Below are 144,179 nucleotides of genomic sequence, written 5' to 3'. Positions count from 1 at the left end.
GATTCAACAATGATTTTCATGTATGTGCTTATAACTTGAATTTATAAAATGGCCAGGCTGTTTCTTTGTAGAAGGGAAAAAACCCCAGGCCTCTGGCAAGGTGGTGAATTCTGAGGGGTTTGAAATAATTTCTATCCCACCCCGAAGTACAGCACGTATTTTCCATCATCTGTTGATCTGCTTGGGTAAACACATGCAGGTTTATCAAGCAAACCTCCCCTGAGGTGTGACTGTGGTTGCCAGAGTGTTTGTGTAGCCCAGGAGCTGCTCACCTGGAGACAGCACTGCCACATTCCGGGTGAAAATCCAAGGAAAGCCTGGCCAGCTGCCCTGGCATCGCCCAGCCTGCCCGGGTGCCGTGTCCCGTGGCTGGCAGGCAGCACTGCTTGGCTTTGTCCCCTGGGAGAGGGGATGGGGAGCCCCTGGATGCTCCCTGCTCACAGTCTGGCTCCCCAAAGGGATCAATCCGCTGGGCTTTCCCTCTGGATTTAAAGCTCAGAATAGAGAGAGTTTGGGGAAAAAGCGAGAGGTAAAGATGGGCCATTAGAGGGCACTTTTGCAATCCTGGAGAAGGGAAACGGTGCTTATTATTTCACTTAGGACTGTTTATTTTGGCATGCTCTTAAATTCAGTGATAAACAGCAGGCAAATCCCTCCAGTCAGCAGGAATATATCAATAAAATATTGACTCAGAGTTTAAAAGAAAAGAAAACAAGGCCAACTTGTAGGAAAGCGAATAAAAGGCATTTAAGGAGGTGGCACAGTCTAGAGAACAAAAAATCACACAACGTATTTCACATAATTTATGTGGCTTAACAGTGCAGGGTTTGGGCCTCAGCTTGTGCCTGGCTTCTAAAAACGAGTCCAAGACAAGAAAATAACTTGTTGGAAGTTTCTGAGGGCTGGTGGGGAGAGCATGAATTCCCAGGCTCACACCTAGCAAGTGCATTTTCTGAGGTATTCCAGGGTATTTCAGTGTGGGATGGGCAGGGATCACAGAACTGACCTCAGTGTGTCTCTTGGTAGTTACTTTTAAGCCACAGTGCTGTTACATTTAGATAAAAGAATCAGAGAAAAATCTGCACCTTGTTGCTGCTCTGCGGTTGTTAATGGGGACAGGAACGCTGTTTATGGGAGCTTTTTAAGTGCATTAACTAGTGAAAATATTTAAGAAGTGAAGCTTAGCCTGTAATCAGAATGGTTTGTTTTCACAGAGGTTGCATTGCACTGGGACTGACTGTGGGAATACACAAGGCTGCAGTTTCAGGAGGTTCACGAGGAGGACGCTGTCTGCAGAAAGCGTCAGAGTCCCTTACCTGACCAAACAATCTGCTGTAACTGCTGAGATTAGGTTGGAAAGAATTTCTTCCCTATTGGCCAACGATAATACTCGAAAAATCAATAAACAGCATGTTAGAGCACACAAAACTCATCCTGCTTTGTGCGAGAGGAGGTTTCTGCTGACTTTGGGCGCTCGAGCCAGCAAGTATTTTGACTTACGGTCTCTGCTCCAAGAGGTCAAGTGGCATGAAGTTTGCTGATAAGTATCAACACTTCAGCCTGAGCTGGAGGAAATATGTCTGCTGTCATCAAAAGCTAAGGCAGGACCCGGTTGGGATAAATTTTGACAAATGCTGGGAAAGCTAAATCAGGATTTAACTATAAGTGGCTCACCACGGGGCTCCTGGGGAGCTCTCACTGCCCATCGAGGACACGCTGGTGGGAGAAGCATTTGCTTTCATCTTTCCATGGTTTTCCACTCAGGAAGGGGAGAATCTGGCTGCAAATACAGGAATATGCGTCAGACCAGAGAGGAAAAGGAGTGGAAGATAAAATTGCTTGTTGTGAGGGAATGTTTAGTATGCCTGGCTTACAGATACTTCGGAGTTTGCTCTGTGTTTTCCCTTCCCTCTTGCACCACCAGTTTCAGTGGGAAAACAGCTGAAGGACAGGGATCGAGCTGGACAGCAGGAGTTGGGGAAACCAGTAGAAAGCAGAGCAAGAATCAGCTGAGATAATGGGGCCAGAGACAGTGGAGGGGAGGGGAGGGGGTGTAGGAGGGGTGAGCAGGGAGATTTGTGTGTTGGGAGAAGGAACAAGGAGCTTTGTGTTTGCTATTTTTACATAAAATATTAGAGAAAGATCAAGTGGACGGACACCCCCCACAATCTCAACAACAGATTTCATGTTAGAGGTAAAAAGGAAGGGTTAGTCATAAAGCCATAGTGAGCTTACAGTGCAGTACATGGAGTGGTGTGTGCCTGCACATTCAGCCAAGGGACAAGGCAAAATAGTTCCTGCCAGCTCAGCTGTTGCCATGTTTCTTCCCCAAACCACTGCTAACACAGTTTAGATAATGGCCTAAACATATTTTCTTTTTTCCCCTAATTAAAAAAAAATGTTATCACTTAACAAGCAATTTAAACTTGATATACCAAAAAGGGGTCGTTTGCCCCCCACCCCCCATTCCAGAGCCATTATATATGAGGTCATGTACTGCAGTGAGAGGAGATTTCCAGCCTGTCCCACTGGGTATGTTTGGGTAGTCATTACTGACCTACTTGTAGACATAATAATGAAAGGCTGAGATTATGAATTATTATGCCTAATTTGTAAAGGATTCTCTGCTTTTGTGTTTTGCAATTCCCATCAGGCTTGAGGATTAAGCCCTGCTGGATTGCATGCTAATACCAATGTGCTTTGAATATGTGTGGGTTTATATCACATGTTTTCTTAATTCACTATTTTTGCAAAGAACAATTTCCCTGGAAATATTTACTTTCCAAAGGATTGTTGGAAGCCCAACCAAGATCTCCTAAGGAGAGCGAGGCTGATGTACCCTCCATGTGCTCTGAGCTTCCTGTAGCTCCCAAGTCCAGCGAGCTCTGTTACTGCTGTGGCAAAACATCAAACTGCAGCTCCACCAAAGTATGTGGAAGGCTTTTGATGGTGACAGGGAGAGACAACAATTTGAAACCAGTGCCTGGGCTCACTTTCAGTTGCAGTTCAGGATGGAAAAGCCTTAGTTGCACGCTCTCCACAAGTGCTGTGGCGATGTGAGCTTGCTCCTTGCAGGAGGTTTTCCTGCATGACAGCGCAGTGGAGGTGCCTGTGAAAGTGCATGTGCCATGTTTGTAGCTGTGCCCCTGTTTCTGGTGGTGCCCCCTCCTCAGTGGGATTCCCTGTCGTTGCTGTAGGATGCTCCTGCTGCACTGCCCGCTGCTGCTGCTGCTGCTGCTGCCGCTCGGCTCCAGGCCTCAGAAGTTCCCAACCAGGGATGAGGAGCTCTTCCAGATGCAGATCCGGGACAAGGCGTTCTTCCACGACTCATCCGTCCTCCCCGATGGAGCTGAAATCAGCAGCTACCTCTTCCGAGACACCCCGAAAAGGTGCTTCTCTCTGGCTGCAGGGGGGAACTTCTGCTTTGGAGGCAGTAGCTCTGTTTGCTGAATTAAAAGTTGGGTCCGAACCAGAAAAATACGAATGCCAGTGTTGTGTTTGGTGAAGTAACTATGTGAGTTTCCATCCCAGTCTGGCCTCCCCAGCCAAGGGTCTGTCCAATTTATTTGATTTCTGGGATAAGCCCAGAGCTCCCACAGACCACAGAATGTCCCTGAAGGAGGCCCACTAACCATGTCTGGAGGCAAAGGGAGCGGGAAGGAAATTAGAAACTACAAGTTTAGCCCACCACACTTGTCTCTCTGCATTATTTCATATTGTGCTTTAATGTAGCACTGTGAGGCACTCTGGTCTGAACTCCCCATTGCCAGAAAAAACTGAGGTTAGACTGGGGAAGAACTTGAGGCTCCAAAGAGTTCAGGGAAGAGCAGCATTGTCATCCTATCACATTCCTCCTCCAGCCTTCATTGGTGAGAAAAGCTTTGCAATCAATGACGTGTGGCACTTGTGGGATGTAGGAGGGCAGCTGGATGTGTCTATATCCACATGTGCTTCAGGGCCCTGACCTGAACATAGGTTGTGTCCTGCTTTGAAGAGCATATCCCTAAATTCCAGGAGAGATCCTGTTTCCCTCTTTTATATCTTTGTGACTATTTACACTGTACATAGTTAGTGTGGGGATAAAAAGTGAAGCTGGTGGAGGGAAGGAGACCAGAAATCCCTCTGCTCTGTCTTGACAAGAAGTGTGAACTGTACACCAGTGTCTGAGTGGGAGGGCTTCCCTCACCTCCTTAGCTCTTGCCCACTGGCCTTCCCGTATTCCCTCTGCACACTCTTGCCTGTTAGTAACACTTTTGACTTCATTGCCCCACCAGGACCATCCTTGATCGTGCCAAGGCAGTCCCTGCCAGCTGGCTGTGAGTTACTGACATGTGGTGTGTTCACCTTCCCCTAGGTATTTCTTTGTGGTTGAAGAGGACAACACTCCCTTAGCAGTGACAGTGACACCATGTGATGCCCCTCTGGAGTGGAAACTGAGTGTGCAGGAGCTCCCAGAGGAAGCCAGTGGAGAAGGCTCAGGTAACAAACTGCAAGCGACTTTCCCTGTGCCTCAGAGAGCTGCTTTTCTCCTGGATTTGAGGTTCTTCAAACAGTGAGTCTTGCAGCAGGCCCATCTATATGATCTCCTGCTGTTTGGCTCTTCAGCCCCAGTCCTGCCATTCAGGAAACCAGCAGCAACAGGGAAAAGGGCTACAGGAAAGTAAAAGGAAGAGCTGAGGTTACAGTCACAGAGGGCACTGGGTGCTGCCACAGCAAGCTGGGCTTCAACGGGGCTTTGCTGTGAGCTGTGGACAGGAGGTGAGCCCTGCAGAGACAGGGCTCTGTCAGGGCTGAGCTTGGCCCTTTGAGTGGACTCATCTGTAGAGCTGGAGCCATGTGACTGCTGCTCAGGAGGGAAATGGGCTTTGGCTCCCAGAGCCTGTCACACAAGTGCTAAACTGTCGTACAAACCACACAGGATGGTACACACACCTTTGCCCCCACTGTATTAGCAACAAAATTTTACCCTGACTTAGAGGACCAGAGCCAAGGGCCCATGTCCAGGAACAGGCAGGTGAGGCAGTTCTCCTTGGAGAACTGTATGGCATCTCCAAGTGGGGCATCTGACATGCAAGTGGAAGGCATTAGCTACTATTAATGAGACTTTGCTAATACTGGTCAGGTAGAATTTGCACTGCATTTGGTTTTAACCTGAAGGCCAAAGCAATTTTCCTTTCTGATTTGACAGGGTATTGATTACATCTTCCTCAGAAGACAAAAACTTCCTTTTCATCTCACATTTGTATTTCATGTAGTAAAATGTAAGTGTGTGTTAGAGTTTTATTCCTCCTATTCACAGTGTGTCTGTACAAATGTTTTTCTTTGCCTGTAATCCAGGTGACCCAGAGCCTCTTGAGCAACAGAAACAGCAGATCACCAGTGAGGAAGGCACAGAGCTCTTCTCTTACAAGGGCAATGATGTGGAGTACTTTGTGTCCTCTAGTTCCCCATCTGGGCTGTACCAGCTCGACCTGCTGTCGACAGAGAAAGACACCCACTTCAAGGTGTATGCAACCACCACTCCAGAGTCCGACCAGCCTTATCCGGAGCTACCTTATGATCCCAGAATCGACGTCACTTCCCTGGGGCGCACAACAGTGACCCTGGCATGGAAGCCCAGCCCCACTGCCTCCCTCCTGAAACAGCCCATCCAGTACTGCATAGTCATCAACAAAGAGCACAACTTCAAGAGCCTCTGTGCTGTCGAAGCCAAGCTCAGTTCTGATGACGCCTTCATGCTGGCTCCAAAGCCGGGTCTGGATTTCAGCCCATTTGACTTTGCCCATTTTGGCTTTCATGTGGACAACAACTCCGGCAAAGAACGGGGTTTCCTAAAATCATCGAAGTTTGGACGGCAAACACCCTCAAAGCCAAGAGTTGACCTGCATAAAGTTTGCATTGGGAACAAGAACATCTTCACTGTGTCTGACCTGAAGCCCGACACGCAGTACTACTTTGACATGTTTGCAGTGAACACCAACACCAACATGAGCACCGCGTATGTCGGCACCTTTGCCAGGACGAAGGAGGAGGCCAAGCAGAAAACAGTCGAGCTGAAGGACGGCAAAGTCACAGATGTGTTCATCAAGAGAAAGGGAGCCAAATTCTTACGGTTTGCCCCCGTTTCATCCCACCAAAAGGTCACCTTCTCCATTCACTCATGCCTGGATGCTGTTCAGATCCAAGTGAGAAGGGATGGAAAGCTTCTCTTGTCTCAAAGTGTGGAGGGTGTGCGGCAGTTCCAGCTGCGGGGAAAAGCCAAAGCCAAATATCTCATTAGGCTGAAAGGAAGCAAGAAAGGTGCTTCCATGCTGAAGATCCTGGCTACAACGAGGCCTAACAAGCAGTTGTTCCCTTCCCTCCCAGAGGACACACGGATCAAAGCCTTCGACAAGCTCCGCACGTGCTCGTCCGTCACAGTGGCGTGGCTGGGCACGCAGGAGAGGAACAAGTTCTGCATCTACAAAAGGGAAGTGGATGACAGCTACAGCGAGGAGCAGAAGAGGAGAGAGCAGAACCAGTGCTTGGGCCCGGATGCGAGGAAGAAATCGGAAAAGGTTCTCTGTAAATACTTCCACAGCCAGAACATCCAGAAAGCAGTGACCACAGAGACAATCAGAGGCCTCCAGCCCGGCAAGTCCTACCTGCTGGACGTGTATGTGATAGGGCATGGTGGGCACTCTGTGAAATACCAGAGCAAACTGGTGAAAACAAGGAGGTTCTGTTAGTGCCCCTGTACACAGAAACATACGGAACTCTGGGCCAAACATTATCCTACTTCCAAGTATACAGATTGACTATTTGCACAGCTGAGAAGTTGTGAGCTGTATTTGTACTGTGTAGAGAAGATATCAACCTGTATATTTATGTTTACATAAGTAATTGTTTGGAGGAACTGAGGCTGGTGCTCTCTGGTAGCACCTGGCAATGGTATTACCATGTGTCCAGTGACCCACATGTGATGCTCAGTAGATGTCCAAGGTAGCAGGAGACCTCGGAGGAACTGGCACGCCTTCGCTCCATATTGCATGAACTGCTTCTAAATTATTTTATACTTCAAAAGGCTGAGGTGCATCATTTGTCCACCCTGTTACTCACACACAGAACTCACAGACGTACACCCTTTCTCTCAGTGTAGACGGTAGGGTTTCTGTAAATTATTTTATAGAGTCTTGTTTTAAATGTTTATGTTTCTATGATTGTAAACTATTAAAATCTCCCCCCAGTAAAATGCAGATCTAAACTAAGTATTAACTGGGCTGCACATGAGGCAGTTTCATTGCTAATGTAAATTCTTACCCAGCTGATTTTCATGTTTAAATAATGTATGTATTTCATGTACAAAGTTGCCATAACGTTATATTCCTGTACATAAAATTAAAAATATTAGATTATATACAGTTTCTTTCTTTTCTATTGTTATTTCCATTGTGTAAATTTCTTAAAGATATTGTATTTCTGGATTCATATTTTCTAAATTTTCTTGTTTGTTTTTCCATGTCACCTTCCTTGACTCAAAAGCTTGTAGGGAGCCACTTAATGGAAAACACACTTCAGAGAAGGAACTAACCCAGCCCAATTCCAGCAGCTCAGAGCAGGATAACTCTGGGACTGGGGCAGTGTGTAAGGTACAGGTCAGGGCCTCAGGACAGGTAACAGACCTTTCTCCCTTGATTCCATCATACAGATCAGTCTGCAGCACCCAGACAGTGGAGTCAGGGCTCATTCAAAGGTGGTCTCTGTTTCTTCCTCAGGTGCCTGTCCACAAAACCTCTCACTGCTGTGGCTTTAGCACTTACAGGCCCCTCAGGGCTCTGAAGATCCACGTGGAGAAACAGAGGTATGAGGGAAAGGGACCAAAACCTGTGTAAAGGCTGAAAGCAGATTCCTCTTAGGCTGCTGACAGGGAAAAGGAGACCTCTCCATGCCTGCAGAGGTGAGCTCCCGTTTTCCTTGGCCCCGCAGGGTTGAGCTCGGGAGGTTTTCCTTTCTGCTGCCCCCAGCACATTTCAGTTTGCAGGCTGGTGGGTGGCAGGAGGCTCTTGTGGCTGGACAAGCTCCTGTCCCATTCCATATGCCTAGTTTGGGGTGATTCTCCCAAGAAACAGGCAGATACCATTGGCTGGCTGATCAGAAGGTGCCTGCTCTGTTTAATGTGATTATATAATAAACCTCATAATTGAAGTTTAGATTTCTCTGGAGATGTTCTCCTCTCCTCCTTTGGGAACATCTCCCTGGTGTCTCAGGGGAGGTGGCTGCAGTAACACCCCCTCACTGGATTACTGTGCCAGGGTGTACAAGAGCAGGAGATGGTGCAGCTGGGAAGCCTCAAGAACAGGACTGTGGTACCAAGGTGAGATCAACAGTTGCCAGGAAGATACTTTCCCTACATTTCACTGTCCACAAAGCTACTGAATCCCCAAGCTAAAGGCAAGATTTACATTTTTTAAGCATTTCTGTTTACTGCTGCCAGTTGTGTGGGGAACAGCACCCCTTCCACCAGCCCATTGTGGTGTTTACTTGCAAACATATGTTACACCACAATTCCAGCTCTATTTGTTCAGACTTCTCTGTTTGGATATTCATCCAGCTCCCTTGGTTTTCTGCCTGCTAGCCCCTTCTGTTTGCAGTATGTCTCAGCATTAAAGATCTCCCCAAGATGCATGCATCTTCTATTTCTGAACACTGTGTTTTCAAACTAAAATGTCACAATAGTTGTCTTTATTCCCTCTGGAATTCTTCTTTTCCTGAACAATGAGCTCTCTTGGTTCTTCTGGATGAAACTGAGACCGTGCTAGTATCACATCTACTAATCCTCTCATTCTTCAGGTCTTAGTGCACCCAAGTGGGTCTGAGAGAGGCAGTTCTTTGAAGGATGGAGTTAAAATAAGGACACTGGTTTATACAGTGCAAATATAAGTCAGCCTTAACTGAGAGGTGACTGAAGCAGGGACTAAAGTAAAATAGGTCTCATCTGCTGGGAAAGCTCCTGACTGAGTGTTTGTGAAAGCACAGAGCCCACTTAAGATGTCATAGCATGGGCAACATCAAAACATGTATGAAAAACTTCCAAAAGAATATAATAGATGAGTAATTGGCATTAAAAAATCTATAAAAAATTTATATAACAGGGCTTTTGAGTACAAGCCTGGAGAGGTAATTAAAATAGAAATTTATTCATAAACCTTTGTGGTAGCAGAGATCAGCCCTCAAGTTTTGTGGCAATACACCCATCTTTGGTCTGACTGACCCCCCAGAGATCATCCCAGATGTGCACAGCTCAGCCAGTGACTTCTCAGCTCTACATCTGCTCATTCAAGTTACCATTTTTCTTCGTGTCCTCTTCTATTTGACAATGTTTGCTATTCCTGAAGTGGTCTCCTGGCATTCCACTGTTGTTACAAGGAGGACAGAGGAATATGAGGTTTTTTCTTGACTCTTGGACACTATTTCTTTATTTATCTGTTACTTTCTGGTGCTGTTTCATGCCCCAGAGGTGCAGCAGGATAAGATGCAGTTTTGCCCACTTGCATTTTCATCTTACACCGCGTTTCTATGGCGATGTGGGTGCAAAATAAAACCACACCAAAGAAGGTGGCTTTCCCCATGTGCTTTTCCCCTGCCTGCACTGATCTGAGCTGCTACACAAAGCACAAGCAGTTCCACAGGGACATGGCATTGTGCTCTCCAGAGCCCGGGAGCTGCAGCTGGGCTTCATTACCAGCCCCACCACTGGGGCCAGGTGACCCTGCTTCCTTCAACAAGCCTTTTCACAGGAACTATTAAAGATGCCTGTCCTGCCTTGCCCTGTCCTAAGCTGAGGGAAGGGAGCAGTGAGTTGTTAGAGGCAGGTGAATTGGCCTTTTTTTTTCTTTTTAAAGTTTACTTTTAAGTAAAAGGAGAATATTCAGACCTACAGAGGTTTTGGCTTTATGTTTTAGCTCTGCCAGAGTGAGTTGTTTCACTTTGTATTGTGATACTGGCACTTCAGCCAGTTGTTTGTAACTGATTAGTAAATATGGCCCTATTTAAAAAGAAAAAAAAATCCCTTGTCTCCTTTTGTCTGAAAAATATGAAAAAACCCCTGTTTACATGTATGAGATCTCCTGAACCTGTTAACCTCATGCATAAGAAGTTTAACTTAAGTTATGGTGTTGTACTTCAGAGAGTAGACAAAACAGAATCATAGAATGGATTGGGTTGGAAAAGACCTCTGAGATCATCAAGTCCAGCCCTTGGTCCAACTCCAGTCCCTTTACCAGATCATGGCACTCAGTGCCACAGCCAATCTCAGTTTAAAAACCTCCAGGGATGGGGAATCCACCCCCTCTCTGGGCAGCCCATTCCAATGCCTGATGACTCTCTCTGCAAAGAATTTTTTTCTCATCTCCAATTTCCCCTGGCAGAGCTTAAGCCCGTGCCCCCTTGTCCTATTGCTGAGTGCCTGGGAGAAGAGACCAACCCCCACCTGGCTAGAACTTCCCTTCAGGTAGAATTATCCAAGACTTTTTCTGTTCTCTGAGCAAACAGTGAATGGTTGCTTCATAGCCCAAATGTGTGTTGATACTATAATGGCAAAGCTGTTGAAAGCTGATCCAGAGGAAGTAATTAATTCCTGGGTTTTGAGGGTATTGATGTTGATACACATGGTGATTCCCACCCACCCTGGTCTGCCTGTGTGTCAGTGCCAGGCTTGGATGATGGTTCATGTAGTAAAACACCTGCTAGAGGTAAGCAGGGCCTGTTTGTTTCACTTGATTTACAGAAGTGTCTGTCTGTAGCAACACAGATAAAATGACTGTAAATTTCTGCTTAGCTTAACTTAAATGTTGACAGGATTATTAAGTATTAATCTTATAATGCATACCTTGCAAAGAGACATGAATTCCTTTTAGTTGTGTTAAAATTCTTATTGTAAGTCTGGCAAGCCTGGTAGGGAGGAGTCTGTCTGATTGTGTGAGCTTTGGTTGTAAGGTGGGAGTAACACCACAAATGGGACCCGTGTCTTTAGCCTGCTTTGCTTTTAGAATGAGAATTAAGAAATTACCCTGCTTATTCTTCAAGTATGGGGTTTTTGGATGGGAGAGAAAAGATCAGAGAGTCTGGATTACAAAAAAACCCCCATTATTCTGGTGCTCAGTGGCTTAATGGAATTCCTAATTCATATTGATTTTAGCTGTGCTATTCCACACCTGGAACTGCATGTTATTTCAGGTGAAACAGAGGAAGAGAGGAGAAAAAATAAGGTCTGGATGTTTTGTGAACTAAAATATTTTAGTCCCTCCCCACGGCCTCCCGATTTCTTTAATTGTTAAGTAGAAAAAAGTGTGTTGTAAATATTGACTTCCCCCAGCCCTGCCTTTTCAAGCCACTGTTTTTCAAACCTTACATTTTCCTGCTGAGCTGCAGCAGCTGTTTCTGGCTGTGTAACTTAATCCTATATGTAGAGGAGAAGCTGAGCTTTCACATCATTTCCGTATTAAACCCTTTCCCCAGTAGCTCTGTGTTAGTGAGGAGAGCCTTTCATTTGTTGTCCTCAGGCAATCCATGGATTTCAGAGTCACTTTAGGGTTTGTGGATCCATGAAAGGCTATGACAGCAACTGATACAATTCAGGGACGGTTTAGTCTTCTAAATAAGTGTTTAGACTGGTTTATAAACTTGGGGTATTAATCCTGTCAGAGATGCAAGTTCTTACTTCATCTCATCTGTTCAGTGGTTCCAAAGCTACTTTGGAAGAATACTTTTATCACTTCTCTAAAATCCACATCACTGGCTATAATAGTCATAATCCTCAGCCTGTCTGGAAAACCACTGCTGATACCAGCATGGGGGACATCCTCCCTCCCCTCTTTTTTTAAAGTCATTTCTTTTAAAAAGAACTATTTATACGTTCAAGTTTAAGTGACCTGATAGCACTGATAGGTTTTTCAAATGCAGATAGTTACTACTTCCCAACATAACTTGTCTGTTGGACTGAAAGGAACTTATCTTTCTCAAATAGGCACAAGTGAATAATGAATGTGTAGCTGGCATCTGATCTTGCAGCCATTGTGCATTTTGGAAAGTTGTCTGATTACCAGCTTGATTCCTGCCTGCTGAAAAGTGTGTGGAGTTGAGATGAGAGAAATGGTTATAATTCACTTCTGAAAGAGATCCTCTGCTCCTCTGAAGACTTTCCTAACTGACGCTTTCTAGGGTGAGGAAAACTGAAAAAAAGGGCAGGTGTAAGTGCTGTTAGTTGAATACTTGGTGTTTAGAGACACAGAATTTTATAGCTACTAAAAGGGACGTTACATCTCAAAGGCAGATAACTTCTCTTCAGGGTGGGATGATGGCAGTGTGAGGGTGTCCCCCACAGGCAGTTAGCCATGGTTCTTACTTTGCCTCTTGCAGTCAGGACTTACTCCTCTTCTGTGTCCCAGGAAATGATTTAATTCTTTGAGGAGTGATGACAAGGAACGCTGCTGAGCACAGGCAGGGCTCACTCTGGGCTGTGGGCACTCTTGATGTTTTCCCTGCCACACTCCCATGCTATGCCAGCTGCAGTCTGGCCCCACCAGCGTTACTGTGTTTATTCTCCTCAATTCCCCATTGCACACTTGGGAACCTGAATGTGAAATCCACACAAATACATTGACTCCAAGTTGCTTACAGTTAGAAGCTGGAGCCAGCTCTCCCAGTTTGCAGTGCAACAGGGAGGGGTTGTTCTTCCTCTCGGCTTTTGTTTTCCCAAGTACTGTCTCTTCACAGCCATTCTTTCATGGGCCACAAATTTGTTTGGGTGTTTTTTCAGTGTTTGACACGTTTAAGGCTACTGGGCAGGTACCCTAAGCCAGAGCAGATCCTGTGCTGTTCTGGAGAGCTGTAGGGCTGCGGAGAGCAAAGCAGCTGTGGCCGCCTGCAGATGCTGAGCGGATGGACATGAGTGATTCCATTCGGTTTCCTCAGATCCTCCTTTGAGTCATGTTGGGCAACTGCTCCTAAGCCCTAATGGCTTCCTCATGTCCTTCCCGCTGTGGCTGCAGCTGGAGCTGCCGGGAGGGCAGCAGGCAGATGGTGCCTGGCGGGGGCCAGGCAGTGGCAGTGCACAAGTTCTGTATTTGGTGGCTGCTGAGTGCAGGCAGTGGGGCTCATGCCCTCTCCAGAGCTCATGGAGCACACCCAAAGGACACAGAGAAGGGCTGTGCTTGCTGCTTTGCTGTGAGCAGCAGGTTAAAGCAGGTTACAGCTGTTTCTGGATCTTGTTTAGACACAGGTTCCCTGTTGGTATCCACAAAGGCCCTTTGCTTGCTGCGTTTTGGAGCTGTCTGATCACTTTCCTCTGGCCTTGCTCAAGTGGCATGACAGCTGATTGTACAATAACTCAGCCCAGTGTGCATGACACACCTCCTCCTTTGGAGGAGGCTCTGCCCAGAGGTTTGGATCAGCAGCAACTAGCTCAGATGGAGTATAGAAGTGGAGAAAGGATTTCCTGACTCTCTAGTCTTTCTACCAGAGCCTTGTGGTGTCTTTATATCCAAGTGTGCAGGAATTGCTGGCGGTCACGGCTGTTTCTGAGCTCACACTGAGCCCTTGTGCATAGCTGGTGACTCACCCACTCACCCACCCTTCTCTAGAAGGTAAACTTGTTAGAGCCACTACTTGCATGCTGCACACAGCAGTTAAGTCTTTTTCATCATAATTAAAGGAAACACCAAAATACCTCTCATTAAAAAAGTAAGTCTTTGACAAGAGCTTTGAGGTAGGTCTGTCCAGCTCTTCTCTCAAAGAGCTTTTAAACTCAAACCTCAGGTTTTCTTTGAGCAAAGCCTACACCAGACAAACCTCTTGCAACAGAGACAAGGGAGAGGAAAGACAGACTAGACATGGGGAAGGGTTTATAAACAAACCTCCTGCTGCTCACTTTGTCCTTGGTTTCAGTCAGCTCCGTGGCTTTTGGGGCTGAAGCAGCCGGCAAGTTCGTTCTGGTCCATAGTGAACTTTTTCCATTGTCACTGGGGCTTGTTTCTGGCTTGTCCTGCTGCTCTTGGCCACCTCCCGAGCCTGATCTGTGTGCTGGTGTCTCCTTGCTGTTTGCTTTTCCCCACTTCAGCACACCCAGGAGCTCACAAATGAGGACGCTGCGTCTTTCCCCCTTCAGGGGCACTCTCTTGGCTCTGTCTCTCCATTTAAATGAAGATAATAAATAAATTGGATCCTCTCTGTCCTAGCCCCTAGGAGAATTTTTTCTGGAAAAAGAAGGGTATGTTGTGACAAATGTGAAATGTGCAATATAAATATTTAGCTACTGTTAATGTTTCCTGGCTATCTTTTCTAGTTGTCTGCTTCTTTGTATGATGTTTCCATCACACAATACTGTTCCATCTCAAAATACAGCCACTTTTTTGTGTTCTCATGTACTGGAGCAAATGTGCAGTTATCCACACTTCCAGTTTGTGCAAAGGTTAACTGAGTGATCCCTTGGGCTGCCTTGTACCTCAGCTGGAATTTGTGCTTTCTGATTGTTTTTTTCGTGGCCTAAGCTGCTTATTTCTGCTAGTTCAGGAGGTGTGCTCACAGTAAAGAGTGGAGGTTTGGTATGGGGTGTTTTCTGCATGGCATGAGTAGTTTTGGTCATATTTTTTACTTCTGTAGACCTCCTGTGTGGATGTAAGTGCAGGTGTCTGCTCATTGTAGGGGCTTTGATTAAGAGGAGTGATCTGATGGGTGGTGATGGGATGAGGAGCTCTTGGGAACTGTAACAAGCTAAAATCCTGCTGCTCCCACACTGCTCTGCACAATGAATATGGTTCCTTTTTTCCTGCTCCAGACTAAATCTTCCCAATAAGTTCAGAGAAGCTGCTACAGCAGAAACACCCCTCTGTAAACTAACCACTGGAGTAATGCAGAGTTGTACAATGTGTGACATCTCCCCAGTCCCACGGCACAGCAGCCCAGGACACCCCGCAGTGCAGGGACAAACAATGATCCTGAGGAGGAGGAACCGACATGAAAGCAACAAACAATAATACCCAGAATAGAGGCACATTTTCATTAAATGGAAACATCTTAAACAATGACCTTTCTGACAAACCACAGCAATAGCAAACATGCATCATTTTTAATAACTGTTCCATGGTGGAGTTTTGCACACATACCCCCTGGAAGCTTAACGCAGTCCAAATGTGTGTCCCTGGGACAGGGCCTGTGGCCATGTGCTCTGTGATGGCTCAAGGAACAAGTGAGAACTCACAGGTTACTCAAGCCTGCAGGAAAACCATGTTCCTGGCTATACCTCTCTCCATTTCAATGAGGAATTTTTATAATTTGATGTTTTCTTCATAATTTTCATTGTTTTTACAGGAGGGAATTGAGGGGAGAAAGGGAATAAAGTTATTGGCAAATGATCTGTCATAAAAGGTGTGCATTAAGTCTACTAAAAACTGTCTTGAGTTTAGTCCAAGCCAGCTCTAGTTCCTGCTGATGTAGTTTGAAAGTGATAAATGTCTTCATTTACACAATGATGGCTTTTTTGGTGGCTTTGGTCCATTAAGCAGAAACTTTAAACTGGACAAGGGGGACAAAATGCCATGTGAGATGATGCCAAAATTAGTACCTGTTCCTTCCTAGACTTCTCAAAGCAGTAGATTTCTTATGAAGAAAGTATTTCAGATTTATTTTTTAGATAATTGAAACCACTTAAATTCCCACTTCTTTCTAACAGCTTTCTTCAATGGGACCCATCAGATGAAATAACCACCTGGTTCTTAAATTATGGGATATGATGGGACTTTAATTTGTCATAACCATATCTATTAACATATTTTCAAAAGCCAGCTGAGGAGAATTTGAGATTAATTGTATTCAACTAAATGCAGACTATTAAGAGTTAAAATACCAGCAATGAACAAATACTTCACCTGTCTGCTTACCATTTTACTCCAAGCCTTTTAGGTTGTTCTTTTTCTTCTGTCACAGTTCACTGTTGGTTATTATAAATATTCTCCAACATTCAAAATCTCATTAGAAGTAATGGTTATGCCAACGGCCTCCAAGTCTGTAAAAGAGGTGAAACAAAGGAAAATAAACCACTGCCATTCTTATTTGGTGGTGTTTTATTAGAATTAAAATGTATGGTTTGCAACCCAATAGCTCTTACTGCAGTTTGTAAACTAAATGGAAGTAATGCAGTCAAGAAACTGTTGGTTTCTTTCTTTTTAAGAAACCATAGAGAGGAATTGGAGACTGTGCTTCTGTCCTTTGCTGGGGGCTCTGTGTGCACAGGTGTGCCTGTGGGAGGAGCAGGTTGGTGGGTTCAGAGATCCCCTGGTGGGACAGACAGGACCATCTCAGCAGCTTCACACTGAGTGCACTGCACCCCCTGTGCTTCCTTCCCTCCTGCTTCTCTCTGGGGCTCCCCTCATGCTGAGATAGCCTGCTTAGGCACAGACCAGGCAAAAACATGTGAGTTGTGTTGCATCCTCTGACTGAGCAGGTTGTTGGTTTTCACCCAGGTTAATAGAGCAGTGAAGTGTGTTTGTTGTGCAGGTTGGTCACAGACATGTCCAAGGACTAAAGTGGCTGCTCTTGGAGTGTAGACAGGGCTCCTTTGAGACTTTCTGGGATGAGTTGTTGTAGCTTGGGCAGACTTTCATGTAATTTCAAAAAGGGCATGGCAATGTGTTGTACCCCTTGAAAGACACACTTCTAAACTAGATGCAGCTGCACTGTGTTTTTGGTCCGTTGCCTTGGTGCTTTATGAGAAGGGATGACTAACTCATTTGCAGCAATACTGAGCAGCAATAACTTTAATTTCGTGGGGCACCCAGTGCCCAGATGCCCCCAGGGCCTGGCAGGCTGTGGCTGGGAATGTAACTCGAAAAAGCACAATGGCACCAAGGGGGGAACAGAAACCCTATTGTGTGATAAATAGAACAGCGTCCCACAAACAGCCTCAAACCCAAACTCTGTGCAGCCCGACCCGGGGGGGAGCCAGCGTGTCCTCTGAAGTGGCACAGAGCAGCTCACCCTGCAGCTGAGGTGAAGCATTTACACTGTCAGGCTTTGTCTGGTGAGGCAGAACCAGCTGGGCCCAGGGGCTGCTGGTGTTGTTAACCAAGGAGAAATCCTTCAGAAAAGGAGCACTGGCAGGCAGCTGACAGGTGTCCTTCTGAGCTATTGCTTTTCTTGAAGAAGTGTGTTTTTCAGAGCCTCTTACTGATCTGTTTGTATACACACAAATATCGGTCCTTCTCTGTGCATTTCAGATAGTTACAGAACTCCTTGCTGACTTTAACCTGCTCTCCAAATCAACTTCTGCCCTGAAGTGTAGGTTTAACAGCCCTGTATCAAGAGTTTGTATTAACTTCTGTTCCTGGTGAACAGTGAAAGTAGTTCCTGAGAATGTGCCGTGTGAGATCCGCTCCCCAGCAAATTTAGTGTCCAGACATCTCTGCTTTGGGAAGCTGAGGAGGCCTGTAAAGCTTGAAGAGAAGGCTCTGTCTGAAAGAGTCAGCTTGTCTGTACCATTCTAGTGTTGCTTGTAACAAAGAACACAGTTTTTTCTGTATTAATTTTGAAAACATAAAGAAAAAAGGGATTAACAAAAATTTATACTCTCATCTTTAATCCCTCTATTGTTTTCAAAACTGAGTAACTTCACTATGAAGTATTTATAAGAACACAATCTTTGAAATAGCTGTTGGTTTTCTTCATTTTTTTCCTGTTGTTTGCTTGTTTTTCTGATGTACATAAGTAATTTTACCATTGATCCTTTCAGACCTTGGCAACAATATCCAAAAATCACTTGAGTTGTACTGTAGGTGATTGCTGCTCATTACATTTTCTAGAATCTGGTCTGACATCTTGATGTTTTGGGCAGTTGCTGAGCACCCATAGTGTCAGATGGAATATAATGGAGATTAGAGTTTTTAATGGCAGTGTTCAACAGAAAAGCCCTTTTCAAATACTCATCCTGCACTGTTTAATGAGAACCTAATCCCTGACAAATGTTGGTGGTTTGATGTATTTTTTTTATTTGGGTTTTGTTAGGCTCAGTTCATTCTAAACATGCATGTGGTACCCCTGATTTCAAATTCACTGTCTCCACCCCTAATGGCCTGGACACCTGGGGTTTTGTGTCGTGTCTCAGGTCAGGTGTCATTGATAGCTGTGAATTCAACACTTCATAAAAGTGGGGAGAGAAGAAATAAGTATGTTCTGTAAATACTGGAGGCATATGCCAGTGCTTGAAACACAGTCTCTTTGAATTCAAAGTCTACAAGATAAGATAGACTGAAGATGATTCATAGAAAAAGTTTTCGGTTCTTTGAAGGGGGTGAGGGAAAATATTTGGTTGCTAAAAGTTGAGGGCATTTTTCCAACAGAAAGGAATACTAGAAATGCAAAAATGAACCAGGAATGGAGACAAGATGTGAGTAAAAGGACTGGAAAGGCATCAGAAGGGAAAGCAGTGGGTATGCAGGGTGCAAGAAGGCAATACTAAATATGGAGTCTGGTCTGGGATGGCAAGCATTGCCTCTTAGATGAACCTGGGAATTGAGTTAACTTCCCAACTAGGTGATGGAGATCTGTTTGTGCTCCCATCTCCTTTAGGCATTAGAACAAACTGATCCCTTCCGGGACCAGGTTTCCTGAGGGGAATTAAATTTCTCCAGCTCACAGTTCAGGAAGAAACTAACACATATGTAGTGTGGATAACTGGGGGGTTTAAGCCTTCCACTTGTGCTTCAGACACAGCTGAATGTTGGAAGGTAGGTGGTGGTGGATATTCATCCAGTGGAAAAGGTAACTCAAGTGCTGTTTTTCAGAGGATGGGAGAAAACCAGTGAGCACAATAATTATGTGAAAGATAACCTGAGACAAATCTCTGAGCAAAGACAGGAGAGATTGTGCAAATGTGCTCAGAATGCCAGAATGAATTTTCCATAGCTGGCAGTTCTGAGAAATACCTTCTGTGTGTATGTTGCCATTCTCCAAGGATTTAGAAACATTCTGTGCAGCAGCTTAACTATACCCAGTGTAGCAGAGATTCATGGAGAAGTGAAAATATGGATATCCAACCCCACGTGGCAGACATAAAAAGGCAGAGGTCAGTCATAAGAGCTGTCATCCATCTGCTATAATAATAATATTAGCAAACCACTGTGAGTTCATAGTAGTCAGCTGTCTTCCTGCTACAGGAAAACCCAACATGGTGTTCCAGCTTTGTGTCCTATTCAGGAATGGTGGAAAAATACTTCCCAGCATTGAGGCTCTTTCGAGGTTTTAGAAGGGATTGATTTTGTGGTTGGACTGCCAAACGTGATGAGCTGTAGGATAGTCACAGAGCAGGTACTGAGAGCCTGTTTTCCCTGTTTTTTCAACAAATAAAAATACCTGCACAGAGTAGGAATCGGCTTGGTGGCAAAGCTGGTGTTACATGAAGATCCCTCTCAAGATTAGGTCACAAGGAGAAGGGAAGTAGGTACTTTAAAGGCTTTTATTGCTCCCAGAAGGAGCATGTGATCAGCACCAGTGCAGGGCATAATGGGAAATGGGACCTGAGGAGGTGTGACCTTTATGCAACAGGGCAGGGGTGTGAATGGTGGGGACTGAGGGAACCAGCTCAGCAGGGAGAAGCTGGATCTGGAAAGTCACTTTCCATTAATGAAGGAAAGGGTGAGCCAATCCTGAAGGGGCTGACAGGAAAGAGTGTGTGTGACATCAATTTAGGAAGCTGCTCTCCAGCTGAAATAGGATATCCCGAGCTGGGGAAGACACTTTTGCAGTGTGTGAGGATGTGGCCCAGTTCATGTGCTGCGGCATGAAGTGATTCTGTCAGTTGCTGCCTCTGAGGCAAACAGAGATGGCTTCCACTAAATGTTGTAAAATAAGGATTTGGAGTTTTGTGGGTTAATTTCTGTATTTCCAAGATTCCCCCAGGTTCATGTTTTCCTGTGTTCTTTTATCTAGGAGCATAACATGTGAGTGCCCCAGAGGTCACCCCATGTGCAGTAGCAGGTGTCTGGGAGCACTTCCAGGGCTGGGTCAGGTGTGCATCGTGTTGGCCCTGGGTACTTGTCCTGTCTCCAGGTATCTGAGCAGCCTTTCTTAGCTGGACACAGCTCTCTGGCTGTAACAACCCTCAACAGGCTTTTCTTACCTCAGCCTGCTGAATGACCCTTTAAACCTGAGCATGGTGTTCACTAAAGGAAGAAAGTTTCTTGGGTTTAGTTTTCTTCTAAGTAGTTTTAATGTACTTGAAGACTGTTATTTCCTATCCATCCAGAAGTTTTCTGTTCCCTGGACTGAAAACCTGAATGTCTTCAATCATTCTGAGGCTGTATCTACTAGACTTGATCAATGTCTATGGTTATCATCTGGACTTCACTTCTTCTTTGTCTACAAAGCCTGTAACTCCTACAGATACACTCCTCATGATTTTTCTTAACAAAACCTTGTTAGAACTTTGTCTGCTGTTCCACTTTTTTCCTAGGAAAGTGATGACTCAAAATGAATGCAGTTCTCCAGCCAAGGCTGAGCCAATACTGAAGATGAGTTTTATCTTGCAGTCTTTCTTGCTGGGGTATATAAATAGGAGTACATATTATATTTTCATATCAGCAAAATCACTTTGACTCAAGTTCAGCTTAAGACCCACTATTGCTTTGAGTACTTTTTCTAAGGAGTATTACTCAATTTTTTTTAAACCCTTGTTTAAAACTCTCTCAAACAATGGGAGTGAACACTTAACATGTCATCAGCTGTAAATACAAATGCCTGTATGTACTTTAGTATTTTCAAAGGGGAAGGAGAAAAATTTCAGTTCTGAAATCCTCATGCCAACTTTTAGGACTTCAAATCTCTGAGAAAGAAATTTTGACAGCAACTACCCAGTACATGTAAGCAAAGACTGAGACATAAGATTACACTTAGGATTTACAGCTTTGCATGGCCTTGACTATCACAGCACAAGAGTCTGTATTTACAGAAAATCCCAAAAGCCAACTGTGCACTGATTAGAAGAGAGATTTGGTAGGGAAATAATTTTTTACTTGCAATGTTTACTGAATTCAAAAAACTTCAAAAGAATCAGTGTAGGAAAAAAAACCCAAGACACACAAAAAAACCATCCTTAAAAATAGCTCTGGAAGGAATTTTGCTCAGCACATCAAAGTGCATTAGGGAAAGAACAGCTTAAGTTTTTTCACATCACTAGAAAATACAGACAAAACAAACACTGTTAGAACTTGAAAAAACCCACTGAGACATTGAGTAGATGGGACTTTTTGTCATATTTATTTCAGAGGGTAGTTTGTTTTACATGAGAGATTGAGTTTTTAGTTGGTAGTACGACATATGGTTTAAGTTGACTCCATGTCAACACAATTTGTTCCAGGTTCTTAGTCCCTGAGCCTGGTAATTCCTAGTGCCAAGGGTGCCACTGTCCCTGAGGCAGGCCAGGCTTGGAGGGCCCACACAGCTCTGGGAGCTCATTTGCTGCCTCTGCTTCCAAATATTTCACTTGAGTGTGATGCATTTCTTGGATTTGTCTTCAAAAACAGAGCAAGGGTTACCATGTCTGCATGTGCTGGCACGTTCTGTGGACTGAAGTTCCCTATTGGGGCCAGATTGGATGGGGCTCTGAGGGACCTGGTTTAGTGGAAGGTGTCCCTGCCCATGGCAGGGGGTTGGAACGAGAGGAGCTTTAGGGTCCCTTCCAATCCCCTCAGATCCTGTCATTGGACAAGCTGGAACCTTTGCTTTCTAAAACTTCAATGCAAAATGAGACAATGCAAAGCCCCCTTTCCATCCTGGTCCAGGTACTGCAGTGTAGAAAGTCTGGTCATGATGGAAAAAGAACAATGACCCCAAATAAAGTTGATTTTGTACCCTGAAAAATGGGCTGGGCAAATGCCAGGGAAATACCTGACTGAAACAGTTGAAAAGCTCAACATTATTTGCACACTAGAAATGTGCAGGTGCACATGACCCAAGAGGAAATAGTCTGGCAATATTGTGTGTGTCCTGCAACAGGGGTACAATCCAGATTAGCCAAAGGTTGCTTTTAAAGAGCTGCTCCTGATCTCAACAGGCTAAGAGCAAGTGGATGGGGCTAAAGGGGAGATTCGTAGATTCAGGAAGGAAGTTTTCAAAACATACCCACAAACTTCCTTAGACTGCAGTGCAGAAATGTTGTGTGGAGCAGTGAATGGTCAAACTGGGAAGGAGGAGCCATTATGAACAACAGCCTTTCCCAGCTGTGTCAGCCCCCAGAATCAAATTCTGGCATTGCTAGTGATGCTGCAAAAGCCAATATCTTAATACTTAAGGTGCAAGGAACTCTTGAAAGGATAAAAAACCATGAGTGCCTCTGATTTCAGTCCAACTGCCTGCAGAGCAGGAGGAGATAGGAAATAAATGTAAAATTCCTGAAAAGTTTTGGAGATGATACTACACCATCTAAACAAGGGAACAGCTATGAAAAGCCACCTTTTCTTCTGGAGAACATGTTTTCTTTCTAAGCTGCTTGATACTTCAGTGGCTGGCACGTTTAATTCTGAAACCCTGAAGATTTTGGTCTCATTTCTTTTTGTTTTAGAATGTGACACACTAAGTATGACACTTCATGAACTGTTCCTCGAGTGGAGGGGGTAACATACCGTGCTCATGGTAGGATGTTGCAACAAGTGCTGTAACTCCAGACAGAAACTCTTCTAATTATTTTGTTTGTCACCACACATGGATTCCTGCCATGGAATTTCATTTGGGGCACAGCAGCTTTCATGACTACATAAGAGCTTCCTTCTGAAAATACCTCTTTCTCTTACCAAGGAAGTTATGGAAATAATTCCTGACAACATTAGACTTCAAACCTGAAGGCTGTTGGACGTCCTTGTGCTTCTCCTTAGTGTTCTGTGGAGTTCTAAACACGCAGCTGGAGAGAAACATGGAAACAGTGGGTCAGTGTGTTCAGCTTCTCTATGATGCAAAGTGACAGCTTTAAGGTCAATGGCTGATTAATTTAAATGAAAAAAAAATAACAGTTACACAAGCAGTTGTCAATATCTGGTAAAAGTCACAACACCCAGTACACTGCAAAAGGAGAGAGTGGTGTCTTTTGTCCAGTGCTACAGCATCTTTTCCAACTTTTTAAACCCAGTAAGACACCCAGTAACTGCATTCTACATTGGAATAATAATGGATGATTTTTAAAAACTAAAATAGTCTTGTATACTTAACAAGCTTAAAACCAAGGCACACAAATGCACTGCAAATGGTGCTTTTAACTTCATGTAAAAGAAATCTTTTAAGGCTCAAAATGAAGGACGCCAAAACTTTTTTTTGTAATTCAGAAGAGAAAAATACTGAGGTCTTAATAAATTGTGAAACGATTTTATAATATTCATAGCCTTTGGAAAAGGTCAGACAGGGAAAGTGATGCCAGCATTTTAATCTGATATTTATTAAGACAGACTGGCATGCATTCAACAAAGTGTTCTGGTCTACAAAAATACTAAGTATGCTCAGTTATGCATATGGAAGCTTTGGAGCTGGGTCTTAATTAAAATAATTGTTGAATTTTGCTCTTATTCTTAAAACTGAAGCAGTTGCCCCAGGAAACTTATTTCCTCTCAGCTCAATTTATGTTTTTGAGATGCTAGAATTTTTATTTATATAGATTTAGATGTTCCATTTTTATTGCTTTTTACTACTAAATTGGCAGCCAGTGTCCAGGCTCTGTCAAGGTGTGAAACCTCAGTGTCTGGTTTTCATTCCCAAAATCATTCTTTCAATCAAGATTTTTTCCTTTTGTTTTTCTTGTCAAAGAGGGGGACTCCTCTAACCTACCACAGCTTTTGCTCATGTATTGACTATCATGCAGTACCATCTACATTTTTCTGCATATACCTGTGTGGTGGTGAGAATATACATCACCTTTGTAAAGTTTTTTTAATAAAGCTTTATGGTAGCAAAACTGAGACTCTGTAGATGCCAAATGCACAATGGCATCATTGTGTGCAATATGTAAGGGAACAAAACATAGATGAAGGAAGTTCCATGTTCAGCTAGATCTGGTTTGTTTTGGTTTTTTTAAATGTTGTTTTATTTTTCCCTGGATGTCTTCCCATGGACAGGCAGAAACCCAACTGATCCAAAGCAATATGTGCCTTTATGATGATCTGTTACCACTGACATGTGCTAAATAAAACTCTGGACATTTTTCACTCTTCCAACTTGGAAACCAGGAGCTTTTAATATTTCCACTATTTATACATCTGTTAATATATCTGAAGGAATACTAAGAGGAAGAGGTTATTACGCTCCAGTGGCTTAATTATTATTATTAGAATCACAATTTTAAAATGTCTATAAATATATGTTTATCACTTTTATTCCTTTTCCTTCTGTGTGCCTTCATACTTACTTTTAACTTCATAATCAGGTGCAACCAAATCCCCTTTCCAGCTACACCACTACTTCAGTTTAGAGAGCAACAGTATTTGTATGATGTGGACTGAAATCCCAACCCAAAATAATGAGCTTTCTAGAAAAAAAGTCACTGTTGGGTATTGTAGTTTTATTTCACAGGGGTGTTCAGAGTGCTGGAGTCACATTAGCAAACTGCTAACATGAAACTTTTTTCCCTGTTCAACTACACTGTGGTTTTAGTCAGAAAACAATGCCTTTGCAGGGTATGGTATAGAACCATAGAGGATGTTGATTTTTAGAGAAAATAATTTGTGATGCCTGCATTCTTTTGAAGTTGCTCAGTTTCTGGCGTTCCCTCATAAACAACCCCTGCAAGTGAAGAGTTACATGGTTTGGGGAGCGAACGTGGGTTCCCCGTACCTGCACTGTGGGAACCCCAGGATCGATCCCAGTCCGTGGGTTCCCTGTATCTGCACTGCAGGAACCCCAGGATCGATCCCAGTCCGTGGGTTCATCCAGGAACTGCAAGATCGATCCCAGGGACCTGTGGGACGCGACCCCGTTACCGCTCCCGGCCCCTCACGCGGCCGTTCCCGCTCTCCCGTTCCCTCACGCGCTCCCGGGCTCCTGACGCGCCCGTTCCCGCTCCCAGCCTCTCACGCACCTCCGGCCCCTCACGCGCCCCCGTTCCCGCTCTCCCGGCCCCTCACGCGCCCCCGTTCCCGCTCTCCCGGCCCCTCACGCGCCCCCGTTCCCGCTCTCCTGGCCCCTCACGCGCCCCCGTTCCCGCTCTCCCGGCCCCTCACGCCGTTCCCGCCACTCCCGCCCGCCCCGTCCCGCCCCGCCCCTCCGGAGCCGGGAGAGCCCCTCGGCCAGCCCCTCTTCCTGCCGCTGCTCCCGGTGGGATGGGAGTCCCCGGGAATCCTCCTCCCCTCTAGCAGGCGGCGGGCCCCGAGTTCCGTGCCAAAATGCTGGGCATGTACGTGCCGGATAGGTTCGCCCTGAAGTCGTCCCGGGTGCAGGACGGGATGGGGCTCTACACGGCCCGCAGAGTGAAGAAGGTGGGTGATGGCGGGGGAGCGGCCTGGCCCGGCCCGGCCCGGCCCGCGGGGAGAGGCTGCCACGTATGGCTGGGGAGCGGGGCGGCTTCCCCGCCCTCTGCCCCGCTCCAGCTTGGCCGGGGCCGCGCTGTGCCCTCACGGGAGGCACCGCCCGCTGTCCCCCCGCCCGGGGCTCCCCCTCGGGCGGGACAGGGCGCGGGGGCCAGCGCAGGGTTTGCTCTGTAGTGTTTGGTTCTTTTTTTGTTTATTATTTTTTTTAACTTTGTTGTGTTTCTGACACGGCGGTGAGGGCAGAGCTCCCCGGGCGGCACCGCCTCCCTCACGGTCCGCGCTCTGAGGGGCGCCCGCCGGTCCCCCCGTCCCTCCGGCTCTGGGAGCTCTGAGGGAGTTCACTCCTCATTTCGGGATAATTACCCGGGTTCGGGAGCGCTGTGATTGATGCGGGTGAACTGCACGTCTCCCGTGCCCCGGACGGGTGATGCCACTTCACACCTCATACCTAAGGGGATCGCCATCACTGAAATCCCGACGGTGGCTGTCCAGGTGGCTTGTTAGGACCCACCACGGCAAACCCAAAGCTGTACAGTCATGCATTTTGCATGTTTTGCTTTCCATCTTTATCCTGGTTTTGGCTCTGATTTTTTTCCCCTAATTTTTCAGTGGTTTCATCAGCAAGGCTTGGACACCGTGGGGTGGAGCATTTTTGAGGCGTCCCTGAGTGTTAAAGGGGGGGGGGGGGGGGATGGAAGGCGAAGAATTTTATAACATTTGGCTTAAATTTTTTCCACTGGAGTTCTGAACTTTCATTTGAAAGCTTTGGGATTCACACAGGGAAGTTGTACACTGTTAATCCCTGCACTCTGACACAGTGAAACTCATGGAAATCGGCATCCCTGGGTATACACATGTATCAAACAAGCATATACAAAATATCAATTGAAAATGTGAGGTCAGGGGCTGAGCCTCCTTCCTTTACACTCTTATGAATTGAACCATTCAGAGCAGCGTGCAATGACAAATAGAGCATTTTCTTACCTGAGTAACTCCACATCTGTTTAGAACTCTGTACAGACAAAGTATGTTGGGGCAGAGCTCTGCCAGGACATCCTAGAAATACTGCAATGTTGCAAGTGTGATGTGTATAGACTGTGTAATGCAGAAGGTAAAAGCAGAGGCAGTTGCAAGAGGATCTCTGTATTAGGAGTGTCTGGTGACAGTGCTTGTTACAGGCTTTGCCCTTCAGCAGTGAGTCCTCTGTAGCACAGGCAGTTGTGGTGTGCAAAGCCCCGATTGTAAGAACAGGCTTTGATGGGCTGACGACCCAGCTCTTGAGTTGCCTTGTGAACAGTGGTTAAAACAGCATTCCCAAAATTGGTTGGAGCCTGAGGCATGGCTGTTGGGAGAAGGGTGGATGGCGCAGCCAGGTGGTGTGTAACTCTTTTCCGTGGAAAGAAAAATCCCATCTGAAGTGCTCTCAACATGTGCTCCTGTCCCGTGATGAGGCAGAAGTGCTACACTTGATGGCTGTGATACAGAGTAGCTTAGAGCCATTACTTTCCACAGAGTTTTGGGATTGGGAAGCGTGTTGAATGTGACAATTGTGAAGTAAAAGCCTGTCTTGCTGAGTGCACCTTTTGCTCTCTGTTGTGGTCACACAACTGCTGTTGTCTGAAGTAAAACACATTTCAAATGACCTTATGATCAGAAATTACCGTACCAACTCTCCAAGTGCTAGGTAGGCCTCTGAAAATTCTGCTATTGGCAAAGTTGTGTGCTAATAATACATTCTGAACTGCTGTTGCCTGCCATCTGCTTGTGCACCTTCAGGCTTCTCATTTTTTTATTTGTAAGCATAAAAGTGGAAACTTTTTGTTTTGTTTTGTCACCTTAACAGAGATGTGATTCTTGTGTACCTTCTCTTTTCCAACTGCTGGCCTTTGACCACAGAGCACTGTATCGTGAGGCTGTTGGTGTAACCATCAGAGAGCCATTACATTTCTGTGTTCTGCTGCAACTGGAAGATCAGTCACTGCTGCTTTCTTGTGACCAACTGCTGAAAACAGCTTGTCCAGCACTGGGAGCCTGTGCCTTCATATATTGAATCATTTCCGTGGCTGACTTTAGACTGTGTCTGTGCCTCACTTTGATTGAGCAGAGAGGAAGTTGAATGTATATTGGCATGTGCCATGTTTATTAACTGGGAATAATATGTGTGTATATATCTATATATGTGTGTGTGTGTGTGTATATATATATATATATATATATATATATATATAAACAAAATGGTCTGAGAGGCTTAATGAATAATTGCACTTTTCCCTGTGGACCTTTGTGTTCCAAGGCATCAGGTTTTCTTTTCCCTCCAAATTTGAGAAGCCATAGAAAGTGCTTAGAAATCTGAATCACCTGCTGCTCATGTTACAGTTACTCTGCATTCTGAGATGGACATGGTTGATGCCTTTTGCCATTGCTTTGAGCTTCTAGAGTGTCTTAAACATACTGCAGCAGAGATTTCTTGGTTTGGGGTAGCTGGGATGGGAATGTTGTGTGGGGTTTCTTGTTCTTGAGCTGTTGCTGTGCTTCATCCCGGGGTGCTCTGGGCTTCAGTGATGGGTAAAATTAACCCTGTAAGTGCTGCACACTTGCACCTGTATTGACCTGTGTTCACCTCCATTGCTGATGAGGGAAGAAAAGGAGGAAATTTCAGTCAGAGTTTTAAAAAACAGGATTTGAAAAGCTGACAGGGGAGGAACTCTGACATAATTTATTAGAAAAACAATGAAAGGTGGTTTGGCAATCAGGAGGGACATGAAGTTTTTGCTGTCATGGCCCATGTGCGTGTCTCCATCACTGCTCTGGGCTCCAACTGCTGTCCTTTGCTGTTCTCATCTTTTCACCTTCTGCTTTGCTCTTCTTTGTAATGAAATCTTCTTTATGCACATTTAAAAATTCTCTATTCTGTTACCTTGTTCTGCACAGCCAGTTTACTTTCCTTTGTTATTACCTCTTCAGGTTTAATTTTAAATGCAAGGATTTATTTTTTTAAATTTGATTGGTTGTTCCCAAGGGGAATGATCTTGGATATTTCCCATTTCACCTTTTCCTCTCCACTCTGCCTGCAGGCAGTCTGTAAAAACTAGATATGTAGCAGGCTGTTTCTGGGAACATGGAATGTGCCTGGGGGAAGGCAAGTGTGGACAAGATCAATACTTTTATTAACAAAAATATTCTTATTTTTTAAAGAAATCCTAAGTTGCTTTTCAATAAGTAGTTATAAACTCTAATACTTAGAATTATATAGTACTTTTGGATGTGGATGCTGCCTAAGGGAATCTGCATTCCAGGTTGTAGGGCTTGTCACTGCCAGTAAGGACAAGGCAGAGTGTGTAGTGTGACATCTGTGAAGGCAAGAACTCCAATACCAAATCCTTTTGGAAGAACATATCAATGGATGCTTTCACAGCCTGTGTTATGACCAGCAGCTGGTACAACATTTTAATTTTGTTTATGGAGGCTCGAATTAATTCACAGACACATGCAGAATTCCCTCCATTTCTAAACCAATCTCTCTGTATGATCAAACCTTCAGTTCTTCAGTGTTTTCATTTGTGGCACTTCAAAAAGCAGCACTGCAAATAATCTCACTGGTAAATCTCATGCAAACTTTGTGCATGCCAAAGGCTGTGTTTTGGTTGGGTGTCTGTTGCAAGGTGCTTCCTGAACATTTTATAAGAAATGTAAGACCTTTGACTTGGAAATTTCAGCCTTATTTAAGATAAAGAAAAATGCTGTTTCTCAAAGGGGAAAGAAGCATGTAGAGGAAAGGTATGGACTTATGAGATTCTCCAGGCTAGAGAAAGAATGGGAATGAGCTTCAAGTTGAGGCCTCAAGAATGTGCACCTTCTTGGCATGTAGTAGGACAATAAAGGAAAACTGCCGGTTTCTGTTTGAAGCTGAAGATTGTTCCTCTGCTGGAGCTTGGTAGGTCACTTACTTTCTTCTTTTTTCCCTTACTGATTATTTTTATTTTATAATTATTCCTTAGGGTGAAAAATTTGGCCCCTTTGCAGGGGAGAAGCGACTGCCCCAGGAACTGGATGAGAACACAGACTGCAGGCTCATGTGGGAAGTGAGTAGAGTGACATCATCACACCTGGCAAACACTGTTCTCAGAATTAACTTTTTCTGTAACAAATTCCTTCCCTTCCTTCCTGCCCCCCTCCTTCCTTCCTGCCCCGCTCCTTCCTTCCTGCCCCGCTCCTTCCTTCCTGCCCCCTTCCTTCCTTCCTGCCCCCTCCTTCCTTCCTGCCCCCTCCTTCCTTCCTGCCCCCTCCTTCCTTCCTGCCCCTTCCTTCCTTCCTGCCCCTTTCTTTCTTCCTGCCCCTTTCTTTCTTCCTGCCCCTTCCTTTCTTCCTGCCCCTTTCCTTCCTTCCTGCCCCTTTCCTTCCTTCCTGCCCCTTTCCTTCCTTCCTGCCCCCCTCCTTCCTTCCTGCCCCCCTCCTTCCTTCCTGCCCCCCTCCTTCCTTCCTGCCCCCCTCCTTCCTTCCTGCCCGGCTCCTTCCTTCCTGCCCGGCTCCTTCCTTCCTGCCCGGCTCCTTCCTTCCTGCCCCGCTCCTTCCTTCCTGCCCCTTCCTTTCTTCCTGCCCCTTTCCTTCCTTCCTGCCCCTTTCCTTCCTTCCTGCCCCTTTCCTTCCTTCCTCCCCCCTTCTTTCTTTCCTCCCCCCTTCTTTCTTTCCTCCCCCCTTCTTTCTTTCCTCCCCCCTTCTTTCTTTCCTGCCCCCCTCCTTTCTCCCTCTCTCCCTCTGTAGTGAGATTTTGTACTTTGAAATGATGCTGTTTGGGTGGAGGGGGGAGTTGACGCCTTTAAAACTATGAAGAAATAGAAAGTGTGGAAAAAATACCAAGTCAATCAAAATAAAACTATAACAACATTGTGAAAAAATATTAAAAATTGTGAAAATAATTTTAAAAATTAAAATAATTTCAATAGAGGAAGTTGTAAGTTACTGAGGTACTGATTTATGCTGATCAACAGGTGTCAGCTCAAGGCTTCCCTCAGCTGTATGTAAGACATTTCCTGGTGTGACAATTGTGCTGGGGTTTGGCAAATGTAAGTGCAGGTTTTGAGCTGTAGCAACTTTTAATGCAGTGAGTAGCGGGGAGATTTTTAACACAATAAAACCCCAGTGCTGTGGGCAGCCAGCTGAAGGCATAATGAGTTTCAGGGCTCTTCTTTTTTATGTGTGTTACTCAGGAACAGTCATTTACACAGTAGTTCTTGTAATTGGGTCCATAATGCCCTCAAGGTCCTGTCACACCTATTTGCCTGAAGTAAATAATTTGTTTACCCCTGGAGGAGATTACACTGACTGAAAAATACTTGAAATATGTTTCCAGCTTGTTATAAGCACCTTTTTGTTGCTTCTGTTGTGCCTTTGTAATCTTTCTTTTCCTGCTGTAGTTCTTGGAGCAGAATTTCTTTATTTTTTTCTTCAGCCAAACATTTTCTATTGAATACATATTTAGTCCCCTTTTACTCTGAGAAGAGGACTGATGATTTACCTTTTCCTCTTCCTGTGGGTAGAGGTGGAAGTATGACTGTTATTTTTATGTTGTGTGGCACTGTCCAAAAAAACTTAGGTTTGACATGTGGCTTAAAGCCCTCTCAGTGCATTTACCACAAACTACATGTTCATCTGAGAAATCTCTGGCATTGACACCCCTGAGCAGCTTAAAAAGAGAGCACAGTGTTGATACAGCCCTAGCAGAGCTAAAACAGGTGCTGTACACTGGAACCATCAGCAGTGAGAGAATGCTGAAAGCCCATCTTATTAAACCCAAACTCACTATGAATGCAGTGAGAGGCAAAATATCCCTAATGAGTGTTAACTCCAGGATGTGAATCCCTGTTTTCACCCTTTCCCTTTCTTTTGTCTATCTTAATCTAGGGATGTGCCAAAATACCCTTTTTGACCAGAGGAAGAGAAGAGATGTGGGCAGTTTGTTCCTCTTTGTGTGCTCAGAGCAACTGTTTTCATCTTGTTTGTTCTCAGCTGAAAAAACCCATCACAATGTGCTTTTATTGCAGGTGTCTACTGAGGACAGAACATGTTGGTGTGCTCTGGCCCACTTGTCTCTTCCTGATGTTCCTGCAGTTCATATTAAATCAGTAAAGTTCTTGAGCCAGAACAAGGTTTTCAGAGGATGGTGGCTGGATTATAGCGATGAGAAGGTGTTTAAGCTTGTTGGAAAGCTGTGTGATTTTCCAGACTCCTCACTGCTGATGCTTAAATGAGATTTATCTGTTTCTATGAGGCAGAAAATAAAAGGCAAATAAATGTATTTACTGATGACACTGATATGACCCCATCAACAGCAAACCAGAAAAATGAGCTTTTTATGACTGTTCTAAAATCATCTCAAAATACCCTACCATAACCTGGTTTCAAGAGCCTTGAAAAGATTCCTGCATACCAAATTTTATGACTTCCTGACTGTTTTAACCCAAGTTGTTCATGTTTACTGAGGTTGGTCTGAACGTGAGCTTTATAATATAATTTAAATCATTCTGGGAGTAGTCTGAAGTTGAAAACTGAGACCAGGAATGCAGAAAGTAAGATGCTGAACAGTGCAAGTAGATGGTTATTCCAGGGCCTGTGGGAGGCACGCACAGAAACTGGCCAAGTCTGTGTGTAGTCAGCTGTAACAAAGGTATTAAAAATAATTAATCTGAAGACTGTTGGATGAAGGCACAATAATGCCTGACTTCACAGTCTGTTGGCATTCAAAAAAATGTGTTCTCAGAGAGGACACCTTTAGAAAGAAGGCTGAGTAGGAGAGGCTTTTTGTAAGTCAAATAATTCAGCATTAGTGAAACATTTTGTTTCTTGGGATCTTGGCTTCAGTTTTTTGGAGTGTTCTTCTGTGAGGGAGTTTACCACATGCAATTCTAGTTGTGTAGAGTGCTCTGTGATGTGGTCTGTTTGGATGAGGTTATTCCTTTTTCTCTGGGACCAGCATTGTGAGTTGCCATCTTCAAGACATCATGTTGAGACAGAATTGCACACATTGTGTTTTCTTTGGTCTTTGGGCCTCAAAAAATTTATTGAGCCCAGTGATTTTGTGAAATAAAGTTCTGAAGATGTTAGAGTTTGTCTTTCAATTAAATCTAGCAGAATGCCATTGCTGTGCCTTAACTTGCATAGTTTTGAAGAAATCAAGGGTTTATACTTGCTCATTCAGCAGATTCCAGAGGAGTGGGGTGGGTGGGAAGCATCCTTGATCTGACTGTTATCTTTGTAAAGAGCTACAGGCTGGATTGTTTTATTTATATGTGGTGTAAAAGGGGAAAAAAACCCCCAAATTTGTGGTAACCACGTAGTTAGGAGTGATAAAGAGCCAAGAGAACATCCAAATGGCTTTGTACTTTGAGAAATCAGGCATTGGAATGGGCTGCCCAGAGAGGGGGTGGATTCCCCATCCCTGGAGGTTTTTAACCTGAGCTTGGCCGTGGCACTGAGTGCCATGATCTGGTAAAGGGCCTGGAGTTGGACCAGGGGTTGCACTTGATGATCTCAGAGGTCTTTTCCAACCCAATTGATTCTAAGATTCCTTACTGTTAAAAACACACCTCTGTGTTATCCCTCAGCTCCTGTGTTGTTATTTCTCAGGCTGTTGTGCTGGTGAAGGACACAGCCAGGTGCTGGGGATGGATTTAGACTTTAGTTCTTACTCTTACCATCCCACTAACACCTTAATTAAACACTGCTTTGTGTGTGACTATTAGTACACTTGGCATAGCAGTTTTAAATTTTGTGTATTTGCTGGGACAGCAAGTGCTTAAAGGCAAGAAGGAAATAATCTCTAGGTATTCAAAGTTCACTCAAGTTTTTGCTCTGGAGCCTCAGGTGTCCCTTTGCAAAGAAAAGGTATCTGTTCCATTTCTTCATTATCCCTAACCATGAAAGTGGCATTCATTCCCCTGCTATTGGATTGTGGCAAGCAAATACTTCTGGTGCTGACTTTGGCAAATGTTAAAACAGGGGGGGCTGGAAAGACTCAGTCCTTCTCTTCTCCAAGTACTGTGACATGCCATGGAGAAATGTTGGTCAGGGTTGGATGGAACATAATATGCCATGTAATGCTGAATGTTACATATTTCAGGCTTGGCTTCTGTCCGCCTGCCAAGATCGTGTTTTCTTCATTGTTATGTTAAACCCAAGAAGAAAAGAAATCAGTCTTGCAGTGGGAGTTAATGTTTGTGTTTGTATAAGAAAATGAAATGATCTAATGTTTCTACTACTTAACTCTCATCCTTTGCGGTGACAGTTGGGTTTGGTTAAATAACCCTCCCTGAAAAGTGGTGAAGGCAACACAAAATCTGCTCTTGGCAGCTTTATATCAGAGCTGCAATGTTTAGGATTGAGGTATGACAAGTCAAGCACTTGAAACTTGGTGTGTTTTAGTGGCATTTTTCTTTTTTTGCCATTTTTTCTTTTCCTTTTTTTAAATTTCTTTGATATCTTGCCTGTCAAGTGTGGGTTTGGCATACAAAGGCATTTGCATACAAGACATAAACTCAAATTATGTCCAGAGTTTCATGATAAAATAAGTCTAGATTTGATGAGTTCTGTGTTTGCCCTCAAGATGAATGTAATATTATAAATCTAGTTCTTAGCCATGCAGTCTTTATTTTTCTATATGAAAATTACCCTCCCAGTCATTGTTCCTCAGTATTTACATGTGAAATTGTTGGCTTTTAACATTTTTGTGCAAATCTTTGTTGAATTTTCAAAAATGCTTTTGTGGTTTTTCATTTCTGAACTTACACACGAATCAGACATTGGTGCACTATCTCAGCTGCAGGTTTATGTCCTGGATTTTCAGTTTTCTTAAATTAGTTCCCACTGGGATAGATAGGTGTCCAAAGTAGTTAGTAATGCTTTTATCAGTTTGTTTATTTACCTGAATTTCCATTAAAACTCGATTTAGTCATCTTTATCCATGTTAAAGGTATAATTTTGTGTTAATTTTAGTAACTTTTGGAACAGCACCTTAATCATCTTCTGGTTTTGGTGATGAGAAGAATCTCTTTCCAGAAGTGACCGAGACTTTGGCCTCACATCCTCAGCTATGGGATTTATTTAGGAAGGTGGGAAGCACGTGTTGAGAGGCTGAGGTGTTCGTGTCCTGCCCTGAACTTGGTACAGAAAACCACACACTATTTCCTTGAGGAGATCTGGGTATCATTCCAGTGAATGGGAAGTTCAACCCTGCTGTGGAAGCTCCACAGAATGTTAGAAGTGTGGGAGAGACCCTTCTGCCTCTTCTGTCTCTGACAAGGTCAGGTTGTGTCGTGCACCAGAGGGATTAAGATGCAAGTCTGTTCTCTGCACTGAGCTCTCTGATGGGGCTGAAATCAGGATGCAGAAATATTACACAACAATAAAACCCACATTTTCAGCTAATCAAAAAAATGCAAAGCAGAACACAGCACTTTTCTTTATATGATTGTTTTATGAACATAGATTTTTCCATTTATAAGTGTTTAGAAAATGGTTTCCAGAAAGCAGGCAGTGTGTTTACTGTGCTCAGCAAAGATAACCATCTGCTTACTGGCAGTGAAGTTTTGTTTTTCCCTTCTTAGCTTGCCAGGTGTGCATGGTAGAGCAACTGCAATTGCACTCATGAGCATTTTGAGGTAGCACATGTAACAGCTTGGGATGTATCTTGGAACTGTGGGAATCCCTTCACTGTGGCAGGTGGAGTCGTGCCTGTGCTGATGGACACTGGAGGCAGTTCAGGCGTTATTTAGGCCTGGAAAGGGTTTCATTCTGGAGCTTATGCAGTGACTAGGACAGGTTTTTCTGAATATCTGTATGTGTGGTTTTGTTAATTGGCTTAATTCAAAGATGTCCTGGTTGATCTTGAGATGGAACCCCCTGCGTGGCAACAGGGAATGTCAGGGATTTCATCTTACTGTGAAGGCTGAATCAGTTCAGTGACACCTTTGTGTTGATTCTCAGGAAGATAATCCTGAGGTGCTCTCGTGTCTGGTGCATCCTTTGGATATGTGTATATCTTATATATAAATATGTATATATAAACTTCAGGTGTTTTGAGAAATAAATGTGGAATTCTCTACCATGGTGCTTAAAGACCAGTTGTTCATTTAGGAAACTCACCATCCATGCAACCAGAAAGGGAGTGCTAAATGTCACCAGCCTAGTCTTTGTTAAGGACAGTGTTTTTACTGTTTTTCTTGACTTTTCGTCCTCACATCTGTGTATTTAATGCAGCATTATTTCTTTATGAGGTGAAAAAAGCAGTAGAAAATATAGAATGTTTTTAAAGGATTTATCCTTTTCCTTGTTCAATAGTTTCCTTATGTGCTAAGCCTTTGCTTTGTGTTTTACATCTTTTATGGATTGGCAGAGACTGAGAAAGCACAAGTGAGATGATTGGGTATCACTGAAGTGATTATAAATTAAATAATTTAAAAATCAACAAATGAAGAATTGATGGAAAGGTAGATGGTGTAACACAGGGTTTTTATAATGGGACATGGATTGCTTCTTTTTCCAGTTCAAGATCTGATGGAAGCCTTTACAGCACCCTCATGGTGGGCTTCTGTAACCCATCCTTTGGTAGCTAAATCACCAAGCCATTAACTTCACTTTAATTACACAAAGATGCTAATCAGCAGTGTTCACCATTTTCATGGGTTTCCTGTGGTTGGATGGGAAGGGACCTTAAAGCTCATCTTGTTCCAACCCCTTTGCCAAGGGCAGGGATGCCCCTCACTAAATCAGGTTGCTCAGGGCCACATCCAATCCAGCCTTGAACAGTCCCGGGGATGGGGCATCCATAACTTCTCTGGGAAAGCCATTGCAGTGCTCATGTCAGATAACAGTGTTCCCAGTGAACTGAAATATGTAGGTCTGACCCTTTTCACAGTGGTGTGTTTGAAAGTCAGAGAGCTTTTAAAGTTTGAAAGGTTTGGCACTTTCTCAAGATGAGTCCTTTTTAAGATATGATGTTTTCCTTTGGAAGAAGAGTAATAAATTTTGAAGACTTATTTGTTTGCAGAAACTACAGTAGGTTTGTTTTTTTTTTCTTAAATCTGAGAGCAACATGCTGTCACCAGCTATTATTGTAAGGGAACAGTGTTGTTCCTTCCTAATAATATCCTAAATGTTTAGGTAATTGGAGCAGTTGTACTGAAGGAATCTGATATTGCATCTATTAGAAACAATTACAGCAAGAATGTGGGCAATTTAAATACAAAGCCACAAAGACAATCTAATTTTGATCTGCCATAGCCAAATTCCCTCGCTTTTAGGAAATACCTGCACTGGATACTTCTTGTTGACAGATGAAAATAAAAATATGTTCATTATATAAATAAATCACTTGGAATAATCGTGTGGCTCTATGACCTTTCTGCACGGCTCTTTATCATCTGTATCAGTGGAGATTCAAGTGATTTATTATTTAAAATAAAACAAACAATTTTTTTTGGCAGTGACAAATGTATTTTTTCAGCAGTTTGTGTTTTGATGGGGAAGAATGACTTGGCTAATAGTAAGTTTTTATTTCAATTACCTTCGTTTTTTTCAGTGTAAGCTGAAAGTTTGTTACACTCACAGGAATTATTTTGCTCTGTAATGGTATCCAAAAGCTCCAGATACCTCCATCTCCATATCTTGTGTGCACAATTTTTTTTTTAATAAAGTGGCTTTTTCACTTAGAGGGCAAACCCTGAAACATGAACGTGCCCTCTAGTAAATAATTCACAGTCTTTCATCTATGTGGTACACTAATTTGTTTACTGAAATGATCTCCTAAGTGATAAACTTTCAGCCAAGCAGAGTCAGACTGACTGCTCTTCTCTGGGACTGCACACTTAAAATACTTTCAGAGACATGTATGAAATACTCAAGTGAGCTGTAAAATAGAATATATGGAATGAATCAATGCAATTAGAGTGGCCCATGATCTGAAGACAGATCTCCATCCAAGGGCAAGATGGATTTTGCCCTTGCTAAAGGCACCCATCAGGTTGTATTGGTTTCTGGCAAGATCCTAAAGAAAAAGAGGACTTGAAGGAACAAGGAGAGGGCACCAGTGATGCACTTGTCAGACTGGGAGGCCCAGCAGCCAGGCAGAACAGTTTGCTACAGGAAAGTCTAAGCAAAGAGAGGAGGAACCCAGTGGAATGGCTGGATTTGAGTTGCCTCCCTATTCTGAGGGGAAGAAATATGGTCACAGGAAAATGTGGTACTTGTTGAATGCAAGATCATAGAATCAGTTGGGTTGGAAGAGACCTCCTAGATCATCAAGTCCAACCCTTAATCCAACCCCACTTTGATTGCCAGATCATGGCACTCAGTGCCACGTCCAGTCTCAGTTTAAAAACCTCCAGGGATAGTGAATCCACCCCCTCTCTGGGCAGGCCATTCCAATGCCTGATTACTCTCTCTGTAAAGAATTACTTCCTGATATCCAACCTAAACCTCCCCTGGCAGAGCTTAAGCTCTTGCCCTCTTGTCCTACTGTTGGTTGCCTGAGGGGAGAGACCAACCCCCACCAGGCTACAACATCCCTTCAGGTAGCTGTAGAGAGTGATAAGGTCTCCCCTGAGCCTCCTCTTCTCCAGGCTAAACACCCTCAGCCTTTCCTCAGCCTCGGTGCTTTATATGATGGTGTTTGGTAAACAGCTTTAATTTAGCTTGACTTTTTTTGGAATGTTTCAGGTTCGTGGGAGCAAAGGCGAGGTGCTCTACATCCTGGACGCGAGCAATCCACGCCATTCCAACTGGCTGCGCTTTGTCCACGAGGCTCCATCGCAGGAACAGAAGAACCTGGCAGCCATCCAGGTAGATTTGGTGCATTCCTGCCATTTGCCTCCTCTTATTGATTTACCCATTTCATCTCTTTGGTCCTCATTTCTTGCAATAAAATTGTAATATCTGAGAGAAGCAGCAAACTGCTTTCCTTTTTCTATGTTTCTTTTTAGAATTGAACTCTTATGCTCAAGTATCATACCATAAATAAGATTGATAGGATGGAAGATGAAAGAAGTCCTCAGAATCTGATATTATTTGAAAGGTTTATATTAATCCACTGTGATGAAATCACACCAGATCACTGATATGAACCATTTCTCCTGATTTGAACAGTGTACATAAAAATAATTTCCAGAGTAATTAACCCACAACTGTAACAACAGTTTAATTTTCTCTCTACAGTCTAGTTAAGCTTTTGTCTGCATGTAGTTGTTTCCTTGGCATTGTGGCAACTAAACAGATAACTATATACCTGGTTGAATCAGGACTAACTATTTAGATGTTTGTTTGTGTTTTATGCTAAACCCAAGTATGGATTTAGGTGTGTGAAAAGCAGAATCATGCATTTGCCTTTTAGTGTAAAATTTCATATAAAAGTGCAAAGGTTTGAAAGGAAGCATAGTAACTAAAATATTCCAGTAGAAATAAGAGATTTGAAGGAACAAGTGATAGGATGATCATGTAGTACTTGATAATTTTTTAGTCTTTCCCATTGATCTGAACTTATCAAGTTTATTTTTGCATTTTTGTAGTTGTCATTTGCAGCACTGGTAATTAGTGCCACTGTTTTAATTACACATTATATTGAAATATACTTCTGTTTTTCTTCTAGAAAGTTTTTAATTTCACTCAATTCCCTAGTCCTTGTACAGCAGTGAATAGTTTGTCTCATCCATGAGGAGTCTGAGTGATCAGCACATGATGAATGCACAGGCAGTGACAGCAAACCACAGTCAGTGTCAGCCAGAGCAGAGTGAGGGTCACAAGAGGGAGCAGTATGAACAATCCATGTTCACTACTGAATTTCCAAAAAACCACTCAGTACAATGACCTGAACTTCTCAATAGTCATTTTAATGGACTATCCAGTGTGTACCAGAGGGTTTCTTGATAAGGAAAATGATTATTTAAATAAACAAACGGACAGAGCTGTTACACTGTATTATGTAATGTTATACCTTGCTTAGGGTGTGCTTAGTGCTTTCATGCCTCTTTAAGGGATCATTCTGGAGCTGAAGGATGGTTGAAAAAAGAGTGGCAAGAATGTTAGTCCTATAAAAGGTTTTGCAGAAAAGCATTTGGAAAAATTACAGAGAAAAATAGAGTAAACAATTGGCCTGTACAAAATGATAACAAGTATAAGGAAGGCAAATTTACAGAAACAAAAATTTGCTAAATTATCTCATAGGGGTTTCTAGTATCTCAAAGTCTATTGTAATACAGAACATTCAGTTGGAAAAATATTCTTTCACAGGGAGCTATTTCTGAAAAACACAGTGTGGCCTAAGAATACCAGAGAGATGTTGGGATTGCTTCTGTAGTTTAGCCTTGAGCTCTGTGTAGTCTCACGTTTATGTCTCTGGGGGCATCTGCCTTGCCATGCAATGCAGCACAGTAGGAATAGATCACCAGGGAAGTCTTTCCAGGATCCATCTGCTTCCTGGCTGATGACAGCCACAAACATGCTGCTCTCCCAGGAGCAGACTGAGCAGGACAGGGATATATGCCTTAAACTGTTAAGCATTTTCCATGTATGAATCAGCTTGAAAACAAGAGAAGCTTCCCTCAGTATCTTTGTGCTACATTTCCCCTTTGCTTGAGAGGGACAAGGGTCACTTTGATCCCCAGCAGCACCTCTGTAAAGGTATCTTGCTTCACCAGCTCCCCCAGGACACCTGATCACACCTTCCCTCTACTGCATGCTGGTTTTGACCTTTCCTGTGCCTGTGGTTTTGTCTCCTCCTGCCTTGGCCTCTAAGAAATCATCTCCACACACTGTTTAGCCTGGAGAAGAGGAGGCTCAGAGGTGACCTCAGCACTGTGTAGAACTACCTGAAGGGAAGTTCTGGCCAGGTGGGGGTTGGTCTTTTCTCCCAGGCACTCAGCAATAGGACAAGGGGGCACGGGCTCAAGCTCTGCCAGGGGAAATTTAAGTTGGAGATCAGAAAAAAATTCTTTCCAGAGAGAGTAATCAGGCATTGGAATGGCCTGCCCAGGGAGTTGGTGGATTCCCCATCCCTGGAGGTTTTTGACCTGAGATTGTCCGTGGCACTGAGTGCCATGATCTGGTAAAGGGACTGGAGTTGGACCAAGGGTTGGTCTTGATGATCTGGGAGGTCTTTTCCAGCCCAATCAATTCTATGATTCTGTGATCTCCTGGATAGTGGTTTCTGCCCTCACAGACATTGCCAGTATTGGTATTGCTCTGGCAAACGTGACAACCTGGAGCTGCAGGCACAGACCGGGAAAGGGAGTGGGCTTGTCTGGGGAGGTAGCAAGGGACAACTGGCACAAAAGGTAAGCTGAAGAGCTGGCTTGCTGCCAGGGAATTGGAGACAGAGGTCACTTTTAAAGGAGTGGTGTGGGCACAGAGGGAAAGTGGGTAAGGATTAAGAAGGCTGTGTTGGAGCCAGCTGATCAGGCTCTGAGGGATGTAAAAGCCTTACACTCCCTCAGGTAATAAAAGACTACATGCTGCTCCCTCCTCCTGTGTTTTAAGCTTTCAGAAATGATCTGTATGTCTTACACTTCTGAATGAAGGTGTGATGGGCTGTCAGTGACCCCGTGTTCCCTGTCAGCCTCCCCCCTTGCAAAGCACATGTGAAAGTGTGCAGTGTAGGGGAAAGCCAAGAACCTGCATGGGAGAGGTACCTGTAGTGGAGCCAAAGTGAGATAACAGGAGAACTGTATTTGCTGAGCAGGTCAGTGTAGCTTGCAGTCTAAAGGATGACAGGGAAGAGAGGGACTGAGGGAAACAAAGCTGAGTAATAAACCAGGAATTGCATGAAGGGAAGTTGTGGTGCCACCATGACCAGCACTTGGAGTTTTCTCCCAAGGCCATTGTTGCCTGCTGCAGGTGGACATTGTGAGGAAAACATCCTGGAGAGTCTAAGCAGGAGGAACAACTGCAGATGTGTTCTTGGAAACAGGAGGATTATCACAATTATTCAGAAGATTTCTTATGGTGTTTACTGTGCTTGCACACATGTAGATTCATGTGCTTCATGCATGTGCCCCTGGAGGAGGGAGAGACCTAATTCTTTTGTGGTTTCTGGAGAACTTCCCCTGATTCCACTGAAAATGCTGCCTTGAGGAGCTACTACAGTCTGGGTATACCTTGATTAATTACTGCTCTGAATAGCTGGCTATTAGCAATTGTTTGGCTGGAGAAGGCAAACAAATTATTCTTGGAGGACAAATGAGTTTAAATTGGGCTGGCACCAAAACTTCTCAATGCAAATGCAACCAAGAGCACTCAAGCATTGACAGTCCTTGGTACTTCTTTCATTATTCTTTTTACTAACCAAAAGTACACAAATTGGGAAGAACCAGGATGTTTTCAGACACAGAATTTATGTGAAATAAGCCCCAGCTGCATGTAGGGACAATGCAGACATCGTGAGGATGCAGCAGGATTGATAAGAGCTCTGTTGTTGGGGTTCATGATCCAGGTCTAAGTTAACCTGAATAATTAGTTCTGGTTGCTGTTCTCCCTGATTTACTGTGTGGTGTAAGATGTGTCACATGGCCAAACTGAAAGGTGTGCTATTTGGTTCTTCAATGAGTATGTTTGGGACTTTATTTCTGCCTGGGATATGTGGCTTTTCCTTTTTTTCTTTCAATTCTCAAAATTTTTATTTTTTTAAATTATTTTTTGCAAGCCAGAAATAGGTATGTGCTTCCCTTCATAAGGTTGTCTTGCTTTTAGAACAAGGTTGTCCTACACAGTGATGTATTGGAGGTTTACCCTAGTGGTTTTATCCTGTGTAAGTGGAGTCTGAGTGTAGAAAGGCATTTTACTTCTCCTCATGTCAAGATTTTCAGTACATGATTTGTTTTGAGTTTAGACTGCAGTAAATTAAAGGTCTCTGCAACTTACAGAGACATATGAAAACCAGCAACTTGTGGAAGTTAGTGTGGCAGACTGATAGATACCTGGGCTGCAGAATAGATCTTGGGGGAAAAATGCATACTTTGCTTTGTTTTTGAATGCTGCTCTTGAGATAAGGACAGAAAAGTGGTGCATCCTTGAAAGCTGCAGCTCTATCAGGTGTACTGAATTAAGGAAGTTTCACTGTTGTGTGACAGTATCTTGTGTAATATATAACAGACCTTCTGCAGCTCGAGGAATGCTGCATCTCTGCTGACAGTTTGAATTAATATTAGTATATTACAAAATTAAAAATCATTATCTTGTCCCTGTTCGAGGAAGCTTGTTACAAAATATATGGCTGGATGGAGTGTGAAGAAGCTTCAGTTAACTTTGCTGGATGTTAATCAGATAAGCTTAAAGATTTATGATAGAACTTGGGAGTCTTCTTTGCATGAAAATGTGTTTCCTTCAGCGGCTTGGGTAGTACCTGAAGCATTTGGCTCCCATATGGTAAAAAAGAGGCATCTTTGAATATCAGTTTAGGAGACAGATGGTTTTGCTATAGATTCCCCCCCTCGCCCCCCACCGTGCCAACCTTGGTAACTTTAATTACGTGTTGTCAGAGACCAAAGTTGTCAGCTTATGTATCTATTTGGGAGCTTGTTTAGTCATTGTCAAGAGGGTTTTGGAGCTTATTTTTCTGTAGTTTGTCCTGTGGTGCAGAATGTGGGCTGGATCTTTAGGCCTGCCGTGGATGTGCCCTGATTTAAAGCAGCAGGATGTTTGCAGTGCGTTTTCCAGATGTGCCTGCTCATTTGATAGTGAAGATAACCTGCTGGAGGAGGCTGGGAATCTTGAGAGAGAGAGAAAATAACACTGTAAACATGCTGCTGAAAGCTGTGAGAATTGATGCAGCCAGCTGGAGAGAGAGTTAAAGCTGCATTAGGGACTAAACCTTGTTATTTTTCTGATGCTCAAATATTTAATTTTCAAACTCTGAAGTTCTTGTCAAGTAGAATGTGGCAGGAGAAAACTTGAGTGCCGCCTTCAGCTTGGTCTGAACTACAGTGCATAATGGAAAAGCCTCAGGAAGAGGAACATTTCCCAAATACCAGAATAGCAATGCACTTTATCCATGTAGCCACACTGGGAGAGGAGACTCAGAAAGGCTGTTGTTGTAGCATTGTGCTCCCTGAGGAAGGGGACCAACCCTTCCATAGCTGAGGCCTGATATTCATTCAGGGTCCCATACTTGTGTCTGGATCTTTGTTTTTCTGACATAACTATTTATTGCTTCTACTTCACTGTTTGCAACAGGAAGGGGAAAATATTTTCTATCTGGCTGTGGAAGATATTGAAACAGACACAGAACTTCTGATTGGGTACTTGGACAGTGACATGGAAGAAGAGGAAGAGGAGGAGGAAGAGATAACTGTTATCCATGAAGTTGAAGATGGTGGCAACAATAAAGAAATGCAACCAGCTGGTGAGAAAATGGCAGGTGAGCACTATGTGAAAAACAGGGTAATTGAGAGCTTAAAATAGTAATGAAGGAGGAAGAGAACACTACCTGTACAGGACTGGGGAACTCAAGGGTTTCTTGGGTTTTGTATGACTTAGCTCTTTATTTTGGTTAGACTTGAGGTTGTTTTCTGTCTAATAAGAAGCATCCAGCCCTGTGCATTACTGGGTAAATGGGTGAGCACAGATTTCATAAGAAGAAATGCTTAATTTCTGAAGTAAGACAGAGCTCATTTCACGTGACATGGTCTTATGAAAGCCAAATTTTTGCTCTAAGTGGGGTACTTTCCTTCTTGCCTAGACAGGAGAGAAATGAACCTTTTCCTAAAGCTGTTCAGCCAGCCCTGAAGGTGAGATGTGTAAGAAAAGGAGGGTGGCCTGAGCTGTTGGGGAATTCTCAGCACCTTTGTCAAAGCAGAGACAACCTGCATGACTAATTTGGGCCAACAGCCTAAGGCACACCCAGCTTAATACTTTGCCTCCATTTTCAGTAATGCTGCTGGTAATCCACTCAAGACAGGCTGTGTATAATCCATTCAGACAATGTCCTGTGTGAATTTCATGACACCATTTTGCATAATCTGTTTCTGGCAGAAAATCTCCCTTAATGTAACCAAAACATTGCCTCAAAACTAGTTCTTTAGTTGGTTTTGCCTCCAATCCTGCAGATCCCCTCACCTGTAAAGAGGACCATGCGTGCCCACACTGTGAATCCAGCTTTGCCAGCCAGGAGATTCTGGCTGAACATCTTCAGACTTTGCACCAAAAACCCAGTGAGGAAAAGGAATTTAAGTGTCGAAATTGTGGAAAGAAATTCCCTGTTAAACAAGCTCTGCAGAGACAGTGAGTAGAAACCAGGAGTGTTTTTTCAGGGATCGTTTCACTTGATTTCATTCAATCATTTGTTTCTCTTCATCACAATTTAAGCTTTAATTCTTATGCTTCTGTATTTGTACCCTTAGTCTACTTTAGTCTTTTAATATGTTAATTTTGTCTATTTGTTGGAGACTTGAATTTCAATTGCAAAAATGTTGCTAATTTTTTGTGTTTAAAAATCATACACTGTAGACCAGACCAGAGCTGCAGTTTGGTGCAAAACTACTGATCTCCATCAGTGGAATATTTAGTAGTTTAGGAGATGTTGATTTTAAGCTGTGGATGTTGGTACAGAATTAAAGTAGGATTTAGGTAAAAAACTAAACAGCTTTCAGGGATGGAAAAAACCAAGTAGAAACATGAAAGATGTGAGATTTAAGAGCACATCTTTATTGTCTTTTAGAATATAAATATGCAGTTTTGTCACTAAAGTCATATACTTTACAATTTCACTTCTGTACAGAAACATAACTGGTTTTGTCTTTTCTTGTTTATATGTATTTTTTATTACAATTAGATATATTACATTTTATTATACATTTAACTACAGATGGTGCATTAGATGTTTAAGTGATTATAGACAGTATGTTTAACTCTCTCTCTTGTATTGGAAAGAAATAGATTCATTTTGCATAGAATGCCCTTATGGCTGCTCTTCTAATCAATTGATCTTTCCTACATCTGAATAATGTTGCTGTTCCTAGAGCTGGCAGCATTATGTGAGAGCTGTGTTTTTTCATGGAAAGAAATAAAATTCATAGCAGAGAAATATTTGGTGGAGGCAGTGAAATATTTTCTCTTGAACTTAGCCATGTTTCTTCCAGTCTGTAATAGAGGTTTGGTGCGTGCTGTGTATTTTATCTCAAGCAAGGTAAGATGAATCTGTGAGGGAGCAGCAGTGTGGTCCTGACACTTGAGGAGTCCCACTGAATTCCTGGGGACTGCACACATGAGATAGATTGATCTCCTGCTCGAAGCTTTGCAGAGGTGTTTTAGCTACTGCAAGGCTGTGTAAGTCATAGAATGTTCCCCTTATTTTGTTTTTTTTTCCTTTTACTTGTCTTTCAGTGTACTTCAGTGCACAGAGAATGTCAGCCCAGGAGACTCCTCCCGAAGCTTTCAGTGCTCTGTTTGCAACACTTCCTTCAGCTCGGAATCGAGGTGTTGTGTCCTGGACTGCTGTCATGTCATTGCTGGCCTCCCTTTGCATGTTTGCTTTCCAGCTTGTAGTGTCTGTGCATCCTAACAGGGGAAGGACTCAAATGCTTTCATTCCTCTCTGCTGTAAGTAATGCATGAGGTGGCCCTGGAGCTCTGCAGTGCAGCACGTGTTCAGCTCGGAGTACTGCTGTGTGTCTGGTTTCTGGAGATGCTGCTTCATGTGGTGGGTTTTTCTCTTTATTTGCACTTCCATGTAGTTATGAACAGCACAAGGAGGCCTGCAGAGGGGATGCCAGATTCATCTGCAAGGCAGATAGCTGTGGGAAGAGGTTCAAGAGTAAGGATGCCCTGAAAAAACACAAAGAAAATGTTCACAGTGGTAAGAAAGAGCCCAATGCTTCTTCAGAGAAAACCCCCTCCAACTTGTTCCTACCCTTAAATTTGCAAATCAGAGTAAACATTGTCTTTGGTTGCTTTTTTTAATGGATTAATTTGTATCAAAATGAAAGTTAAGGAGTAACTAGTTGCAGGAGTAACTATTCCTCCTCCTCCTCCAGGGAGGAATTACTGTAAACCAGATAAATCATTAGTCTCCTACAGAAAATGTAATAAGCATCTTGAGAAGTGCAAGCTGGGCAAGGAATAGATGAAGCAAAATGTTTCAGTAGTGAGGAGAATCAAGCCCTGGCACAAACTGCTGCAGGAGCAGGGGAGTTCTTGCTTTTTTGGTATTTTCAGGACACAATGGGATGTCTTTCTGGCAGACATGCTTCCCAAATGACTAGGCTTGGTGAGGGTGTTGCATGAAATTCTACAGCCCTGTTGTGTGGGAAGCCAGACCAGACAACCCAGAAGAAACAAGAAGGAAGGGTGTAGGATGTTGAGATTCTGAAATACTGAGAAAGAATCCATCTAATGGGTTTGTTTATGATCCATACTTCCATGCCTAACTAAGCAGTTCTCCCCTCCACTTTGATCTGTGCCCATTATTTTTGGTGTTCAGTGTAGCATGAACATGTTTTACATAAACTAGGAACTGTCCTGTGTGGGCATGTGGTTATAAACAAAGAATTAGGTTTATAATGGCTTTATCTTGTAATAAAATGGCTTTATGTGTTTCTAAAATGAATTTCTAACGGTAAGTAATAAATAAACTCAGTTAAATGGTCTGTCACTCTTTAAAGCAGTTGTGAAAAGAGAAGAAAATGCATCTGGTGTCTGATCTGTAGCTTGTTTTGGAATTACGTTTTAGACGAGATTTGAACTCGAGCTTGGGTGCCAGTAGGATTTCCCTGTTTTATTCAGTTGAAGACCATTAGTGATACATTATTTTAAAGAGTAGGATGCTTTCTAAACAAAAAAAGATGGGAAATGTTTGGGATCTTTCTTGTCATTGCTGCATTAACTCCTGGATTGACTTTGGGAAGAAATGAACTGTTCAGCTGTGCAGTGAGTTGTTCTAGTTGGCAATTGTGCTCTTCATATGGGATTGGTGATGTATGATAACATATATTTGAAGAGGCTTTTTCTTTATTGTTCTGGTTTTCTTGCTTTACATTCCATCAGTAACTGGTTTTTTGGACACCCACAGAGAACTCCTGATATAGAACACTTTGAAGATGGGCTACAAATGTAAAAATCTTATGTCAGTCAAATGACCTGTGAAAAGTCACAGGCTCAGTGGAAATATTTAAGTTCTTTCTTAGCACTTCCTTTTTAAGATGTTGGTGGTATTTTGTTTCTGTTTCAGGAAACTCTAGGAAGAAGCTGATGTGTTCAGTGTGCAATAAGAAATGTTCCTCGGCAGCAAATCTGCAGGAGCATCGAAAGGTCAGTGAGATGAAGGCTGGCTCACAGCAGGCACTGCCTTCCCTGGGATGGGAGGCTGTGGTGCTTGGGTCACTTGAAAGCTGCTGTAATGCAAACCTTTGGCTAATCTCTTTCATGGTTACAAAACCAACATATTTTAGTGTGGGGACTTATTTTTGTAATCGCAGTTGGTTAAACCAAAAATCTTCCTAAAGTTTTAATGCGTGTTTCCCCCAGTGCAAATAGGCTTGTGCTTGTATCATTTGTGCATTCCAGCATTAAGCCAGAGCTGCCTGCTGCTCTTACTGTGCTTTCTTAAACACTAAGCTGAATCTCAAGTGTGTTATGTAAGGATAGCAGACAGACAGACCATAGAACACGTTCATGAGCCTTCTGGTTTTGTATAGTCGTTGCTTTCTGACATAGCATTGAGGGTGTTATTTGTGTTGTACTTACACAGGACTAAGAAAATTTCAGCTTTAAACCTGAATTTTTAATGTGTTTTTGTTTATGCACATAATCTTTTGTAACCAGAACGGGGGGGTTAACAGTTTGAAAAGCATCTATTGGAAATAAGGGTGTTCATACACAAATACACATGGACTATGAATGTGAGATTCTGAAGCCATTACACCCAAAGGAAGTCCCAGCAAGATTAATTTGATAAATCACTAAAACCCAGGAGATTCTGGTTTTGCAAAAAGCTACATTGTACTGTTTATCAGATTAACTGCAAGGCTTTGATAATGCCCTGGTTATAACCTGAATCCATTGAGGATATAGATGATATCAATTAAAATATATTGTTGCAAAGGAAATGGTGAGGCCCCTCCATTTTAATTTGTTTTTCTCCCAGCCTGCATTACTATGCCCTGCCTTTCTTGATTACCAGGGCTATGCCTTGTTACTCCTCAAACCAAATCGTGGTGTGCCTTGTTACACGTAATTAAAAGCTTTGTGCCTTGGTGCACCTTTCACACATCAGGCCCTGAAAATGCAGAACATCCTGGTTAGTGTGTCCATTTGATTCAAATGTTCTGTTTCAGTAGCTGTAATTCTGTGCAGACACTGTCACACACACACTAACAGGCTGCTCAAAGGGCATTGGGCATGTCAGCTGAGCACTTATCTTAAAAATCACCATGAAGATTTTGTGCATAAAACTTTGTTTACTCTTCTTGGTTGACTTCTCTTTTTAAATATCCAGAAAATAGATATTGCAGATTCACACATCAGATAGTGAAGAAGATGGCACTCATGCTGTCTGTCTGCTTCAATTCCTTTGCTTTTGTAGGAAGTGGGACAGGATCATCATTGCCAGAAATATTTTTACAGGCAATAAAACCAGTAACAAAGTAATAGGTGTAACTGGGGGAGAGAGATGATTTTTTTCCCCACACATTCCTTGTCAATGTGAGCAATAAGAGTAGAGAATAGAAAGGTAAAGCATAACAGAAAATCAGCCCAAACAACAGAAAGATAAATGTAACAAACACAGAGACAGGAGGTGAAGAGGGTGGCTGTAAGGGGATTGACATATGTTTGCTTTCTGAAGACACATCATCCAGATCTGGAGCTTTCATGTCACCTTTGATTGCAACTCATTTTTAGCTTGATGTGTCTTGTGCATCACTTGTGCCTTAAGTGTCTAACGACAAGCCCTTCCTTAGCCATGCACAATTAAACTTTGCTGTCATCAACTTCCATCTCTTAATCTTACCTTCTTGTTTTCCAGACTGTTGCTTGTAATATGTTAATTTTTGGTGTAATGCCTTTTTTAAAATTTTATTTTATCTCAGTAATTTCAAGGAAACTGTAGCACTGTGTATATCCACTGGTTCTCTCTTGTCTTACTCTCCCATGGTACATTACTATATATCTGATATTTGCAGTAGTCCATGATTTGGGCTGTCAAGTGCTACAATAGTATAAACAAAATTCAATTCCCAGCAACACCCCTCAGGAAATGCTGTCCAGGAGCTTACAGAGCACTGGGGTAATAGAATGAAGAACTTTGTTGTAAGATTTCCTTCCTGTAGGCTTGGGATAGAACAAATCAAGTACCATCTGAACTGTATTCTGAGAATAAGTCCTGAAGTTTTGTTAAAATACAAAGTTCAATCACTCAACAATGGTAATAATGAGCAAGCAGGCCAAGGGGACTTTTAATCTTTTTAAAATCTTCACTGATGCAGATTCTTGCTAAAGGATTGCTTTTAATATCAGGGTCTCATGTTTTGGACTTGAGTTGCTCACAGGAACTTAAACTTAGGAGTAAATACATGTATGTGAGTAACACAACATCCTTGATGACATTATGTGCTGCAATGTGGAAAGTACTGCATTTACAGTTTGAGACACTGCCTTGTATCTAAAAGTTTTCAGGAGAAACAAGTCTGCAAGAGTTTCATAGTTCTTGTGGTTTAAAATGCTTACAGTGGCCATGAAGCTGTGCTGTTTTGACATATCTTAATGACTAGAAGGAAACGTTCTGAAAAGGTATTCTGCATCTGGTTCCTTAATGCTTTCCTAGTAATGGTATTTCAAGTGGGTCTGATAGTCAGAAACACAGGTTATACAAATTTGCAGCACAGTTGTATTGATAAGGTTTTGTTTGCAACTATGAATTTTTATTTTTTGGGAGACGATGTTTTTCACCAAGGCACCAGCAAGGGGGAAATCAAAGGATATTTAGGAGTATTAATATAGCTACTGTAACAGTTAGTCTGCTAGGGACTTACTGTGTGCCTAAGATGTATGATCTTGTTTGAGGCACACATTTCATTATCATTAAATACTTGTTTTGCAGGTCCACGAGATCTTTGAGTGTCAGGAATGCGAGAAGAAATTTATTTCAGCCAACCAGCTGAAACGCCATATGATAACTCATTCAGGTAAGGTACAGAAATAACACAGACCCATGGGTATGTGGGAGTGTACTTAGTATATGTTGAATTTTACCTGAATTAGTCTCTAATAGAAGGCTTGGTGAAACTTGTGTTGTCCTGAGCTGGTCAAGCAAATCTCAGGTTCTGAGGAGACCATCTAAACCTTTCAGAAATCCAAATGTAATGCTGTAGTGTTTTTCCTGTTTCTGCTTTGTCGAGTTGTTTCGTTGTGCCAGCTGGGGTAGATGAGGTCCTGGAGCTGGGATGGGGCAGAAGATTGCAGCCTGGCTTAGAGGAGGGGAAAAACCAGTGAGGAGAGGAGGATGGGAGCTGGAGTGTGCTGTCAGTGATTTGTAATTGAAAGGGGAGACATTCCCACATGTATTAAGTAGAGTCCTGTGCATGTAGTTTCGAGTCAGAGGAAAGCAGCTCATGCTCCAGACCGTTCCACAGACCACCCAGCTGTTCCAGTGTGCCCGTTCTGTGCCAGCGCAGGGCCCTGTGGGCGGGGAGTGGGCCGTCCCTGGGCTGGGCAGCGGGACACAGATCGGGATTTCTGGTCACCGCAATCCCGCGTTTTCCCTGTCCTTCGCAGGTGATTAGAACAGCAGCCAACACAATGGGCACGCACACACTGCTCTGTCAGACGCATTAGCGTGGAAGCAAATGCAGGTTTTTACAGCTGCACAGGCTCACAGCTGAACTCTTTTCTTGGTATCAGTCCACACCAACAGCTCATTTCTGGTAACACAATCTGTATCTCAGAGGCTCCTGGCTTGCTTTTGACACTTTTGGATGAGCATTAGTGTAGTTAAGTTGCAGTCACCAGTTGAAGCGTGAAGGCTTTTTGGGTAGGAACTCTTGGTTTTGGAAGCTAATATGTATATTGTTAATTAAGTTTTAAAACATTTAAACTGTCATGCCCTCTTTCACGTTCCTAATCTGGAAACAGAGTTTTCCTCTTTGAAGTTATTCTCTTTTGATTTAAGCTAATTAGTCAGAATTTAGTTTTAGCAATGAGTATTGCAAAGAATGTGCCAATTTCTTGAGATACACCATGGCTCATCTTTTGTGAAGTGACTTAACTGTCTAACATAAAGGGCATTAGATGTCTTTCTAATTGGTTTAATCTTAATTGGGTTGACTTAATTGCAGAAATCTCTCTGAGGAGATGACTGTCTCTGCCTTTCATCTTCTCCCCCTGTATAAACAGGAGATTAAATGTCCCCCACTCATTTTCTGCAGAAAAACGCCCCTACACCTGCGAGGTTTGCAATAAGTCCTTCAAACGACTTGATCAAGTGACTGCACACAAAATAATACACAGTGAAGATAAACCTTATAAATGCAAGCTCTGTGGAAAGGGATTTGCCCACAGAAATGTTTACAAGAATCACAAGAAGGTAAAGCACTCTGCTGTTGTTGTTTACAGGTCTGCCAGCCTCAGATTTGCAGATTTTTTTTTTCTTTTAAGTGGTTCATCATTAAGCTCTGCCATGCTTATAAACATGGGATTAAAGTATTGCAGAATGTAGTTTTAGTGTTCTTTGTTATATCCCAAATCTCAAAATATCAAATCAATTCTAGTGAACAAAAAAGTTGAATAGGCAGAAGTAAATCACAGTTGCTTGGTTAAAAGCATCAAATAAATCCCACTTTGGCTTTTCTGGTTTTTTTTGTATTGTTTTGTTTTGGTGGGGATTTTTTGTTGTTTTGGGGGTTTTTTTAATACTAGGTTACAAAGTTAAAAATGTAACTGATTTAAAATGTCTTCAAATTTATCTTTTTTTGAAATACCACAATTGAATAGAACTTAAGTGTAGTCCTTTTGCAGTCATTGTTGGACTTAGCAGCAGATGCTTTCAAACTACACCAGATTTGAACTTGGTAGTGTTCACATATTAAAACAACACCAGAAGAAACCTTACCTGAAAAATAGGCTCACCAAGGGATGTTCTGCTTCTGTTGATTTAAGCTCAAATCTGCTTGGCCTAATTTCTATAATGCCTGTCATTAGTTTTAACCTGGGTTTACATTTTTGATGGCAAGGCTATATCCACGACTGCTGTTTCAGAATTACAAGGCTGTAAAAAAATAAAAACCCCCGCCCTGATATCCCCATCCTTACAAGTCTTTGGCAGTTTGGCTCATGTTATATGCCATCTGGGAATTTGGCACAGGATCTTTGCACCATCTCTTGCACTCTGAGCCATAAATCATGTCAGAGCAGTAATAATGCCTCTTGCAGGATGAAATGTCTGAAGCAGAAGGCAAGCAGCAGCCTGCTGAAGGACAAGATTAGCTCCCATAGCTGCTGTCATTGTGTTTTATGGTTTAGGCATCGAGGAAATGGGACAGGATCTCACAGACTGGATGTATTCTAAGGAAAAGGCATAAAATGTCAGCTAGAAAGATACTTCTATATCTTAACACTTTTTGCATGTTTCCTCATGTTAATTTGCCATTGATGACTGGTAGGGAGTTTGGGTTGAAAATGGACTTCAGGATTAAGTATGAAGGAGTAAACACTTTGACCCAATTCTGTTTAAAGCAGCAGCACCACTGGCATGAGAAAGGATTAGAGGCTTCACTGAACAGAAAAAATATTAAAATTCAGAACCTAATTTTGCCAGGATTCCTTAAAGCATGTTGGAATGGTTGTTTCCTGAACCTGTTTGCACATAGTACTGGCTGTAAATCACCTCTGTCCTGTATTGAAAGAAACTTATTCCTGTGTTTACATAAAGATTACCCAAAGAGCTGTAATATTCACCCATCCACATTTACTCTGCACTCACCTGCTCAATGAGGAGATGAATGGGAGAGACAGGAGGCAGACACAGATGGCCTGAATTGGGTTTTTTTTAGACACACCTCTCTCCATTGAGTAAACAACATGAGGAGAAGTAGAAGACAATAGAGGGGAATCGTGCATGCACAAAAATCAGTTGTCACATATAACTCAAGGATGTGGTGGTTTGGGATGCCAGGGTGGGTTTAAGTTCCATGGGTTTGGGGAGGCTGCACTACTCCTAGGGGAAGAGCATAATGGTTCTGTTTGTTCATAGGAATGTGGAATCAGACTTTTATTGTGTATCATACTTCTATATATATATCTCTTCATCTTGGGTTTTTAATGATTTTTTAGCTGTGTGTTCCTGTAAGATGTCCTCCTAAGTTTCATTTTCTTTCTGAAGAAGAGAAGTCAAACTCTAAATAATTTCAGGGTGCTTTTTTTGAGTTTCAGGATGTGGTTACTGGGTTAGTACCAGGGAGCTTAGAAACCTGCAGTAAGAATGATGGGAATAGTAGTTAAAAACTTTTAAATCAACAGCATTTAACAGCAAAGAGGCCTTAAAGTTTGACAGCAACCTGCTTAGAAAACTGCTTCGGATTTTGCAGGAGACCTACATCCTTGTTATATATTAACAGCATAAAGAAACCTTTTGTGCCTTTGAATTCTTGATTTGTGTTTTAGATGGAAACTTGTTGCTGTTGTTTCTGTGATTCCTTTATGGGGGCTATTTAGCCTGATTTTGTGTTGGAAGTATCAGAGTAGATGGCTCCCACGGCAAGTGGTTTGAAACATCTCTCAGATGTGGGTGAATGTTGGGTCATTTCAAAGGTTCCTGTGACAAGGGAAGAGAATGGTATCTGAAATGAGGAGGCACGAGTAGTATGGGGTTGTGCTGCAGATAAAAGTACCTTTCCTGCAGGCTGGGTTGGGTGAGGGTGCATGTTCTGAGTCATGTAATGCAGATTGCCTCCACACAGGAGATGCTTTTGTTCCATCTGCTCCTTTGTTGCCGTGTATAGAAGATGAGTTCAGGCAATGAAGTATGGGGATATGACAGTGAGCAGAAATAGGTCATCAGACACGGGATTTTAAAGGGTTTATGGTTAATCCAGGGTTGTTTGGTCCTGGGGAGCATAATGATTTGAAACAACTGTATTCCATCAGTTTATCTGTTGGGAATAAGTAGCCTTGGGCTGGGCTTAAGCCTCCACAGATGCTGTGGTAGGAAAGGCTGCCACGAAATACTCCCCAGGAGCCCGTGCTCAGTTGCTGGCAGATGATCCGTGTACTCTTGCATGGGGCTGTGCCTAGTTAGATGGTTTTCTTTGTAGGAAAGGTGAGATGTGCAGAGGAATATTTATGTTTTGATAAAAAACTAAAACACTAAAGGAGGTGGCAAGAAGAGCTCTGTACCAATGGCTGTGCTCTTCAGAACCATCACTCTGGTGGTGAGTGTTCCAAAGCAGGGCATTTTTTGACTAACCAGCATGACCTTTGCGCTCGTGAAAGTGCCAGATTGACAGCTCTGGAGACTGAACCCTTCTATTTATCCACAGAACAGGTACAGCACAGACAGCAGCACTGCGAGCTCCCCCCCAGTGTCTCCTCAGTATGTCTCAGCCCTGTTCTGGAGGAAGCCCCTGTTGAGGTGAGAAGGTAGTTCAGTCTCTTCATGTCCTGTCAATCTTGCCTGACTGCCAGGGCAGGGTGTCCACTGATGCAGCCTGGGCTGAAACGTTCAGCAGATTTCGTGTACCAGGAGTCCACACATTTGGTGGTTCTCCAGTTGCCTTTTTGCTTTAAGGGGCATAGGCTGAGGTCAAGGAGTTGACCCCTCCATACCACTGCAGTACTCCCATGTTTTGCTCCTGTGTGTATCTAAGTGGGGTTAAAAATCAACCAAGGGGCAAGGCCCTCAGACTACACCTAAGTAATTATGCTGTCCCCCCACAGTCCCCTTTTTGTCCACAGCTGAAGGGACAGCTCTAATGGTTGTATGCTATTTTGAATGGCAAAAATAGATTATATTAAAATGTACTAAGCTCATATTTGCCCTTAATCTAATGAACTAGTTTAATTAATTTCCTGCATATTATACAACACTGTTTATCCCCTTTTCCTCCTTGCACTGCAGCTTCTAATAAGGTCCGTGTGAGCTAATACAATATTTAGACACTGATCCTTTAAAAGCCTGCTTTTCTTTGCAAAAATAGTGGGAAATTGGGTTTATAGTAAGTTAGTCTGTACAACTTATTATCTACAGTGGGACAGCAGTTAATAACACAAGGAAACAGAGAAAGTGCTTTGAAATTTATAAAAGTAGAACAAAGCTGGATGTTTCCCAAGCTCCAGAAAAGAAATTTGCTTCAGCAGCTCTGTAGTTTGGGAGATTCCTCCAAGCTTAGCCTTTTATTTTTTTCATGGCTTTGAGGCTGTTTTTCAGCTATGACAAATTCTTCTACAGCCAACACAAATCTCAGTACTGATGCTTCCATGGCTGGGGTTTTTTGGTGTTTGGTTTGTTTGTTGGTTTGGGTTTTGTTTTAATAGAAGAAACTGAAACAAGGATACATAAAGCCATTGTCATGATTTGAGAAGTTTTCTTTGCCAAATGTTAGATACTCTCTTGAGCATCAGGTCAATGTTAGCTTCAAACTCAACTGAGAAAAAGGGGTTTGTGTGCATGTTTTAAAGCATTTATTTGTATTAATGAGTACTCCAGGCCGGTGTTAGTACAGACAAAGCAATGCAACTGAGCTTGTAGGTTTTCCCCTGTTGTTCTGTTTTTTTGTTTCTGTTCCATGCACACCTCCTGTGACACCTCTGAGGACTGGGAAGGCTCAGATACTCAGTAGCTGCTGTGCTGACTTTCAGAGTTCTGGATAATGGCAGAATGATTGTGTTAATTCTTCATCCCCTGATGTTTCAAAGTGCTGTGACATCCCCTCCTGAATCCAGTGTAGAAAATTAGCCATAATTACTGTAATGACAACTAACTGATGTCCATGAGCCTTTCCCCTGACGTGCTGTGTTCCATCTGCAGACCCATTCTGAGGAGAGGCCATTCCAGTGTGAGGAGTGCAAAGCTTTGTTCCGGACCCCCTTCTCCCTGCAAAGACATCTCTTAATCCATAACAGTAAGTGCTAAATCAGAGAGGAAAAGGAGCTGCCTCAGTTCTCACACTTCACTGAGAAAAACACACACTTTGCACCTTGCTTCAGTATGCAGCTTGCTGTATTATATTGGTGTTAAGCTTCCACTCTTAACTCCAGGCAGTTAGAAAATTCAGCACAAATTCAAACCTTGCCTTTAAACGCCCTTGAATGCAAATCCAAATGTGCTGTGGAAAATCTCGCATTGATTTGTGGCCTGATGACAAGAGATTTATTTCTGCACTAAGTGAGATAGTGTTACCTCCATTTGAGGAAAGAAGAAATGGAAACAGAGATAACTTGGTGACTTACTCAGCTTTTGTGGGTAATCCAGTTGAGAGCTTGACACTGAAATTCTCTCTCCTGTGCCAGCCCAGGCTCATGTTTCCTCCCTCTGGCACAGAACTAACAGCTCAGAGAAATGCTGTGACCATTTTCACTCATGACTAACTTGTTCTTGGCATCCTGTCCTTTTTTTCAACTGACTGTGTAAAGGTTTATTCTTGGTGGAATTTTCTCCATCTTTAACATTTGCAGAGCCCTGAATGGCCATTCAAACCCTGTGAACATCAGCAGTTTAGATTTTAGAAAATAATCATCTAAAATCCTTGTAGCTTAGAAGGGAATACTTTGATTTGGGAAGTATTCATGTTGGTATAACCAAGAAAACCACATATCTTTCTTCTTCTAATCCCATATAACAGTGTTTCTGTTAAATGAATTACTGGGCTGGCGTGTTTAGTTTGTTCTTTTACAATTGTCTTTCAAAGTTTCTGCTATATCTTAAAGCATTGGATTTTGTAATTTTTTTTTCCCAATGATAAATGTTAAAAATGATGGGTGGAAAAAAGTTAAAACCTCTTCAGTAATGTATGTTCTAATGACAAGCATTTGCAGACTATCCAAAAGCTGTAATTCACAGTATGTGGAATTGTAGCCTTGGCAAAGGTCCCTCTAAAAATACACACTTGGACTTTTTTTCTGGAGAGGATGGGAGCTCAGGAAATTTGAGATCTTTGAGCTGGGCCTGTGATTTGAGGCAGATTTAGCTGTTCTGGAACACCACTGTTTAAGGTGATATAAAATACACCAGGCTGGGAGCTGCAGTGGCAGAGACACTGGTCAGAAGGGAACAGGCCTGGCTGAAGGACTCGGGAGGTGTTTCACAGTGGTAACTCCTGCCAGCTTAGTCAGAGCTGTCCAACATGAGTCAAACCCTTAACTGATAATAATTGATGGCTTTTATTAATCACAGGGAAGGTTTTAAACCCTTTTTTTCATACTTGGAGGAAAAAAAACCTGCCAACAACTGACCAACTTTACAAGGAGGCCTTAATACAGCAGAATGTAAGCAAAGCTTTAGAGAAACAGTTTGAGAAGCTCAAAACTCCTAGGAGAAATTGAAGTTCAGCCTACATCATACAGTTTTTTATAGTGAATATCCCCATGTTGTTAGAAGCAGACACACTGCAGGTTAATGTAGCATGACTTAAATTTTACCTTACAAACAATTCAGTGGAAAAAATTCTCTTTCATAAACTCACTTTTCAGGTGTTTCTGTCGTGCAGTTGGAAAAGGCATCAAGGATATAACTTTCAAAATTCAAGCTCAAATATGCCCATTTCTTGACAAGGACATCGTGCTTTCTATGTGTTTGCTCTCCTTTCTCTCAGAGGATGCATGCAGGTTTTCAGAATGTCTCCTCTTCTCTTTTGAGTGATTCATTGCATTTTAAACTGTTAGCAATATTAACCAGGCCTCTGCCACAGCCTTCAGTGGCATCACCACAGTTAGAATAGTAATGCTGCTGGAACTCTTTATGTCATATTTGTCACATGACTTTGTCTCTACTGATGTGAATGAGACAGGTTACTCAAAACAATGTTTCTTGTTTTGAGAATTCTTTTAAGTTCAGGAAAATGCCTCTTTCCATTTATTTTCAGAAGATGAAGCCTGTTTCTTTCTTAATTTCCCCCTGTCATTTTTACCCAGCGTGACATTCCTTTTCTTTCTGTTCTCAGGACCCAACTCCTCACTGGTCTCTGCTGCTTTTATTCCATTTTCTGAAACAATAAGCATTGGGGTAATTCCACAAAAATCACTCCACCATTAGACCTATTTATTTCTCTTTATAAGGTGAGAGGACCTTCAAGTGTGATCACTGTGATGCCACTTTCAAAAGGAAGGACACATTAAATGTTCATATTCAAGTTGTGCACGATGGACATAAGAAATACAAGTGTGATCTCTGTGACAAAGCTTTTGTGACCCCCTCAGTCCTGAAGAGCCATAAGAAAGTGAGTAGAATCAACTGATCCTATTCTTTCCTTGAGCTCTTGTTAAATTGAAGTCAATGTATCAATACTGATACATTGACTTCAATTTAACCTTTTGTGAAGGCTCTTGCCAAGGTGGATCATGGGGTTTAAAACTATTTCCTGCAATCATTGATTTTTAAGCTTTTCCTCATATTCCTTTCTAAAAAAATCAGTATGACTTTCTATTTCACACTAAGAATATCTATATACATATATGTGTTTTTCCTGTGATGTCAAGTACTACCATTTATCATTAATCTCTGTACTAATTTCAACATCCCCTCTTAATTGTAATTGCTTGTGCTTTGTGCTGCTGTCAGACTAGGACTGGCTGTTTGTGAGCCTTGTAGTTGTAATGTATTGATCCCAGAAATCGCTTTTGTATTTGGATCTTTGGAAGGAATTAGTAGCTGTCTGTCTGCTATTCCCCAGTGTTGCTGTTGGACCTACAAGTGAACTCTAAATACCTGTATCCTAATCAAGAGGGATTTCATTCATATCCTTAAAGTCAGAGAAGAAAAACTATGCAAGTCCATCTAGTGTTGAAATGAGATCTCAGTCACTCTTCTTCAGCTGCAGCAAAACATCTGCTGTGTGAGAGACAGTTTTTATGATGCAATGAAGGACTTTGTCACTTCAGTGTCTTTCATAAAAATAAGAATTAATTTCCCTGTCTGAAATAGTCACGTGCAAAGCTTGAAACCCCAAGTCAGCTGTACATATAATTGAATGTGTTATCTTTCCTATCCCATTTAAATTAACACTTTTAAATTAAGTAGTACAAAACTCTCCACTGAAAGAACAGCCACAGTTATAAGGGAACATTATTCAATAGGCTGAGAAAAATCTTCAGGATCGGATGTTGAAAGTGCAGCGTGAAAAATGATGGTCCCTGTATGTAATTCATTTCAAGGTTTTCTTGGTGCTGACCACACAGGTTGGATGGGAGAGTTTGTGTTGGTTTCTTTTCCATTTTGTAACAATTCCTGTATCAGCAAGACCCTCTGGTCCTTGATTTCAAAGGCCAAGCTCAGTGTATGATCTCGTGAGAGACCTTTGAGAGCTCCAGTTCAAGTTTGCAACAGAAGTTATCCTAGGTTGGGTAAACTGTTTTCATGACATTTCATAATGAAATAAAATTCTGTGAAATTATAAGCTTTTAAAAATAGACCCATTTTTACATATTAAACTTAGCAGGTAATCAAACTATTGTTTGCTGGTTTAGAAACCACTGATATCAGATACCCTGCTGAAAAACAAGTGTCTTACTCTTGCAGCATGAAAATGCACATTTTTAATAGTAACAATAGTAACCATTTAGGTAACAGTAAACTTAGAAACTGAAAAGGCAGTTTATTTTGCCATGAATAATGAAATTGGTTTAGAAATTTTAGAAGAAAAATCGAACACCTATAGCTGATTCTTTAAAATCTCTGCCTGATGCAATTGTATAAAATATATAATGGAGATAATGTCGGTACAGTAAAAATATTCCATCTTTTAAGTCTCTGTTGAACAGTCACTCTTGTATCTCCCCACCCCATGCAGACTCACACAGGAGAAAAAGAGAAGATTTGCCCATACTGTGGACAGAAGTTTGCAAGCAATGGCACACTGAGAGTTCATATCCGAAGCCATACAGGTATTTATTTATTAGAATGAACAGAGAAGCCTTGCTAAGTATATAACAAGGTGTCTGTTTGTCCACAATGTGCCTGTCAGCAAACAGAAAGGCAAGTTTACAGTAGGCCTGACACAGCACCTTTTTCAGACATTTTACTTGCTTAATGTGTAAAACCTGTTGTCAGGTTTGGTTTTGTGAGCTCACACCTTTATTGGAATAAGTGTCATCATGCAGCTGAAAGGGATTTCCTTGTGATAATTTGTCTCCAGGATAAAATGGTGTGGATTTGCCTTTGGCAGTCAGAGCCTCAGTTACCAGGCAGGTTCTCATGGCATTGCAGTCACTCTGCATGAGCAGTTTGGTTTGCAGTGTGTGCTGTCAGTGTTAGACACAGAGCAGAAGGGCCTTAGTTTTTCAACCTGATAGTGCAGATAGGTTTTGGAGAAGTGCTTTGCAGCTGTCTGAGTAAGGATTCTATTCACAGATGTGCTGCTGCCAGTTGGATTTAGGCTCTCCCAATCAGGCTTTCCTCAACTGAGGATTTAGGCTGAGGTGATTTTCATGAAACCCACACCAGAAATCTCTGACCTTGACTATAGAGCCTTGCAAAATCTGTGGCCACTATTACTGGAGAAACAGTAAGCTGTGGGATTTGGAACTCTGATCCTTTCTTCTTCTAGTGTAGCTGCTGTTACGATGTCAATCACATTTTTGTTGGAGAATTTTGTGGTTCCTGCCCTTCACTGTTAGAATTAACTGGAACAGATTTTCGTGGTGGTTTTTGATGTCATTCTGTTAATGGTTCCTGACCATTTCTTGCTTATCGTGATGAAGGGGAGTCTGGAGTTCCTGCTAAGCTGTGACTTGTGGTTGTAAACAATTATTTTTAAGTTACATGGCAAAATGCCTCATGTAAAGTTGAGTGAGGAAATGCCATAGTTGGATTCATGTTGTAATTCTGGAGAGCTGGTTTTGTTTTGTGCTGTGCCTGAAAACTTCAACCATGTTGTTCATGGTCATAATACATGAAGGCTACAAGAGGAGATTGTTGTCCAGTGTTCAGTGAGCCTGAGGAAACAGCTTTCTGAGGAGCAGCTTGCAGCATTTCCAAGGAGAGTAAGGGTGGCTCATGAAGGAAATCCATGTCATCTGCAAATAGGGTAAAAAAACCCAGTTGTGCACTCATTTGATGGCTCTGAGTAATAATGTTCCCTGCATCATGAAAATCCTTGACAGCTTTTCAGGGAATTCCTGAGCAGGAAGAAATTTATCGTTCATCAAACAGTGGAGTCACAAACTTACTTTATTCAGAGATGGATATGTGGTTTCTAAACGTTGCAGTGATGGATACTTCATGGGTTTGGTATCTGTTAAATTCTGTGGGTTTAAATTCATCATTTCAAAATTCTGCCCTCCTCTTTTCCTTTGTTCAGACTTCAAAGTATTGCTTTTCATTCTGGGCTAGAAGTGAAACAGCCAGACACTGTTTTCAAGAGATGATTCATCTTTGTGAGCAAGCCCTGAGCTGGAGCTGGGCTTTGGTGCAGCTCAGCAGCAGTGGAAATATTGCCAAGACCTTCTGCTCTTAGTGATTGCACAGGAGGAGATGGGAGGTCCAGGTCCAGACGTCTGTGTTATCCCGTTTTCTGGGCATGTGGTCAGCCAGACTTTGCTTTATTAGCTACTTTGTGTAAGAGGCTTTGTTCTGTATTTACAAGATAAAGCCAGGTAGAGTTCTTTTAAAGAGGGCTGTGCATCAATTTTTGTCCTTTAGAATGCATTTTTTTCCACAAAAGTTGAGGTTCTTCTGTACCTTCCTTCTTCTGCTTTGGAAATGTAGCTCTGATATGCTTAATCATCCATATACAACATAAGCTTAGTGGAGTTGTGTCTTTTCTTTAACATGCAGCAAGTGTTCCTAACTATTGTTCCTCACAGACCTCTGCACGCTTCCTCCATAAGCAATTTTCTTCCCTCCTTTATCTTCGAGTAAGACTCTGTAAATGAGCCCTAACAGTCCTTGGCCTTTTGCAGAAACTGAGCTGGTCTGGGGTGAGTGCATGTCTGTGTGTGCCTGCAGAGAGGGGAGGGGGGTGTTTGCATCTGAACCTGGTGCCTTGCTCTGCCATCCATCATCTGGTGTCAGCCCGGGCACGGCACAGCCCGTGCTCTGCGGGTCAGCTGCAACACTGGGGCACATTCTGCCTCTCCTCTGGCCCGTTGGTTTATGGCTTCGTAGGGTCAGAGGGAGCTGGGGTTAACTCAGCAAAAGGATCCTTTGACTGTGATATAAATTCCTTGGCTTGTTCATAAATTGTAAAAGAAATTCTGTGGTCTGCTCCTTGGGCCTGGAAATGGGGGGCCAGAAGGTTAATGGCTTCCCTAAAGCTGAAGCAACTTTGGGTGTTAACAGTGACTGGCTGTGGTTTGTGCAGCCTCCCAGTTGCCTTACACGAAGCTTTTTGGATCTGTTAATTGCTGTTTTCTGTGTGTATTTATGTGTGCCTGTGTAGTCTGTGTAAACACACTTTTTATCTGTCTGATGTTTATGCTGTTGCTGTTCTAATTAATTGTCCTGATCCCTTCCATCCTTGCAATGTAGCACATCAAGTGCTGCCACAATGACAGTTGTTGTGCAGTAGTTTATATTTACAGCTAAATTTACTTTAGAGTTACAGGTTCTAACTGTAATTCCATCCTTTCCATGCTGTCTCTTGCCTACTGTTACAGAAAGACTGATGAGGGACAACTAATGACCATAAATGTCTTCAGAAAATGATTTTACATGAAAGTATAGATTAAAACATAACCTTATTTTGCTTTTTCTGTCACAGATAAAAGCCAGTAAGACAACTATAACTTTACATCTGTCCTAAATGTTTTCTGAAAAGATTAATTTTTCTCTTCTATACCATTTGAAAGCCATGACTACTTGTGGCATTTTTTACATGCTCTGGTGTGTGCAAAAAGCAACTTTCATTTTTTAAATTTGAGTTGAAGAGGTTCTTTGTAATTTTACATCAGATAATACCAAGAGGTTACACTGAAACAGCAAAAAGCCTTTGGACCACAGACTTCCATATCCTTTGTGCCAACACAGTTAAGCTCACCTTTCCAATTTCCATAAGTAAAGATTGCATTGTAAGCTCCCAAAAACATTTTGTCAGATTTGTCCCCTATAACTTCAGGTGCTGGTTTTCTTCTTGAGATGCCTCTGCACTGGGTGCCTGATGATGTGCACCCAACTTTGCCACTGTAGTCACCATAACTTGATTAACAGGTATTTGAGCATATTTGCAATCATATTTAAGTCCCAAATGCATAAAAGTCTAGGTCCAAATTTTTGCACTTTGATGTCAAAACTCCTGAGAAAAAAAAATGTTGGTTGTGGAGTTCTAATAAAAATCTTTGGTTATTAACAGCAGTTCAGTCATCTCTGAACACAGAAGACTTCAAAGTAGTTGAAGGAAGTAATAAGTTCAAATTCAGTATAACTTCCTTCTATTACAGTGCAAAATGTGTCTCCAAAGGTTTAATAGCTAAACAAGCAACTGTTTGTTCCTGTACATAATAATGTACAGGCAGGATCCTCATTCCAGCAGATCTGGAGATTTACCTTATACATAATTTATGTTTTCTTACATGGGAAAAAGATAAAGGGGAAACTTGAAGGAACTTCCTCTGGTATCACAGTGAAGTATGTGAAAGAATGTGTCTGTATCTAGTCAGTGAACAGCTTGCAAATGTCTGCAGAGAGGTTGCTTCTGTTCCATAACTTATAAATGGTCTCTCTTTTATCTACCCAATTTAAAAAGGAGCTTGCAGAAGGCCTCAAAGGTAAGGATTCTGCATTTCTAAACCTTGCACTTTATACATCATTGTTCTGTTTATCTCTAGACAACAGTTATGTCTTTCAAAATACCTGTAAAGCTTCATGCAGCTGTCAGCTCCTTGTTGTCTGTGGCCATGAATGAAGAAATGCTCCTGTAAGGGGTAGATTGATTATTTAATTCCTCTTTAGATCAGATGAATTTTTGATTAATGCATGTGGTTTTAAAGACTTGGTTGACCATTGGGCTCACTGAAGTCATTGTTATTTCTCCATTCACAGAGAAACCAAATTGCTGAATTCCACTGATAGATACAAAGAATGAAACTGGTTTATTGTTTAAAGTGTCTCAGGTTTTTATTTGTTACTAAAATCTTGATATCACTGTAGAACTGACGAGAGTCTGTAAGTAAGTAATAATAGTGGTTCATTATTTACTGCAGGGAGTCAGTCTTCTTATTTCATAAGAGTTTTTTACTAGTCTTTATGATTCATTGAGTTTAAACCAGCCAATATCTCAGTTATATCATGGGAATTTTGATGGACCAAATAGGACAAACGTTTTGTATAGCAGTCTTAACTGGAGGTAATCTGAATTCTTTGAATAACCCCAAAACTTTGTAGAAAACACACCACCACAGCTGTGGAAATGCCACTTCCACACCTCAAACATTAAAGCATAACTAAGTCTGCTAAAATTGAATGTTGGTTAAAATGAATGAGGAATTGTCTGTAATTGACCCCTACCTGAGTGCTGATGCTCAGAGATCAGGACTCTCAGAGCAGTCAGTGACTTTACCTGGCTCACTATTAGTATAAAATGACCTGTGCATTTGATGTTTCTGACTCTTGTCCTCGTTTATTTTATCTTTCAAATCACTCTGTTGTTTAGCTCGTGGCATGAGAAAGCTAATCCTGTGTGGGCACTTCTGTACCTTCTCAAGTGCTAAATTTTGAGTGTTTAGTGGTTGCACAACACCAAAGTGGTGAGATTTACTGAATATATTCTTGAAGTGTGAATATTTAATCTGCATTCACTAATTGGTTTTCTGGCATTTTCTAATTTAAGTTCTGTTGAAATCATTGGTTTCTTGAGTTCCTATTTGACTTAAGTTTGATTCCTAATGAAGTTCTTTTCATGGGGAGAAGTTCAGGTCTGTGTATCCTTAGTTCATTTCTCTCTGTGTACTTATTTGTGCAGTGCATTAACTGAGTTATGTACAGTGAAGGACACAAATTTTTGTAAATTCACTGGGACACTGTCCACAGAGCACAGTAGCAGAGGGGAGGTGTGTGGAGCTCTCAGGTGCTCCCCATGAACAGACAGTGTTCCAAAGCACATGTCACAGATTAGGGCTTTGTTACATCCGCTGCCCTTTTGCCCATCCTCACTTGCTGCTGAGTGCTGTCATCACCCCAGAGCCTCTCTGACTGAAAGAGCCTCCTTGCAATTCCCATCCTGGGCTGCCCTGTGGATCGTCTGGCAGGGAGTGTTGCATGTGGGATCCAGATGGCCCCCTTGCCTCCGAGTGCCTCCCCAGGTGAACTGCCTTCCTTCCACTGCAGCTGAGGGATGCTGGAGACTCCCTCCTTGCCCTCTGCCCTACCCCAGTCTGAAGCTGGGCCTTTAGAAAGGATTAGGTTGTACCATAACTGTTCTGAAAATTGACATTTTGAAATAATGCATATATATATACAGAGAGATGTATAGATACAGATATACAAAACAATCTTCTAATCCTTATAATAAGTAGTTCTACATCTGAAAAGGAGCTATATAGGGAAGATGGAAGAGGAGCTGTACTTAGAACATGGTAGATGGTTTGTGGAAGAGTTGGAGGGACCTCATTGCTATAATTATATTTGTTAATTCCTTTAGGAAAACCAAAGCAAACAATTCCTTTGAAGCTGCCTCCACTGATGTTCAGTGCAGTCTGTCAGAGGCCTTTTGTGCCTTTCATGAGTGTTGGCTTAGACCAGTGGTGCTCAGTACCCCAACTGACCAAGCAGAGGCATATTAAAAAGTATATAAACCCCCCTATCTTGATAATTTTGCTGCATAATTCAAATTCTTCATTCCTTAATGCAGCAGTTCAGTTCTAATAAAGACATCTGACTTTGTAACCAGTTAGGATTTTTTTTGTAGCTCTGCTGACTACAGGGAATGCAAAATGCAGTGTGCCAACAGCAACACACATGACTAACTTGAGTTATTGTGTCTCAAACTCTTTATTACGTGTCTGGCTTGAGCCACTTAAACCGCAAAATCGTAAACTAGTGTGTATTTGATTTTCTTTCTTAATTGTTTTGCTCCTGGGATATCAAACAGCACCTTTGGTTGCAAATGCCTCATGGGAAATTGTCCATCCTGAGTTGAACTGGGATGGAGGAATCTGGTGTTCAACTGCTCCTGCTACACTAAGATCCAGTGGGTGCTCAAGATCTCAAGCTGGAGATGCACTCACTGGAGGGACAAGAAGGTATCAGTTCTGTCATGACATGGTTTCAGATCAAAATCCCATATGTTTTTCAATCATGGAATTGTTTTTCATAATCCTTGTATTAAGGTTAAATTTATTTTTATTATGTTAAAAGCTTTGGGTTTTTTCTTCATACGAAATCTGGCAGTAGAATGTCTAGACTTTGAATTATGTTAAATCCGCTGCAATTTATCCAAGGATTATTTATTTGGGGCTATTTGTACAGAAGTGCCATTAATGTGTTGAGCAGTTTGTTCTGGGACAGAGGAACGTGTCAGCTGTAACTTGGGGGGGAAACAAAACATTTGCTACATTCGAGTTGCTCGAGTGCTTTGCTGTTCTAATGATAGCAATTGTTCTTAGTTATTGTTGCCTTCAGTGTTACTTCTGGGCATGCTGTCCCATGGAGATGTGTCCTCTGTGCCTGCTGGATTCTGACTCTGGATTAAGGAAAAAGCCTGGAATGTGTTAGTGAAAAGTGCAGCTCGGAGTCTGGGGTGTGGTTTAACGGCAGAGTTGCAAACAGCGACAGAGGAGGGCAGGCCTTGAGTTCAGACACTTTCCAAATGTGAAGCTGTGAGGCTGAGTGGTGTATTTAGATGTTAAAGGATTTTCCCACCATATTATTCATATCTTTGTGTAGAAATCAGATTTAAAGAGCCTCCAAACATATAAGCATTCCACATTCTATATATATTTATATATTAAAATATGTTTATGCAAAAATGCAGAAAGCAGATGGCATAACTGTTAATTTGCATCAACTTTACAGAATCACAGACTATTCTGAGTTGGAAGGGACCCACAAGGATCATCGAGTCCAACTCAAGTCAATGGCCCACACAGGGGACTGAACCCATGACCTTGGCATTATTACAACCAAGTTTTAACTTTACCTAAGGTGCATCCTCTCTTAGTGTGGTGTTCCCACACATTGACACCAGACCTCACAAACATGCTCCTAGCAGTAAATCCAAGGAGAAATTGTACTTCATCATAGGGGAAACCACTTTCTTGCCCTTCTATTCTTAGTCATTCCTTCTTGTGAGGGCAAGAGAAAGAGAAGTACATGACTTGCAAGGCTGTTTCATTTGCTCACCTCAGTTATTCTTGCTTTTAGTCTCCTTGTTAGATTTCCATTCCTTTTCTGGTCAGAGAAGTTTTGCATCTGGAAATCTCCCAAGTATTTATTGTGCATGAGTTGACTTGAAGTTTAATATTCCTACACTGTAATTGGGTTTTGGTGGTCTTTGCCTGACTGCAGACGAGTGTGAACACACTGATGGATAATGTCACCTTCCTTATCACACCACACTTGTTCTCCAGTTTTTCTTAGTGACAGTCCTAAGCTCTGTTGAAATTACACATTTAAAAGATGTGTATGCACAGTTGCTTGGGTAAGCACAAGGACACTTGTCTACATTTGAAACATTCACGCTGCAAAGATCAGGTGAAAGAAAATAATATAAAATAAGAGCAATAGTAAAATTACTTGGGGTGGTCTTTTAAGTAGTTTTACTGGCCATTATTAATGACACAAGTGCATGAGAAATTGTTCATATAATTTACTAAAAACATCACCAAGCATCAATGTCAAGTCAGGGTTGCAGAATCACAGAATCATAGAATTGATTGGGTTGGAAAAGACCTCTGAGATCATCAAGTCCAACCCTTGGTCCAACTCCAGTCCCAGATCATGGCACTCAGTGCCATGGCCAATCTCAGTTTAGAAACCTCCAGGGATGGGGAATCCACCCCCTCTCTGGGCAGCCCATTCCAATGCCTGATTACTCTCTCTGGAAAGAACTTTTTTCTGATAATAAACTTGATTTTCTGGAAGAGTGCAGATGTTGGAGAGTGGGCAGTACAGAACAGCTGCTCAAAGCCTGGCTCTGCCAGGCATAACATGATGTGGAGCTGTGTTGTTGCCCTCTGCTGGCATCCCCTGCCAGCTCCTGATGCCTCACTCCCCATGGGTGATGGCACAAGGACACCGTTAGTGAGTGTCAGACAAACTCAAACCCATCCTTTGACAGCAGAAGTGTTTCTCTTTATTTAAAGAGACTCGAGGGTGGAGGAGATGGAGGAGGGGCACAGCTCCTGCCTGTCAGTGCTCATCTGCTTACAGACTGCTGAGAGCTTGAACCTGTGCCTTCAAAAGCCTAAAACATAAAAATGTCAGCTGAATTAATTAAATGTTTGAGTACTGACAACTGGTGCAGTGTTTGAATTTCGGAGGCATGGATTGAAGGCATTGAGGGTCAGGGGAGAGAGTATCATATATCAAGCTGCTCAATGAAAACACAGCTATAGCACAGTGATTGTTGTCATCGTCCTTAAAAAAACCCCAACCAAATTCACAGAGTTGTGCTTTCTGAGAGATGGCAGAACCCAGGAGAGACAAATATTTGTGTTTCACAAGTGCTTTGCTGCATGAAGTTGTGCTACTGTCATTCACAGAGGTACCTAAACAGTAATAAAAGAAAAGAAGCTTTTTTTTTACTGTAAAACATAGTTACTCACACTTGCCTATTTTCCAGGACTGAGTATGAGTGTTAGTGAGTGTTTGGCATTTGGACTATGTTAAATCTCTCTATAGGTGCAGGAGTTCCTTAGTGAGCAGACAGCAATGCATTGACCAAGTAGAACAGGCTTTGCTTAACTTGTATTTTCCAATTAAGGTTGTTCCACCTTCACCATAATGATTGTGTAGAGCAAATTCCTTTTTTCTAAGAGAAAATTAGCTATTGTGTTAGTTTTTTAAACTGTGTTTTATTATGGAAGGAACCTGATCTTTGCTTTTAAAGCATTGCATCCAGGAAGAGAAGGCAATAGACTCAGATTCCAGAGCATTGCCTAAGGAGTTAAAAATTAAAATGCATTTCTTTCAAATTATGGAGCTCAGAAACTCTTGACTGTTTGTGGATACTGAGCTGTTCAGAAACATTATGCTAATGTGAGTTTGGGAAAATGGATGCCAAATGACACCAGTTTAATGGAGCATTAAACAAATATCTTTAAAATACGGGAGGCTGCAAGGGAGTCACTGAGATTGTTCTGCTTCCATTTCAGTCATAAACTGCCACACAACAATTGCAGAAAGTTTTGATTAACTGACTTCTCACACAGCTCAGATGCAGCACTAAAAAAGAGGAGATTTTCTATTTCATTGGGATTCTGACACCAGAGGCCTCTAATAATGACCAGATGTGAAATAGAAGAAATATTTGGGAGCAGTTAATGCCTAACCATAAAAGTGACCATGTGTAAATCACTGGAGAATGTGGTTTGAGCAAGGGCATTAGGTGTGATTTTTTTGTTTTCTGTATTTTTTCCCCAAGGCTGTCTGTGTGTATTCATATATTGCTAGTACAAAATCAATCAGCAAAGGGGAATATTTGGCTCCAGCACTGCATCCTGCCCAGGCAGACCTTTCTTTGTAATGTGTTCAGTGCTTAGATCTGCTGTTGTTTGGGCAGAGTGGGGAGAGAAGGCCAGAAAATAGTACTTGATGTGACAAAGGGCTGTGCTGCAAGGCCGTCCTGACTGAGGCCGTATCTGTGGGCTCTGCTGTGTTTGCTGTTCCAGGGGAGCGTCCCTACCAGTGTCCCTACTGTGACAAGGCCTTCAGCAAGAACGACGGGCTCAAGATGCACATTCGCACCCACACCAGGGTAAGTCCCTCACCAGGGAAGGGTAGCCTGGGTTTTATGGTTACCTGAGGATTGCCTGTGAGTCAGGGGTGGTGAAAAGCAATTAATTGCTGTTTGTGCAGCAATCAGCCCATGCCAACCAAGGTGTTTTTATACTTATGAAAATAAGAGGCAAAGACTCAAGTCATTAACTTAGACATTCTAATTATGACTCCCTTACTAACCTTCTGGTTCTCTCTGTGTTTGATTTCTTTCATGTTGAAATAATAGCAGTACTAACCTCTTCCTTTAACCTGTGGTTGTTTACAGATATAAATTAATTTTGTTTGCTGAGTAAACAGTCCTGTAAATGCTTCACTGTTACTGAAACTTCAACACCCAGTGCTTTGGTTCTTACTGCCTCTGTAAATTCCAGTCACTGTGAGCTTTTCTGGAGGCTGTGCTTCCCTAACTGCCCAGCCACCACAAGAAATCAAACAGAGAGTTAGACGTAAACTGTGGCTGTTACTTGGAGTTCCTTGGGAGCTGTTACAGAGGTCAAGGTAGCCTTGAGGCCACACCAAGAGAGTTCTGTGTCTACTGGGGAATAGGGAGGGGGACATTGGAGTTACTGCTCTTCACATCCAGAGTAGCTTTCTGGATATGTGAAAGTAAGACCAAGAATGTTTGTTCAGTTTTCTGCCACTCTCTTTCAACCTTGAGTGTATTAACTGGAGGCCCTAAATCAAGTTTTAGCTGGTTCACCCCAAACTCTAGAAGTAATCAGTACTTAGTGCAGTGCTTCCTGCTGGGTCATCAGGAGCAGGCTGGTCCCATGTTATTAGTCCTTCCTCCTTTTTTCCACCTGTTAAATCACTTTGGGAAGTGCTACAAATTCTTTTCTGTTGTTCCTGTCCCACATTACCGTGTTTGCACCAGGAGAAGTTCCATGACCATCTAAATTCTCTGGCTGTGTGTGGGAGGAGTGGTAAACAAGCTCTGAAACAGTGCCAAATTTGATTTTTTCCTGATTTGTCACACAGTTTGAATAAAAACAACGACCCCCTCAAACCAAGTGTGATGTGTTTCCATATATTACAACGTCTTGATCATTAATGCTGGAAGGTGACATTTCAGTTCTATTTTTGTGTGTGTGCTGAGCAGACCTGTGGTCCTCTTCACAGTTATGCTGTAGGATTGAAATATGCAGGCACAATGTGATCTTTTAGGCCTTGGCTTGGGTGTTTTGATTCTTTTTGTGGTCGTGCTGCTCCTATTCCAAAATGTCACAGTGAAGCTCATTCAGATGGAATTGGCATTTCATGTTCATCTATCCCCACATAAATATTATATCACTTTGAGGTAACAAGAATCAATATCAGTAACCTTAACATTACTAGTAATTTTTAAAATTGAAGCCTTTTGCTGTAATCTTGCACATCCCAACTTTCTTCTTCACACTTATTTAATATTTAAATAGAACTAGACAGATAAATGCAAAAGATATTTTTGTGTCAGCCTAGCCTAGCAATGTAGAAATAAATGCAACCATTGCACCCTCGTCATAAATATCTTGGAAAAAAGTGTCTGGTCTTTTGGCCAGAAAAACTGTGAAGTAGCTTAAAAGTAGTACTGTGACATTCAACAAGGAAAATGTCATTGTAGAGATTAAATCTAGATGTATTTTACCAGTGGGATTGAATGCCAAACCTGGTGCTGTGGGTCAGGGAAAGCTGCTGGAAAAATCATTGTAGAAAGTTGATTAAGGTCTGGCAGCTGCTCAACTGAGCACAGCCTGGGTGGCCACAGGTGTGAGCCCCAGCTCTGGGGTGAGCAGGGAGGGTTATCCAAACCCCTGCTAAGAGGGAAGGGGAGCAAACACCACCCCAGCAGTAAAATGTCACCAGAGTGCTGATTTGTCTCTAGGAAAGGAGATGTGTTTGGTTCATGGTTTGAGGGGTTGGCCTTTTTTTCCCTGAAGGAGAAATGTAACAGCCTAGAAAACATAAATGGGGAACTCCTCGAAGCTGTTGATGAAATGAGTTTACAGGCCCTGTCAGGTTGGAGGAAGGACATGCAGAGCCCCAACCCTCACAGTGCAGGGAACTCGAGCTCCTTGCTAGGGATTTATTCTGAAATGGTGGGTTTATTGCAAAAACAAAACAAAAGAAAACAAAAAAACAGTGACAGTGGCAGCCCTTTGCACATGGCTTTGCATCCCTTGATGTGCACATTCCTTGTTTCCATAGAGTAGATATATGTAATTTTTATGGCTAGTTTTTAAAAATCTGATTTCTGGTGGGTGGAAGGCTGATGGCTGCAATACTCAAATTGCACATTTCTGAGGTAATTTAAAAATATTTTTGTAACTCTGCATCTCACTTCACTTGTAACACTTGAAATGCTTGGCCAGTGTGTATATTTACACAGTCAGACAGATAGATGAGAGAGAGAGAGAGATTAGAGAGAGAGAGATGAGAGAAAGATAGAGAGATGGTAGAGAGATGATAGAGATAGAGAGATAGATGAGAAAGAGATGATATATAGAGAGATGAGAGAGATGAGAGATGAGAGAGAGATGAGAGAGAGATAGAGAGATGGTAGACAGATAGATGAGAAAGAGATGATATAGCAAGAGATGAGAGAGAGATGAGAGAGACATAGAGAGATGATAAAGAGATGATAAAGAGATGAGAGAGATATAGAGAGATGATAGAGAGAGATGAGAGAAAGATGAGAGAGAGATAGAGAGATGATAGAGAGAGGAGAGATAGAGAGATAGAGATAGAGAGATAGAGATAGAGAGATGAGAGATATAGAGAGAGAGATAGAGAGATATATAGAGAGATGATAGAGATGATAGAGAGAGAGATGAGAGAGACAGAGAGATGAGAGATGGAGAGATGATAGGGAGAGAGATGATAGGGAGAGAGATGATAGGGAGAGAGATGATAGAGATGATAGGGAGAGAGATGAGAGATAGAGATGATAGAGAGAGAAATGAGAGAGAGATGAGAGAGAGATAGAGAGATAGAGAGATGATAGAGAGATGAGAGAGAGATGAGAGATGATAGAGAGATGATAGAGAGATGAGAGAGAGATGATAGAGATGAGAGAGAGAGATGAGAGATGAATGATAGATTGACAGACAGATTGATAGATTAGATAGATATTTGGAACTTAACACAACCCCCCTTTTCTTTTTTAACCCAGAAGAATATTCAAATAATAATAAATAAAACGTAATGCAAAAATGTTGATAATTATGACATAATTTTGCTTTTTCTGTGTTTCCCAGGAAATATTTAGGCTTAAAGTTTGGGAAAGGGTCATGTGTTCCAGAAGCAGCATACAAGGCTATTGTCAAAAAAAAATTACTTTGGATACTAAATAGAGTTTTCAGTGTGTAATGAAATAATATGAAGTGTTGATTGAATTTTGTTCCATATTGGATTTTATCTGTATTTCCCTGTTGGTGAGATACGAGTGAGTTCCCAAACATCTGCCTGAGGATGATGACTTTGCCAGGGCTGTGGTTTCCTTGCCTGTGGAATCTGTGTTTGTACACAGAACACAGAAGGTTTGAATCCCACTGCACCAATATTTTCACACTTTTTTATGGAATGTTGACTGATGATCACCCCTTCCCCACAGAGTAAAAATGGACTTTCTCTGTATTGATAATGTTCTTTTTCCAGGGGCAGATGAACATCTATTTAATTTTCATCATGGCTGATTAAATAAACCCTCCTTCACTAAATCTTTAAAAGCAGAAATGACCTTGGCAGTTTAAAAAACCCAAAGAAACAAACCCCTTTTAGATTATAGGTGGCAAATAGGCAGAACTACTGTGGAAAATGGGAAGTTAATGATATGGTAAAGTCCAATTAATTACATATAGTGGAACTTTGTAAGAAATAGACTTTTTTTCTGGCAGGCATTTCAGTGAAGATATGTGCTTTTCTTTTTATTACAGATTTTATTGCAAAAGGAAGATTTTTTTCCTCAATACCCTTAATACTGAATTAATTGAGACCTGTTCTAACAAAAACATTAGTCATTTCTAATAAAAGTATTTTTTTTTCTTTAAATCTGCCAAAATTCTTTCACAGTTGTTTCAACAGAAAAGTTGAAATTGGAATTGAAATTATTAGAAATGTGGTTTTTTAAAGGATTTTACTTCTTAACTGAGGAAATGTGTACTTGTAAAGTGATTTTTATGGAGTTTTAATCATTATAAGATTGAAATCCCCACCACTTCTGGAGAGTTGTAGATTCTCATCAGAGTTGGTGTTCCATGCATGGTGAGCCCTGTGTGAGCCTGGCTGGGCTCCACTCCAGGCCCTGAACCTGCAGGCTGAGCTCACATTTAGGGGGGATTTTGGCAGAATTGCACCTGCTCTGGCCATCAGTGTTGATACATCCTGAGTACAGGGACTGTAGAGCTCCTGAGTGTCGTTTGAGAGACACATCAACGTTAATAATTAGGGATGATTGAAACAAAGTGCTACTGGAATTAGGAAATAGCTTAAAATTCACAAAGCAAAGGGTTGATGTGAAATACTTGGCAGCCTGAGACTTAAACTCAGCATTGTTCCCTCAGTGCCCGAGGTGCCCTTTAGGTGATGCTTCCTGCAGTCTGTGTTTGTCACTGCCCTCCCCATTGTAAGTTGATTTCTTGCATTTGCAGGTTAGCAAAGCTGTAGGATTTCCAGGTTTATGTTTGAGAAATCAGCTCCTGGTAGCTGCATATCTGACTAGTTTATTTTACTGTTGCATGTCTGGTCCTGTTTGTTCAGTCTAGGCCACGTTTTTCCAATTTTGCTGATTTTTTTTTGAACAATTTTTTATTAACCCTCTGTTCAAGTGATAATACAAATACATGTAGCAGCAAATTATTCTTATTAAGAGTAATACAGACATTTCCAAAGTCTTCACATAAAAAGCAGTTTGAAAGCAGACAGTGTTGCTGTCTCTGCATCTCATGAGTAGGCATTGGAAGGCTTTCTGGGAGCAAAGGAAAGCTTTGTTACAGGATAATGCAAAGAAAAAAATATATTTTTTTGTGTTCGTAACATGGTTATTCATGTCTGGCAGTGTCTTCTCACATTCATGTCACAAGTGTCAATGTTTACAAGTGATACAAGATCTTACAGGCTTTTCCTTTTTTCTGAACTTCTAAACATCATGTTGAAAACACAGATCCAGCAAGTTGTTGGTTGTGTGAACCTTAACGTGGTCAGTATTTCTCACACCAAGATCCCAGTGGTTCTGGCGTGTGCTTAGATGTTGGAGTGTGATCTACCAGAAACATGCAATGTGTGAAATTCTGAACTAAATCACAGACAGATCTGCTGAATTCAGTAAAATAAAAAGAAGTTACCTTGGGAGGTTTAGATGCAAGGTAGGTCTTTGATTTTCAGTGTACTTTGTATGTCAGTTAAAATCCTGGTGTTAAAAGGATTATTGAGTAACATTTTGGAAGGTAACGGTTCACTTTCTGAGTAGTATAAATCTGCAATCACTATAATAAATTAATTGAACCAAACAAGTAAAGAATAAGGTTTCTTGAGTGTGAGTTCAGCTCACTTTTAACTTGCTCTTTGAAAGAGCTGCTAGAACTGATCTTAACTCTCTTTTATTTCAATCTTGAGCTATGATTTATTTGGATATGATAGTGTCTGAATTATATTTACCTCCTTGCTGCTGTTGAGCTTGTATACTAGTTCTTAGTTCAGACTGAAGAAATGAGTTGGAGGCACTCCTACCAAAGCCACTCATGTTTTACCTGCATAAGGAAGGGCTCTGAGGGAGGTTTTTCTCTTGCAAAGTGCAACTTGCACAGAATCTGAGGTGTCAGGTTTGTGATTCAGCCATCCACAGCCACACCAGTGTGTACTGCAGGCACTGCTTTATTTGTTGGGGTTGTTAAAATGTTGGTTGTCTCTGTTTTACCAAACTGAAGTGAAAGTCATCAGAGACGGGAGCTTTTGAGTTACATACCCCTCTAACAGCAAAGCACCTTCCAGAATAGCATTTGGGCTCTGCTGGCCTTTCCTTGTTTCGAGGGTGGAAGGTTATAAAACCTGTTCTATGTATTTCTATTTATACCTAGTGTGCTTAGAACTGATATAAATCACTGCAGTATCAGCTACATCCTGTCTCTGCAGCTCTCCCTGCTCCTTTCTTCATTTCTATCATCAATAAAAGAAAACACATGTCATCCTGTGGCTTTGCTGCCACCACAGCCATGGCCTGGCAGATGCTCTTTCAGCAGAGGGCAGATTTATGGTGCTGGCAGTTGCAAACTCCTCTCCAGTCAGACTTGGATGATCTTCCCAACGAGCTCCTGTTTTGTTGATACTTTGCAGGTTTTTCCCTTTGCTTCATGTTTTTACTGTGTCCAGCTTCCTTCTAATCTCATTGATCCCTGCTGTCCTTTTGAGGTGGCATTCACTCTTTCAGACCTATTGCTATATTTTTTATCTCTTTTTTTTCTCCAAGTTTAGAGCAGTGATGGTTATGCCAAGTAAACATCACCTTTTCCATGTTACAAATGTTACTTTCTCCAAGTATTGTGCACTGGAAATTTGCTATGAGGGGGAGAAGGAGGAGAGACAAAAGGAAAAGCACAGCATGTTTTGTTTTGAAGAAATCAGTCTCTGAAAATGTCTTCTTTGAAACCAACAACAAAAAAATACTTTTTCTCTGGAGATAAACTCAGGGCCAAGTTTTGCTCTGGACAGCACTACTGATATTCCTGGAACAGACACAGATGTGAGTGGAGGGAGAGGAGGATAGTGGGAATCAGAGTCATGTCTGCTGAACTGCCTGGAATATACAGATGTAAGGGATCTAAAATTAGATCAAAGCTTTGGATGTGTTTCATGCACTACATATGTGAATGTGAATGCCAAGGGGACGGTTGGATACACCCTTTTTGCCACAGAGAACAATCCAAATAGCCAAACAACCTGGGGGAAGATAAGACAGCCCAGGTTTGTGGCTTCAGCTTCCCAGAGTTAATAATGGCTCCTTCTCCAGAGTGGGATCCTGCAGTCCATGTGACTGTGAAGTAGTCAGTCAGGTCAGCTGTGGAGGTACCTGAGAAACCAGCTGATAAAAGGTCAGCTCTGGAGGTACCTGAGAAACCAGCTGATAGAAGCTCAGCTCTGGAGGTACCTGAGAAACCAGCTGATAAAAGGTCAGCTCTGGAGGTACCTGAGAAACCAGCTGATAAAAGGTCAGCTCTGGAGGTACCTGAGAAACCAGCTGATAAAAGGGAGTGAGTGCCCCTGGAGCTGTTTCAGTGGTGGGTGTTTCCACAGGTGTTTGGGATGTACTCGGCATATACTCCACTTTGTGCTCTCTGTGGACCAACCTACCCAGAGAAAGGCTGGTTTTGAAGAACTCACAGCAATGTGGTTTGTGTTAACCACAATGCAAAACTAATTAAGGGCTTGTTGCACCAGCCTGCTTTTCATAGCACTTATTCATCCATTCCCTTCAGAAATGCCATCCTGCTCCATGAAGTCTGTGGTCAGTCTAGCAAAGCTCCCTGTGACATGAAGCTTTTGGTCTAGATGAGGATTTATTTTTTTTCCTTTTTTACAGATCAGTTCAGATCTTTTTTAGGTAATTTGTTGTTTTCCTCCATACTGAGGATTCAAGGAAACCTCATGGAAGGGGACTCCAAAATGAAGAACTGGTTTCACCTCCACTGAGGTCTCTGAGCCTCCAAAGAGCTGACCTAAAGAGTCAGACTGGAACAAAGAACTTTAAGATCACTGCCTATTATTTTTTAATTCATAGATTTAACATTTTTATTGCCTATTGATTTTCAGTCATTACCTTCAATTTAATTCTGTAAAAAGTGTTTCCTTTGCCTACAATACCCTTCTTCAGAACTTAAGCCATACAGAATCAAAGACCACAGGAAAAAGTAGGATGAAAGAAGCATAGTTGATTCAGAACTAAAGGTGCCTCTAGAGCATTAAAATTTTCATGAGGCCATGTGCAGTGCCACAATGTTAACTTTAATGTTTGGTTTATATAAGTATTGATTTCCATGCTATTCTTTCATAACTTTAGTGAACAAGGTGGAATTACACCTTATATAAATTCCTATATTCAGGAAGAACTTTAAAGAAAACAAACCTTTACATAAGTGGTTTTCCTTATGTATCTCTGATTATTTGAGGTCAGTGAGATTGCAGCTTTTATAACATGATGTGTTACAGTAGCTGGTAGCCAATAGTTCTAATAAAAATACAGATGGCTTCATTGCCATCTGCACTTCTTTTGAGATTCTGCAGTGGATATGTGATTAACCTTCTGTCACTACTTCTCAAAAGAAGTTTTTTCTCTACCACAAGCTTTCCTTGTACCTTCTCTTCCTCTCACCTCTTCCCCTGCTTGGAAACATGAAGTTTTGTGGATAATCTTAGTTGTCTGGATGCTTTAAGCATTTGTGGAGGATAAAGGAAAATACATTGGAATTTTACCTTTCTGTACCTTTCACGTGACAAAAAGCAGACTCCCCAAATGGGTGGGTTTGAAGGACTAGAACAGATAATTAATTCCTAAGTGGGTGCTGAAGTGGAAACTGTCAGGCCACAGCTTTCCCAGCTTTCACTTAATCATTTGAAAGTCGTTTTCTGTTGTTTTCACTGCCTGTAATCCCTCAGAGAGAGTATAAACCTTGCACCACGCAGCATGGAATTCCACTCCCTCAGTGGCCGGGGCTCTGTGTTGACTCACTCTCACTGCCTGTTGTCACTGCCCGCAGGAGAAGCCCTACCAGTGCTCCGAGTGCAACAAGGCCTTCAGCCAGAAGCGGGGGCTGGACGAGCACATGAGGACCCACACCGGGGAGAAGCCCTTCCAGTGTGACGTGAGTCCCTGTGTCCCTCTGTGTTCCCGGAGCCCATGGCCCTGTTCCTCTTGGTTGTGGCAGCACTTCACTTCCTGTGGCCTGTGGCTGCCCAGCTAACGAAAGGCCATGCGGGGAATGTTGTGTACCCTCTTCGGTTGCCAAGAGCATTGCACACCCTTTTATGAGTTTGGATCCCATAAGAGTTTTCACCATTATTAATGTAATTTGGATGTTACAAGTTACAAATTCACACTCATTGTGATCCTGCATAAATTGTACGACAGGTTAATAGCTGGAGATTATGTATGTATGGCCACACTTCACGAAGGCAGATTTGGGAAGGGCTCTCCCCACGTGGGTGTGCCCTTCCAGCCTGTGCAGTGGATGTTTTGGGTGAGGCACAGCGTGTGCAGAACTGGCTCCACCGTTTAAGTCCTGAGGTCCATCTGCCACAGCTGAGTGAGCTTGGACAGTGACAGGGAAGTCCTCGGGACTGTCACAGCACCTGATACTGACCGGGGCTGATCCTGCTGAGCATCCAAGATCTGACGGGATGGGATGGCAGGGAGGCATTTACTGCCAGGGGCGGTCCCACTGAAACTCGAACTCAGGTCCTTGGGACTGAGAGTCCAGAGTGCTCTCCTTTACACCACGGGACCGCCCGAGTTGGAGAGTAGCTTATGAAAAGGTAGCTTAGGAAAAGGTATCACATCTATTACTGGAATCTGAATGACACAAATATTTCCAGTTTCTGGTGGAATCTGGTCTGATATTTTCCACATCTGCTCACAGGCTGGCTCAGTGGAGCAGTGTGGGGTGCTGTGCACACTTGCAGTGCTGAAATGGAGCCTCTCATGTTACAGTTCATAGATCACTGTCAGGTATCTCTCATCCAGCATACCCCATTTGTGCAAGGCATCTCAGCTTTTGGGAGGTAGTGGGGAGGGTGAATGTGCAGAAACTGGTGGGAAACAAGGTCTTTCAGGACTAGCAAATGCCAAAACTGAAGCTGTTGCTCAAGGATTTAGGGGAAGGCATCAGAATGGGGTATGGAGTTAGTACAGGCACTTTGTTTTGTGATACTGGCTCCTAATGGATCAGTCACAAGACTACCAGCTTTCAGTTGTGTCCTACATGGCTCAGTCTGAGCAGTTGTAAATTTGCTCAGAAACTTCTAAAATTAGATGCAGAATTGGAATAACAACTTGGCATGAAAAGCTGCAAGTGTCTGTCAACTGTTCTGGTTTTTAATGAGTAGTCTGATGTCATTTCATTGAGAAGAAAAGATATTAAATCCATGAAAAAGTTGGGCTAAAATATTTTGCTGATGTCTCCAAGTGAGGAGATTTGCTGTATCCTTCTGGGATAATGTCAGTCTGGCTCTAGATAGTACCTTGAGGATTTCTCTAACTCCACATCACTGTCAGTAACTTTTTCAGCTTTCAGAGTGCTGTACTGTGTATCAGCTCTTGGCCAGCTTGCAGTGTAAATGCAGCTTTTCCCACACTGTGGATCCAAGATTCCCTGCTCTTGGATTCACAGTGTGCTTTTCTCAGACTAACTTGTTACGGTGGTTCTATTTTTTTCCTTTTTCCTTTCTTTAATCAAAAGTAGGAACTGCATGAAAACATACTTTCCTGCTTCAGTTTTCCTCATTAGTTAATTAGAACTGTCCTTTCCCAGATTGTAGCATTTCTAGAAAGAGCTGCAATCTGTGTCTAGTCCTTCTCTTGCACATTGCATATTACCAGATGTTTTAGTAGAAGTTACAGGGAAACCAGTAGTGGACAATTACAGAAAAATGTACCTATGGGAGACATTTATTGTGGGCTACCCAATACTCAGTTTGCTTTTTGCACTCAAATATTCTCACCTGCAATTTTTTATTCTGCTCGGGAAAGGTGGAGATGTTATTTTTCTTATAGTGACTAGAGAGGTAATTCATGGCAGCAGCTTTCCCAAATTCTGAACTCTGGTGTACCCCATACCAATTTTTAGGCTGTGTTTTTGCTTTAAAAATAATCAGAAATAAAAGCCACGTCTTCCTGTCTCACTCTCTCAGGCACATGGAACAGGCATTACAGGACTGAGTTACACATGCAGCTGGTCCTTGTGCCCTGTTTGGTGAAGGTGCTGCAGTTTATTTATGTGTACAGGACTGAGTTGCACATGCAGCTGGTCCTTGTGCCCTGTTTGGTGAAGGTGCTGCAGTTTATTTATGTGACTCTTTCTGTGTCTTATCAGTCAACAAAAAGCCTTTACAGAACTTCATGTCTCGAAGTTCTTGCATCCCACAGATAGTGGTGGAAATTGAATATTCCCATTTTAGGATGAAAATTCTAATACATGTAAGATAGGAAAGTGAGACTAACTGAAATGTGGAAGTACAGAATGCAATTTTTCCTAGATTATTAGATTTCTGTCCTCTCAAGACCAGCCTGTTTTTTGCTGGAAGGCCAATTGAACTCCAGGTGCCTCAGAGACAACAGATTACTTTTTGGGGGCAGAAGGGTCAAGTGCTGCCTGTCCTAGTTTCTGTCCAATACAGTATTTCTCTCCACTCTGCCTCTAGTTGACCCTACACTTACTTTCAAATGTCAGTCTTGTGCCTCCTCCCTACTTGATCAAAACTTTGATCATTTTGAAGAGATGGATTAGATTTTCAAGGGCACATTAGCAAGAGGTTGTAAATCTGCAAAATACCAGTCTTGCTTAAAAAATTGATGTATGGAGTGAACTCTTAAAAAATTCCCCCAAACTTTTACACCTAAGCACAGCACAGGATGTGCCATGTCTTTAATGATCCTCTGCATTCCATGCTGGTTTTGAAGAAGGAAGGTAGCACAGCATGCTGGAGCCTGGAGGGAACAGGAGGACACATAACAAGAGGGTGGCTGTTGTTTGGGTCTGAAAGAGGTAATTATACAGTGGGGGGGGAAAGCTGGGCAGTTACAGTGGCTGTATAACAGTCCTCATTATTACATCATGTCATAAACCCAAAAATGTTCCATTGCAACAGCACATACAGTGTCCTTGTCCAAGGAAACATTTTGGGTACAAAAACTTGCCTCTGGCAATTGCCCTTTTTATGGTCATTGGATGGTTTTGCCTTAATTGACATAAAATACATGCACTGAAGGTCAGGGTTATCTGCTTGGGTAGTCAGCTCTAGTTGTCTGTCTCACTTCCCAAAGGAATCTGTAATCACTCACATTTGCATTAGTTTGATACCAATATGACTTTAAAAGCTTCATTTTTCTAAAGGGGGATTGTCCTGGGTTCCCTGAGATTTTTTGCTTCATGAAAGAGATTTTTGTCTGGAATTAACCTGGAATTTTAATATTGCAAGCCTTGTTAATTATATGAGTCTTGCCTATTTCATTTGTCAAATCAGCAGCACACTTCCTTAGTTTTTTTGCCTTTTCATGGGAAATTCATGCATACAATATATACTTCATGGAATGAGAATAAGACAATATAACTGCATGGTTTCAGCTGAGTTGATGTCTTGCCTTAGCTTTTGATTCTAACTTTTCTTGTCTGAACTTGTTCTTAACCTTTCATGTTTTGAATTTTAACTTCAGCAGAGGGATTTTTATGGGAAGTGCTGGCTTTAGCCTGGCAGAGTCCCTCATCCCTCCATCCATGTGTTCAAATGGAGAATGAACCAGACTGCTCGGAGGGCGGTGGAGGAAGGGAAGCAGCACACCAGATAATAAAGCAAAAGAGTTTCACCTTCGTTTGCCAGATGTCTCCCATTTTCTTAGCCAGGCAGAGAAAGACTGGAACAATAAGGTTTCCTTTATAATAATTATTAACCTTTCTTGCAGCCTTCGGAGCCTCTTTATTCTCACTGCTCCCTGCTTGTAGCTGAGCCAGCTCAGATGTCATTCTGGAGGTCAGGAAGGAAATATTTCATTTGAGGTCCAACTAACAGAGGCCTGTGATGTTTTGTCACAGTTTTCTCCATCCCAGACAGAACAATAGATTTAAAAAAACCCCAGCAAACAAGAATAATGATCTTTAAGGTGCTCTCTGAAGGAGTTACTCTTCCAAAGACTAGCTGATTTACTAAGTAGTGCAGGTATGTGTGGCAGTGCCTTCAGTGTTGTCACATGAGGAATATTAAACATGCTTGAGGTCTGCCTGCTTCATTTGGCTGTGTCTTGCCTTCCCTGCCCCAGGTGTGTGATCTGTCCTTCAGCCTGAAGAAGATGCTGATCCGCCACAAGCTGACCCACAACCCCAACCGGCCCATGGCGGAGTGCCAGCTTTGCCACAAGAAGTTTACAAGGAATGACTACCTCAAAGTGCACATGGAAAACGTCCATGGGGAGACTGACAGCTAATTATGGTCTCTGGGAGAAGATTGGATCCAAAGTGATGCACTTGTACATGTACAAGCTCCAGACTTTTCACCTGGCCAGTAGGAATTGTCAGGAGAAACAACTGGAATGCATTCACATTGTTGTTTTTCCAACTTTTAAAAAAAATGCTAGTAGAAAAACACCAAAGGAAGACATTCACATGATTTATAACGTAACTTGAAAATAAAAAGTTGAAGATAAAAGAACTTGGGGAAAATTTTATCTTTATTTGAAAAAAACCCAAACCAAACAACATAAAAAAAAGGCTTTAAGCAAACTTCTCTTTGTTAATTACGTCCCTAGGAACTTCAATATTGTAGCATTACCTGGAGCTCCTGGACACTTGCAACTGAATCCTTGGCTGTCTGCAACTGTATTTCTATATCTAAGCCACAAGGCTCCATTAAAATTATTTAAATTAAACCCACACAGAATTTGTCATTTGAATTGGTTGTGATTGCATCCAGACTTATTTTATTCATATCATAGTTCTGCATTTCGTTGTGACATGATTTTGTCTCAGTTTATTTACAGCTTTCTCATTGCTGTATGAAAGTCATTAACTTGAATCAGTTCTTGAGATGCCAAAATGTATGAGCTCAGGAACTGTGGGAGTCTGTCAGGGTTAAATATCCCTGTGTGGGATTGAGCAGGATTTGTTTCTCCTGGGTTTCCTGACACAAGACTGACGTGCAGACTCTGAGCAGTTCAGTTTAGGTGCTGTGTTCATGCCCATCACTGGAATGGAAAGTGGAAAGGCACCTGAACAGAGTGGCTTCAGCAGCTACAGTTGCTGAGTTAACATGTACTCTATTTCTGGTGAACAGCTGGTTCCCAGGGTGTTTTTCCTACTGAATCAGATGCCCTGGGTTTCTCCATCCCACTTAGCTGCCTTTTTTTTTATCTTATTTTTTTTCACAAGCACTGGGAAAAATATTTCTTTACTGCTAAGTAACAATCACATTCTACATATTATCAGTGAGTTGTTTACTGCAGAAAACTCTTCAAAGGGTTCCCACAGTCCCTCCTGTACCAACTAGATAACCAAGAAAACTTTATCTAACAGGACAGTAAAGCTGTAACTGCAGAGGGGGATGGCATCTGAAATTCCTGAGTTATCAGCAGTTAATATTAATGTGCTGGTATTAGCAAACTGTTCATATTCATTTTGGACCTGTCAGTGTTTTATAAAATGATCTTGCACTGGGACATTTTGCTCCTAGATCTCATGGGAAAAGAATTCAGCTTCTTTCTGAAGTGCAGCAGGGAAGTTTGTGCTGAAATGTACAGCAGAGTTCTTTATCTCACGGTAGACTCTGCTCAAATCTTGTGTCACATGGGAGATTTCTGCTTAGAAGAGAGGTAGCAAAAGCAGCCAGTACCATATACTGAGATGTGTAGTGGCATTTTAGCTGTATTTTCTTAGTTATCTGCAAGGAGAATTAGGTTGGTGACTTTTTGACATGTCTGGGGTAGGTGACTTTATTTTTTTATTGTTGTTTGCCTTTTTGACATCAATGAAATGAAGGATTCGGTCCTAGAAAAACCAAGACTACAGTTCTTTGTATTTTTCTGTCTTTGTATTTTTCTTTTTTCTGTTTGGTTGATACAAACTAAGGCACAGAGAACAGTAGAAGGGAAAAAAACCCTAAAAAGAAGAGAAGAATTCAAATGTGAAGTTTTTGTAAGATGTTTTTGAGGGACAATGCTATTAAAACACCCAAAAATATCCTTTTTTGGGGAAAAAAGAGGATGGTTTAGTGTACTTGCATATTTTGTATAGGGTTTTGCCAGAGATCTTTGCTGCAAAGTTGTTACATGTTTAGGGTTAATAACTGCTTTGAGAGAAATACCTAAATGCTGAAAGTCAATAACTTAAGAGCAGAATTTAGTTGTTTGTTTGTTTTAATTATTTCTGGATAAATTACAATATCTATATTAGGATCAATTGTGCTGTATGTAATCAACAGTTAAATAATTGAGGCTTTGACCTTGTCAGTGGCTTCAGCAGAACAAGGGATAGACAGGATGGAGGTGACACCTGCATGGAAACACAAGCAGTGGGTGCAGGAGGCTGAAGGCACTCCAGGTGAGTGTCCCTTCCATGATGGCCTGAAGGAACTTTCCCTCTGGGCTGAAGCAGGAGATCTGTCTGAGCTCCTGCACCTGGCTCAGCACCTGCAGGTGTTTCCATGGCCAGAACTGCCCTGTTTTTTCCATGAGGGCCTTGGGTTTCTCACAGTCAGAGGTAATGTGTTCCAGATTACTGAATTCATGGGCTGTGTAATTGCTTTTATATGCAACACAGACTTACCATGATGCAATATATTTCTATTTGATCATAGCTTTCTTTAAAAAAAAGAAGGCACCAACCAAAGAAAGAGAAAGGAAAAAAGCAAAGCAGCAAACACTCCTTTCTGTAAAAATTTCCATTGACACTCCCACTCCGTGTTCCTTTGGGAAAAATAGAGAACGTTCACCCAGTGTTGACTAATGGTAAGTTGAAACCCATTGGTTTAAAAGTAATTTTTGAATTTTTAGTGCTGGACTTGTAGGTTTGTTTCTTCATCATCATTTATTAAAACACTGGCTTTTCCACAGTAAGTTGTGCCTTGCACAGCAACATGAAAAGCAAGAGAGAGAGATTCCTGAAGTAGTCACTGCCGTCTTAGAGGGCTGTGATTGGGGTTTTTCCCCTATATTGTGTAATTTTGTGCAGATCATAACATTCAATTTGTTCTCTTTATTTTCTCCATTACAATTGGCCCCTCTTGGAGGGAGCTCCATCTCAGTCTCAGTAGCTCCTTCTGCTTTTAGTTCTGATGAGATGTTTGGCAAAAAGGTGATATACAGTTTATTAATAGGATGAATATCCTTTCATTTTCTAACGTTAGAATTTTGGTTTGTCTGTATGACTGTGAAGGATTTGATGCATCCTTTAATTTGAAGTATCAAGTTCTAAGTAGAAATCAGGTAAAGGAGGAAATAGTGTAAGTTTACATGTGCCAGGCATTTTATGTTGTTTTAAACTGCAACCTTTAATGCTGTGCTTATGTGTCAGTAAGGGCCAGTGCTGTTATTCTTCAAAGACCTCTGACACTTTATTTGAGGCAGGCAAGAAAAAAGTCTTGGTTCTCCTTCACTGCACAGGGCCTGAGCACCTCAGAAAAATCTGGATAGTGAGGGGGAGAAACAAAGTGTTTGGCTTGTTGATAGAAATGTCTGCAGGGATGTGTTTTGATGCCTGCCTGGAAAGTGTCATTATTATTCAATTTAAGACAGAGAAAAGTAGGAAGAGTTGCCCCCTAGGTTTTTGAAAGGGTGTGATCTCACCAGCCTTGCACAAACAGGAATGTGTGCATGTGCACAGGCTGTTATATAGGTCAGATATATAAAAGGCAGTCTGGAACAAAAAGATTAGACCACACTTTTGTAGGGCTCTGTGCCCACTTCTGGAAATCAGTAGAGTTTTAATTCTGGAATTTGTTTCCATTATTTAGATTTTCCTTACTAGGACATCTTGGTAAGCAGGAACTCAGTTCTGTACAAATACAACCAGAAACTGTCTCGGTTTCAATCTGGTATTTCTTTTGTTTAAATAAACCCTGACAAATTACAGTGAAACAAACCCATAACCTTTTCTTAATAAGTTGTATTGGTTCTATGCAAGACAAATTTCCCACAAGGCATCTCGTATCACACATACGTGATCAGCTGTGGTGGTTCAGCTCCTGAGCAATGCAGTGAAGCAGCTGTGCTTCAAACATCATTGATCATGTGTTCATAACCTCCTGCTATAAAATCCCTGAAGGGATGGAAGGGTCTCTTGGCATGTTTGTACAGCATCAGGGTAAGTCCAGCAAGTGGTAAACTGGGAGTAACTGGTTCACTATTTTCTCATTGCATTTGTTGCATGCAAAGCAACAAATTCTTTGTTCTTTGCTGAATGATAATTGAAGAGAGGTTGTTTTCATTCCTGGTTTTCTTTGAGAAGGACATTCAGCAAAAAAGAACCATTAATAAAAGATGTTTGGGGGTTTTGTGGGTTTGGTGGTTTTTTTTCTTATCCTTCTACAAAGAAAAGACTGTAAGCCCTTAAATCCCCAGGTTCATTTCCAGTTTAGCAGCTGTTCAAACAAAACTAGGAGGAAGTGCTACAACAGGTAATGTTGCTGCTGGATTTGAGAGCTCCACTGCAGCATCAGCCAGGTTAACTCTTTGGTACTAACACTGCCTCAGACTTTAAAATATCCTTTAACAAACTTCATCTGCCAAATTCAAGGTAGATCATAAATCCTCTGTGCGAGACAAGACGTACTGAAGTTGTTTCATAAAATGATATCTTGTCCTAAATGTTTTTGTCTGGTATAGTCTGACTTTTTAAACACAGGCCAATTATACTGTGATAAAACTCAGAAGGAGTGGTTTCTACACTGTTTTTCTACATCTGTCTGCAATTTGTTCATTTTCATAGTAGGTAAAGTGGGGATTGAATCTGCTGAGATGAAATAATAAAAGCCCTCTGGGCATGGAAGAAAAACTTTAATTACAGTTCTCAGTTTGTTTTCTTCCTTTATCAGAACAATTAAAATTATTAAAAACCTTTGAATAACAAAACCAAGGTTGAAAATAGCTGCTTAATCAGATTCAACCTAGAAAATGTAAAAGGAGGATGAATTATAAAATTAAGACTACACTAATCTTTACAAAAAGACAGATGCACACTGATTTGTGTTTGCTTATTGGAGCTTGCTGTTTCTAACCAGGGCTGCTTGCTACCTCTCCTTGTATTAAGCCCAGAGCTTGGTTTGGAACTAAATCTTGCCAGATGACACTCAACAGTTTATGAAGAGGACATTTTCTACTGTTTTGCTTTTACAGAAAGAAAAGGTTGTTTTATTCTCAGTTATTTTGGGCAGAGGGTTCCAAGGCCTGAACTTTCCCATTGATTTGAGCAACCTTGGGACGTGTAGGGACACCTTCTGCTACATCTCTTCCTAGGCTTTGCTTTCTGTACCTCACCCTGTGTGTGAGAGAGAAGATCCTGCAGCTTTGAGTGACCTGGCCCACGAGTCTTTCTCAAAAGAGTGCAATGGGAAGTCTCTTCTGCAGTGAGGGTGGTTGTTGGAAAGCCAAACAGGGGAGGTTTTCCCTTTCTAAAGTGTCCCCTCAGCCACACCCGGAATACTTGTGTGGGATGACAGGACAAGGCTTAGCTCTTAATGTAGCAAAAGACTCTGAGCTCAGTGAGCCCTCTGTTGGAGCTGTGACTGAGGCCAGGGGTACTGCCCTGCAAACCAAAACTGTGGCAGTTCTGCCCACTCCTGTACAGTGCAGCAGGGGTGGCTGGGAGCAGGGATTCTTCTCCCTGCTTTGGTACTTCTCATCAGCAGTTACAGTAAAAAAGGTTGAATGTGGCCTTGGAATTCACATGAGGATTGGTGTAGAAAAAAATTATGATATGAATTTATTTTTTTAAAATGTTTTCCTGGTTCTAAAGGTCTGTCTATAGAAATTAGGCCTTCTGTGCCACCACCAAACTGAACACCACTCAGTGAGTCACTGGGGGCTGGCAGAGAGGGTGTCCCTCAACCAGAGGGGTAAACTACTACCACCCTACTGCAATTTCAGTCCACTACCAGTCACCAAGGATGGTGAAAAGGGCTCTGTTTTCCTAGTTGTATCAGCATAAGGACTTTATTATGTATATTAGTGTATCTCTGTCTTTTAGGATTAGCTCATGATTGGATTTCTTTTACAAGACTAACAACTGAAGACGATATTTAGCCACTCAGTACTAAAATGCCCTCAGTGAGCAGAAACACAGCTCTCAGCCAGTAAACAACCAGTTTCCAGTTCAATGGTACAAAGCAAATTTTTCCAGAAATGGGAAATTCATAGTCAGATGGTGGAGCCCTTATTGTTGATTGTAAATTGTTACTGTTGAGCACAGCACTGATCATTGTGCCAAGTTATTAGTCAGGTGAATACATTTATTAAACCTAAAAACTTCAACATGTGTGTGTTCCCCGGCAGGCTTGTTCATAATTGCTGGTAACTTCCCTTGTGAATATAAAAGCCCAGTCAGTAACCAACCCTGTAATTACATATTTCCTATGATTAACAGGGCTGTTTCCTAAATTAGTCTGGCAGGGTCTGCTCAGGATATGGGCTACTGGCAGCTCCTCAAAGATGGTCTGCATTTTAGCCACAGTTCATCTCTTTGTCAACAGAGGGTAAATACTTAAATGTTTTGCTTCGAGAGATATTTTCAGAAAGATAAAAACAACCTATGAAGGCTCCTGCTCTAAAAGAATCTGGAGCTGCATATTTGCTGTGCACTCAGATTGGCTGTGGCATTTGCCTTTGCTTTTTCTGAAAGCAGATCCTGGCTACATAAACTCTTTTACCATCTTGGCATTCCTCATGCCATATTTTGAGAAGGCCCAGACATAAAGAACAATATTTTCTAGAAACCCAGCAAAATAGATCAGGGATGAATCCTTGTGTATGTGTTCCATTTCAGGCTTACCTTGGGTGAATCCACAGCTGCTGTAGATTTTGGCGATGTATCCTCTGAGAAAAAGTAAAATGTTTTCTTGTTCTCATCTTGTACTTCCTTAATTTTGCCTTGGGAAGTTGATTTATACTCATGTAAGAAGGAGAAATTGCTATAGTAAATACAAGTGTGTGGCTGTGGAGTTCACTGTTTACTCAGGCACAAGCAATATAAGTTTAAAAGCTGACATGTGTGAGTGCACATGCACAGATCAGAATGGGAACACGGTGGGAAAGATGTTATGAATATGAATTAAGTCTCCATAATGACTGAACAAGGCAAATCAGCTCCACCTTTACATTGGAAAGGATGAAAACCTCCTCTGGCCAAATTCTCCTTAAAGAAACACACAACAGAACCAAACCAAACCACACAGGTTTCAGAACACCAGGGTCTTGGGCTGCTTTTTATCTGCTGTATATGTGTTCTTTACATTAATCAGTTTACCCATGTGCCTGCCCTCTTGTGGATTTTAAATGTATTAAATACTGTAGATTTTTATTACCCAGGTTTTGAGACTACAGGTCTTTGTGATGATCTTAAGACTAATTTGCATTATCTAGAACAAAAAGGGGCATCTGTGTTGTAGGATCCTTGTGCATTTCTTCTGAATGTGTTTTTTGACTAAAAGAATTTCTTTACCCTGTGATTGGGGAGCTCTTTTGCTCCATTTCTAAACTGTTTATCAGGCATAGCTTCCAAGTCTTTTCCATGTTGTTCTCATTCATTCCCTTCCTGAATATAAAAGCTCTTCAAATTTGACTGTCTCAGGAAACCATGAACTGAGAGGTAATGACAAGGCATATGAAATACCACTGATTTATTCAAAGCTTTGGGAACTTTTCCTAAGGTCATAAGGTGAGCAGATCAGAGCCTTCTACAGCAGAACACTTTGCCAGTGCCACAAATAATTTCTGTCTAAAACATTGCTGTGTGTGCAGAAGGAGTAAATTGCTTCAAAGCTGGAGGCCATGGATCACTCCTGTGCTGAATGCATGCAGGAGGATTACAGTATGTAAGCCTGCAAGGTGGGATATAGTAAATAATGCATCAAAATGGAAATTCAGGCCACACTTCATGTTTTTAAGCAAGTGCAGGTTTGAATGTTTTACAGCACTATGAGAAAGATGTGTGTGATGTTCAGAGTGCACAGCTGGGAGCAGAACAACTCTGCTAGCGTGGAATGAACTATCAGACAGTATTGCTGTGTCGACAGAAGGCACTGCAGAGAGCCTTTTGGATGGATCTTGTAAAACACAACAGTCAAAGGACAGGAAAGGAGAGATGTACAGTGTGGGGCCAATGCTAGGAATTGAAAAATCAGCACGAAAACTGAATTCTTGAGCAGGACTTTGACACAGGTTGCCGGTTTGCTCTCACTGTCCAAGGTGCTGATGGCACCTGAGAGTTGCAGACAGGCTCTGCACCACAGGAGTGGGGCCCTGCCTTCTGGGGCCAGCAAACCTGTGGGCAGGGACAGGCAGGAGCTTGCTCTGATCAGTGGTGAAACAGCAGATAGAAACAGAGAGAGCGGGAGGTGCTGAAGTAGTTTATGCCATTCTTTGGCAGAGATCACACCAACCACAACTCCTGGATCCAAGAAGATCCTGTTGTCCTGCTGTGACATGTATGGAAGTGCTGATAGCTGTGTTTGATATTATTTATATTTGACAGTACAGGCCATTTACGTCTTGCTGTCCTGCTGTGCTGTGCTTTTAATTTAAGACTGGTTTTGATATCCTTCTTGCTAAGTAACAATTTACTTTGTACATGTCTCAGGGGTTTTGTGAAGTGCTACTTCTTCTGAATTAATGACAAAAACTTCCAATTTTAATGCTGACAACAATTTCCCTTATCCTGCCAAGACAACATCCTCGTGTTGCTGAAGAAAACATAGTCTGCTGCTCTTTCTTGCCTCTCAGCTTTCAGCTCTACTAAATCTCTCAGTCCCTTCTCTTTACATCTCTCTTTTCAGCACATTTAGGTAATCTGCAAGGTTTTAAGTTGTTTTAGCTTGGGCCCATTGTGAGACATTAATACATCCCTGACAAGGTCCGTGGTGTGGAACGTTTTGGTCGGTAACACCAGCGCAGCAGATGGGGGAGCAGAGCCGTGTCTGACGTCAGGCACGGGAAAATGTGGGTCCCGCCAATTAATCACGGCACGCTGCTGACAAACAAGTGACAGTAATTGATGCAGCCCTTTGAGAGGCAATCTGGAACTGCTGCAACCTGGGAAAGCTCATTCATTTCTTTTCCTTGGCTGAGTTAGGGGTGAATAAGACCCTCACTTAATTGCTGCCCAGCGTTGCTTTATAAGGTGACAGTGTCAGTGACAAGCCAGGAAGTCAGTTGAGTTTAGAGCACTGTCTGGCTAAGCCTTGTCTACATTCTGTTTCTGCAGCTCTTGGTGTTTTCTTTTCACTGTATTGGCTGCCAAAGGGCTGATGCACACACATCTGAAGTGCATTTGAATGCCTAAATTTGTTCTGTTAGGTTTCCTGCTTGATAGTCTATAATTATCAAAATATTTTCATTATTTATGTTCTACTCTAAGGCTGCAGTGTCAGGATTTCTAAGATGCCCAGTAGATTCCAGTAATAAAACTTGTGCACTCTGGCTAGATCTGATGTGCACTCTGTGCTTTGTTTGAGGTGAATTTGTCTAACTCAGAGTAAAGCCAGAAGGTCTGTAAGAAAATATCTAATTGTTTTAACAGGCTGTGTGCCAACCAAGGCAACACATATTCAAACCACTGTCTGTGCTAAGATCCTGCTTGCAGAGTATTCCTTTTCTTGACAGCAGGGAGGGAAATCAAGGCTCAGCCCAGAATCCCAGAACAAAGAGAGATTTCTGCTGAATTTTCTCTCCAGTAGGCAGTGGCTGCTTCCATCACATTGAGCAAACTTTTCTTCCAGAGCAACAACAGCCTGCCTTGGTTATTACTGGAGTGAGACCAAAATATTTCACTGCAGTGCAATAATATTGTTACAGCAGAAACGCTGCTGAATGGAACCTGCTTGGACTGTCATATTTGTGGGCTAGGGCCACCTCCTACCCAGTTGTGATTTAGGTCTGCTGCTGTTTCTTGGTAATTATCAGCCTGGGCAAGATGGTATTCACATCCCAGTTCCTTCTGAAGAAGTCCTCTGACAGTTCACTTTCCTTGCTGTCTTGCCTCTCTGCTGCTGCAGCAGAACATGTGTCTCCATGGGCACGGGCTCAAGCTCTGTCAGGGGAAATTTAAATTGGAGATCAGAAAAAAATTCTTTACAGAGGGAGTAATCAGGCATTGGAATGGCCTGCCCAGAGAGGGGGTGGATTCCCCATTCCTGGAGGTTTTTAATCTGAGATTGGCCGTGGCACTGAGTGCCATGATCTGGTAAAGGGACTGGAGTTGGATCAAGAGTTGGACTTGATTATCTTTGAGGTCTTTTCCAACCCAATCAATTCTATGATTCTGTGATTCCATGTGAGAAAAGGAGGAGGTGGCCAGGCAGGGTGGCAGCAGTAGCTGGGTGGGGAGATGGGGGAGCAGGAGGAGTGCTGAGGGCATCCAGCTCTTTGCTGTCTGTTCCATTAAAGAGTAGGACAGCTCTGCAGGCAGCACAGGATAAAGGAACTGCCATGTGGGGTGGCCTGTAGGAAAGAGGATTTTCTGCAGCTTTCCTGTAAAATTCTGCTGGTGTTTCACAAAGGAAGGATTGCTCCCACTTTCTGGCCCCGGGAACTGAAGCACAAGGCAGTTCATCACCTACTTGCTGGTAATCCAAACATTTGCATCTTTCTTTGACTGCAGCAAGAGCTGCAGAAACTCAGGACCTCTGTGAACCAAGCTGGTTACATATGATTCGACAGCCTCTGAGTGGTTCGGTGCCAGAACAGAGTGGATGTCTAAGTGAAGATGTGAGGAGGGGAAAAGGGAAAAGCTGCTCCTGGATCATGTATTTCATTACAGTAGAATCCCTTGCAGTGGCTCTGGCAATTTACGTCTTCCTGGCTAAGGACTGTAATTCCTCTGGGCCTGCAAATGACACATATTTTTTTAAGACTTCATCTTTTTGGACACAAAGTTGCCTCTTTAGGGCCTGAACTGTTCCCTCACCCCATTCTTGTTGCTCTGATGTTGCAGTGCTCTTGCTGGAATAACTGGTAAGAGTGTGCTAGCCAGGCTATTAATACTATTTTCTCTAGCAGAAATAGTCAAAATGTGGGGCTTTTCAGGGTAGGGTGTGTAAACTCAGGAAAGCCTCTCTCAGAGGCCATGAATAGGGAAAATGAGATGCAGAAGGACTCATCATTTCATCTCAGCTGAGGTGGTTTTTCATGTGAAACAGAGGGAACTGGAATTTTAGCTGTTGCAAAAGTCCTGACAAATATTAGGAGTGTTTTCTTAGAAGATTTTACCATTTTATTCTCAATTCTATTGAACCTTTACTCTTATTTTAGTAGAATTCTTGGGGTAGATTAGGTAGGATCCAAAATCTGTTCCCTCCTTAGTCTTTTCCCTTCAGGTTATTGTTGCTGTTCCACATGTCAACTTCTCAACCCTTCCTTTCCTGGCCATCTTTCTCTGTGTTTAGATCTTTTTCCAAGAAACCTGGAAAGATGCATTCATCTATTTTCCTTCCAAGCACAAGAACAAAAGTGCAAAATGAGTGGTGTATTCCCTGCTGATTTCACAACTCGAACCAATATTTTTCAGTGTTTTTGCAGCCTTTCTCCAGAGGCACCTGCCAGATCCTGATCCCTGCTCAAACTCTCAGGGCTGTGGCTGTCCTCTGCTGTGGATTACTGGGATAAGATGTGACCTAGGAAAATGTGAGTGCCAGTGGTAAAAGCAGGAGTGTTTTTCTCTAAAAGGAAGTTAACACTTTCTTTGCATCCGAGTTTGTTCTAATTATGCAGAGTTCAAGATGCCAGAACATAGTTTTGTAGGGATCGTTGACACACCTTCTCAGGTACTTTTACCTTTGATGCACTGCAGTTGTCACTGTTACCCACATGAAAATACACCTGTTTTACTGGACTGCTCAGGTGCTGGGTTTTTAAATCACAGAGCTGCATGAGCACCGTCAGTCAGTCAGCATCATTGGGTTCAGCCAGAACAGCACTTCAGACTGGCTGCTTGTAATTCTGTGTCCAAGCAGTACCTGGGAAGAGAATACTGGGAAGCTTAGTTCCTTACTGCATTTATAGTTATCCAACTTGTCAGTATTTCCAAAAAAAGCATCATGAAACTCACAAGTACTTATGAGAGAAGGAGGTGTTGTGTCAGATAAGATATCATGTTCCTCACTTTGTACCTGAAACTAAGAAGAATGTGGTTTTGTTTTTTTCATAATATGGTAATAGTTGATTACTATGCTAAAACAATTACCTTTGGGAAAATATATTTGCTGAGTGATTTGTGCACTGAAACCTCACTGTCAGTTGAAAACGTTTCTCTAAGAATTGCAGGTTTATTTGATGTGTGCACTGTGATCTGCTTGTTCTCTTTCCCAGCCTGGGATGCTATTTTTGCTTTCTAGTGTGACTAGTTAGTTATTGCAAAGCAGAGAGCTTACAGTTTAGATCAATAGTTGAGAGAAATGAAGATCAATACTGGTTGTAGTTTGTGGCTGATAAATGGCTAATGAGATAATGGATGTGCTCTGGTGTCTGTGGCAAGGCTGAGATTTGAAGCTCTTCTGAGTCAGCTGTTAGTCTGGACTCTTTGGGAAGGTTTCAGCTGCACAAGGTGGGGTTTTTTTGTACAGAGTCTGAATGTCACCTTACAAACCAAGTTCTCCTCTTGTTTTGACATGAGCAACCGAGATTTCCTCCTTTGCTGGCAGACTTCATTAACTCTGTGGCTTTTTTAATCACCAGGCACTCACCCAAAGTAGCCTCCACATTGTTGGAGTGTCCTTGCTGGTGGGAAGCATGACCTTCCCTCTGATACTGGGCCATCAAAAAGAATGTAGTAAGTTTTAATGTGATTGTAACTTAGCCAGCATTTACATAAAAGAAAATAATGATCTTCTTGTTATGGAGATCATTAATGAAACATCAGCACTGCTCTGCAAATGCTACCATGTTGTGATCCAGCTGGAAAAACAGCTTTGTGTAACTCGAGCACGTTGCATAACACAGGAAGTGGAAAAACAAACTGAATTTTCAATGGTTGTTTACATTTTAACAAGATCCCAACCAAAAGTCTGCAGTGAATAGCTTTTTTTGAGTAACTTCTGTATCCTCTGAAGGAATATCTGTGAGGCTGAGCATGTTCCTTCTCGCCTGCTCAGTGCTGGTGTTTGTGGCTGCTTTTCTCAGCATGTTAATCTGCTGTTTGAAATTCAAACAGCATTGGGTTTCAGAGAGGGTGGCACCCTCTGTGTTTCCTATTGGAGAAGGGTTTGAATCCTCAGTGGGTTGGGATTTGTTGGTTATTCAAAATTCATCGTCCCTGTGCAGTCAGGCATGGAACTTGGAAGTTTGCTTACCAATTAGTCTCTTGAAAGGTAAAAGCACTAAGTCACATGTCCCAGTAAACTCCTGGGAGCACAATCATTTACAGAACTTGCTTGATAATTTTTATCTAACTACATCCAAGACAAACTCATTTCCCTCCAGTGGAGTTCCATAGTTCTATCCCACTGTAGAAAGGCAAAAGCTGCAAAACTCAGCAAGATTTCAGGAGGAGGCAACCAGTCAAAAACTCTGCAGCTATTTCTTAAAAGGGCTGCCATTTTCAAGTGTTGAATTCCCATGAGGATCGAGTGTGATGTGATCCAGGGATTTGGCATTCAAGTCTGAAACGTTTGCTAACAGCTTTAAAAGTTGGTATTTTTAAACAGAGATTTCTTTAGGCTGAGTTATAGCCTGTGGAAATGTATCTTATTATTAAGTTTTTAAAGGAAATTGCATCCAGGTAAAAACAGAATTTAAAGATTGAAAAATCAGAAAACTGAAGTGCAGAATGTAATTCTCAGCTGTTGTTATGAGTGGTGTGTAAACTAACATAGGCACAGAGTTCAGGAGAGTTATGTTGACATTTTATGAGCAGGATATCTGTTTCTGTGACCCAGCAGAAAGGACACAGACATTGTTGACCAAAAAAAGATTGCTGAGCATCGCCCATCAGATTGATATTGCCCTCCCTGTGAATTATTGATGGACAGAGCAGCCACACTGTGAATTGTGTTTGGTGTTATTAGTGGAAGAGGAAGGGAGGGTGCTGTGCTGGCTTATTTCAGTAAACACTGTGGAGGTGTAAACTTTAAATTCCTTATGAGCTGCACAGAATTGCAAGGTGCACACTCATCACAGGGTTGTTTTTGTTCCCATTGAAACTAAGCCATCTGGTGAGTACCAGCTGCAGTGGAGATGCTGTTTGGTTTGGTGAACCTTCAGTGGGTGAGGGAGAGGTGCAGAGGCTCTGCCTGTCCTCACACATTGCTTGGCCCTGGGTATTTGCTGCCAGCAGCACCTGAGGGTGGGTGATGAGAAAGCCCTTGAGAGTGGATGGAAGTGCTGCAAGCCATGGGGCTAACATAGCCTGTGTTATCTGCTCTATTAGACTGTGTAATACTCAATTTGCATTAAGTACTGTGATTTATTTGATCAGCAGAGCTCTCCCATCTCTCCCATCCCTGCCCCCTAAGCCACAGATCCAGCTTTCAATTGAGTGAGGACACCACATAATTAATGGTTGCCTGGGGATTATTGTTTGAGTTTGGTTTAACTTAAAACTTGGCTAAGTTTTTGTAACCATTTTTTCCTTTTCCCCCATGTGAGAAAAATCTGCTTTTGATATGTGTTGTTGCCCATGTATTTAAAATATGTGACAATCTGCAAGCTGTATGTGTGATGGTGCAGACTGGCCAGTTTCCAGCCAGGGTTAGATTTCCAGGATAACAGTGTATTACATTGTCTTGTGTCAAACGCTTGGAGTGATGTGGCACTTAGTTAATTTTCACACCTCCTCCAGCCCTCTTCCTGTACATGAAACAAATGTTAGGGAACTCAGCAGAAAGGTGAAAGCTGCATGCTGCTTTTAAAGTGCTGATTGTTTCAGGGCAGGCACTTGAGCTGGAGATTTGCTGAGATGAACTGTGTGTGGGTTCTGTTATCTTATTTGTCTTCTGTATTTCATAAAGTTTGGAGGTCCTCGACAGCTGTGCTAAGGACTCTACACACATAATAAGCCAAGTGGTCTTCCCTGAAGTTGAAGGAGAGAGAAACAAGAGCTGGATGTGAAGAACAACTGTATAAAACAAAACATGTGCTTTGTGAATGTGTATTTTCTGGGGGTTTTTTACCTTTATAGCACATTTTTTATATGGACTTGGTTTTGTCCTCTGATTTTCCTATTTTGCAGATCAGTGGCCTGGAATAAAAGACTTTGTTACACTTGGGGATATGCCACTCTGAGGAGTGAGGGAGGCAGGTGCATCTGTCTTTAAAGTATGTTTTTTGTGCTTGTCTGTCCCTGGCTTTGTAACCCAAGGCTGTGAATCCCAGAGAGGCAAAGGAGGGGACCCCTAACTGTCTTTATGAACCTTTGCTGACATTACAGCAGAGCATCTCAACAGTCAGGACAATTTCCAGTGTAAAAGCAGACATTGTTTTTGTTCTGCACTCTTTTATTTTCTTTTTGTCTGCTCCTCAGTTAATTCTTATATTTCTCCATTTCCAATTCTGAACAATAAAACAAAATCTGAAACGATTGCTACACGGGGAAGTAACACATTAGAAATCTAAACCAAAAAATGGCTGCATGGTTTGTTGATCCTCTAATTAATTAAAGGTGGATTTTTCTTTAAAGTACAACCCTTTTTTTTTATTCCAAAGAAAGAAAAAGTTATTTTCAGTGCAAAATCTTGTTTGAGAGCTGTAAACCACTGTGAATGCCTTATATCTTCAGGTTCAGTGGGAATGCTTGGGAAACTTCTATGGTCTAGGACTCTGAATAACTTACTGTGTCTACTTGATTCTGTGATGTGTCAAAGCCAGGCTGCAGTAATTGAGGCTGAGGTTGCTTTGCCACTGGAACTGCATAAGACAATGGGGCTGAATGTATTTGAGCAGAGTGTAAGGATTTGATCAAAGTTGTGTGCCTTATCAAAAGTCATTCCCTGTGGTAGCAGGAGGTTGCCTGCTGGTACACATGTTTTTAACAGATACCAAGGCTTATTTTCTCTTATTTTTGCAGGATGTGCTTCTGTGGAACAGCCCATCCTTCAGTAGAAGTAAGTTCAAAGCAATGTCGAGTAAATGTTGCTAATCCTTTTGAATTAGTGGTGCGAGTTCATGAGGTCACTGTAACAGTGATGTAATATGCAGAAACCCTCTCCTAACTGAGCACATGTTGTATGTAAAGCCAGGAGCCAAGCAAACTGGGACACTGACATGGAGCTGAGGGCATGTGTTCTGTCTCCACATCAAAGGCCTCACATGCCTTCAGCCCAGACAGGGACACGGGGCTGGAAATGTCTCTGTTTTTCTGGCTGTAGCATCAAACATCAGGCTGCTGGAATGCTACACATTCAACTTGAACCTCTTAGAAGGGTCCAGACTTGAGGAGCTTTAGCATTGATGGCACTGTTGCAAATAACTGGGGCTGTTTTTCTTGCTTGTTTACCTCCCTCATCAGATTTATTACGTTTGTGGATCTGATGACATGCAGTTAATGAAACCCCATGTATTGAGTACCATTCAAAATTGTTCTGTGTTTTCCTCCTGAATGGGCTCCAAGGTTGTATGCAAGAATTCTGATGCTTGTTGCAGTTATATTAAAGTGCACAAAGTCATTCTGCATTAGTTGACACCACTAGAAATTAGCATCCTCTGAATTTACCATCTCTTGAACTGAGCAGAATGCAACCTCATTGAGCCTGGTGCTTGATGGCACTCAACCTTCTGCATTTGCTGCTTCAGGTTTCTTTATAAATCTGCACTTGTAGTCAGGACAAAAGTTACTGGAAAAGGATTGCAAAGACCTGTTAAGTTTGCTCTGATTTTGAAGAGCCATAAGATGGAACTCAGTAGTGTGTAGATAAATTAGTACTGACACTGGAAGTAGCAGAGTCTGCTCTTGGCCTGAGCTGGCAAACCCACTGTGCAGGTCTTCCTAAATTGGGAAGGGCTGTGCTGTGTCAGCTAATGTAGTTTCCAGGTTCCAAGGTAGTTCAGCACATCGTTGCTTTGGGTGTTTGTTTTGGAATCCTTTCTGCAGCATAAATGCCTCTGATTGCCTTGGAGGGGGGACAGAACCTTGTCCTGTGCTGGGAATGGCATGAGATTCCACGGACTGTGAGACAGGTCCTGTTGTTGGAGTGCAGTGATTCATGGCTCGCCTGTGCTGGATGGAACTGTTCTATAGCACTGCAGAATGAGTGTAAAACCCATGGCTTGCACTGGGAGGTGTTTAATTGCACCTCACTGCTGTACTTATGGCTCTGACTTTAGTGGAGGTTTCACTGCAAAGCACCAATGGAAAACTTGTGGGAATTTATGGCATGGAGACATCCAATACCTGTTTTCTCAGATATAACTGGCACTTTAACTGAGGATCTTTCTACAATATTGTTTGCTATTTGATTTATTTTGACTGTCAGCTGTGGTGAGCTCTTAGAAAATCATTCTGAACTAACTCAGGAAACATTTCTCAGGGAATTGGTCTTTTGATACCTTTGAGACATTAGTGTTATTCTCCTTGCTCAGAAGGAACAAAGAGATAAATTCCTTACGTTCACTGGAATTGCTTCTTTTTTCCCAGGTGCAGGAAGACCATGGTGCCTCAAAAATGGCTGAGCATTGCTGTGTGCAGAGCATGTGTTTGAGCAGCACAGCATCAGCTGTCCCTGAATACCTCAGCTGGAATTAGGTGGCTGTGGAGTCAGTGACATTAAAATTCAGAGGCAGATGTGCCAGCACTGCTGTAGGATGAGTTCTGGTCTTGGAGCCTTCATGCAAAGTGCCCGGTGTTCCTGCCCTCTACCCAGAAGCAGATCCTCTGCTCCCAGCTGTCCTCTGTGCCCTTACTAACATTCTTACATTGGTAGTGTGGGACAGGCAGTGAAAACTTCCTTTCCCATGATATCTCCAAGGAAATCTCTGGGATTATCATTTCCTGTTACCACCATGCAGCGCTCAGATGCAGTTCCACACTGCAAGGTGAGATGGAGAGTGGATGCAAATGGGAATGACAATTGCAGGAGCAGATGGCTGTGAAAGAGAGCCTTGCCAGGCCTCAGGAGTGCTATCTGGTTATCTCAGGATTCTACACTTCAGTCCCTGTTCTCCATTTATTTTCCAAGGGAAAGGAACATTTTCCAAGCAGTTCCAGAGCAGCAGCAGCTCACATTGTTGATTCCTGTGTTCTGTTGTACAATATCCCCACTTAGGAGACCTTGCATTTCTAATGGAATAATGTGCTCTTTGGAGGATGGTTTCCATTGTTTGTGAATCCTGCTTTTTTTTCCTGAAAAAAAATCAAAATATGGACAATTAGCAGAATAGCAAGCAATAGCAGGAATGTTTTGTCTTCCTGTCGTAACCCTAAATTTTTTATAGTACAATTTCATCTGGAAATTGAATAATTGTCTCTTGATTAGTGATGTGAGAGCTAGTGATGAGAAGGTAAAGAAGACTTGAATGTTTTAAGACAAAAGAGAGTATATCCTGGGAGGATATGGAACAAAGTGTTGTGGTCCCTTGTTTTTTATTCTCCATGTTGCCTTGTGGAGGGTGCATAAGGATTTATTTAGGGATGCTGCCCTCACTCCTGTGATCATCTCCACATGGGGGCAGAGGTTGGGCTCACTATGAGTTTTGCTGGGTGAGGGTATTAATGTTGAAAAGATCTGGGTAACAGACTGCTTACATATTTCTGATCTTTCTTAATGTGGTCGTGGTGGCTTGTGCTTCCCTCCTGTCACTGAGCCTTTCAAAAGTGCTCTGTTGGCCAGGGTCTGTTCCCAGAACAGACGTCAGGGAGACTCTCCTGGGTGTGTGTTGGTGGGGGAAGTCCACCAAAGTGAGCTGGAACAGGTGAAGAACAGTATTTCTGTCTCTCTCAGTCCCCCTGATTTGGCTCTGGCAGTGACTGTGGCTGTCCTGGCTCCCTGAGCAGCTCAGCCCCAGGGTTTATCCATGGCATAGAACAGTGTGGGCACAAGGAGTGCCTGTCTCCATGCAGGAGTTAAAAGCAGAGGAGGCAGACGGCCTTGAGGCACTCCTGGGGTTTGCTGAAGGGGACAGGATTTGTATCCATCTGTTCTACAGGGCACTTCATGCAGTATTTCAAGTGACTGTCAGTCCCAAGCAGCATTTCTGTGAGAGCTGCTCAAGATGTTCTAAGGGCCCTCAGTGCTATCAAATGCTGTCTGAAAAGCCCTGAGGGCTATTCAGGTGACCAGACCTCAGGCATTAACCACATTATTGCTTGAACAGGCACCCAATTAAAAACCAATTCATGAAGCCTATTTGGCCTTTCTGTACATCTGTGGAAATCTGGCAGTGCAGTCTGACAGCCAGGAGTTCTTGCTACCTTTTCAGTTTTAGTTAGGAAAGCTGTTAGCTGGAAATCCCTGGTGTAGGTTCCTGTTTTGGGGATTAGTGTAATCAGATGAGTTTTCTAATTGACTTGGACAGTGGCAGTATTGAAATATTTCTCCCCCAGATTTCCAGTGTCATCAGTGTTTGTCAGTGAGATTTCCACATGAACACAGTACTGCAGTTCTAGATAACCTGTGTTTTTCACTACCTACATAACAGTGTTTATCTCAGCTCTTTCATTCCTGTTACTTTGTTAGAAAATGGCACATTTATCCATCTGTATTGATAGATTTCCTAGTGAAAGGAAAAGGGGAAGAGTTCTGCTTTTTTCAGCATCGAGCCTGCAGATGTTTTTATTAATCAAGTTAATCTTCCAGGAACACTCTTTGTCTTTATCTGCTGCCATGAAAGGGAAGAAGTGGTGCTGAGTTTCACATTTGCTCAGTCACATTTATCTTGTATAAAGTTTCTACACTTGATTGGAAGTTGCTGTGACAAATGTGAATAAAAGAGGGAGAGATAATTACTACTTTGGAATATTAAAAAATGTAATTGCAGAGTCAGTGCTACTGTCTAAATAAGCCAAAAGAGAGCCAAAAATATGCTCATGCTGCAGAGTTGGGTTCCGGATGCCAAAAATGAATTTGATCTTCCCCGCTGGTATTCCAGTATAATGTTCTAATCCTGTCTCATTCCAGAGAGAACTGTGGCATTTTGATTTATTTTTCCTCTGCAGTAATAATAATCTACATTTCCCTAAGCTAAGCAGAGTTTCTGGAGAGGGATGCAAGTCCTTGTTGGAGGACATCGTTCCCAAGTCTCAAACTGCTCCTCTGCTTCCCAAAGTGAACAGGGCATGGCTCTAGGACCCAGGCACCTTTTTTCATTAGGCTCTGTGGCAGCAAAATACTACCTTTGTCAGGAAGAAAAGTAAAAGAAACCTGAAATCCACCTCTGAGCACCTCGAGTCCCAGCTATAGGTCCTTGGCTGGCTTTACTTAAGCCAGTTTTATCTGTCTGGAGCCTGGAGTTTTTTAATGCAAAAGTTGTCAGGATTATCTTCCCCACAGCATGGCTGTGTTGGAAATGGGAACCCAGTTATCAGCTGTCTCCTGGATGAGGGATCTGGGCAGTTCCTGGACTCCCAGCTGGGAGTTCCATCTTGCTTTAGAGACAGCTCTGCTCCATCTGTTACAGTGGTGGCAGTCCCTGAGAATCATTCCTTCATGCTCACAAGGGCTGGCTCTTCCCTGTCATTAATTCCATTGGAGAGAAATAAGTACTAAAGCAGAGTTCAGCATTTTAAAAGTGGGCAGAGCATTCACTCATTATCTATCCTGATCCAGGGTGAGAGCCCTCAAAAGAAATTAAAGCCAAACAACTAGCACCTTGGGAACATGCAGCTCCTGGTTCTGTGAGGAGTGTGGGCATGGAGCATGTGTGGGATGGGCTTGTGAGAGCTGGGACTGGCCAGGCCACGGAGTGACCAACATGTGGGAAAAGGGATTTTCCTGTTCTTTGACCCTGCACTGATTTCCACACTTACAGGGACTGCAGACCTACTGGTGCTGACAGCAGATGGCTGAGAATATTTTCCCAGGAGAGTGTGAAGTAAAAGGAGAGATGGGATAATTGGGTTCCTGCTGCTGGCCCTGAGATGCAGAGCTGTTACTGGCTGCGGAGCGACCCAGAGGGAAGAGCTGCCCACGATGGATGTGCAGCCGTAAGGAGGTGAAATTGCATTGCCCTTTCCACAGACCTGATAGTGTGTTAGATATTCCACTGTAAACAGGAGAAAATGAAAAGCCAGAGGGTCCTTGGATGTCTGGTGAAACTGTTGTTAATTCAGCTCTGTAGCTGGGGTAGGACAAGCAGTGCAAGGCTGAGAACTGTCTTGTGCTTCAGTTGTTTATTTTTAAAAGTTTGTGCTTCCTCCCATTTGGCTTGGCCATTTTGTTGAATATATTCAACAAAGAAATAGGAACTGTGTGCAGCTGGAAGCATTTCCAGATGGGCCCTGTGTTACAAGAGGGAGTATAACCTGTGGGATGTTTGTGAGAAGGACTATATGCCAGTGTATAGAAACAGAGGGTATACCTATGGCTTGGAGGGATGCTGAACACAGTAAATCCCCAGAACATGCCTGAAGGAGTGGGATGCTCTTGTCACATTCCTGCCAGTGTCACCCTCCAAAGGCAATTTGCAAGGAGTGACAGTACACCAAGGAATGCCTTGCCATCTCTTAAGCCACATGGCAAAAGTTCTGCAGGAAAAGTGGTCTGCTTTCCTTCTCATCTTGTATACGTCGAGATGGGAAACACATACAAAGGGCATTACAGACAACAACATCAAAAATAATACCCAAACCCTGATGTTTTGGCTCTGCAAGCTTCCCCTAGGGGATTTACAGAAGCCATAGCTTCATGTCTCATTGCACATGTCTCAATAAATAGTAAAGACAAGCATTTTGCATAAGAGATGCTATGGTGCAACAGCAAGATTATTAATTTCTTTGCCCCTGGCAAAAGCTTTTCTTGGCTGTAGTCATCAGCTCCAATTATTTGTTATAGTGTCTTGACTTCTCTGAGTATTGTTTATCCAGCACTATTTACACAGAAGCTCATTTGTGAGAGGTTTTAACATTTTCAGAGGGTGAAGTTGGTATGTATTTAACATAAATACGAATTATTTCAGAAAATGAGGGCAAGACACATAGATCAAAACTGGCTGTAAACTGTTGCTGGATTCACAGCAGGGAGTTGTACTTCCATGGGCTTTAATACTTCAGATTCCTCCCCAATCCTTTATTTTCTCTGTAGCAATTTCCAGCAAAACCACATCTTATTTCCCCTTGCCCAGACAGACCTAAGCATTCCCCTTCTTTGAGAACATCCAAATTCCCTTAGGCAGACACCCAGGAATGTCTAATTTAAAAAAATAAAAGGAAAAGGAGAAAAAGAAATACAATAACTGCAAGGGTAATCCTGAATTCATAACCAGTTGAAAAAATAGAGACAAATATAAAATGTCCTCTTGAGTTTGAAAGCTTTGTAGGTAGGTGTTTGCTCTTGATATATATTTGCACATATTTGTACATATTTGACAGGTAAACATTTGCTTTGCATTTCATATGTGGACAGTACTTCAATTTTTCCATCTCATCTTGCAGCAGATCCTGCTCTGTGGAAACGACAAATCCAATTTTCAAGGTCAGTCAATCCAATGCAAAAATCTTCTAGGATGAACATGAGCTGGAATTTTTGTTGTGACTGTTTTTTCATTCTGTTATTTGTGCTTTCCACTTGTGGTCTAAGCAGCAGATAAAGGTTTAATCCATGGAGAAACCTGCCATTCAGCGTTCTGCTCTTGATCTGATCTAAATGAGTCCTTTAATGGAGCTTATTTATTTATGAACAAGAGAGTACTCAGAGAGGCAAAAAGTAGAGAGAACTTTAAAATAGCAAGATTGGCACCTTATATTTTTGTGTGCAGAGAGGACCAACAAGGCTCTTCCTCAGTCTTGTTTGTCTGTTCATGTTGTGAAGGAGGGTTGTTTTTATCATAAATTCATGTGAGCTGGAGGAGTCTTGGTGACAGAGGTTCTAAGATTGCCCCCAGAGTCATGTAAGCCCTAGAGCCATGTTTGCTCTGTCCTAACAAAGGCCAAGGTATGGGATTATAACATAGTCCCTGCCATAAATTTAGTATTTCCTCTCTTAAAACCATCAATTTAGGTTGTACTTTCATTATGTTCCTTCAAAGGTCTTTACAACAGAAACCCTTCTAGAACTGCAAAATTAAATTTCCTGCCTGATAAATACTGAGAGAGAAAATCTGCCTTGGTTCCCCCTTCTCCTCAAAAATGCTACCATTGGATAAAAACCTGCCAGCTGAACTTCAGCTGGTAATATTGGTGTCATGAATTGTTAAATGGAACTTCTGTCTCCTCAGCCTCAGATTAGTTCTTTTGGTGGGTTTTACGTTATTTTAGAAATGGTTTTGTACATGAGATGAAAAAGAGAAGTCGCTGTGGTGATGAGAAAGGCATGTGCAGCACCCCTGGAAGCAGTTCAGACCTTGTAACTCTGGATTTATCCCTGTTGCCTGGTCATTCCCTGTGTTATGTGGTTCCTTGTATGATGTGAAGAAGAAACATTCAGAGAATGGAAGGTGTCTCCCCTTTACTAAAGCTCAGTCCAAGCTGGGAGCACTGCAGTGACTTCAGGAGTCTTAAATCTTTGTTTTTGACTGTCACCTGGTGCTGGAATTGCAGGTTTTGGATGTGTGCCTGCTTGCTCCATTGTGTCAGACACATGTCCCGAAGGTGATGTTCTCTTCCAGCAAGTTTTCAGCTTGAAATGGTACAGCAAAAGTAAGTGTGAAGTAGATTCACAAAATTAGTCAAAGAATGATAAAAAAATTCAGTTACTCTACACTTGCAAGCAAAGTGAAAAGTGGGGGTTTTTCCCAAAGCTGAAAAATTGGCAGGATTTTCTCAAAATATTCCTTTAGCTGTGATTTTGTGAAGCAGACATGTAAGGCAGACCAATTAACACTCCAAACAATTAGCAAACATGATGCCTCAGCAGGCACAACTGTGGGAGGAAGAGGTTGGTGTCCTGTGGCAGTGATATTCCTGAAATGTGGTAGGTGCAGTAATTCCCTATTCAGTGGTCATTGATGTTTCTGAAGTGGCTGGAGCAACTGGCTTGGCTCCAGTGCAGTGTGCTCTCAGAAAGGATGGTGTTTGGGAATCCTGTTGTTTGGTGAGGAATATCTGCAAGTTTGCTTGGGCTTGTTCCCATAATTTACAAGGAGACCATGGAAACTCCCAGAAAATGTCTTGGCTGGGTTTGCTCAGACAGACTGAAATAAACCTGCAGTTCCAAGGTATGAAAGATGCTATTGCTGCTTTGAGCCCTGTGCTTTCCTCACATGTGACCTTGCTGTTGATGACTTGGCACAGAGCCACAGCATAATTCCATGATCCACTGAAAATCACCACTCTTTCATGTGGAAAACAATAAAAAGCATATGGGATCAATTATGCTTCACTATTTCTCTGAGAATTCAAGCACCAGAAATAAAAAACACTGTCTGAAGACTTTGAATTTCCATTAACTGGAAACAGTTGGTATAAATTATTTTTGCTGAAACTGCTCTACTGGCCCTGGGTAATAAAAGGAAAAATAACATTGGCATTTGATTGACTTCATAGGTGCAAAATATGTCATGCTCAGAGGGAACATAAAATTCCAGGTTGGGCAGTGGAATCATTTTATTAAATGCTGTATTTGTCATGGAGAAGCTTGGCAAAGTGGGTTCCCTGTGACCTTAATTTCTGCTGCATCTGAGCTGGGCATGGTGTTCTAATGTGCTGGGTACTGAACATGTGAGTAGCTACAGTAAAAGTAGGGGGTAAGAAGGGAGGCTTCTAGAATAGTAAGAATTTTGGTGGAAATCAAAGCTGAGTTATTCAAAGGGGCAGTTTTACTGGCAGTGTGTTTCTAAAGCGTGGCTTGGACCTGGGTTTGGAAGTTTCAGAGCTGTACATGCTGTGGTGCCTTCCTCTCCCTGGGAGCATGTTCCTTATGGCTGACCCTGCAGGAGTCAGGAACTCTGCAAACTGGGGGGATTGTATTTCCTTGTCCTTTGGTTTAAGGTGGAATTACTCTACAGAATCTCCAGTCAGCTGCAATCAAACTGCTATTACACAGTGTTTGTCTCAACACTCGAGATTTATCTTTATTGCATTTGGTAAACAGCATTTCTCTAAAGGTTCTGTGATAGGAACAACTATAAAAGTAGTAGCTTGTGCTCAAACAGAAACTTGAACTGAGCTCCCAGATAGAAATTTAAATGTAATGCATCTGGATTTATTATGGTAAAGCAATAAGCAAGTCAATAAAATGGTTGTCAGCCAGGAACTGGAACAGGAGAGCAAGGTAACTTCTAGACTTCTAAATTTTCTCCATGAGGAATAAACTCTTATTGCTGTTAAATATGACTTGTGTAATTAAATACCACCTAGTATTAGGAGTTACAGTGCCTTTAGAGTTACAGTGTAGGCTTCTGAAGCAATAAAAAGGGCCATGGGTAACTCCCCTGAGAGCAGCCCTTTCCTGTGCTGTCCCTTTTTTTGGGCAGTTGGTGAGAGAGAAATGGTGTAAAATTAACTGTAAATTACTCCTATTTTCTCCAAATAGTTGTAGCTTCAGTCCTGATACACAAATGCTTTCACCAACATACCCAAGTTTAATACTATTAAGAAAATCACATGTATTTGGAAAAAAACCTAGCATTTATCTTTATGAAGTAGCATCTTATAGTTAAACTGCCATATTTTTTGCAGGCTCCTTCCATTAGGGAGGCTGCTGACTATTTCTGCAAATATCCCACGGAGCATTCAGTTCTGCTGCAGGGAGGGTGCACATGACATGCCAGGAGCCACGCAGGAGAGATGATGCACATTATTCTGATTTTATGAGGTGGTAGATCTTGGGAAAAGCAGGGATTTGTGATGCCACTCCCTGCAGTAATTAAGGAAGTGTGTGTCTGATTTATGGATCTGTGGTGGGAAGATGGAGTAATGGACTGAACATACCATGGCAGGCAGAATCTCTGCGTTAGACTGAGCTGCCCAAAACTCCACATCTTCTGCACTAGTGAGGAGATAGGAGCTTATTCTGGAAACTGAGAAGCATCTCTCTCTGCTTTGGGAGGCAGCCAGTGTTTTGCCTTCTGTTTACAGTGGCTTGAAGTGAGCTAAAAATACATGTTGTAGTCAGGGAAAAGCACCCCTAAGTGTACTTTGCTGGTAGTTCATAAATGCCATTGAAATAACTTTATTTTAAGAAATAAGTCATTTTGTCTTTTGAGGAATTCCTCTTTTGATGACTCAGGAGAAGAGGACAGTGGCAGGTTTATGTTCTGGGTTGACTTGAGGTCAGGGTCAATTGTGTGTTTGCAGATCTTGAGTAGAGTTTGGCGTCTTGTGATGTTTTTTTTCCCCCCTTCAGTTACAACTCAAGATTCAGTTTTTGAATGACTGGGCAGTGAAACCCTTCAAGTCATTTGAATGAAGTATTTTTTTTAATTTGTTGAGTTGCTTTCTTTGATAAATTGCTTTGTTCCAAGAGCACTAAAGGACAGCAAGCCCTCAGTTTCTAGGGGAAAATACCAGATAAAGTTCATCTGGTTTTCAAATGAAAGTGCAGGGACAGTAAATGAATACTTCTTGTTCTCATAACTGTTAATTAACATGTCAGGCTGTGTTGTAGAATTGATGAGACGTCTCATCTGGAGGTGTTTTCAAGGGAGAAACAAGTCTGAAGTTTGCGAGGTTTTTTCCTCAAGTCATCTCCATTTTCTCCAGCAAATTCTGGATTTGACTCTGATCTCACTTCCAGTTGTTTCAGACTAGGGAAACTGTTCTGACATTAAATAATATTTTATCTTAATACCAGATTCAGTCAGAAACTTAAAACTGGAGCTGTTGTGTCTCCTATTTCCCCTTGTTTGTGTCCAGTGTAAATATCAGGAGTGCAGATCTGCTTTTGGCTTCCTCCTCTGCAGCATCAGTCAAATCTTTATTAATTCAGACTTCCTGACAAATCTTCACTGGCTTCATTGCCTGATTCACAGGTCCTGGACAGCATGGATGGGACTCCCATTAACAGCAGTGCTAATCAAATAGTAATTATTGCTAATCTAATAGCCTGGGCTTAAGGTGTGTGACTAACAATCTGGGGTCATGCCAAGGGTGTTTGGTGAGTTTTATTGCTGTGTTTCTTTATTTTTCCCTCAACAGGATCAAGGAAAAAAACATCAAATAGCTGTTGTTTGTCAGCTGCAAGAAAACAGAGGGAGTATCTATATATAAATATGAAAACACAGCACCTGAGTTGTGAGTTCTTTCCCAAAGTAATTTGGTTTGTATGCTAATAACTTCTCAATATGCTGTTTATATTCTAAAGCAAAAAGCTGTAGCTGGCAGATACAGATTATTATAGTGTAGCTAAGTCTTTTAAACCCAAGTAGGATAATCTAATTAAAGTGAGGCAAGAACAAATAAATGTTGCTTTGCAAGTTCATTTCCTTGCATGCTTCTCTAAAGAAAAAAAGTATCAGTAAATATCTCTTGGATATCTGATATGACACTGTCAAGTTTTAAAGGATTTGGGGGTTTTATTGTTCTCCAGGTTGTTACTTTTTATTTCTACAAACTGGGTATAATTTTATGACTGCTATTACCTATATCTGTATTATTTATTTTCAGTTAAAAGTTCTACTAATATTTCATCAGAGAAGGAAATAGTATGTGAAAAACTATCTGAAAAACCAGCTGCCTTGAAATAGATTTAAATCCTGCAGACACCCTGATTTATCCATATATCTGTGCCAGTCTGGCCACTGGCATAAGTTATCTCATGTACAGAATGCATGATCACAGCAAATTTCCTCCTTACTGTGACTGGCTCTGGCTTTATCTCTCTTGCACCAAATTACCTACAGGTTTTTGCTGCCTGGTGGGATATTTTCCTTCTTTCAGACTGAGTTCCTTCTGAAGGTCACAGGTGACAGACCCCTCCTCTAAGCTTGTGTTCTTGTGTGTTCTGAGACATCAAAAGGAGGTATTGGAGGTGAAGAGAGACAGGAATGCTGGGCAAGTAGGATGAGGTTATTCCATATCACTCCTCTGGGACAGAGGAAATATTAAGCAGGGTGGAGGGTTGTCAGTGCTGTACCAATGTGCCTTTCTGGGAAGGGAGGAAAAGGCACCTCATTGAACAGTCTCATCAAAACGTGTCTGTCTCTTCTTTATTTTTTCTTCTTCTTTATTTTACATATGAGTCAAAAGTATATTTGGACAGCTTGGATTAAATTCTGCCTTTTAGCTGGAGCAGTACAGCTAAATCCTTGTACATTATGAACTGGCACTGCTGCACTGGAATCAGGAAAGCTTTGTTGATTTACATCAGATGTTGCATATTCTTAACTAGGAAAAAAGTGTAATGTATGTTGGAGGTGTCCAGATCCAAATTTTTTCAAGTCAGCTCTTTAGGTAGCTTGTTTAGGGGGCTGAAATATCCTGAAAAATACATTAAAAATAATCCTGTGAGTTTAAAAGAATATAGTACTGCCTGTGACTCTGACTGGGCTATCTGCTGTACCACAGTAATCCTAAGGAATGCTTCCTTCACAGATATATATTCTAAACGTTATAATATTCAGTGCAGCTCCTGTTTTGAGGCAGGATTTTATGTGCCTAATCTTGCCTGGAGAAACCACAGGATATGCATAAACAAGTGGTGCTTAAACTGAGGCTGTAACAGAGACTCTGTGATGCTGAGGGTACAAGAAGATGCAAACAAGGTTCACATCTTTGTGGGGTTAATCCACCAGGACAAAAACATCCCACCAAACTGATGGACTGATTGCATGCCAAGGCCCACTCAGGGTCAGCCCTGGAATTACCTGCCACAGAGCTGGTTTGGCCAGAAACTCGGGGGAAAGGCTTTGAGGAAAGCATCTGTAAGAGCTAAATCTAAACCATAAATGAGAACTTGGGGGAAACCAGAAGCTGTTGGCCTGGAACAAAATGAATGTAATTGGTCTCATCCTGGGAGGAAGATCTGTTTTTGCTGGCATATTTCCTCCTCAGCTTGGCAAAGACCACTGTGTTATGGTGGAAATTGGAAGACCAGAGACTGTCTGTGGGCTGTTGCCCATCTTTCATATGATCCACCTTCCATACCACAACAGTTTTCTTGACAAGATAGCAGGGTTGCAAAAAGAACTTTTTTCTGACATTAAAATAGTTCCACATTCCCTCTCCAGGACCAGTTATCTCTTGGGCCAAGAAAGCTTCAGTTTGGGTGTGTGGAGCCAGGCACACACTGCTTTTGGCTGCATTTACCAGGACTTGGCATTTATATTTCTGTCTGACTCTTTACTTCCAGTGGTAGCTTGTCCTTTTCTTACATTTGCATGTGAAAGGTACTCACTGCCTTTTGCTGGTATCCTGCACCTTAGGCAGTTCATAATGGCCTTTAAAAAGGTATAAAAGAGGCTTCTTGGCATTGTGGATCATCCAAACTGCTGCCAGAGCTGCCCCAGCAGTGACAGCAGCACGGGAGGGCTTTGTGCCTTCACATGTTTAGCCTTAACTTCAGAGCATCATTGTTTCTCTGCTCCTAAGAGAAAGCAGGGTGGGTTACAATGTTTTGGCACTGATTCCATCCTCTGAAAGATTCCCAAGGGTAAATGAAGTCAAGAGAAGGATGGACCTGTGTGGAGAGGAATGATGTGACAAGTGTGGAGGAAGGATGGAAGCAAAGTGTTGGAGAAAGCTTAGGATTAGCATGGCAGTGACCCAAGAATTTGCAATTTCAACCTCTCTCTGTTCCCCAGAGGGAAAGATTGGAAGGGAGAGGTTCAACTTTGCATTAAAGCAAAATCTTTAAGCACAGTTACCTCCATCTGAGAGCATTGGTTGGAGAACAGGACAGCCTTGCAGGCCAGGAGGAACCTGCTGTGCCCACAGAGGGAGGGCAGGTTACAGGGCCAAATCCCTTACTGACAGGGACTCTTCTGCTCCTCAGAATACAAAACAGAGGTGAATATCCAAGAGGTGCCACTGGAAAAAAAATAGCAGCTCAAAAGATTGCTGTTGGGAGACATTGTAAAAGGAACATTAATCCTGCAATTGAACAGAAGTCCTTCTGGCAGGTTGCCTAACTGCTTCTCTATCTGACAGTAGAACTGGCAGAGGAGGACAGCTCAGGGGATAATCACACTTTGGAGATAGCCCTCCATGCCAAAGCAGTGCAGAGCTTCCTTCAGCTGACTTACAGCTCTTCTCTCCCTCTCTCTCTGAAATGAAGGGGGAAAAAAAGACTCCTTTACCTGGAAGCTTGGAAAATACCTCACGTTTACTAGTCCTACAAGAAAGAGGGGATCAGAATGGGAGTAGGAATTAATCATAGAATCATGGAATCACAGAATCGATTGGGTTGGAAAAGACTTCCAAGATCATCAAGTCCAACCCTTGGTCCAACTCCAGTCCCTTTACCAGATCATGGCACTCAGTGCCACGGCCAATCTCAGTTTAAAAACCTCCAGGGATGGGGAATCCACCCCCTCTCTGAGCAGCCCATTCCAATGCCTGAGCACTCTCTCTGGAAAGAGTTTTTTCTGCTCTCCAACTTAAATTTCCCCTGGCAGAGCTTGAGCCCATCGTGCCCCCTTGTCCTATTGCTGAGTGCCTGGGAGAAGAGACCAACCCCCACCTGGCTATAACTTCCCTTCAGGTAGTTCCAGACAGTGATGAGGTCACCTCTGAGCCTCTTCTTCTCCAGGCTAAACACCCCCAGCTCCCTCAGCCTCTCCCCACAGCACTTGTGCTCCAGTCCCTTCTCCAGCCTCGTTGCTCTTCTCTGGCCCCGCTCCAGCCCCTCAATCTCTTTCCTGAACTGAAGGGCCCAGAACTGAACACAACACTCAAGGTGTGGCCTCACTAATGCAGAGTACAGGGGAAGGTTCACTGCCCTGGGCCTGCTGGCCACGCTATTTCTGATACAGGATAGAATCCCATTGGCCTTCTTGGCCAAATATTGGTCAACTGGACTTTCAAAACTCTAGTAAAAGTTTGGCTTGCCTTTTGAGTAAGATTTCTTCTTTTTTTAGCTCCACAATGTCCTTGATCCCTGTTTGGTTTTGCCTGTTGCTAATTGGTCTTGTCTGTGCTGGTTTATATAAAGTATCCTGCATTCTTGAGTGCCCCAAACTCTTGCTGGCCTTAGTGCAGGTTTGTGTTACAATTGCAGCTCATGCCTACGTTTCATTTGAGGCATCTATATTTAGTTGCTCTAAAGCCCTGTTGAGGGAAAAGAATCTGCCCCAATTACACATTTCCAAGGAATGCTGGTTGTATGAAATGCTGTATTTATCAAGCAACTCAGCACAGTGGCAGAGGAAATCAGTGCTGGGTATAAATGCAGTGCTTGTAAAGTATATGTTTCACAAAGTACCAGGATTGCATGTTGCATTTCTGTGCCCTCTTTTTATCTTGGATGTTACAATCATATCTGTTAGTTTTTGTGTGTAGAAACTGGGGCAGGGGGAAATAGTCACATACAACAATGGGTCTTGTGGTTGTGTTAAGCCAGCCACAAAAATCAGATCTATCTACAGATTAGAAATCAGGGAAAAATGCTTTTAAAAGATAGTAATAAAAATGCCATTGTAATTTGAATCAAATCAGAGTCCTACCCCAAAAGTGAAACATTTAAACTCTCGAGTTTTTCAGTCCTTATTGGTACAAAGTGATTGCAGGCTGAAAAATGGGAAATGCAATTCAATGTTAATTGTAGACAGATAAGGTAAGCTGGAACAATTAATTTAAAGTTATGCCTGTGTTGGTATATATCTTTTTTATGTTGTTATGGAAAGAAAAAGTGTGATTTGATCTATACCTTTACAGCCAAGTGACTTCTCCAAATAAAAATGCACTCACGGGATGACATGATTTGATTTACTCCTGTGCAGAACTGCTGGTGTAGATGCAAGCACTGTTAGCCAGGGATCAGAAGTACCTGGACAAATAGTTCATGTGTGTCTGTTTACACTTGCTCTGGGTTTCAGCTGCAGACCCAAGGATGTTGGCTCAAACTGGTGCAAAATGCAGGGGGAAATTTGTCTGCCAACCAGACTGCCGAGCTGAATGCAAATTCAAATAATAGATTAGTCTGCATCCATCTTCTGCCTCCTTGTAGGTTGCTTATTTTAGACTCCCATCTCCTCAGAGTGGGAAGAGATTGATACCAAGGAATACACTTCATTATTCTGTGTTTCAATGCATACCTTAAAAGACCAGTAAAAAAAGCCTGGAGGATCCAGGCAACAGGATGATGCAAACAACTGTTCTGGGCTTCCCAACTACTTTATTTTCTAACACATAGCCTGTGTTTGTCCCTGGAAGATAAGATCTGGCTTTAATTATGCCCTTGGACAACCCAGCAAAAGAGGAATTATCCGGAAGGGGGATCCTTCAGGGAGCAAAATATTTGGATGAACTTCCTCTTGTATATTTGGAGAAGCACAGGACTTAAATTTCACTGAAAGGTAAGCAGACTTTTCTTCCTCTCCCTGGAAAAACCTCGAGTAATTGCCATACAGAGATAGTAAATAACACCTTCAGGAGTTTCATGCAGAGATTTCAGAGCACATGACATTGGCTTGTGCCTGTGTCTCATCTTTGAAAAGATATGTGAGGAATTAATGTGAGCCATCAGAGTTCTTGGACATATCTGTATCCCTGTGAAAAATGTGTTTTGCAGAATGCCTGGGGACAGTGACTGCACGTGGGCTGTGTCATCACCCCAGCCCGTGGCTCAGCTCCAAGGCACTCAGGACAGGCAAGCACAGGAATCTTCCCCTCTCCTCAGAGCCACAAAGGAGATCCCTGCCATGCCCAGCAAGAACCAAGTTCTGTGTCAGCCTGCACCCTGATACATGTTTGGACTGCCAGCTCTTCAGCCTTTCATGTGGCAGAGGTTTGCCAGGAAAATGTTTTATTTCAGCCAGAGAACCATGTGATCTGTGCAAACGAAAGCAAATAGTCCTGGTGTTAATCATCTCAGTTGTCATTGAGCAAAACAAAGCTTTTGAAGCTAATTCAGAAATTAGCATCACATCCAAATGCAGTTCTGGCTGGCCCTGCTTACCTGTGTCTGTTATTACACACACACAGACATGGGGCTGCCTTGACTGGAGATCTGACAAATATGTCCTGAGTTAGCGAAAGTCACTTGGAAGCTGGTACTGAATCCAGAGTTTTGAATTTGTTCTGAAATAACTTGCTGGATGAATGTACCAAAACTTGGGAAACATGTGTGGGTATTAATGGGAAACTGCCCCTGCTGTATGGAGCAGTGAGCCCTGCTCCCAGCTCTGCCAGTGCCTGGCTCTGGGACCGCCTGCCAGCCACCTCTGCCATCCTCAGTCCCTTTGCTGCCTTGTTTTTGACATGCAAACCCACTATTTAAAAAAGCAAAGGATGTTCTTGGGGAAGGTTGTAGGGATTTCCATCTGCATTGCTGCTGCTTTCAGGGAAGCTCCAAGCCTTTTGCTATCTCTGAATAGCAATGCTTTGTCTCTGTCACTGTACCTGCCATTATCTCATTGCTAGGGTTGGTGTGTTTGGGTAGTAACACATGCTCATTCACCTGATTAGCACCATGCTTTAATTTCATTTAATAAGTATATTTCGGAGTCAGAATGATCTTCATCAACCAGAATAATTTAACTTTGCTGTGTAGAATTAATTAAGATGAAGACTGTCAAATGAAGTGTGAAAAATAATCAGTGGTTCTCATTAAGAGATAATAACAAGACTTTTTTTTTAGCTGTTTTGTTTTGGTCCCAACATCAAATTTTAAGAACTGTTACAAATTGAGAACATTCATTTTAATACATTTCATCTCATCTGGCACCATGCAAATAAATAAAATCCTTAACCTTCATTTGACAACCAGTAATTAGGAGTGTGAACTGAATACTGAAAAAGAAGAGCTTTAAGAATAGGTAGGTAATTCAGGCATACATGGGGAGTTTGATGAAATGTTTAACACTTGTAGAGGAGCTGAAGCAGCCTCTGTTGGAACCTAATGGTTGTGTCCAAGAACTGTGTCAGCCCTGATACAATATGGGAAGTTTTGAGACAAATAAAGAGGATTTGCAGTTCAGAGGAGAGTGTCAGGGCAATAATGGGCTTAGGAAAACTGGAGGGGTTGGATTTGTTTTATTAGGAGGAGTCCTACTTTTGTCTTTTGATAAAGCTGGATGTAGGAAGGGTGGTGCTGACTGATCCTGCATATTCCCTCGTGATAGGACAAGAACTAGTTTGCAGGGAAAGGACGTTTGGATGTCGGGAATTGCTGATCTCCCAGAACAGACGGCTCTCCGAGGTGGCTGTGGAGTCTCTTCCTTTGGGGATTCTTAAGGAGAGACAGACAAATATCTGCCAGGAGTGTTGAGATGTGCTTCCCCTGACTGGGGAAACTGCTTGGCACCTTCTCCCTGCCTTTGTGCCTGTGTTCTCCCACGGGGGAGCCGAGTGTGGAGGAAGGCAGTGGCCATTCCCAAGGAGCGCACTTGCTTCATGGTACTGCCTCAGCCAAGGAGCCAAAGTTTGCTCTGAACACTCTAATTTATTAGGACTTAAACCAGTCATAAGATGAAAGGAAATGTAGGTTAAAACACAGATCCCTGTTGAACCAGGACAGGCATAGTGGACTGGAAAATAATTTTGCAAATACAAAATGTTGGCTGTTACAAGTGAGGGAAATTCTTCCTTCTTGAATGTGCAGTTTCTACAAGATGGCAGTATCATTTATTTTCTGGAGTTCCTTTGTGTTGTTCCATTTATGGGGTTATGGTAAGCAAAAAGGTCATCATAAATCATTCAAGGAATATCAGCTTTAGTTAGAGATGTCATCCCTACTGCCTGCAATTAAATCCTAGAAGTGAAGTCTCACCCTTTCCAGCCTGTTATTGGGCAGTGAGCCCAATGAAGTAATTCTCCTTTGATTATGTAGCCAGCCCTGTACATGTGAATAGATTTGATGACTCCATGCTGTGGTTTGGGGGTTTTTTGTTCTGTTTTTTTGGGGTTTTAATGGATTTTATTCTGACTGGAGGCTATGCAATATGTTTTGCTACCCATCACACTTGGCTGCAGAGTCCAGCTTGGAAAACACTGTTCTTTCCTTGCCAGCTTGCTCAGCCCACGGTCACTCAGCCTACAACAGCTTGTCAGCTCTCCTGGAAAGAGCCAAGTAAGACTTTCCCAATGTCTCTTTCCCTCTGCCTTTCAAAAGACAGTTTGCTTTTTGATTCAGATTGTGCAGAAGTTCTCCTGGAGCTCTGTGGGCATCTCTTGTGTTCAGAAGAGGCAGCCTGGCCCTGTTAGCCATTGAGCACTGAGGAGGAGCCAAGAAGAGAACAGTTCTGGGGGGGTTACAGGAATATTCTGCTCATCACACACTGATGTCCTTATGAACTCCAACAAACTCAGCACAGAGGGAGGTGTCACTTCCACCACTGTGCTGTACAGAGAGAAACAGCGTGTCCTAAGGTCAGAGAGGGAAGGGCTACTGAACTACAGAGCAGGAAAAGTACTGCTGGGAATCAAATCCTCCAAAGGCATCTATGCAAGGTGTAACAGTAGAAACAAACCTGTGTTTGGGGGAAGACTGGCTGACTGTAGCTCTTCACTGCTTGGATACCTCAGCATACCCATGGAGGACCACATGAAGCTGAGTAGTGCCAGAATCCCAGAGATCTATCCCTGGCCATTCAGCTTGATCACTCTCTTATGTACGTTAAGGACTCTTGGGGTTGGAATGTTGGTAAAGGAACCCAAATCATGTCTCTCCACCTGGTGCAGTGTCCCCTTCTGAGAACCCATTGCACACCAGTTTTGCTGCTGTGCATTTTGGCATGACAAAGTACCCTGTGGTACACTCTGTGAAATCTGGCATCCTCAGTTCCAGGGAGAATTCCAGGGAGAATTCCAGCAGCAGTTGAAGACACAGCAGAGGCTCTGCATCTGCCTGCCCCAGCCATACCAGTGATGCACAGAAGAGCAGGAAGTGGTGAGGGAACACCACAATAATTGCACCAGAATAAGAGCAGGGCCATCAAATGGACCTAGGCCATTGTTACAGCACTAAAATTAGAGACATAATCATAATAAACCCCTCCTATTCTAACTTAATTTGGATTCTTTTTTAAGGACTGCACATCCTTCACCCCACAAACTGTGGTGCCAGCCCAAACCTTCAGGAGCTTTATTTATCTGCATTGCCTGCCAGCCATGGCAACACATGTGGCTGGGGATGTTTTTGTGTTGTGGCCAGACAACCCTGCAGCTCATTTGTCCCTCCCCTTTTCCCCTTAACTCTCTGCCTTTCCTCACAGTCCCACTGGGGCTTTTCTTTCAAGTTCTGCTGCCAAATGTTCTACTTCTCTCCTGTCAGACATTCTGTATATGAATTGCCAGAGGTCTCTTTTCTTCTAAGTGTTCACTTCATTCTTCTCCTTTTCTCCAGTCTATCCTCTTTTGTTTCCCATCAAATCCCTTATTTTGTGTCTCACTCCCTGCCCCCTTTTCATCTTGTGCAGCTTTTGCCTACAAGTTTCTGTAATTTCACTTTGTTGGGGGCATGTGTGGTTTCCTTTTGGTTTGACTGATGCTGGGTGCCTTTTGGAGCACATGTTGATGCAGCTTGTGCTTCCAGGTAACAAGTGTAATACTTCATGGGAAAGAAAGATTCATATTCTGTAAAAGCACAGAAGCGTCAACTGATTGGAATGTTTTCAAACTACAATTGCTCGAAATGAACTTGTTTTCCTTAAACTTCACAAGTTGTTGTGAGGGAATGTTGATAGAGGGGGAAAAATGATTTTTAAAATTAAGGTTTTCTGCAGTATCCTGTATTTGTCTGCTTTTCACAACTGAATGAGTTTGAAATGGTCTGTTAAGCTGAGAGCAAATGCAGCATGAGAAATAATGTCCTCTCTGTAAATGCTGAGATATTGTGTATTTTTAATACCAAAACACTTCCTATCTAATTGTTGAAAACAACTTTCTCCATATTTGAGTAATGTTTTGTATTCATTTATTTATCTGCAGTGAGGAATAGCAGGAACACAAGGGACTTTCCTGGGAATGCGTCCAAGAAGGCTGGTGGAGGCTTTGTAGTTAATCAGTTTGTCAAAAGGAGGACTTTTTCAAGCATGCAACATTACTCACTTAACTTTTCATTAGGCCTTTCTTTTAATGTAAGTACTAGTAAAGCAAACAGCTGTGATAGGAACTGTTCATTTATGCCAGATCCCTTGGAAGTGCTGACTTCTCACCCATGAGCTGCACCCTGAGCCCTGTGTCCTGTGCAGCCACAGCAGGCTGAGCTCCCCCAAGCCTCTCACACCTACAGCCTTCGTCAGACTCTGCTCTCCGTTCCTGCCTCATAACTGAGTGTTACTCATTAAGGATTTCAAGTCCCCAAGCATATGTGGCCACTTCCACCATTAAAGTGGATTCAGGTGCTTGGCATGGCTGTCTCCAGGCAGATTTTCCTTAAATAATTGATGGCTGTCCATGGTTCTCTGTCTGGATGTGCTCATGTTGTGTTTGTAGGGCTCACAGGAGACGTGGACACTTCTTTATTGATGTGACCTATTTTCATGTTCCCAGGTGACAAATTATGCCAAATGAGCTTTCTTACACATATTATGTCATGATAAAAAATTTTTAAGTCAGCCACAGCTGCCCTGAAAACGTGGTGTGAGGCACCAGGGTTTGATTGTGAGAAGATGTTGAATAAAGAAAGAAGAGAGACACCTTATAAATTAGCCTGAGTGGTGTCACACTGGAAATCTTGCAATAGGCAATATATCTCATGACCTGAACCAAGAACCAAGAACTTACCATTGGTCTAGTTAATGTTTTGTTACTCTGGTCAAACCTACCTGATCACTTAAAACAAGCTTCATAAATTATATGGTAGAAACACTACAGAAGGAAATCTTCCCATTATCTGCCTCTTTTCTCTGCATTGTCTTTGCCCTCCCTCTGGGTCCCCTGGGCATTGGTTTGGGTCAGCCTCAAAAGCAGGGGGTGTTTATGAAGTGTCATCACACTGAGGACAGAGAGGGCTATTGTTTCTTAAGCAGTGACTACCAATTTGTTCCCCAGGTTCTTATTTTTATCCTTTATAAAGAGAAATTAAATTTGCTGTTTGCTTTGGGCACAGACTCACAGGGTTTGTGAGACCAGACTTAGACTTGCAGGCCTGGTATGTGCAAACAAAGCAAAGCATGGCACTGATGAGACTGAGGTCAGCTTTAAACAAGGCCTTGATAAAATAATTCTAAGCAATTAATAAGGGCATTTGGTGGTTCTAGCAGTGGAATGGCTGGTTCCCTGATCAAGTTATTTTGGTTGAGAACCAAACTTATTTCATGAGTTGCAAAGGGAATGAACCATTTTTGTTACAGCTGTCCCACCTACTGTGTTGTGCTTTCCAGGTGCAGTTGCTGCAGAGGAACTGCAAGTGGTGTTCTATGTCGTGAAAGGATTGCTGCTCTGTGTATTGAGGCTTCCTCTAGATAAAAGGTAATTTCTGTTTCTAACCATTTTACCAGTACAATTGATGGTTACAGTTTTCAGAATTGCTTTGTATTTTGGAGGTTGAAAATTCTCTGCAGCTCCGAAATTTTGAGGACAAAGCCAGAAATTATGTAGAGACTGAGCAAACTGGTTTGTGAATACAGTTTGTTTCTAGCAACTATTTCCCAAACAATGGGATATGAGAACTTCAGTCAAAAGAGTCACCTAATGCTTTGGGATTGTGTTGGTGGTAGCCACAAAGCAGACTCTGGACCTGCCCTTAGGAAGCTCTTGCAGGGGATCCACAAGAGTCCATGGTTTTAAACAAAAGTTTTCCTGAAGACTAAAACATGTATGACCCTGTTTGTTTTCATGTTCTTGGAACCATTTGGGTGCTTTTGGAAGAGTCTTGTGCTTAACAGCTTGAACACCACTGTTCTTGGCTGGCAGGATGTGACCTGCACTGATTTCGGTGATTTGCAGTCTCACCCTCCTCCTGCACCAGTTGTCCTGCTGGCTCAGTGTCCTCTCCTTAACCACACACAGCACTTCTTGCTTAATAGAAGGGAACTTGGTCTTTGTACATATTTGCTCCCACAATCCATGCAAGGAACTGAAGAACTAAACTATTGTTTGACCCCACAGTTAAGGACAACTTCATTTAATGACAAGGTAACACCTGGTTTCACAGGCAGGCCACTCCATTCTTTATACCTCTGGCACTACAACATAGATGTTTTGTGCCAGTGTTGTTTACATACAAAAATAAGAGTTCTTTATGCACTATAAAAGCCACAAATTCTGTACAGTAGCTTGTTCTGCATTTTTCCTTTTGTTTGCTTACTGTTGGTAACTCCAGATCAATTATTCCTTTAAAAGCTGACTTACAGTTTCCAGTTGTGTAATTCTCAGTGTGCAGAAGGCTGTTGCACTAACAACAACTGAAGTATGAGCATTCAGAAATGGTCCAGGAGGGATAGTTTACTGCCACTGGTTATTATTTCAGGCATGTTTGCAAAGAGGAGTAGAAAGGCATTTATTGTTGGTTCAGATCTTCTGTGTTCTACAAAACCCAAGCTTTGTGGGGGTGAAAACCTGGAGATCCTTTTCTATGAGGAGGGTGGTACCCAGTGGAATGGCTTCCACAAGGGGAGGAATTGCACATCTTGAAGTGTACTGGACTTCTGTCCCTTGAATTCACTGTGGAACCAGAATTTTGCTGTCCTCAAATTGCTGCATTCTTTGTGTTTAAGTTTTGTTGTTGGTTTTGGTTTTTAATGTATCCATTTTTTACTGGAGGCCACTATCAATTCAAGTTAATGAAATATTTGCATGCTCTGAGCTCCCCTCCTCATGGAGAGTAAACCAGGGAATCAGGCTAAATTGTAGCTGTTGTGCCATCCTGCTTCAGGGCTTGAACTGTACTTTGGAAAAGAAGTATCCTGTAGTATTCCTGATGTTTGACACAGTGCCTTCATAAAGGTACTGGCAGGTCTCAGGAGAGGTGACATGGCCACATTCACCATTTTTCTGTAAAGCTCCTCACTGCAAGATGTGGTGCCCTTGGAAAACCCATAAAAACTGAATGAATGTTACAGAAAGACAGGATGTTGCTGGGCCAGATTACAAAGTGTATGTTTTGATCTTGCAAGCATCTTTTTCCCATGAAAGTGGAAGAAATTTGTGTCTGTTTCTGCCCAGTGCAGTAGCACATTTTACCTTGGAAGGAGGACCATGCAATACCCTTTCCAAGCCACTTCAGTCACTTCTGGCAAAGGGCTTTCCAAGTGTCTTTGAAAGGCACTTTTGTGTCTGGTGTGAGCTCTGTGTGGGGAGAGACACATGGAGTGGTGATGGGACAGAGTGACAAACAGGTGACAGTAATGCCTGGGGATGGATGGATTGGCAGGAACAGGCCAGGGCACAGCTGGGCAGGGGGGACAGAGAGCAGGGGAAAGGAGTTCTGACATGGGACACATTCTGTGTGGTAGCAGGTGAGCCTCTGACAGGCGGGTTTGAATGGAGGAAGGGCACAAATTCTGAGCAAGAAGCTGCTTGTTCTTGTTACATCTCATGTGTTCTTGCAAGGAAGGCATCTTGGAAAGCTGGGAAAGGAGTGACACAGGAGCTGGGACAGAGAAAGGATACGAAGAAGGGATTAGTGGTGGGGGTGGAATGTGAGCAACTCCCCCAGAGCTTTCACAGAAGTACAATCATTAAACAGAGTTCATAGGTGGGGGGGCCTGGGGTTTGTATTCCAGGTGAGCAATCTCCTGCTGGAGCTGCAGAATCCCTGAGGGGGCAGGAGTGAGGAGGAGGAAATGAAGACATGTCAAATATGAAAAATCATAACTTAGCGTTGTTGTCTCAGTCCGTCCATCACTGTAAGAACCTCTGTGACAGGCAAGGATTTCTGATGGATAGAGGCTGCTGCACCAAACCAGCCTTCTCTGCTGTGTGCCTGAAGGAAAAAAGCTGGCTACATACATAGTCCCACTTCTAATCAGAAATATTTTATACTTAATGGAATTTGGGAGAAATTATTACAGCAATGTATTCCTAACAATGTATTGCAAGACTGCAGTGGAATAATACTTTTAAACTTTAAACATCCTCTATCTGGTCTAATATTGCAGCTAATCCATCAAAAATTGATCTTGAAATCCCTCAAAGATGGCTGTTGCTGGTGTAAATGCTTATAATGAATGCTGGTGTTGCCTTGCTGAGTAGGAAATGGTACTGTGAGTCCTCTGAGTGGCAAAAATAGATCGATCGTTTGTGGGAAGGTGTCCCCAGCAACTTCTGATGGGCACTGATATTCATCTCCAGGTATCAGTGCTGCAGTTCCCCTGTCAAAAAAAGGTAGAAGTTGTTAAAGAAGTACCACAGAATCACTAAAATAGGACCCAGAGCTGACCCACTCAAGACAGGACCAACTGTACCTAAACTGTGCACAGACACTGAAACTGGGGACCTGCAATTGTTCCTGCCACAGCACTGGGTTTGCACAGTAATAAATAACATTCCCATGCCTGTGCATTGGGGAGTATTTTCTCCATGATAAAATCACTGCCATCCTCACTGCTATCCTTTCTTTCCTTTTCCTTTTCTCTCTCCTTCCTTCCTTCCTTCCTTCCTTCCTTCCTTCCTTCCTTCCTTCCTTCCTTCCTTCCTTCCTTCCTTCCTTCCTTCCTTCCTTCCTTCCTTCCTTCCTTCCTTCCTTCCTTCCTTCCTTCCTTCCTTCCTTCCTTCCTTCCTTCCTTCCTTCCTTCCTTCCTTCCTTCCTTCCTTCCTTCCTTCCTTCCTTCCTTCCTTCCTTCCTTCCTTCCTTCCTTCCTTCCTTCCTTCCTTCCTTCCTTCCTTCCTTCCTTCCTTCCTTCCTTCCTTCCTTCCTTCCTTCCTTCCTTCCTTCCTTCCTTCCTTCCTTCCTTCCTTCCTTCCTTCCTTCCTTCCTTCCTTCCTTCCTTCCTTCCTTCCTTCCTTCCTTCCTTCCTTCCTTCCTTCCTTCCTTCCTTCCTTCCTTCCTTCCTTCCTTCCTTCCTTCCTTCCTTCCTTCCTTCCTTCCTTCCTTCCTTCCTTCCTTCCCTCCTTCCTTCCTTCCCTCCTTCCTTCCCTCCTTCCCTCCTTCCTTCCCTCCTTCCCTCCTTCCCTCCTTCCCTCCTTCCCTCCTTCCCTCCTTCCCTCCCTCCCTCCTTCCCTCCCTCCCTTCCCTCCCTCCCTTCCCTCCCTCCTTCCCTCCCTCCCTTCCTTCCTTCCTTCCCTCCCTCCCTTCCCTCCCTCCTTCCCTCCCTCCCTTCCTTCCTTCCTTCCCTCCCTCCCTTCCTTCCTTCCTTCCCTCCCTCCTTTCCTTCCTTTTCTTTCTTTTTCCCTTCCCTTCCTTTTCTTTCTTTTTCCCTTCCCTTCCTTTTCTTTCTTTCTAGCATAGAATACCATAGAGCAAATTTTACAACAGCTCTGCTCTTACAACCAAGTAAGGATAAACTTTATTACAGGAAGCACTTCACCAAACCCAGAGAGATGCTGCATTTAAAGAGTGAAAATATATATAATAATTTATGGACTAGTCTACAGGCTTGCTGACCAACAAACGGGAGCTTTGAAGCTTACAGGCAGCATTGGCCTCACGTGTAAGTGTTTGAGCCACACTAAATTAATTTTCTTCTGAGGGAATATTGAAGGTGTGGGCACAGAGAATGGACAGAGCAATAGCAGAGTGTATGAGTTGTGATGATTTCTTTCTTTTCCAATGCTTTAGGGTGGCACAGTCTATGAAATATTAGTGGATTGGCTTCTCTCAGCTCAGCTGTTGGAGCTGTTGTTTCTTCCCTGCAGCCATTTCACTGTGTCTCTGTCTCTGTATTTTCTCAGAAATGCAATATTTCTGCAGGCCTCCTGTTTCACACAGAAACACACAAATAAAGAAAAGGTTGGGCTGTATGTCAGGAAAATGGTTTTGCTGTAACAATTAGATTCTGGAAAAAAAGCTGAAGCTAGTTAAGCACAGTGGACACTGAAGCCATTTGGGAGGCAGCTAAACATTGCTGCAAATTACACAGGAAGGGAGTAATTCTGCAAAATGAAGTGTTAAAACTGGATAATACAAGTGCTCATTTCTGATGAGGTCCTTCCTGTCTGTTACTCAGATAGAGATAGGCAATGGTCCTGTTCGTTCCGTGGACGAAGAGAATTGAGACACCAGCATTTGCAGAACCTCAGTGAGAAACAGTTGTAATTTTTAATCTATTATTTCACTATTCAGGATTGTATTTGAAATGGAGAAAACCCACTTTTGTTTATTAATGAAGATGGATGGAATTTCTAAATTAAACATTCAAGTGCTGCTGGATAATGGCCTTTGTTATCAGTGGTTAAATTGCAGAATTGAGTCAATCTCATTCCCCAGAGCACAGATCAGTTGTAGGAATGGAAACTGCTCAAACTACCACAGAATTGCCCACGAAGCCTTTGCAGGTGGAGTGGTTATCCTGTGCTTTGTGCATGGGTATTGAATTCCCAACACAAGTCTGCCTCTGGCCATGATTTTTGGCATTCCTTCCTATGGAGCTTTTCTGTTTCTAAACCAGTCATTTAGGGATTTCTCCATTAAACCTCCTACAGAACAGAAGGAAGTGGGTTAAACCCAAGGCAAATGAGCATCTTGATCATTAGAACTTTATTACTCTGAATTTTTTGTCACAGTCTTCAAAAATTGTGTTAGAAAAGAAATAATTGTTACAATATTCAGGTCATTAGTTGTCTGGGACTTTTGGGTTCCAACGCTTATTTTAACATGACAATAATGGTGGTTTGACAATAGTTTCATAATTTAAGAGATTTCTCAAGACTGCACTTCTTTTTTGCACTATCCCATGTGTTTTCCCTTCTCAGAATATTATGATTTAAAGAATGTGACATCACTGTTGCTTCATTTAACCTTTGAGCTGGCAAATGGATAAGGATGAAATGGATGACACACAAATTAGCTTTTAAATTGTAGAGCACTAATTTGGAAACAATGCAGAACAATCTGGTACGTGCTGAATGCTTGACTTTTTTCATAAATAGCTTATAATTCTCTGGTTACTAAAGAGAAGAGAGCTATCTAGCGGTTACAGATGTCATCAGCTTTTGTCCAACAGCTATCAAGGGCTGTATCCAACTTAAAAAGGTTTAAATTATCCAGGATAATGCAAGGTTTGGGATTAGCTCTGCAACATAGGAGGACAAGTTCTGCCACCTGCTATGGCTTTACAAACTTATTTTCTGAAATACGGGTTTCTCTTCTGACTAATTGAAAGTCCTGTAATATTTTTAAATAAAACCAAGAGCCAGTATTGTGAAGTTAATTTTCATTCATTTAGGACTGTGTTTGGTCTTTTTAATCTAGTGAGGTCTCAAAGAATCACAAAGCTCAGAGATCTCATTCTGGCAGGTAGATCATGTAGAAATCATCTCTGAAATATTATAAACTCTTCTGACTAGTTAATTATAGTGACAGATTTTCCCAAATGGACTCTCAGGGCAAGGTATCCCATTGCATTATTCTGCTGTAGAGGCTGCCAGTTTATTACTTTGCACTGTTTATCCTTCATTGTTCTAAGCACATGCTGGTACTGTTTTCTGTGCCTCTTCATATTCCCATTATTGCTTCTTGCCTTGGTCAGGCCACTCCAACTCACACAATGCACCTGCTTAGATATCTTTAAAACTCCCCCTACAAATCCCTAAATCCATCACAGATGCAAACCAGAGCCTCGCAGTGAGACACTCTGTCTTTTGGACACCAGGTTGTCATCAGAAATCTCACCATCACTTCCTCCCCTGGCCATGTGGTGCCCAGCTGTGCCTTGCTGGCCCTGCACTGGCCTGCAGTGTGAGATTTCCACTCTGAAAGACTCCATGTCACTCTTGAGCTGGCCCCTCTGTGTCCTTCCAGAGGACATACAGAATTAGGTTCTGATGGTGGAGAGAGGACTGTTGTAGTTGTTCTTCCATGTGTGTTAAAACTCAAGTGCGTGTTGTAAAGAAAATGTAGCAAAATAAGGAAGCAGAGTGGTTGGAGTCAACCCCCCCAATGGCTCTGGAGCCAGGATCTTTCCATGTTTTACATTACAGCTTGCTGTGTTAACACTTGGCCACGATGCTGTGCAGCTCCTAATGCATCAGAGTTCTGGAAACATCTGGCTGAGTCGCTTCATGCCGATCCACTGAGCAAATCCACCAAGGAGTCGATGCTTTGTGAGGTATTTCATTTTCTGTCTAGGATAGCAGGTTGCATTATGCTCATATGCCGATTTATGAAACACACAGGAACATCTTGTTTCTTTTGTTGTTGTTTCTCTGAGCCTTTAAGTGCCTACAGGGCACATCTGTGCTTTTTTATGAAGAGCTGTGTTAAGGCTGGGCCTTGCGTGGACACAGCGTGGGAGAGGGAGCAAAGAGGTTCCTTCTCCCTTTGCACAGCTCATCCCAAGACTGCCAGAAATTACAGACCTCTTCAGAGCCAGGAGTAATCCTTTGAAAGAAAGATGTTCCTGCTGCCTCTCTCTCCTGCTGGCCAGGAGAGCTGGCTGACCATGTGGGAAAGTACCACCCCACCCTGCTGCAGCCCAGCCGAGGTACTCAGGTTTGAAGCCCCTTTGCTGCAGGCATTGCTCCCCTCCCACTGTGTGTCCCTGGCACAGCCTGTGCTGGGGCTTTGAAGCAGCAGCACATTCACTGGCATCCTCTGGTCACCCAGAGAGGCTGTTTTGGGGACAAAACACACTGTGGTGTGTCTGTGTCGTGCTGATACAGAGAGGCCTGTTTGTAGCAGCCACTGAAATCTGCTTTTAGGGCTCTTGCAGGGCACACACGAGCCCTGCTGACTGTGAGGTCTGTAATGTTGTGAGTTGATCCCATCTAATGTCATAAGGAGCTTTTGGTTTACAAAACTTCCCTGCCTCTCTGAAAAGTGTGTGTGCTGTACATTGCTCTGCTACAGAACCCTTATAAAAACCTGAGAGCAAGTATGATTTGACTTGTGCCTTGCAGGTCAGTGTTGTGTGTCTTAATGTCTTGAGTTTCAGTCCAGCAGATGGTCCATGTGGGGATCACTCTGACAGCACATAAAATAACTGCCATTAAACTTTTATTATTGGGCAAAGCCTACATCCTCCTTCTTAAAGAGGAGAGGGAGTGTTGCCGAGCCTTCCTTTTCCCCCTGGCAGCATTCATGTGCTGGATGTATCTTGTAATTTCTTCCTCCTGGCTCTGAGAGCTCAGCCTTCATCTGGGGTTCAGGTTGGACTTCAAATGAGGCAAGGAGCTGGAGAAGGGACATTTTGTGTAGAAGAGATTGAACTGTCCTGATGGACTTACCTTCCAAGGGGGCAAGTTTGCTGAAGTCAACTGCTTGATCAGACCTGAATCCTGGTCATGGACTGGAGATCTGCAGGGCTGAGGACACAGAGTTAGTCTGGTCTGAGGATGACATCTTCCCATGTGAAGAAGAGAATGTTGTTGTCCTTGTGTTTTTTTAAGTGCCAGGTAAGGCAAATTCAGTGTTGTGTAGCATGAAGAATATATAACCTTTGTTTCAAGTCAGATCCTCCAATTTTAGTCACATTTGAGAGCTGTAAATTGAACCGTTTCTCACGGTGGAAGGTTCCAAATAGTGTGACACAAATTTTCTGTACCCTTAATTAATGTGGATGTCTTTTTTTTTTCTAGTGAAAGGGGTGGTTTTCAACATTGTACTGTTTTAAGCTGACATGAGATGAACTCTTGCTCTAATGAAAAACCAGATGAGAAGCAGAAAGAGGAGAGACTGGGAGCAGCAATACCAGCTTGTCACCAACACTGACCCGCTGGAATAGGGATGTGAACTCTGACTCGAGTATCCTTTCTCCCAAAGGTGTTAATTCTGTGGGATATAAGTAAGGACCCTTTCGCCCTTGAGGGAAACCCTTCTGTGTTGTGCTGGCCTGCTCTTCACCAGACCAGACAAGTGCAGACAGAGATCAGGATATGTTTAGGGCAGCCCAGAGTGTGGGGAGTTAATCTGGTTTATAGGGGTCACTGTCAACACCAACTCTTGTCTGATGTGCACTGTAACTAAAGTTGTGCCATCTGTAAACCATGGTAGCCTGGGCTCCTCCTGAGCACTGAGGGAGGAATGCTGGCATGCAGCACTTCAGGTCCTTGGGAATTTCCCAGCTGTTGGAGACACCCCAAACAAAACTGTAAGAACTCCATGATGAGGCCTCTGAGACCGTGAGCTCCCCAGGGTGCGGGGACTTTTCTGGAATGAGAACAGAGCTCCTCTGTCTGAGCACTGGGCTCTCCTGGTGGCTAATCTGAAGCTGTAGGCTCAGCCCCAACAGGAACTGGTTTCTGTGCTCCATGGTCCAGCTGCTGGGCACAGTTTGTTGACTTTACCCTCTGCAAGCCTTGTAATGTGTACACTTAATAAAAAATTCTCCAAACTTCTAAAGATGAAAGTCACCACTTCATAAGTCTTCCACCTCTGAGTACAGGAAGAAAGAGCCAACAAGCAACCATGATTATATTAATGCATTGTTGCCAAGTACTCTGAGAACATATTGAGGGGTGCTGTGTGATTTGTGTGTGCACTGGAACAGAGATGTGCAAAGCATGAACTGAACTTCACTTCCTCCTGTGACTCAGGTTTGAAATGACTTGGAATCTCTTAAAATGTTTTGCCAAAGGGTGGGATAGTTAAGTAAAAAATCATTTTGTTGGTAGAAATGCTATTCTTCTTTTGTTTTTTGAGGTCATGGGCCACCATGAAAGCACATCCCCCAATTCAAAAATTGCAAATTTTATCCTTCCCTCTAGTGTTTCAACTTCCCCTTTAATCCCTTTAAGAAAGAAAAATTAGTCATTATTTCACTTATTAAAATCAAGGAAAGCAATTTGACTTTTCTTTTGCTGCCAGTTTTAGCTGCAGTACAGAATGTTTCTGGCACCTCTTTCCCCAGAGTCAGAAAAATCACAGGATGATGCCTTTCAGCTCTCACTTGTTCTTAGGGCATCTCAGTTTTCCCAGGAACTTTCAGATGGAGCAGCTGTTGTATGGATTGGTTCTCTTCTTATTTAGAAATATTTATTCAAGCTTCTTAATTTTCTTACTGTTCCAGCAGGTCCCCCCTGAAATTGCTGCAGTGCTTATTTGCAATGTTTGGGAAAATATTACATGGAGTACACTTATAATATGACATGTAGTTTACTTATAAGTATGTTTAATAGGAAGAAATAAGGTTGTCAGCATGTTGAGTCAGTTATCTGTGAGCAAAATCTTCATGGATATTAGTTCAGGAACCAGTTGGATGGTGGGATGTTCCTGAGAGAAGCTCTCTGAGAGTGTTTCGTGTTCAGCAGAAATCTGGTGTTGAGAGAGAAACAGTGTCTTCTGTTTCCTTCACTGATTTCTTTTCTTTGCCCTTTAGCACTGAGTGGTTTCTGTACAGTTGATGGCAAAAAAATCCTTTGCTTCTTGTTCAACTCTGTCTTATGTAAAAATTTGTATTCCCAAACAGGTTTTCTGGAGAAAAGAGTCAGTTGCTCCAGTTGCTTCCAAGGCAGTGTAGCACCAAGGTTGTTCACATGGCCCCTCCATGTTCATGGTAAGAGATACATCCTCTGCATCCTCTGCTTTCCCAATACCAAGAACTTCTGTGGGAAGTTGGGAGAAAGAACTTGATCCCACAGTACAACAGGTTCAGTGAATACCATCACCATGCCTCGGGGTGGCATCTCCTCTGGAATGCTGAAGGCACCTCCAGGTGGGTGATGGTTGATTCTTCTGTTCTGCAGCTGGTAAAATGCAATCCCTAGAGGTTTAAGAGTTCACCTGGAGATCAGACCATGTCAAACACCCAGCTCAGCCTCTGGCTCCGTTTAGCAGTAAAGGGAAAATATCCCCCAGCCCTCCAATTAGTCATGGAAGGAATGAATGTGCAGGAATCTCCTACACTTTCAATCACACAGTTACTTCTGATTGCTGCAAAGCTTTACTGGGGCCGGAGTTCACAGGGAGAAAGGGTGACTGAGGTGAGAAGTGTTCAAACAGCTGAGCAAACCACATGGAATTACTGCAGGGTGTGTAAGTTCCTGAAAGCCTCATAACTGTGAGCTTTATTAGCCAGCATCATCCTTTTCCAAGGAAAGGAGGGGCAGATGGGGGGAATTAACCCTCCAGGCACTGCATGTGCTGTAACACTGGAGAAAGAGATCAGTCTGCATGTGATTGACCAATACAGTGAGGATGCAGAGACTTATTTGGCTATAAAAACAAAGCAAAAACCCAAAGCAAATCAAACCCCACCAGTAAGAGTGACGTTATGTTGAAATGCTTCCAGCAGAGATAACTCATTATTCATGCTCGTGCACACAACAAGGGAGCCTTTGGGGAATGTTTTGCTGTGTGACTATGCCATTTTTCTCTTTGACTTCCAAGAAAGCTGCATTCACACTGAGCTTATTTAGAGAAATGAACGTGGCAGACCAGGGAAATGGAGTTCAAAGCAAAATCTACAACTTTTACTTCGGGTGGAGGGATTTATTTTTCTTATTTACATTTCATTAGAAGATTGATCTCCAAGTGCATGACTTTTGTGGTTAGAGTAATATCCTTGGTGGGCTCTCATGCAGCTGGCAAGTATGATTCACAAAAATTTTGTATTTTACAGTTTTGGGGGGGGGGTTTCAGAAAAGTAATTTTTTCCACAAGACTCTGAAAGAGTTTTATAATGCATATAAATGGAGTTTATTGAGGCTTTGGCAGGCCAGTGACCCACATTAATTTGTAAAACTCATAGCAAGTAGTCAAGTTTAGTGTTCTTGGAGAGGAGTGTTTAGGAGCTCTGAGGAGGATTGATGGGTCTGGCTTTAAAATCCATGGATGCAACAGGTCGTACACTTTTCCTGTGTGTAACACAAGAGTTGTGTTTCCTTTGAGGAAAAGGAATTTGTCATTTAGAAAGGGGATTGCCAAACTGGTTGTTACCTGAACAAAGGGTTTGATCCTGGACCTGAGTGAAGTTACTCCTGAGTGGATTCATTTGCTGGTTTGGGAGAGTGAGGGCTAATCCAGGACAGGGCTTTGGACACATGGGATGTCAGTGTGATTGGAAGGCCAGTGCTCAGTAAGTTTTCCTTGGGACAGGCAGAAACAAGGCAGGTGTGGCCCTTCAGAGGTGTTGCAGGCTGAAGAGATTTCAAGTTTAGCAGGAGGTGTTTTATCACTCTAATAATTTTAGGAAGTTTCCAGATAGTGATGAGAGACTTGACAGCAGAACACCAGGAATAACAGTCCAGATGAAGTAGCCCTGGATTACCTTTTCTGTGTTTTTAACTTTCTCTTCACCATCTGTGCCTTTCCTGCTGAAACTTGTGTAAAGGCAAGGTACAGTGGACAACAATCCCTCTGTGGCAATGTTTCTCCTGCTGGATTTTGAAGGAAAACTAATTCTGGCTTTCCCTGTGTGTTTACTGACCCTGCCAGTGCTGCTGTAGGAGCCCATAACAATAAAGTACCGTAACGGTGCCTCTGGGCAGGATGGCTGATGCATATCCTCAGGTACTTTGCCCTTGTATGACTTGCTGCTGGAGAGTTTCAGGCTTTGCTTTGAATGGATTTTCATTCCTCTTTGTGTCCTGTGGGAGACCAGAGGCTGCTTTATGGGGCTGGGCTTTGTGGGGATCCTCACTGGTGTCGCACTAGAAATAATGTACAAGATGCCGTTGCACAAAGATGGATTTCAGAATTACATGGATACAGTGGATGATAAATCCAGGTGACAACAAAGAAACATTAACAAGAACTTGGGGTTGGAAATACTCAACTGACTCATCTCCTTCACTAAAAATGAGTGTGGTCCATAGATTCTGGTTATTCCAGCACAGAGCTCAGTTTACCACGTTTGCAGTTTCATCTAAACTTGCAGAAAGGCTTCTTGGAGACTTAAACTACACATGAAAACAAAAAACATGAAAACTTCAAAACTTTACTGGTACTTTCCCCCCCCATTCACTCATTTCTGCCCAGATACATTTTTTTCCACCAGCTGAGGACAGAGGCAGATGAACTGGTATCCCTGAACTGAGAGTGTTCCCTGGGTGTTGCCCTCCAGGGACCCTGTGGTTCCTGGCAGCCCTGGGAAGGAAGGAAAGGGGGAACACCAGCCCAAGGAAGGGTTTCTGCTTTCAGAACACCAGCCACACTTTGGGCACTGCTGCCAAGAACACGGATTTTATTAGCACTGCAAAAAAGAAACTCTGTTCAGGGGTCTTTATTTTCAATTCCAGTTGAATTCAAGTTAATACTGCAAAGCGTATCCTGCACTCCTCTCGTGCCATTTCACAGCCCCGGGTGGAGCTGCCCTCATGTGATGGAATGGAAATGGGTTCTAGGCCTTGGGGGAGTCGGATTTATTATCCCAGATTTGATGCATAAATGGGCAAATTATGCGGGTGGGAGAGAGATGGGGTAGTGAGAGGAAAGGCCTGGGGTGTGTGAGCTGGTTTCAATAAGAGCCAGTGTGAAATTTCATCCCCTTCTCAAGAAGAAGGCAGCATTTCCAAAGGCTCTCCCATTTTTCCAGGCTTAAAGTAAATAAGTAAATAGCTCATGCTCCCACTTGTTGGCTTCAAATGGAACACAGAACCAGAGGGTACAAAGGAAACACAAAAAGCTGTTTAATAGCCTGAAAGAAAATATTTACAAATGAGGCAGGATTGGTTCTTAAGAATTCCCCCATTTGGTTTCTGTGGCAGAGGAAGCAGCTGAAGAGTTTTTGTCACTCTTCCTACATTTGCTGTATGTACCCAATAGCTATGCCAGTTGCTTGAATAAAGAAATACTTAATTACTGAAACTTGCATTTACATTAGATTTAAAACTTCATTCTGTTGCTTTCCTTAATTACCCAAGCCAAATAAACCCTGAGGAGTGTATCTCCCGTTAATTTAGGCTCTGATTCAGCAAGGTAATTTAATTAAGCATGAGTGCAATTCACAGCACTCTACAAGTCCCACTGAAACCTCCTTCTGCTGGTTTGCAGTTGTTTCAAAGCTGGTTTTATTTCTTGACGCTCCAAGACAAGCCAAGCTTATTTTTTTCATTTCAGCTCCAGTTGTGAGCAGGGGAGAAAGGCAATTTGAGGTTAAGTGAAGAAAAACTTTACAGACTGCTTGGGGAGAAGCTGAATTTGAAGTAGCAGAGGATGCAGAGGAGCAGAGCATGTGTGGGCTGGGTGTTTCTGGAGCTGCAGGTGGATACTCGTCGATGTGTGCCCTGTTCCCAAGGCATGCTTGGATGGGCCTGGAGAGGTGGGAACAAGAGGCCACTCTGTAATAAATCCCTCAGGGCTGTGTTGTGCCCCTCCCCAGAAGTACAATGATAAAAACTTCCTTTTTGAGTGGTGGCACAAACTAAACCTCTGCCTGGTTGCTCACCTCGCTTGGAGTAGCTCCAAATGCCTTGGGGGAGCCTGGCACTGCCACCCCAGGAAGGCTGCTGAAGCTGTGACAGAGGAATTGCCTGGATGGGTTGCTGTTAGAGGTCCTAAGGAAGCTCTCACCTTGGCATTAACCTGGTTGGAATGGGTGTGTTTCAGCTCCAGCTTGCTCTGAGTGTGGTCCTGCACACGCTGAAGGAATAACTCCATTACAGCACAAGAAATTACAACTGCATAAGTTAGAAGAAACTTGGATCCTTTGCCTTTCTTCCAAGAAATTGTGAATGCAGTTTTGGGAATTGACAAATATTTGGAATATAAATTGAAAACACCAGACAAATTTTTTCATTTCTTGTTATGGCTACAGCAATGTTATAACTCACTTTCTTTTGGCTTTAAAGAACTGTCTAGATAATTAAATATTTTGTTTTAAACCTATTAAAACCATGCAATAGAAATTAGTGCCAGTTTTATATAAAACACAGAGAAACTTAGCCTATGTAAGATGGTTTTGAATTGAGGAAAATACCTAAACAGCTTCCTGGAAGTTTTGAAACATTAGATCAGAACTTCTGAAAATGCTGAAAGATTAGCATTTTAAACCAAATATTTTTTGTGCAAAACAAGAATAATCAATCATCATGTTAGAAGGGAATTGCTGTAACAATGGAGCAATTTATCAAATGCAAATGCAGGGTTATGAATAGACTCCCAGAAAGCTCTTAGTTTCTTGTCCAGAGCTGCTTTCCCACCAAGTTAACATTATGTCACTAACAGAGTTGCTGGGAAACCAGGATACTTGCACGTAGAAAACTTCTTTGGAAAATGTTTCTATTTTTGGATTTATCAACACATAATTCTGAAAAAGATTTTCCTCTCTCCATACCCACTCCCTCTGTTTTCCTAAAATATCAGATGGGAATGGTGCTGCCTCAGGTGAACAGCAGTGCTTGGAAGCATTTTAACCTTGCACAGTAACGTTTGAGGGCAAAGTTGTTATTTTAAAAACCAAACATAAGAAATAATTGTTTTAAAATAGCACTGCTGTGCTTGTAAGCACAAAGAAAGTCCTTTCAGTTCCTCCCACGTATTTTAACTGACTTGTTTAATTTTCAGCACATCTTTTATGAAACCTGGTCAGCCTGTGGAAACTTCAGACTGCTTTGGCTGCTCCTGGTGAAGTGCATCGTGTCTGTGAGTCAGCAAAGGGAACCCAGGGGAAAAGGCCAACCACTAAGAGCCAGTCCCAGTGAACACAGAGGGGAGGGAGATCAAAGTGGAGCAGCTGCAAACCAAGGGCCAGGTGGGCACCAGAAGGGAGTGGTGAGCTCCCTTCCTTTGGCAGTGGGGTGAGGCACCTCAGAGCAGGCACTGGCACGTGTGTGCAGGGACTGCATCACCAGCAGGGGCAGGGAAACTTTTCAGAGAGCAGCCAAATGGCATTGCACGGATTTATAACCCCTGGAACACAGCAAGTCACAGCAGGGCTGCTTATCTTGGTCTTGTCCCCAGCACTGCTGCTCCTCAGGGACCTCAATGCTGTCCAAGGGGCTGGGGGTGAGGAAATGATTCCCTGCCTTCTCAGTGTCCAAAGGCCGCCCCAAAGAGGGCTCTGCTCCTCGAACACACAGCCCTGAGCCTTCAGCCTGTTCCTTCAGCCTTTCCCAGACCCCTGATTGTCCTTGTTCCTGTTCTCCAGGTTTTTCCTGCTCTGCCCACATCCTGCTGGGGTGGTGGTGCCCACAGCTGAGCCTCTGCTTCCCACCAGCGAGCCCCGTGCGGGCGTTGTGCCATGTGTTCCACAGATGACACTTGTGTGTTTTTCCCAGGATGGTTTTCCATTTTTTCCCAGCAGCATGATGTTATTGACTCATATCTGTGATATATTATAGCTCAGTAGTGAAATGGTAGATTTGTGGGTTTGGTTTGGATTTTTTTGCCTTATTGACTCCTTTAATACAAAGAACTAAAACTTGCTATAGGATCACTGGCAGATTTAGCTTATTTAATCTACTGGTTTTTTCTATGCTAAGGTGGAAAGGCCACACTGACAGTACCTGCTGATGTCCTGAATGTCACTGAGAGTGTGCTGGGCTATCAGAAGGGTTGTACAACCCTACTGTTAATCAGTATCAGGTGAAAGGCTTGTTGTCTTCAGGTTTGTCTGTCTTCACAGGTGATTTAAACTGTAATTGTTTTTATTGGGTCTGAAGTCAGAGTTTGACAGTGGAGTTAAAAATCTAGTCCTTATTCCTCTTTGCTTCTGGGAAGCAACAAGATTTCTGTCCCTTTGCTGTCTGTGTCACAGCAATCTGAACTTCTCTTCAGCCAAGATGTTGTGTGTTTGTCCAGGCCCTTTTACTTCTGTCAACAAACTCGTGTTGATTGAAGGCTCAGTTTTGTTGTACATGCTTAAAACTCTGGTTTACCTTGCAGTTCTACACTGGAGTCATTGTCATGAGAAATATCAGAGATAAGAAGTCCTCCAAACCCATAATTTCTTTGCAGACTGACATGTTTCAACAGCATTGACAGGGAAAAAAAGTTTGTGTGTTTGGTTTTTTTCTTTTAATTTTTAACACAGTTGGAAAAAACAATGAGTGTTTAGTATCTTGAGACCAAACATGTTACTATAAAATAGTGAGCTTGTATGTTTGTTGCCCATTTCATGGGCAGCTAAAAATGTTCATGGGAAGCTAAAAATGTTTTGACATCACTAGTTAAAGTTTGATAAAGGTAATTATTGGCAGAGAAGCACCCAAGGTGTTTGCCGTGCTGGCTGCCCTTCAGTCCATCCCACTGAATATTGCGGTGCTTTCCAGTCAGACCTTAGAGGCCACTCCATGAATGCTCACAGTAACCTGGTACCGTGTCCTGCCACCGTGTGTGCTCTGGCTTCCTGAATCCCTGGGTGCTTATTTCTGTCTCTGTTATTTTCTTCATTGAAAAACATTTAATAGTCTGTATCTTCTGCATACACTCAAGTGCTAAGGGCGGGGAAGAGAAAAAGAAAAGTAACCTTGAAGTAGCTCATTTTCAGCTCATGTTTTGTGTTTGGAGTCAGCGTGTGGATGTTGCAACAGCTGCAGACCCTGCAGAGCAGAGTGTGGATTCGGTCTGTGACATGATGTGCTCGTGTTGCCCGGCTGCCTGAGCTCAGCATGGCCCGGCGTCGGGCGGGCGCGATACCGGCTCAGCTCCTCCAGGCAGCGCCACTCTCCCCAGGCCTCTCCCACACACAGCAACTTCGGTGTGATAAGGAGTAGTGCTGGGCTCTGAACACTCATCAAAACACCGCTCCTCCAGTAAATATGCTGCACTGAGGTCTCTGATGCCTGGCCAATTTGTCTGCTGCACAATACTCTTCTCAGTTTGCAGCTTTAATGCAGCAGGATCGGAAGTAATCAGGCTTTGAAACAGAACCATGTGCTTGAACACACAGTACCGAAAGCAGAGTGTTTGACAATTGCATCATTATCTGTGTCTGACAGACAGAGCAGCCCACGAGAGAGAGCTTTGTGTCACAAAGGGAGTGGTGGAAATCAGTCAGGCCTCTCCCTCCCCGTCCAGAATTATCCTGGAATGGGTATTTCTAACTGAAGGGGAAAAAACCCTCCCCATAAAGAATAGGGTGGGTTTAGTTTTTAGGACATTTAATGATGTACTGGCACATAGTAACTGCACTATAAATATAGTCTGAAAAAATATGAGCTTAGTTTGGAAGCAGCTCTCAGCTAAATTATGGGGTTTTGATCCTGACCTAAACTGATCCCACATGTTCCTGGATTCTCCCAAAGTTTGAGTGCACGGTAAATCAACCGTAATTTTTGCTTTTTATTGCAAAGAATGAACAGAAGAGATTGGAAATTATGACTTTGACATATGTTTATCACATGGTTTAGGATTGTTTGGTATCCTTTTAGCTTTAAGATTTACTTGGAGTCTGAAACAGGTATAGAGGATCAAAACTAGTTAACTGGCATTGGCTCACAGAAAGCAGTTAGAGGTTCATCCAAGTGGTGGTTTCAAAAACATTCAGCTCTCTACAGAGCACAACTGATCTTAGAGGTCTTACTGTGTTCTGCTCACACATACTGAGGATATGTCCAAGTAGTACCTTTGTAGGGAACAGTAAAGAAGGAGGAAATATCAAATTACTTCCTTGGCAATAATACCCAAAGTTTTAGAGCAACAGCAGTTGTACCCCTGGGTTGTGCTGGTTTTCCTCTGAAAAATGCGTGTTGTTCAGTATTTATTCTTTTTTCATCTTCTAAAGCCTTCTGTTCCCTCCTCTTCACTCCTTGTCCCAACTTCAGTGGTGGTGCCATTTTCTCCTGTTTGTCTTTGCAGCCTGTACCTTCTTCCAGTTCTTTGGCTTCTTTTTGCTAGGTTGTTTTTTTTTCTAAATTTTAGCTTGAGAGTTGGTATGTTCTTCACCAGTAGTGGCTAAACTGTGTTCTCGAACCTGGCTGTGCTAATGGGCTGCCTTTGCCCTCTGAGGCATCAGTGTGCAGCTGATGATGTGAGCTGCCTGCCCACCCAAGCCTGCTGCTCCTCTGAGCCTTCCTCAGTAATTGCCAGGCAATAAAAGTTAATTGCCCCATAAAGCCACATGGAAGAACCAGCTATTGCTGGCTTGCCCTGCTCAGCCATCCTCTTCCTGTGTGCTGGGTCCTCTGGGCAGGGGGAGGACTAACCAAGGCCCCTTTTGGCTCTCCAGAGTTATCCTCTAACACTGAACTGTTTTCTAGTCACCTTGAGAAGTGTTTCAGAGCGATGCTTCAAAGCCAATCTATTGCAGCACTAAATAAGCTGCTGTGGAGTGAGTGAAGGAGCCTTAACGTGTACCCAAAGCAGAGGCAGCTTTGCAGCTCCCCTGAACTGGCCATGACTCAAACTGGCAGAACTAGTCTTAATTCTCTAGTCCAGAAGATGTGTGTAATGGCTATATGGAGAGATGAGAAATGTCAGGTTTCTGCCAACCTTCCCCCAGGATTTATATCACTGTTATGACTCCTAATTTATACTGCCAGGATTCTAGTATCTTCTTTCATCATGTGTGTTTTCTGCCTCATTTTTTACTTCTTGATAAGAGTCTCATTAATTTTTTTGGTTTTCTGTTTTTCCTCTTTTATAACCAAGTAACTGAGATTTCAGTCTTCTTCAGGGGTTGCAAGTTTAAAAATGATACAGAAGACTGTTAAGATGCAAGGTGGGTAGGCTGGTGAGTTGAAGAGTCAGGATCTTAGGATATCATTTAATCCATGCTCCTGCCCCAAGGAAGAATATTTACACAATTCTTCCTCTAATATTTCTAACAGAGACTCGTCTGAGCTGCCCTTAATATATCCAATGTCTGAACTGTCCTTAAATATCTCCAATAATGACAACCCTTCAGCTTCATCTGGCGACTGCTTACCCTTAATGTTAGGAAGTTTTTCTTAATCTTGAGTCTAAGTATTCTAGAATCCCAGAAATAACATATTTGGGGTAGTGCAAAAAGAAATCATCTTTTCTGCTTGTTGCATTGATTTTCCAGGAGGAGAAGCAACAATATGAAAGAATGAAGTAGGTGTTTTCAATCCCTTTTTTCATTCCCTGTGCTGGGATGGCCTGCAGACACCAGAGGGTGTTCCCCTTGCAGGAGGGATCCCAGCTCAGTGTTCCTGTCCTGAAACCAGAGCCCTGAGCTTCCTGCAGGGCTGCCCATGTCCACTCTGCCCCAGGTGACACTCCAGCTGGGCTGCAGTCTGGGCAAAGTGCTCAGCAGGGAACACACGAGAAGGCCCTGATTAACAGCATCCCTAAATGACAGTGGCTGTTTTATGGGGTTTATAAGGATTGTAGTGTTCCTTATACATAAAAATAGACAAGATGTGGTTGTAATTAATGTAGAGGCTCTTTGTTGAAGCTGTTGACTGCAGGAAAGAACCCAAGGGTTTGTTAGGCTTCTCAGTTGTAAAACTAACTAAATACATCTTGGGCTGCCTTGTGTCACTCCATGGGATCTCTCAAAGCTGTAATTAGCAGATACCCAATGAGTTGTGGCCTATAGCATGTGGATCAGATGACTCAAATATTTACTTAGGCCTCTGATTCTCTTTCTCCACACAAGGGGGAATAATTTGGTTTTAACGTTTGGAGACTCATTTTCTTTGGCTGTCTTGCCTGGAGATTTGTTCTTTCCAGGACAAGAGTTTGTGTGTCATCAAGGTCCCTGGTTCAAGGCCTTCCTATTTTTTTTCAGCCCACAGACACTCCTTCCACAGGTTTTTTTTAGACCCTTTGAAAACTTTGAATATTATCTTTGACAGTAATTTCACACTGACTCTGCTCAAGCTGACCTTGGTCCAGAAATTTCCTAATTGCTCCCTGTCCTCAGTCATTCCACCATAAAGTGTAAATATTCAGATGAACCAAATATTGAACTAAACCAAAGGTAAATATCTCAGTTAGCTGTCTTTGTAGACAGCTGGATGTTCCTGAAGACTTTTCAAAGCCATTCTTTAGGGAATAACTGCTTGCCTTCAGCTGGGAGAACAGCAGTACATGTAGATCCATACCTGCAAATAGCATTTTACAGGCAACTTGCATTGCATGGACCTGAAATGGATTTATTCCTGGGATGAACACTTCTCTAGACGTGTCTCAGGGGCCCTGAACTGAATGTTCAACAGGTTTTTAATGGAAAAAGAAAGAGTGTGTGGGAGGTTAGCATGTGCTGTAAGAGTATCTGCTTTATAACAGCCATGGCTGTCACAATAAACATGATTGATTTGCTCTTCATCACCAGCCACTCTCTTAATTCTCTGGATGGTGGCAGAGATGAATAGGGAGTGAGCTTCATCCTTCTGGAAAGCTGGGAGTTTAAACAGTGCCAATCCCATGGTTACAGCCTGAATCCCATGGGAGTTACAATCAGACCAGTAGTGCTGTTCCTAACAATGATATTTAAATGTGCCAGTCTTGTTTTCCCCTCAGCCCAGGCATATTTCTTTCAGTGATGAAAACAAGGAGCACTCTTTCCTTTATCAAATTGGCTTTGGTCTGTGGGCACTGAGTAATTTATGCAATTTTGAGGAGACAGGCATTACTTTGCTCCAAGTTCACTCAAAATACATAATTTGTTACTGACATCTCTGTCTATGATGGTGATTTGCCAGAGAGTCTGAAGTTTTGAGGATGTGGGGTTTCTTTGGTTTGATTAACCTCATGGAAGACTTTATAACTAACTCATGTGGGGCTGCAGGGATCAGGTTTCTGTGACTCCTTAAGCAGGTAAATCATTTCTGCTAATAAGAAAGTCTGCCTTGTCTGTCAATCAGGCAGATCTTGCTGTTCTGTTGGTTGTTTTCAGACATATTTAACAGACTGAACTAGAGGAAAATGCCTCCTATGAAGGGTCTTCTTGCTTTAAAGATGTTTGGAATTCTCACTATAAAAGCTTCCCCCAAAATTATCCGTTTAGGTTCTGTTTAAAATTGATGAAGAAAATCCAGAACTAAACCAAGTCCTGAGAGTCAGTTAATTCCTTTGAGCTATAGGGAAGGTAATTCCCAACACAACAGTGTAGGCCATCAGCCCATGGCCTGCAGGGCCTGAACTGCACAGCGCTGTTTGCAGCTGGGAACACAAGGTATAAACTGCCTGAGCATCCCTGCTCCACCAGAGCTCCCAGCTCCCAAAGTACCTGGGCAAAGACTGGAAGCAGTGAGCCTGAGAGATGCATGGCATGACCAGACACTTAGCATTAATTCTCCCACCTCCTGGTGAAGCCCCTGGGCAAAAATATTTGTAATATTCCATCCTTTTCTTGCAAGGAGGTGACTTGTGTCTGGAATCCTGCAACTTTTCCTAAAAGGGGAAAGACTGAAAGTCCTGCTGTTGTAGAACTGAGTGGTTTTCCTTCCTCAGGGCCAGCATTTTTAACTAAATGAGAAAACTGGCAGATAATCTATGAGTTTTCTGTGTTGATACCCAAACCATTAAAAACAACAAAGCCTGAGCTCAGAGGAGGGATGTGGATAAATGACACAACTGATCAATGGGTGAGCTGAGCTTTAGGTCTTTTCCCCTTGCTTGCAATGACTGATGTCAAATTCCTATACAAGAAGATAACAACTTTATAATTCACAAAGAAGCTGCTGAACTGTTTGTGTAGCACATTTAGAGGCTGTTTTGCTGCTGCTT

General features: G+C 42.5%; 2 protein-coding genes across 3 annotated transcripts in view; both read left to right on the top strand.

Moving 5' to 3' along the window:
* NDNF (neuron derived neurotrophic factor) overlaps positions 1-7,396 on the top strand; it is a 20,927-nt gene extending 13,531 nt beyond the window's left edge. The window contains exons 2-4 of the mRNA XM_071555071.1: positions 3,198-3,389; positions 4,355-4,479; positions 5,338-7,396. Of these exons, the coding sequence (XP_071411172.1) occupies positions 3,199-3,389; positions 4,355-4,479; positions 5,338-6,728 (1,707 nt within the window). The 5' untranslated portion in view covers position 3,198 and the 3' untranslated portion in view covers positions 6,729-7,396. The remainder of the gene's footprint in view (positions 1-3,197; positions 3,390-4,354; positions 4,480-5,337) is intronic.
* A 17,914-nt stretch (positions 7,397-25,310) lies between these two features.
* Positions 25,311-84,169, top strand: PRDM5 (PR/SET domain 5). Of its 2 annotated transcripts, none has more exons than XM_071555070.1 (16): positions 25,311-25,478; positions 29,528-29,611; positions 38,238-38,360; positions 43,740-43,923; positions 44,612-44,786; positions 45,888-45,980; positions 46,237-46,358; positions 47,730-47,809; positions 50,598-50,682; positions 55,030-55,121; positions 56,517-56,610; positions 58,763-58,923; positions 60,493-60,586; positions 70,466-70,551; positions 79,298-79,402; positions 83,569-84,169. In XM_071555070.1, exons 1-16 carry the CDS (start codon positions 25,386-25,388, stop codon positions 83,731-83,733), a joined length of 1,836 nt encoding a protein of 611 aa, XP_071411171.1. In that variant the 5' UTR covers positions 25,311-25,385; the 3' UTR covers positions 83,734-84,169. The 2 variants fall into 2 exon arrangements, with proteins under 2 accessions (XP_071411171.1, XP_071411170.1); XM_071555069.1 differs by lacking the exon at positions 55,030-55,121 and adding an exon at positions 51,922-52,079.
* The last annotated feature ends 60,010 nt before the right edge of the window (positions 84,170-144,179 follow it).

The sequence above is a fragment of the Pithys albifrons genome, chromosome 5 (genome assembly GCF_047495875.1).
Source record: "Pithys albifrons albifrons isolate INPA30051 chromosome 5, PitAlb_v1, whole genome shotgun sequence".
In the NCBI taxonomy this organism is placed as follows: Eukaryota; Metazoa; Chordata; class Aves; order Passeriformes; family Thamnophilidae; genus Pithys; species Pithys albifrons.
This window is presented reverse-complemented; position numbering and strand designations above follow the sequence as displayed.

Coding starts and splice junctions, on each gene's coding strand:
- PRDM5 (XM_071555069.1), top strand. CDS start 25,386: ATGCTGGGCATGTACGTGCCGGATAGGTTCGCCCTGAAGTCGTCCCGG. Junction 70,552..79,297: donor ACATTCGCACCCACACCAGG/GTAAGTCCCTCA, acceptor CACTGCCCGCAG/GAGAAGCCCTACCAGTGCTC. Junction 79,403..83,568: donor AGAAGCCCTTCCAGTGTGAC/GTGAGTCCCTGT, acceptor TCCCTGCCCCAG/GTGTGTGATCTGTCCTTCAG.